We start from the raw sequence: 144,179 nt of genomic DNA, 5'->3' as shown, positions 1-144,179 counted from the left end.
TAGTTTTTCTTCTTTCGCGCTTTGTAAAATAATTACCGATTTGTCAACCGGATAAACGATGAAAAGTGTGCTAATTTGAGCCAGTCTACGCAGTGCAAGCAAAAACGGGAGCTTGACAAATTCCCTTCAGTGTCCCTTTAAGCCCTGCGGTGCGTGCATGCCCCCTCCCTCCACCCCCAACCCGTGCACGCCTAAGCCGGCAACACGGGATGGGCACCTAATTAGGCGTGAATTACACCGGCGAAAGGAGAGAGAGAAATACTTTATGTGCGGTCAGATTACAACATTTATTATTACTCTTCGGCCAAAAGAACTATGACCAGCTGGTCAACGAGGGCCGCCGACGCGACAATATCGTTTGTAATGGCTTTCAAGCTAAATAATAATGATTTGCTCACGGCGGCGTTTCAACAAGGCAAGTTCCGACGGGGAAAGAAAAAAGGCTTTCAACCGGTACGGACTCCTCCGTGGAGCGCGCAGTTGTGGTCGCCATGCTCACGAACCACCACGACAAATTAGAGGACGACGAATCCGATCGTCCTCTAATCTTGAAAATACTCGTGAAGGCGTGGTGCCAAAGGGCAGTAAAGGGCCGTCACCCACTGTCAGTGCGCGTGGCCGACCGGAAGAATGCTCCTCTTCATGCGAGGTCAAAAAAAAAAAAAAAAAACGATACGTTGGCTGCTCCATCAGCGTGTGACGAGAGAATGGGCATGAGCCATCCCTACTGGCATCTCTGGTGGCCAATAACAGCCACTCCATTGATCACCCAAACAAACCTCCAGAGCGGCACGACCACCGGGCAGCAACTAACAGAACGAAAGCACGCCCGCAGACAATCATCCCGAAAACATGAATGCGCACTGCACTCCTTGGAAATCTGGGAACATAATTATGCCCGAGGTTGCCTGAATGAAAGTTTTGTCTCGCCCTCCAGAGCTCGCAAATACGACAAAAGCAGCGGATAAAGTACAGCATTACACACACTTACTCACATATTGACTCGACATTTCGCTATCCTGTTCTACTTCTGCCTGTTAAGGGCTCGGCGATCCCTACCCCCACGGAAGCGATCACTACCCAGCCTCCTTCAAATGCGTAGGCACTGTCCCTAACAGTTTTATTTTATACGGAAGTGTAAAGCAGCTGGTAGAAACTGGCTGAAATAGGAACAAAAACGCGTGTTTTATAAGGATCTGTAAATTGATTAGGCATTTACGAAGCTTGTAATCTGGTTACGCCGATATCCTGAGGGCTAACAAAAAATCCCTTCTTCGTTCTTCCACCACCATACGTAACGCAAGCAGGACTTGGTTGTATGAAGTGTGTTGACGTAGACGAGAGACTCAGAAAGAAGGCGTCCTTCCACGCCCCACCGCGCTGCTATCACGAGACACGGCCGGAATAGAGGAGCGGCGAGCGCGCACTTTTATGAAAGTGCGCGCTCGCCGCTCCTTTAGTCCGGCCGTGGCCGAGACCGCGACGGAGCGAACGGGCTGACTACGACGCATGCGCGCGCCAGCTGCTGTTGCGAGAGAGGAGGGAAGGAGGAGCGGCGCACCTGCTGCGGACGCGGAGCTGTGGACGCCGTCCGACGCAGGAAGAGGCGACGCTAAGAAATGCTCTGCATTTAAAAATTCCCCGGGACACCACTGGCGCCTATGCGCCGTGGAACAAACGCCCAAGCCAGCAGATCGGCCAGCTACCAGAGGGCGCTGCGCACGCAAGATGGCGGCGCCCTCGTAGGTACGGTCGATATTGCGCGGGAATACATGCGAACAGGCGGCTTCACACCTTCAGCCGTGGCCGCTTCATGCTTTACTAGCTAGTTCTCACAGAGTATTCTTTCTTCTATGCTCCCTCGTGTTTTGTGAACTGGGTTGGAAGCGGGCTTGGCTGCTTGTGGCCTTCGTTAACACGACTGCGGGAATCTAAACAAAAATCCGAGGATCTTTTAAGGGAAATAAAAAAAGTAATAAATGACGTGAGGTCCAGTTTACTGACATTATTTTTCTTTTCTACTCCACGACTCCTAAAATTCCCAGAATCTGTTAGAGATTCCCTTTTTCCCTTTTGGCCTTAATTAAAACCATCACGGGTGACGTGAAGAGCATTTATTTCACGCTTGATTGGCGCCTCGCCAGAGAAGATAATATAAGGGTCTGTGATCGCCAGAGGACGGGTGAAATGAAGGCGCGCTCCTGAACAGCGCCAGCCGGGAGCCCGGGACGCCGCGGTTGATATTCGAAACGGCGCTTGTCGCTTCAAAAGAGGCTTCGCTGGCAGTCTGCTGGATGGGTTCTGGGGATCCGTAGTAGGCGGGCACACCGGCAGCTCGAGAATTTAAAAGCGCTTCTCGTTCCGTCGGTAAAAAATCAAAAACGCCAAAGGCAGCCTCATCGGCCAGAGAAACGTACCGGAGTCCGCCATGGCTCGGAGATGTAAAAGCTACCGCTGCCAGCGTTTGCGCTCTAGAACACACCGGTGCTGCCGGTGCATAGCACCTAGTTTGTGATGCAATAACCAGATCACAACCAAATTAAATTGAACCGGGTGAGAGAAATTCCAGCTTTGTTTGCTTATTTCTCAGCAAATAACGCATCGTTCCTCGTCGAGCAAAAGCCGAGAGAGCTAAGAAACGTATGATCTTTCGGTTAAAACAAAATTTAGGAATGGCTTAGTCTGTCGTAGTGGGTAATCTCCCCACAGGTGGCCAGCTTGTCTCTGCTCCCCGTGAACACGAGCCCGATGCCTTTATCGAGGTTAGACTGGTTCTAAAAATCTCGGCCTGCCTCGTGAGCCAGTTCAGTCCCCGGCAGATACGAGTGTGCTGGTGTCCATACAAGGCGAACATGCCTGAATTTGTCGGCGATAAACCTGAAAATAATTTAAGCCTCTCGCCAGGATATTCGTCGTCGAGCCAGATACAAGAATTCTGGCTTCTGTGTAAGCTATTGAGAGCGCAACAGCCGCTTTATCCGCCGCCTCGTGGTGCGTCGTAGGATTATGCCCGAGATCACCGCGTTTCCTTGCTATTCCATCAAGGCTACGGCTGCAGCCGTGGGTGGCAGTAACCCTCAGAATTCACATATAGGACATGTGAGTTCCACATAACTGCCGGAGAGGGACAGAAGCTGTCCCGGTTGTGTCTTGATGATGCCCCGGGTGCATATTTTGCGGTATGGAAGAACCATGGATGTATGAACGAGTGCTGTGGTCCAGGGAGCATTTGTGTTGATAAATGGAGGACATACGCAGGTACTACAGTGTACAGGGACCTTACAAGTGCGCGGCCAGTCTCCCTGCGCGAGCGCCTGGGCAGCTGCGTCGTCATTCGAGCTGCTACAAGCTCTTCCAGGGTATTATGTACCCCACTGCATGGAAGCGCTCCGTGAATGCCATGACGGGTATTCCTTGTTTGTAGACTTTCCCGACGGTGCTCTGAATTTTTGAAATTTCTGTCCTTGTGAAGCTCAGTAAAGGAGCCACGTATACGATGCGGCTTACAGTAAAAGCATGAACCAGGCGCTGTAAATTGCCTCTTTGCGGCCGAAGTGTTTATTTACCATGAGGGCAAGAAGGCGGTTGATTGGCTCCGCACTGGATCTCAATGCCGATATAGTAGCTGAGTTGGCTCCACTTGCCTGAACACGAAGGCAAAGGACACGATTGCACTCCACGCATCGTATTAGGCTGCCTTGTATATAGACTTGAATGTTCGGGGCATCTTTCTTTCTTTCTTCCCTGTTTAGGGGCTGGTAGAAAAGTATCTCAGATTTTTGCGCGAAGCAGGCAAGGCATTTCGGGGTGATGTAGTTATTGAGAGCTCGCTTCAGCCTGTCTTTCAGGTCCCCGTCACGGCATCTAGTCGCCCAGATTGTAATACCGCAATGTGTGAGCTCCGATTCCGATCCCCCCTGGGTTTGACTTGCCGTGCGATGAGTTAGAAATTCAAGACCAGATTTTAGGCAATTATTTCGTGCCTGACGTCAAACGCCCTGGTGAGGTCCATGGTGTAACTCTCGTGTCGAGTTCTGGACCTTGCATGTTGTGCAAATTCTGGTGTTTAAATTGCAGCATAACGTATTGCCGGAAAGCTTAGGCTAGAAATGTAGCACCTTGTGGCGATATAGTTGTTTGCCGCCATAGGCCTGTACAACCTATTCAATCAATCAACCAGTTTGCTTCCCGGAAATACATCTGGATGGGTCCATGGGCTAAAAGTAGACTTAACAGCTTGCCTGGGCCTATGAACCCTTACATGGCAGTAGCACTATGACAAGGAAAACTTCGAATAAACTCTAGCGTTTTAAATAAAACATAACGATAGCAAACTGCCTTTTACACAATTTAATACAACGGAGGTAACAGTGTGAGTACATCATTTCGCAAATATACAATTTTGTAACTACAAACAATTTGCAAATGTCCAACTTCATAATGGCTTGAAGTATAAAAACAATAGAATGGAACGCATTAAAATATACAACAATGCATAAGGAGAATCTATAACTTCAATGGGAAGGGAATGTATAAAAGAAGGAGAAAACACTAAAGAAATACGGTAACAGCAAAACCATTTCCGCTGAGAGGGGTAATTATATTTACGTTCGTCAATCAACAAATACTTGTTTCCAGTTTACTCTTTACTGGCAAAAAACACTTTCAGCTGTCCTCAAGGAAACTTTGCTACGAAATTGTATCTATTTAGTATTAATGGCAAGTTGTGCTCGGGTGATTGCAACTCGTAGTTACTGCAGAATATTCGCTGGTACCAGTTGTCTGTGTTACGGGTATTCATAGGGTGTGTTCTGGCCTGGAGTGATGCCGAATGTATGAGAAACGTTTTTATTGGTAACGATGAAAAGTGGAAGGAGCGGAAAAATCGGAAGTCGTACATGTAATTTCTCTTCATTATGTTGTAACGTGCGAAGAAAGTCCGAGTGGAAGAACAATAATCGACGTTTGCGATATGGCGAACGGCTTTCTTTTGAAAGATGAGTATTTTATTCGTGTTTTTTAGTGGTATTCGTCCATACTAAGCTGCAGTAATTTATATAGGAGGCAAATAAGGCATTGTAAATGTTCAGTAACTCTTTCTGGGAAGAGCCATTGTTTCCGCGCTATCGCGCCAGGTGCAGAAGAGAGTTTCTTACAGGTGGTATCAACTTGTTTATTCCAACGAAGTCGGGATGAGAACGTAACACCCAGGATCTTGTGATCATTTAGTAATTTTTCTTCATGATTGGCACATTTTATCGCATATTTCTGTTCAATTCTTCTATTTTTAGCTCGGAATAGATTTGTTTTTATTTTTGTGGGATTAACCTAAATTCGGTTTGAACTTAACCAATGAATACCTTTTCCGAAACCGCGTTACATTTCAGCGTTAGACTATTTACGACAGGACCAGAAAGAAGTATAGTACTGTCATCGGCCTATATTACAAATGTTGCATTTGGGCCAATGTGTGTAATGTCATTTATACATAAATTAAAAAGGAGGGGACCTAGCGCGCTGTCTTGAGGAACACCATTCAAAATCGGTAGAAAGGTAGACTGTTCACCAGAAATATGCAACTGTTTTCTAGATACTAGACTTCACTTTGTTTTCTAGATGCCATTTTATTAGTGTTATGGGCTTCCCACGAATTCCCGATGCGATAATTTTCCAGCAAAATATTATGATCTAGATTTTCGAAACCTTTACTAAAATGTATAAAAAATGCTGAAGTAAAGTTATTGTTTTCTATATGTGACAAAATGTGCTCTTTAATATTTACCGAGGCCGTTTCAGTGGACCTTCCTTAAGGAAAACCGAATCGTGCAGCCGTAATGATATTTTTTGCTTCAAGATAACCAGACACACGCGAAAAGATTCATTCGTCTAAACATTTGGAGAAGCCTGGAATGACAGATGCAAGTCTGTAATATTTACGATAATTTTGATCTCCGTGCTTAAATATTACCGTTACTCTTGCTCGCTTCATTTTATCCAGAAACGCCGCAGTCTGAAGAATTAAATTGTAATTGTGAGTAAGTACTTCGGTAATAAATTCTAGGACATACTTAGCATGTTTTACTTTAATGTTGTTTTTATGCAATGCTTTGCTATTTTTTATGCTCATAAAAGTTGTGTATACTTCGAAATAATCAGTACGCTCCAAAAAACGCTTCCAGTAGGACCACTAATACGTATTTGGAGTGCAGCCGTTTCCCCAGCTGGTACATCAATGTTGGTAAAGCACCTATTACAGCAATCCACAAGAATTTTTCCAGATAGTTTATGGTCATCCTGGACTATGTTTTCGATATGTGTTGCTATTGTACCGGGGCATAGGGAGTCATTTGTTAATTTCCAGACAACATCTGGTTGTTTTGAACAAATTTCTTCAAACAACTGCTGATGATATGTTCCCTCAGCTTGTCTTAGCTAATCATTTAGTTTGTTTCGAGCTTTTTATAAAGTTCCAGTGTATCTACCGATCGTGTTTTAAGAAATATGATATAGCTTAGTTTTTTCATTATTTTCTGATATGTTCGGGACCACGTATTCCAAACCCTTGCACAGGCACGACGTAAGGGAAATCGCACCAAAGTTTTCCAACATAAGTTCATTCCCCGGTTTCGGTATGGAAATCTTTGCTGTTTTCTAGGCTGGCGGAATTCACCTTCGCTCCCAGCACTGGTTCATGTACCATGTGTGGGCGGCTATGAAACAATCGTCGAGGTTACTCAGCAGCCTGTTCGTTACTCTATCCGGGCCAGAGGCCGATTTCGTCCGGAGGTTTGTCAGTGCAGATCGGATTTCAGCGTCCGTTAGGGGTGTTCCACCTCAGTACAATCATGTAACAGTTCTGGCTCTCCCTCTTAATTGCAGACGTCCTCGTTCGTTTGAAAACATTATGCTCATCACCGCCATATGTACGTAGGAGAGCGAGCAGGTTATTTCGTTATACCGTTTTACCCCCGTTAAGGTCTAGGAGGTTCTTACATATTCCACGTGCTGACCGTAACCGCGTGGTCTAAATACCTAATATATCACTCAAATAGTCGTTTCAAACGCATGACATGCGTTGTCACTAACAATACAACATTACAGGATGTAGAGCTAAGGGTGGCTGTGATTTTTTCTTGAAAGTGTGGCACCCTCTGTGAAATTTTATGTGAACGCGCTTATGCATGCTGATAGTAGTTGCAGTTTTCCCCAAATACGTCACAGCAAAATTTTACTGATTACCAGCGTGACACCATTTTTCCCTAAAACAAAGGTTTTTATCTCCGCGTTTTTTTTTTTCATGCGCCTCAACCCCGCATTAGGCACCGGCTCTCCCCGATAAATTGGATATTTTGCAAGCCCATTCACAAGTTCCTGCATCAGCTAGCGACGAACGACACAAGCCTCACAGCAGAAAGCGAGTGCGGCAACGAGACCGTACAGGAGGTAAGTACGTTTCCAGTTTCTAATTTTCCTTTTATAAGAAAGTCCCTGTATTTCTGTGTGCAATTTGGCAGTTTCTTTCCATGCAAAGTTTTCATAACGGCTGCGACAAGGAGAAAATTGTTCCAGTCACCAGAATGGGTCACGAAATTTGTTCCTATTTATTGCTAGAAACACAACCAAGCAACAACGCAGTTTAATGCACAACTAAAAATTTAACAGTAGATTAATTAAAATATATAGAAGTCTTTACATTTCTGGGCAGCAGTTTCAAATGTCACACATTACTGACCTGCTTGAACATTTATATGAGCAAAATACTTCGCTTTATGTTTACAAACTGAAGTTTTATGTGTGTTTCCCCTGTCGGATTTGCTTCTTCAGATCATAGACAGAATGCAGTGCAGCTATGAATCGGCAGATGAGGACGAGGATCTTGCCGAGGACGCCGGGAAGTATTTTGGGTCCGCTTCTGTTCAATGTTTACATAAATGATATAATTAACGTAAGTAAGCAGGCTAAATATATCATATATGCCGATGACAGCAGTATTTTTCTCTCTTCCCCTGACGTATACCAATTGGCTAGCGCTGCAAACCGGGTCCTGACATCCTTAACGTAATGGCCATCCAGTAATTCCTTGAGAATAAACAAACTCAAGACAAAAGCTGTGGTTTTTCATGAAAACGGAAGGCAAGTAAGAAACCCACCAGCCCTTTACCTAGCTGACACCCTTATTGAGTACGTAGAAAAGTTCTGCTCTCTCGGAGTCCTGTTCACACCCACTTTGTCGTGGGACGACCATGTAACCCAGACATGTGCGAAACTTTCTAGGGTAATTGGCATCACATTCCGGAACAAAGACCTACTGCCTGTGCAAACAAAACGTCTGCTGTATTATGCGTTTTTCTACTCTAGTCTCAATTACTGTTTTCTGGTGTGGGGCAGCACTACATTGTCAAATACATTAAAACTACAAACCTTGCAAAATCGCATGCTCCGCACAATTTGCAACGGATCATACGACGCCCCAACCCGGCCAATTTATCTAAAATATAATATTGTGCCTGTTCACCGGTTTCTAGATTAGATTGGCATGTTTCTGTAAAAGAGCTACGCAAAGAAATTTTTTTTCCAGCCTTGTTGCACTCCAGCCACATGACACACCTTATGCCACAAGAAATCCCCACACTTTCGTGGTGCCCCGATGCAGAACGAATTATGGGTTGTATATGCTAAGATATGTTTTGCCTAAATTTCTGATCACTGTGTTTTGTCATGATTTGCCCAATATGTCTTTTTCTATGCTCCGTAGTCATTTCATTCGTGATTCTTGATGCATTGTTACACCTCTAAAAAAAAAAGATACATGTGTATCTTTTTCTATTGATTATGCTAAAATATTTTTTGTTAATGTACCAAAGTTCGGTTGTTCATTGTGACCACTTCCGGCAAAAACGGGTGACGATGCCTGTCAAGCGGTGGCTTAACACTGCTTTTTTATCGCTGCCCTCAGTTTTTCCGACTTGTTTCTGTTTGTGGAAAAGCTGAAACAAAGTTTCAAAGTAGACGCCGGAACACATGACCTGTTGCCAGCGCATTGTTCTCCAGCTGCCTGCCCAGAAAGCTAAGCACCTGCATCCCCACAGCTTCTCCAAGCTGTACCAGATGCCAGTGAAGCAAGGCAGCCGCCAAGAAAAAAGGAGGCGACTCAGCGGACGCTGCTGTCACAGCTCGTAGATGAGCAGCGACAACTGCGCTTGGAACTCCGCGATCACAGAAGGCAGAAGATTGAGCTCCGAAAGGATGAACATCAAATGCTCAAGGAATCCATAAAGTCGGAAAAGGCATTTACAGCCACACTCGTGCAAGATCTGAACAAATAAAGATGCAAAGCTTGCCAAACATGCCCGATGGCACTTATCAAACGATTATCTTGTCACGTTCTTCCACTAACCCCCTAAATATGCGGCAAAACTTTTCTTGCATAAAGTGAACAGTGTGCATATTTTACACTACAGTCACAACATACGTCCTTTTTCACATTTTTTTCTGTCAGGAAAAACTAGATGCAAAAGAAGTTTAGCAGTGCAGAAATTCCACATCTGTGCAAGCACACTGCCTGTGACGGAGAAGCACATCATACAGCCAAGTGTTCCACAGCGCGAGTGGGAACCCATCTTTGTTTGTCAGGCACACATTTGAAGGGGCTACGGTCATGTTTATGCCAGCTTAAGAAAGTACTGTCCCAGTGCAGCTCTGACTTCTTGGCCTCCTGCAGTAGGTGCACGGGTCGTGCGCACTGGCTGCTCATACAGAGCATCGAATTCTCTGCGGTGTTGCTCCAACTAGGTGTCCACGGTGTCCCTTAAAGCTTCACAGATGTTGTGCAGTGTGCATGATTCCCTGATGGCACGTCTCTCATTGGGAAGCTTACACCGAAATCGGGCTTTCAACCGGCCAAAAGCGTTCTCTACTACACGCCGTGTCTTGGACAGGTTGTAGTTGAACGCTGGCTCACTTGTTCCGCTTCCTGCATTTGCATAAGTCTTCACCAAGTTTTCGGTCAGCGGGAACGCCTGGCCACACAGAATCAGTTGGCCCACAACTGCACCCTCAATAGTGGCTGTGGGCGACTTAAAGTGTGCACTTTGCAACGTCTGTAGACGTGGTCGTCGTGGCACCTCCCAGGGCGGCCAATGTTGATGTAGAGTAACCGGTATCGGTGGTCGACCAGTGCTAGCAGTATCATACTATACCCGTAGAAAAAGAAAACAAAAGGTAATAAGTACTCATGAGTGCCGAAACCTTGGGGTGTCATGTTGCCACTGTATATTGTCTTTGACAAGTACAAACGTACAAGGCGGGCAACATAAGTAGCGGTATCAACTGATTGGTCAAAGGATAAGAAACTACCCCAATATGCGTGAGAAAGGCCTACGGAAAACCTTAAAGCGCGCCTTCAGTCTTGTCGTACATATTTTTTGTCAGCTCTTGCAGTATTTACGCGTTGCCAAATGCAGTTCATTTAACAATCTGGGTGCAGCAGAGCACACACCTTGTGAAACACAATTTTGCACGCAGTTCGTGAAATGAACTATGCTGATGTTTTGTTTCTGTTAGGTGTCAAATAAGAGTTTTCATCATTGACATCGGTCATAGGCACACCACTTGGAGAACACTGGAAAAAACTTACCACGCTTTATTTATTTCATTTTTATTTATGAATACTGCAATCCCTATTAGGGATTTTCGCAGAGTGGGTTACTTGAATTACATGAATGCTCATATGCAAACAAATTTTCAAAGCGGGAAGATAAAAACACACAGAAACAAAAGTACGCACAAAGCAACTCAAAATATACAAAAATTTCTAACGTTTGTGGGGACAGAGCTTAATTGGCATGTTAGTTTAAACACTGTTGTTGAGGCTACAAGAAAACAATGTTAAGGATGGCTGTAAAACTTCAGTGTTGGTTAGTTTGTTGTTCCAGTCATTTATAGTTCGTGGAAAGAAGGAATATCTAAAGCAGTTGTTACGGGTTGCATAGGGTGTTATTGTGCGCTCGTGCCTTTGTCCAGTTGCATATCCGGACGAAAATGAAAGAACTTCAGAAATGTCTGTCTTGTAATATTCCTTTACTAGTTGATATAGAAATTTTAGTCAGATAAGTGGTTTCTTTCTGTTAGTGTTGGTAGATTAGCTCGAGTTGAAAGTTGCGTAATAGAAGTGCGTCCGAAGCTGTTATAAATAAAACGAATGGCCTTTTTTGCACTCTCTCTAGCTTGTTGATATTAGTTTTGGTGAAAGGGTCCCATATAATGGAAGCATAATCCAAAGTCGGTATAACTATTTTTTATAAGCAAGAAGGCGGACGGAGGGGGGTTGAAAGTTTCAATGCTCTTCTGAGGACGAACAGTTTACGCATTTCAGTGTTAGTTACCATATTAATGTGTTAAGTCCAATTCAGGTCATTTGTGATCCATAACCCCAAGATACTTGTAATGTAGGACTTCGGAAAGTTTAGTATAGGTAGTAGAGTACTTGTACACTAATGGATTTTTTACTAGTTATTTGCATAAACACTGTTTTTTCGAAGTTAATAGCCACTTGCCATTCATCACACCAGGAGGACACTTTTTGTAGACCATTATTTAACACATGTTGGTCCGCGGGACAGCATACTTCTTTATAAAGTACACAGTCATCAGCGTAGAATTTGATTTGAACCGGGATGCCATCAACAATATCATTAATAAAGAGGAGAAAAAGGAGTTGTCCTAGCACGGAGCCCTGGGGAACGCTAGAGTCAACAGGCTGTCTGTTTGAGAAGCAATCAGCAAAGACAACAAATTGTTCACGTTTTGTTAGATATGCAGAAATTCAGTTAACTACTTGAGAATTATTGATTATTCTACCTATCTTATATATCAATTTAGTGTGGGATACCTTATCAAAGGCTTTCGAAAAGTCCATAAAATAACGTCGGTCTGTGTTCTACTATTTATTGATTTGGCAAAGTCATGTATTGTTTCAACTGAGTGCTGGTCGAGTAACCTTTTCTAAAACCATGCTCTAATTTGTTGAAACGTTATAGTTGTCCAGAAATCCGCAGATGTGATTGTAAAAGATATATTCGAGAATCTTCCATACGGCACATGTTAATGAAATTGGGTGATAGTTTTTAACGAACTTCTTATTTCCGGTCTTATGAACTGGTTTAACTCTAGCGGTTCCCCAGTCTCTGGGTATTTCTCCTTCTTGCAAGGACTTGGAAAAAATAACATGAAGATATTTTGACACCCACTCAGCGTACCTTTTGAAGAAGCTATTCGAAATGTCATCGGCCCCTGATGATTTTTTGACATCAAGCCTTAGGAGAAGATTAAATATACCACCTTCAGTAACAATGACATTAGACATCGGTGGTAGGGATGTATGATTGATTGACTGTAGGTTTAACACGCCGCGGCAACGCAGGCGATGAGGCGCGCCGTAGTGGAGGGCTCCGGATTAATTTTGACCACCTGGGGATCTTTAACGTGCGCCGAAAACTCGTACACACGGGTGTTTTTGCTTTTCGCCTCCATCAGAAAAGCGGCCGCCGCGGCCGGGAATCGAACCCGCGACCTTGTTCTCAGCAGCGCAACGCCTTAGCCACTGAGCCACCACGGCGGGTGGTAGGGATGTATGAAATACAGGTGATATACCATTATCTTGGGTGAACACTGATTTAAAATGGCTGTTAAAGGAATGGGCAATTTTAGCACTTATGTGAGTAAGGCAGCCATCAACTTCAAATGTATCACATTCAGTGCAGTGTGGAGAAATTGAACGGCAAAACTGCTCGGGAGACGTAGTTATAAAGCTTGGTAGTGATTCACCGTAATAGCGCTTGTTATCACCAGCTACTTGGTCTTTAATTTGTAAAGAAAGATTTGATATTTCTTGCTTTATGAATAATGTTCTGTTGTTTGTTAACCTTTTCTTTAAGCGGTTTAGCCGCCTTTTCGATTGCAATGTCTCCCTCGAAATTGATGGGTTCTTACCTTTACATTTTTTTGTAATCTTGGGTACAAAACACTCGATACATTAATTCACAATGTGTTTAATTCTGTCCCTAAGGTGGTGTACATCACAAGTGCTATTGCCGAAATCATCAAAATTAAAGGAAAGCAGGTCAATAATAGACCCATCATCAGCAAGAGAGAAGTTCGGAAATGAAATAGTCCACTGCGTGTTCCTTGTGTGGTGAGGTGGCAATGTGGCAGCCGTCCAGCGCCCCGACACATTGAGGAAAGCCGGTCACGGCATAAAATTCCCGCATATGCGCGGCCATGTCGCCCGAACTTATCATGCACAGTCACTCGCCTTCCAGCCACGCGAGTACGGCCTTGCAAAAGTCCCTGAAGGCGACGTTCACAGTGGAACGCCCAATTCCGAAGAGATGTGCGATGGTGCGGTCTTCGGCGCTGGAACACAGGTGGTACAAGCCAACAGCGACCCGCTTCTCCACTGTAATAGCATTCCGCATGTTCGTGTCCTGCCGCTGGAGTTCGCACCGACACGACTCCACGAGGTACCGAAACATCGCAGGACACACTCGAAAGGCTTGCTTGAAGTGCGCTTCCCCGAGGTGAGGCAAGGTATCTTCAAACCAGCGCTCGTTGCGCTCGAAAGCCCATCGCTCTCGCTGAATTGCCGAGAGCCCCACCAAAACAGCTGACACTGCAACCGCGTTTGTTTGGAGGCGCAGTTCGACGCCCCTCGCCTGTCTTGCTCTTTCTCGGATTAGAGCTTTAAATCGTCGTGACTGAATCCGTCGCTTTGCTCGCAAGCACTTCAGCGCTGCTAGAACACGATTAAATTCTTCTTCATTGTGCACTTGAACAACGGGGCCGCAGTGAAGCTCCGCCATTTTCACTGCTACCCTGATACGGATTTCTCGCGGACTTGTCACGGCTTGTGATGTCCACTAATGTCCCATAAACCGGTGATTTTCTTTTGTGTAAGTCTCGTGCCCCGCGCGGGGTACGAGATCTAGCCCCCTCGCGGTGGCTCCTTCCCCGCAGAAGTGACGTCAAACTAAACTAGTCACGTGACTTCCTGTGACGTCACTATTTTTTTTGCGCAATCGAGGACGTTGTCTGACGGCGTGTGCATGTGTGCGCCATGTGAGATTCCGGCCGTGGCTCCAACCGCAAGCCTGCGCAACGTTACGTCCTTATCGCCTTGCACAGCGGCTGCCTCGCGGCGCTTTTTTGTTGGGAGGATTGTTTGCAATTATTTATTGACTATTTTTCGTGAACTTGCTGCTGCTAGTTTTGGTAAGACTAACGCATCCTATTTTGGCAAGCTGCTTCGCCCTGCTTTTTTCCGTGCAAATTGTTGCCGTTAAATATGTTGCTAGCTTCATATTGTCTTGCAGTTCGCGTGCCATCGGCTTTATGCTCCTATTGGAAAGCCTAAAAGGAGGATTCGTTGTCTACTTGTTCCGATCGCTACTTGCATTTCAAGCCTTGTATTTTGATTCTGGCGTAAAACGTGCGGATCAGTTTTCCAGCCCTTAGCGCCGTGGCTAACGAGGTAGCTGACTTTGATGACGCGATAACACGAGCGATGCAGTGTCAGCGGCGTCAGTGTGGGCACGAATCAAGTATCGTCAGGTAGCGCAGGGCACCGTCGAACGCAATCCGTCCTCGCATGTAGCCTGTTCTGCAATTTTTCTCTCGGGGCAGTGCAAGAAATCTGCAGGGAGCGCAGCTCCACTTTCGTGGGTGGCCTGGTGAATGGGAGAGCCCAGAAGCTGCGCGTCCATGGGCAGCATAGGTACTCAAGCTATCACTGAAACCAGCCGCTCACTGGCTGGCTTCCTGTGCAAGGAGGCTCAAGCTCCACATGTGCAAGTTCGGGAGAAGTCAAGCCCATAAGATCGCCGTTTGTGCCAAGCTTGACACTTGTGTTAAATAGTGCCTTCAAGTTTGGTGTGCTCAAGGTAAACAAGTGACACTTGTTGTTCATCTATGTTTTTCGAATTTGTTACTTCGAATAATACTATTGTGCTTTCATGATAGGCAAGACCTCAAATGAGCTGCGAATTCTAAGCAATCTGTAGGCAGCACAGAAAGCAACGTTTTGTCTACCTTGGAATTTTCTACATATGGTACGTGGAACTGCCAGCTAGCAAGTTTAATGAAAGTTGTTATCTGCTCAATTATAGTAAAGAGGTTGCAAGGGATAGATAGGATAGCCCTCCACTCCTCACCAGCTGATCTTCTGGCAGCGTCTCATAACTTCGTTCACAATTACCGCATGTATTTTATTTCCCTAACCTTTGCCCCACATCCCTCAGCCTTCTTCAACCCGGTTAGTCAACAAAACTTTATCCTGCATCTGTTCTGATTATGTATTTGGGTAGGCTAGGTTTATGTTTACTCTTGTGTTTGGCTTGGAAGTCAACATAACCAACCACAATACTTTCATGCCCACTCAGTTGGATGGCCAGTAATGGTGAGAGCTTCTATCGAAGGTTTACAGTGGATTCACTAATTCTGATTTACTGTGATATCAATGTACCCATCTGGAGCACCCTGTGGAATTCAACTTAACATTAATGCTTGTGTTCACAGCTGGTAATTATCTACTCTGCGCTTGGGGGAGTGGGGGTGAACAGTAAAAGTTTCTAAATTCAAGGAGATATTTCATGTTCTATTGCTTTTTAACTCTGTGCTGTGTAAAAAACTGTTTCGGCTAATTGCTTAAGTGAATATGCAGTGTCCCATATTTTGTTTGAAACGATGCAGACCGAGAATGCACATTCCCGGGTGGTGGTCATTAGCTTGAAAAAAAAAGGGGGGGGGGGCACTGAAACTATTTTTAAGCTAACAAGCCTAAAAAACAGTTTATGGAGCACATCTACGAGGGAATGGTTCTTGAACAGCTTGACATTGCCGTCTCCCGAGAGTACTTAATACCTTGTGCAGGAACTGGAGCCAAGGACACCTATGTGGACGTGAATGTCTTTGTTGGTGTTTGTAAATATTGCAGTACAGCTGAAAGCTGTATGTATCGTGGAAGGCTTCAACAATAAAATGACTCCAATGAACGTACTTCTGCTTTGGTGTCAATGGGCAGCATGTGAGCATTGATTAGAGCTTCGCTGTTGACATTTGTTACACAAAAACAGGCTTGATCAGGCACCTTAGCAAGTCTTTATGAAAAAACACGGGAAAGAAACTGGACAAAAAAGTGTGAACACATGGACCCTGTTAATCACAGAACATTTTCTTGTACTTCAGTACTGTTACTGTCGCTGTATTTTTTCCTAAAATATAAACCAACTCTCCCACCATCACACCTTCAGACAGAAAGCAAACATGGTGTTTGTCAATGACAAGTGATTATACCAAACTTACGTGGCTGTGAAAAAAGTCAGTGAGTAGCCCTACTTTCTCTGCACAGTATGTGGTGTGAAGTTCCTTTTCCAAACAAAACACCAGGGTTTCTGGCACAATATACAGAAAAAATGCCAAATAAGCAAGTGATGCCTTCTAGCACTACACTACAGTCCTGCAGGAAAGCCAAACCACCAAGTGATCTTTTTGCCTGAGTGCAAAGCTCTGCAGAGAAGCCAAGAAAGATTCCTTTTTTGTTGACACCAAAGCTCTGCTGGAAAGCCAAAACGTGTGGCTTCTGTCACTGCTGATTAGCTGTAAGACAGGCATGTGAATGTATTGCAGTAAGGCATTTGTTGTGTAGATGTACTTCATACCTAGATAAATATGAACCAGGCTGGCTGTGTAACAAAAACGTCAAGTGAGGTTACAACAAAATGTTTTATGTAAAATGTAAGAATACTGTTTGTTATAAATAGCAATTAATGTTTTAATATGGTTTTGACAGTATTTAAGTGGCCTGTTGGAAATCACTGGCTAAAACTAAACAAAAGCAATGTTTCATACAGCTGCAATCGTGTGAAATAGCAAAAGAATGGTTTGGGCCCTAAATTCAGCAGGCATGTTACAGCTGGGAATGTGTTTTTAGTGTACAACAATAGTAAAGGCATGGGAAAAAAGGGTGAGCCTAGTTGAGTTACTCCCAAAGTATTGGTAGAAAGTTAGAATGCTTACAAAAATTTATGTTCACTTACCCTGGTTTTAAGTTTATTAATACTGAGCTTATTGTACCCCACCTAACACCATTGAAGAATGTTACGTCTGCATGGACACAGCAGCGTTTAAGGTACAACACAGTTTTATTGGAACAGAGGTAAATAAGAGGATATTGCGTAATCAATCCATTTATACGTAAATTAGAAAAAGCAGGGTTTTTAAAGTGAAGCTCGGAAGCATGCTAAATGTAAGGAACAAATGGCGAGTTGATGTTGTTACTAATCACAAATTTAAACTCAACCACCTTGCCGGAAACAAACCCCTTCCATGGAGGGAGTGTGTGTAATCGCAAGATTTTTTAAAGAAAAGTTTGTGAATGCACTGTACACGTAGCCTAGAAGGTGTTTTGACACCCCAGCCGAGGACTCTGAGTCGCCAGCGCTCTTTTCTGCTGTTTGTTCAGGAACCAGCATCTCTTCTCCCTTTGGCCACCAACTTTTTTAGTCACTGCATTCATGTGCTTGCTGAGGGAGCTAGCAAACATGAGGACCACCTATAGGTAGGGTTACCTCAGGCTCGCACGATTGCTGGAGAAGCTAAACAATGCCTTCAAGATTCCCAGCTGTAAGCTTGCACTTTTTTTGCGAAAAAAACAAAGACATCTAGATAGGCCTTTGAGAGCTGTCTGAAATCACAAAAGTCAGTATTTTGTGCCCAAACTGGCCAACTAGACCTCACTAGTCAATCCACACGTTGAATGCCTCGCATTGCACTTTTTTTTTGCGAAAAAAAAAAACAGACATCTAGATAGGCCTTTGAGAGCTGTCTGAAATCACAAAAGTGAGTATTTTGTGCCCAAACTTGCCAGCTAGACCTCGCTAGTCAATCCACACGTTGGATGCCTCGCATAAAAATCAATGAAAAATTACGCTCTAATACTACAGACTCACTGTATTGGCTTATTGCATGGTATTGTGTTGGTGGGCTTCTGGTTTCCACCTATGAAGCCTGTTAGTTGTGTTAGTGTCCAGTCCTGCTGTCATACTTCTTGTGAGACTTGCACTGCCCCGGAGTGTACCACCATGGATTCCTTGGAATTTATGTTGGCCATGAGAAATCCTAGTAAATCGTTACAAGCCCCTCAAGCTGGCTGGCAAGTGGGCATTTGTTTAGCGACCACTGTTTAGGGGCACAGTAGGCATGCTGTTACAGAGGCTACGACGAAAAAATACAAGGTTTGTTTATTAAAGAGACTTCTTTGCCCGAAAAACAAATGACATCAATTTTATTGTAAACTTCAAACAAATAAGGTAGTACAGAAAATGTGTACGGCAGTGGAAGTTGCATACACACTTTCTAGACATCACAGGATCTTGTTTGTGCAATTGACAGCCACCGACCTAACCCACCGCAAAAAAAGCATAACTGGGCAATTGCAGTGGGGCCTCCATTCTGTTTGATCGTATCACTTGAGTGCTAACGTACAGTTAACAAAGGCATGTTTAGGGGCTAGTTGGTACCGTCTTGAATTCGATAATAACGTGCGCTGCATATTTGGACGGGGAACACGGACAGTGAAAAAGACAAAACCATCGCACCATCGTAACATTGCGCACCATCGTAAGGTTTTGTCTTTTTCACTGTCCGTGTCCCCCGTCCAAATATGCAGCGCACGTTATTATCGAATTCAGGTACAGTTAACACACAGATAACTGCATTTACAGTGCACGTCCATATTTCGTCACTCGTGCCCATATTACATCAGTGCAGTTTGAAATTGGGATGTTTTTCACCATTTCTTTTGGTTAAACTAGCACCATTACAGCCTTGACCTTTGCCTATCAATAACATTTGCAGTGTGCTCGCTGCTTATACTCATGGACACAAACAATCCGCTGAGGCTTTCACATTCCAGGCACATCTTAAGATTCTCTTTGACGTTGACTATTGAGCCTGCGTAGAACCCATGGGTTTGCCGGAGTGCATGTATGTGTATTAGACACGATGGTCGGCCAAGTGTATACCCTTCCTGTTACCGTCTGTACAGCTTCTTCTCTGACCCTGTCGGCTGGGTGTCCTGAATTGAGTCCCTTTGCATGAGGGGACTCGGTAAAATCTGGCCAACATAGCATATACCACCGGAATTACAGAGAGACGTGAAGCTTATGCCAATGCAGCAGCTATGGCATGAAGCGCCTAGCCAGTGCACCTTTTGGAGGACCCAGGTCCTAATTTGTCGTAGCATCATGCGTGTGTGCCAATGTGAGGAGCTGAATGCATGACGGAAACTACCCAGCCACAATCTGGGCCACGGGATACGAGACTGCCAATGTTCTCACTCTTTCACATCCTTTGTATCGCAGATGTATTTCTGCCACGTTTTACTGTAGTGAAATGGCTCACCACTACAGCTGCAATAATTTCTTCTGAAAAATATTTTCAAGCGCTGAATACCAAGCATTTATGATGCAAGAAGCGCATGTTCACCAGACTTTTCCGCGCACAAAACGTATTTCGGGTACACAATTCTAAGCCACAATTCAGTCCACTCGAAAATATATACAAAAAACGGGACAAACTGCCGATTCTCGGGTCTTCTTTGCTAATCTCCTTAAATGGGAAACTACTGTACTGGGTTGTACGCGGTACACGTGTGGGAACACCAATGATTACTTTTTCTAGCTATCCGCGGTTTGCACTTGTAATGCGCACATGCGACCAGTAAAATATCAGTGGCCGCGTCTAGCCTACGTCCTGAGCACTGTACGTTCTGCGCTGCTGTCATTTTGAAAACACACCGCGATTTCAGGCCACCCATTTAAGCATTCTGAACTTGCCGTGGTGCAAACTGTTGATAGCAGATGCCGCCGCGCGGACATGCCGCAGCAGGCTCACATAATCACGCTAGGGGGGTGTCTCTTCTTGCGTGGGGCGTGGGTTCGAACGGGGCCACTGGCTGCGCGATATCGTCTAACGTAGGTACCATTGGCATACAGCAGGCGGTCACAGGTCAGCATTACTTGAGAGCGGATTTCGCTACCGTGTGGAAAGGCTGGCTTGGTACCCGCGTACGGCAACGTTCTCGTCTCGTACTTTCTGATAGTGCAGTGCAACTCTGTCAACTCTGCTTTATCTACGTTGTCGGCCCAAGAAATTCAGGGCTTTCGGATACGCCACACCGCCAGCAGTGGCAGCACCAGCGGCTTCCGCAAGAACGAACAAAAAATTCTTTTATAAAACTTCTAGCAAATGAGTGGCTCTCTAATTTTTTATTAAAATGTAAAAAATGTGTTTTTTGTATTCTGCTGCGCAATATAATAACAATTGCTGTAATATGACGTCACTATGACGTATTTATGACGTCACGCGGGGCAGGAGCCGTTGCGAGGGGGCTCATTCTCGTGCCCCGCGCGGGGTTCCAGACGCTGCCTTATTAAATTTGTTATTCATTCTCAAAAACCTTTTGTGTAGCGCCCTCTGAAGAATTGCATACGGCATTTCTCTGTGATGCAGTCCTTGTAGTGTTCGGAAAGGCAAGAAACTCTATGGGAAAGGCGCGCATAAAGTTCGTCTGCCAGGAAACGCCCCTCACGTGTTTTGGTGTTGCGCGTTTGGATTTAGTTTTCCTTATTAATTTGATGTGAACTTAATTGTTGCTGAGCGTGGAGTTCCGAGGTGCGTTGTATTGCGGGTGAACACGTTTAGTACCGTGCCCGACCGGCACGCTGTCCCACGGGGCGATGTTGCCAACGGTTGGCGCGGAGCGCTTTACTCGGTACGGAAACGATGGGCTGTAGTACAAGGTTGCAACAGAAACTCCCGTACGCCAGGCACTTCACTGCACTGTTTTCCTTTCATTTCCATAAGGTAAGGAAAACTGCAGTACTTTTAATACGTGCACGGGGGCTGTGTAAGGGAACGTCGTTGTGCCTTGAAAAAAAAAAGCGGGGGGGGGGGGGGTCTAAAGCTTTATGTTATGTCACAGTTATCGCTTGATTTCACCTCAGGTTTGGCTGGGATAAAGTGACGTCAAATACTCTAGGACTTCTCAGCGTATTCCAATAGCACAAGTATGTGCGCCATTCGCGGATTCAAACAATTTGTTTTAAATGTCTATCTCAGTGCCTAACGCTTGTACTGATCGTTGCATGCTGCCCGCGCTTGCATGCCCAAGTAATCTTTCCATCGCAGTACTGTGTTGTGCTGCTCTGTGCTGTGCTATGTATTTTTACTTACTGGCGTCGCTTTGTTTTGCATTGATCCCATTTTTCTCTTTTTACTTATCTGCTGCGACACTTGCCTATATAATGCAACCATGAAATTTTTGGCGTGAATCCTGGATGAAGTTCTGTAGAAACCCATATCTACTTGATAAGACACCACGACAGCTGCGGTTCGAGTGGTGTGCTCGCTGCACTTATGTGAATCGCCATTCCTGCGGCCCTGTTTTCTGCGTCAAGATGCAGTAGTGGCGCGGGTAAAGTCAATTTTGGGGGACGTAAAGAAAATCATAATGCATGCAGTGCCCACGAACATTTTGTACTTATTTCCATATGCATGCTGATTTTGTACAGTGTATGTAATAAAGTTGTTTTACCTATATCCTGGAATAAAATTGAAATGTTATGATTATTGCATGTTTATGCAATATTTCTTCTCCTATAGCCGAAACACACAGACCGCTTAAGCATTATATATATGACCTTGATCTATACTTAAGGCACGCATGCAATCTGCATATGTGCCACGCAGTTAAACAACCAAGCAGTGGCGTAGGCAGAAATTTGTATCGGGGGGAGACGTGGGGGAGGGGGGGGCATGTTTTTTATATGAAGGGGGCGCCGGGCAGCAGACAAGTGTGATCGAGTGTCATTTTGTGCTCTGTATGCCATGACAAAAAATTTCGGGGTGGGGGGTACGGACCCAGTTCCCGGTTTGTCACCCACTGCAATCAAGGTAAACAACTACTTGCTTTAATACAGCAGTAGAAGACATGAATGCAGAATAAAGTTTCAGAGAAATTGCAAGATGTTTTCAGCAACACCGAGGCGAATCATACGACAGTATGCTTAAGTACGCTTCTCTAGTCACGTACGAGTCTAAACTAGTTAAGCTGGCGTTGACTTGAAGCACACTCGCCAAGGGCTCGCCAACTTGCGTCGGACTGCAATGACATGAGCCCTCAGCGATAAGAGGCCTGCAAAATATATTTTTTGAAGTCAAATTTTCGCGCTATTGCCACCAAGGTGACGTCACTTTTTGACCAAATCTTGCGTCACATCCGGTTTATTTTTTGTTCCGCCGGAAGTATTCCCTGCTCGCACGGCTAGGTGGCCCTAAGTCCCATGAGCAGCTTAAGAGCCGCCATTTTCTGAACGTATGGGCTTCTATGAAAGCTTCACTACCAGTTACATTCACCTTGCAGTCGCTATGCCACCAGGCTAAGCCCATCGTAGCCGATATATGAACCCGGCCCTCATCTTGCACTGCCCCAAATTTTCTCGCTTTCGCACATTCTCTCCTGTTCACCACGACACCACAACTTGCACTGAGCCCACATCAGTCTCGCGCCACACCGTCTTCGATATTACCGTTTATGCCAGGAAAGGCAGCCTATTACGGACATTTTTTTCGTGACTCCTCCTCCTCTCTGCTTCCCCCCGCTGGCCTTACTTTTTATTAAAGCTCGCAACAAGACGCTGCGCTATTATTTTTGCTATAAACAGGATCAAGGTTTATTTATTTTTTTATTAACACGAAAGTGCTTTATTCCTGGATTCACGAAGATTTCACTTACGTCATATCCATCACGGAAGTGACGCCAGTACAACGAAGCGAGCGGCCTTTAAAGGGTGCTCCCTGCGCACAGTCTTCTTGCGGGGGCAACCTTTAGTACTAAGGAGTACGTTATACTTTGGGTTGTTCGTTTTCGGGTTTTATATTTTAACACTAAAGTGGTACGGAAATGACGGAAATGTTACGGAAATAACACTATTCGTTACGGAAATGACGCCAGTACACCTTTCCCGAAGTGACCCGCCAGCAGGATGTCGCTCGCAAAGCACACCCACAAGACAGCCGCCGATCCGCAAATCATGCTCGGCTGCAGAATTCGCTGCACATTTCACTTTCGTATTTTACTGATTCCTATTCGTCAAAAAGTTCCTGATTTTGACGAACAGAACGACCGAGATCTGCGCGGGAGACCTACAGCTGCCCGAAAAGAAGCTTGGCAGCGTCGGCACGCCGCAGGGTTCAGTCATTTCCCCGCTGCTGTTCAACCTGGTGATGATCGGCGTGGCAAATCGGTTGGAAAGGGTGGCGGCCGTCCGCCACACCATCTACGCCGATGACGTCACGCTGTGGGTCCCGGGAGGCAGCGACGGACATATCGAGACTACTTTGCAAGAAGCTATAGACGCAATCGAAGAACAGCTCGACGGATCGGGCCTCATCTGCTCTCCGATCAAGTCGGAGTTGCTGATACTCCCACCGAAGGGCGTTAGGAAACGCAAAAGAGACGACCGGTCAAGCATCGTCTTACACACGGCAAACAGACAGGTCATCCCGGAGGTCGACCAAATCAGGGTGCTGGGCATGCTTCTCGAACGAACGAGGGTCAACGGCGCCACAGTAACCAAGCTGACCACGAAAGCCGACGCGGCCATGCGCCTTGTCCGCCGAGTCTCCAACAGAAGGGGAGGCATGAAGGAGGAGAACCTGATGAAGCTTGTCCAGTCCTTCGTCATAAGCCACGTCGCGTACGTCGCCGCGTTTCACAACTGGAGGGCGTGCGAGAAAGCCAAGATCGAGGTGACCATACGTAAGGCGTACAAGACGGCTCTCGGCCGCATCAGAAGTACGAACACTGACAAGCTCGCGGCGTTGGGGGTGCACAACACCCTCGACGAAATCGCGGAAGCACAGAAGACGGCGCAGTTTGAGCGCCTGTCAGGCACCAGAACGGGACGGTACATCCTCCGACGCCTGGGGTACGTGCCCAAGGAGGGAGAACAACCAGCAGGGGAACCGCTGCCCGAGGGAACGCGGGCACGACTCGTCGTCTGTCCGATCCCTCGCAATATGAACCCAGAACATAACAAGAAACGAAGGACCGCTCGGGCCAAGGCACTGGTAGACCTACACGTAAGCGACAACGGGGCAGTGTACGTGGATGCTGCGAGACACCAAGAAGAAGAAGACGTCTACGCGGCGGTGGTGGTGACAGCCATGACGGGAGACACGAAGACGGCGGCGAGCGTTCACGCCAAGAAAACACATCAGGCCGAGGAGGTAGCGGTGGCACTCGCCCTAGCAGACCCCGGGTGCACGACGGTCCTCTGCGACTCGAAAACGGCGATCCGCAACTATGCCAAGAACAGTGTGTGCGGCGAGGCCGCGCGCACTCTGCGCAAGGCCGAAGACAACGGCTGCTTCAGTAGAGGCAGTGTGGTGCTCAAGTGGTTCCCGGCCCACATGGGTAGAACCGTGGCGGGCCAGGCGGGCAACGCGAACCACAACGAGACGGCCAACGCCGTCGCGCGAGGATTTGCACGCCGCGCGACGAACAGCGACCAGGCCGCCTCGGACGACGTGGACGCAGGCGCCGAAGACTACGACGGAACCAAGGATACGATGACCAGCTACAACGACGTTGTGCGGTGGTACAGACTGCGTCGACGAGCAATGCCGCCTCCCCACCCGAGGTTGGCTCGGGAGGAGGCCGTATTATACAGACAATTACAGACGGACTCCGTGATCACCCCGGTGCTCGCGAAGTACATGTGCCCAATGGTGTACAACAGTGATGTGTGCAAACTCTGTGAGTGTGAGCGGGCCACGCTGACCCATATCATGTGGGACTGCAGAATCAGCGCGACGAAGGCAGCAGAAGAAACGACGCTTCCACCACCCTAGAGGCGGCGAAGTGGACTTATGACTACGACGTGCAACTCCAGGCAGTCCAGCAGGTCTCGGCGGCCCTACGTTTACAGCGACCGAGCGACCCCACAGAGGGGAGGGGGAGCGGTGACTCTCTCCGACCCGAGCGGGGAAGCAAGGGCGCAGGTCCTAGGGTCAAGCCGGGACGACGTCCAGGCCGCGTCACGGCTAGGATGAACCTCTCGTGAGAGGGTCGTCTGAAACCGCTCTGCAGGCGACTAAATAAAGTTGCTCTCTCTCTCTCTCTCACTGATTCCTATGCATAAGAATCAACCACAGTTTTTTGGTTTATATATATATATATATATATATATATATATATATATATATATATATATATATATATATATATATATATATATATATATATATATATATATATATATATATATATATATATATATATATATATATATATATATATATATATATATATATATATAATCTAGAGAAAGATAAACTCACAAAGCGCGCAGAAATAGTATAAGTAAAGAGTCGGATACACAGCAAGAACAATAACAAACACAAACAATGTTTACTTACGTAGCGGCAACGGGACTTGCCTTCATCAGAGTAAAGTTACATGATTTTGCTGTCGCAAACATTTTGAACACATTTCTTATATACACCATTTTCCATAAGCAGCCGGGAAAGGAGGAAAATACTCTCAAACCAGTTCTCTCGGCGGCCGACCAGTGTTGCCTGTGCGCGCTGGGCTGCTAACATCGCTCGGCGCGGTATGCTCCGCTCCGTATACAGGGGGTATTTGGCACCGCGTGCTTAGTTTTTGCGGAACTTTCAACTGTTTTAGCCAATGCTGCGATGCCGTTCAAGGCGCAAACGTCACTTGGTCAGCACTGCGCGGTGGTGGGTTATTGAACAACCAGAGAAAGCGAGAAACAGTCGCTGACAGCACGCATGTGCACGACACTGCCTGGAGAAAATGCAGTGCGTTTGCGGCCTGTTTTTGCTGCATCGCTTCCCAACACACACCGAGTTGAGATATTAGTGGATGCCGCTGATGAATCGCAACGACTTTGTACCAACGACCAACTCCAGGGTTTGTTGGGTGCACTTGGACGGCAAGCAGACGGAGCAAAATCCATTTATCACACGCAAAGCTGCGACAGGAAACGGAACCCCCTGAAATGTTAGAAGCAACTTTATCCTTTACCATACAGCATTGATTGATTGGTTGATTGATTAATTGATTCATTATGGTTTTTAACGCCCCGACGCTTCATGGGTGATGAGGCGCGCCATAGTGGAGGGCTCCGTGTTAATTTTGACCACCTGGGGATCTTTCACGAGCGCCGATACAATACAACATTACAATAACTTCTGGTTCCTTGTAGTCAATTTAAAATACCATACATTGTTTGGTCATTACAGCCGATTGGCATTAAACAATACCCTTTTCATCTAATCTAACCTTTAGAATCACGGCGTTTTGTTTACTTTTTTTCAGGCCAACGCATTACACTGCCAAACGAGATAACTTTCTCCATCGCACACTGCTGGTCGATAGCAGGATAAGCAGGCAGCCCAATGTGGAAACGAAGCTCGAGATACGCGTGAACGCAGCATTTGGAAAATAGCTCAACCTGTTTACAACGCGGTCAAAGGAAAAGCTTCTAATCCTTTTGCGTTGTCACGGAGCTAATTACAATTACAAAACAGTTACTGCTGGTCGCGTAAAGCATTTGTGGTGCAAGCAGCGGTTTCACAAAGGTGGGCTCCGAGCGACAGGCCACATGCATGCGCTGCGCAGAGTTAGGTCAATCATAATCACGATCATGATCAACCAGAATTAACTCGCCCGAACGTCGACCCTTCTGCTCAACCTTCGAAGAATAGTAATTTGACTGGTTGTGCGGTCGTGTTATTTTTCCGCCCAGGTAATTTCGTTTCTTCAGTAACCATCATAAGTCTAGTTAAGAAAGATTATATTACATTGCAATGTCAACCGCGTAGCAATCGCCTCGTTGAAAGTCCATCGCGAGCACGGATCACCGTGACCCACATATGCTGTGCGCGCTTCGCATTCGACGTCCGCGCTTCCGTAAAGATGACTAATCGGTGAACATAACGAGCACGGTGGCATTGAAAACGCGTATTTACTCCCCGATATCGATTTCTATGTCAGTCGGTGCCATACCAGTACGTTTGCATCGCGGAACTGCGGAGCACCACCGGCACCACCACCACACTGCTACTGCTGCTCGCAACAGCCGGGATCGGCATTTTCCGCTCTGGCAGCAAATTAGGACCTAAAATCCGTCCGCAGATGATGAAAACGAAACAGAACACACACATACAAACGCTGCAGCCGCTAACTTAACGCCAAACCACTACGGTTCACTTGGTAAGGCACGGGTACCGAGCAGACGCACGGAAAGAACGGAGCACTTAACAGCCCAGCGCGGAAGTTTCGGCGGTCGCTTCATAGACGGCGCTAGCGTCCGGTCAGAAAAAGCAAATGGCGGCGCCCACCTCTAGCAAGGAAAATGGTGTATAGGTTTGCATAAAACTGTGAGAAAGAGCGGAAAATGTTTCGGAAATGGGGAGTGTGCATACAGTCAGGCTACGCCTATGTTAAAACATCAACAAACAAACAAAAAAAATAAAAGGGGGGGGGGAGCGAGAGAGAGAAAAAGGGGTCGTGTTAACAATGCAGCGTTCAAGGTTGCACCATGACGGGTCAACGTATGCCGCGCAGGCTGCAAGTTCAGACAATGGGGGAAACTGGACAACCGCGGTTTGAAAAGAAAGGGAAGAGTATACACTGAGGTATTCAGTGACTGCTGAGACTGGTTCGGGGGGAAGCGAAGATGGGTGTGCCCCCCGCGGGTCAAGAGAATAGATAGGGGGCACAAAAGAGCCTTTCACAGAAGCTAGAAATTGAACAGGAAATAGGTAGGGTCACAAAAGGTTAAACATGAATAGATCACAAAGAGTTAAACATTCTTAAGTGATGGTGGGAACGAGGCCTCCCTCCCCAGGACAAATGGCATTGTTAATAAATAATAAAGGCTAATAAAGCTGCTGTATTATGAGTTTCTGCGAATTCTGATGGCAAACTCGAGGGTAGGAATAATGAACATAGTTATAAAAATTATGAAGCCGCTAATTTTAATCGAGGGATAAGCACGTTAGTTTTCCGTAACTTTCATTAATTCCAAGCGTGGCTGACCCAAACTTATAAATGAGATAAGATTCCCGAACCTCGCGGTCGTGGTGCGTTTTGAAGGCGGATTCTAAAATCGTTGCTTTAAGATGTTCAAATGCATGCCCGGGACTGTTCACATGTCTTGACATGGGCAAATAAGGGCAGCTTTTTGCATGAGAGCGGTGATTATTGAACCGTATTCGGAAGGGCATTTCAGTTTGGCCGATATATTGTTGCCTACAAACAGTGCACTCTAGAAGATATACGACATTAGCGGAGTCACAGTTAAAGTTACCTTTTATATTTACGTAGTAGTCTGAAGCCGTGCTGGTGGCGCGCTGTGTAGTGGTCATTTGTGGGCATACTTTACATCGGGGTTTATTGCAGGGCATGCAGCCAGTAGTTGCCGGTCGGTTGATACGAGAGTTAGTAAGAAAGTCACCTAAATTCTTATTACGCCGGTAGACAACGCGTGGTGGTTCGGGGAATATGCTTTTTAAGCGGTCACTTTGCATTAGGATATTGTGATGTTTTTTGAGCACCGTTGACACTCTTGGAGCGGAGGATGAGTGGGTTAAAACTAAGTTAGTTTGCGGGTTCCCGTTGGGGGCTTTTTTCTTACAGATTTCGTTACGGTCTAATTGGTTGGCTCGCACAATAGCGTCGTCGATAACTTTTTCCGGGTATTTTTTATTCAGGAGGGCAGTCTTGACTTCTCGACAGTTTGAGTCAAAGTCGGCTTGGTTTGAGCAAATTCTCCTAAATCGGTGGGCTTGGCTGTAAGGTATTGCTGTCTTGCAGTGTCTGACATGGCTGCTTCGGAAGTGCAAGTACTGCCGCGTGTTTTAGTTTGAAGCCGACCTTGGAAGGTAGTAACGGTGACGTCCAGAAAGTTTACACTGTGTTCCGAATAGGAATGAGCAAGGGAAATACTAGGATGGGCTAGGTTAAATGCCTCAATGAAGGTGAGGAGCTCCGCCTCACCGTGTTGCCAGATCATGAATATGTCATCAATATACCTTTTATAGTACATTGGCTTTAAATTTTGGGTGTCAAGAAAGTTTGATTCGAGGTGAGCCATAAAGATATTAGCGTAGTTAGGTCCGATTCGAGTTCCCATTGACGTTCCGCTGACTGGCACGTAATGAACTCCGTCGAACTCAAAATTGTTAAGTTCAAAAATAAGCCTAAGGAATGTTTGGAGAGCAGAAGAATCGATAGGTTTGTCGCACGATGACTGCTCATACGCAAGGGATACAGCGGCAATGCCATCTTCATGGGGGATGTTAGTATACAGTGACGCAACATCAAGGGTGACTAGAAGGCAGGTATCAGGAATTTCAATTTTTGAGATGTCTGAGAGAAAGTCATTGGTATCCTTAATGAAGGAGGGAAAGCTGGGCGGAATGTCGCAAATGAGATTATCCACATAGCGCGAGAGGTTTTCGGTAACAGTGCCAATGCCAGAAACAATGGGGCGCCCTGGGTTGTTCACCTTGTGAATCTTTGGGAGAAGATAGAATTTACCGGCTACTGGGCTTAAGGGGATCAGGGAACGAGCCGTGGTTTCATTTATTGTTTTATTTTTAACAAGCTCAGCAAGTTTATCTTTGACAATTTGCTTATAATCTTGAGTGGGATCATTGGGTAGTGCTTTATAGAACGTCGATACTGATAGTTGCTTATTGGCCTCGTTAACATAGTCGGTTTTGTCAAGGATTACGATTGCGCCTCCCTTGTCGGCAGGTTTAATAATTATGGCGGGACAGCTTGCGAGTTCCTCTAGGGCTTTCTTTTCGTTGGTAGTCATGTTGTGGTGGAACGAAATTTGTGTTTGGTAAGCTTTTCGCACATCGCGTTGGACAGCTTTGATGTACATGTCGAGGCAACTATCACGCTGTGTGGGAGGGGTCCAGTGCTTATAGCTAGGTAGGGTTCTGCGGGCTTCTTCCGTCGCGGGGTGATCGTAGAAGTATTCTCGTAGTCTCATGTTTCTGGCGAAGTTATCTAAGTCCTTAAAAAGTTGAAATTCATCAAAACCACCAGTAGCCGGGCAAAAGTTTAGGCCCTTTGACAAGACGTTCATCTGAGCTGGGGAGAGGGTTATACTTGAAAGGTTCATTACATTCCCGGTAAGGTTTTCTTTTGTGACGGCAGGCGAGGGAAAAATATTAGTACAGGGATTTAACTGAACTGTTTGGGGTGCAGTAGTCGAAGCACTTATTACAGTCGTAGTGACATTATCGGCCGTATTGTCAGAGTTGTGGCAGTTACTAGTGCCGGAGCTTGTTAGGTTCTTACGCATGTGGCCAGTCTTAGAAATCTTATCTCGGTTAAACTTTCGGTCTTTTGTTCGGGATATGGCGGAGGCCGTCTTAGATTCGTAGTTGCTTAAAAGGTTCAACTCTCATTTGCTTAGTTCCTGACTAAGTAGTTCCTCTTTCTTTCGGAGAGAATGGGCCGTAGTTTCGTAGTGATTGAGGATTATTTCAGTTAATTGTAAGGATGCTTTATCGAGTACCTGTTTCCACTTATTCATGTTGGACGGGGAGAGTTCGGTAGTAGCAGGTTTTATTCTAATCCTAAGACCCCTGGGAGCGACCGCGGCAGTCAAGTACTGTGCAAGAGCGGAAACGTGCAATTCGGAACGTATGCGCTTTTCGGTGATTTTTCTTAGCTTTAAAAACTGTCTTGAAACGGGGAAGGAGGCCGCGTTACCTGTTTTTTTGTGTTGTAGTCAGTTGCTGCTATGCCGATTCTTTCGAAGGTTGCAAGGGCATGTGGCACGGAGGGCTGGATTTTGGACCCCGGAAGGTCCGGCGGACGCGCTGCTGTTGGTTTTCGTGGGCTCGGTGGTCGCTGAAGATGCGGAGGTTGGGCGTGGCATGCTGTTGGTGCGGCGCCGGTCAGGGAGCTTCTTAGTGTAGCCGCGAGCGTTCCCTCGGGGTGTTGTGGCCGCTGCAGGTTTGCCAGTAGGGGTTGGCATGTCGCTGGCGCGACGCTCGTCCGTAGACTTCGGGGTTGGGGCGCTGGCGCTCGCCCGGGGCGCCGTGGTTGTGGTGGATCTCGGGGGCGGTGGCGGTGGGCTGCTGGCACGACACTGCTCCGGGGTCCTTACACTGGATAGAATTGGAGGCAGTGGTGGAAAGTCGCTGTCATTTGGAAATATAGCCGGGGCTGCAACTGGGTCGGCGGTGCATGCGAAGTCGCGCCAGCCCAGAGGATTGCAGCGCTGTTGCATGAAGCAGAGTGCATGAATGTGGCCGGCCAGCAAGGCCACACCCTCGAAGCTCGGGTGTAAGCCGTCCGCAGCGAGTACTCGGCAGGCTGGAAGGTGCTCAAAGCCATGATCGACGAAGCGGACAAAGCGTGAGTGGCGGCAAAATTCGCGGTTACCGCCGCCGCGACTACCGCATCTCTCGCTTCGCTCGCTGCTGCAACGAAAAGGCACGCCGTTTCAACTCACTTCTCCGCGAATTTTGCCGCCACTCACGCTTTGTCCGCTTCGTCGATCATGGCTTTGAGCACCTTCCAGCCTGCCGAGTACTCGCTGCGGACGGCTTACACCCGAGCTTCGAGGGTGTGGCCTTGCTGGCCGGCCACATTCATGCACTCTGCTTCATGCAACAGCGCTGCAATCCTCTGGGCTGGCGCGACTTCGCATGCACCGCCGACCCAGTTGCAGCCCCGGCTATATTTCCAAATGACAGCGACTTTCCACCACTGCCTCCAATTCTATCCAGTGTAAGGACCCCGGAGCAGTGTCGTGCCAGCAGCCCACCGCCACCGCCCCCGAGATCCACCACAACCACGGCGCCCCGGGCGAGCGCCAGCGCCCCAACCCCGAAGTCCACGGACGAGCGTCGCGCCAGCGACATGCCAACCCCTACTGGCAAACCTGCAGCGGCCACAACACCCCGAGGGAACGCTCGCGGCTACACTAAGAAGCTCCCTGACCGGCGCCGCACCAACAGCATGCCACGCCCAACCTCCGCATCTTCAGCGACCACCGAGCCCACGAAAACCAACAGCAGCGCGTCCGCCAGACCTTCCGGGGTCCAAAATCCAGCCCTCCGTGCCACATGCCCTTGCAACCTTCGAAAGAATCGGCATAGCAGCAACTGACTACAACACAAAAAAACAGGTAACGCGGCCTCCTTCCCCGTTTCAAGACAGTTTTTAAAGCTAAGAAAAATCACCGAAAAGCGCATACGTTCCGAATTGCACGTTTCCGCTCTTGCACAGTACTTGACTGCCGCGGTCGCTCCCAGGGGTCTTAGGATTAGAATAAAACCTGCTACTACCGAACTCTCCCCGTCCAACATGAATAAGTGGAAACAGGTACTCGATAAAGCATCCTTACAATTAACTGAAATAATCCTCAATCACTACGAAACTACGGCCCATTCTCTCCGAAAGAAAGAGGAACTACTTAGTCAGGAACTAAGCAAATGAGAGTTGAACCTTTTAAGCAACTACGAATCTAAGACGGCCTCCGCCATATCCCGAACAAAAGACCGAAAGTTTAACCGAGATAAGATTTCTAAGACTGGCCACATGCGTAAGAACCTAACAAGCTCCGGCACTAGTAACTGCCACAACTCTGACAATACGGCCGATAATGTCACTACGACTGTAATAAATGCTTCGACTACTGCACCCCAAACAGTTCAGTTAAATCCCTGTACTAATATTTTTCCCTCGCCTGCCGTCACAAAAGAAAACCTTACCGGGAATGTAATGAACCTTTCAAGTATAACCCTCTCCCCAGCTCAGATGAACGTCTTGTCAAAGGGCCTAAACTTTTGCCCGGCTACTGGTGGTTTTGATGAATTTCAACTTTTTAAGGACTTAGATAACTTCGCCAGAAACATGAGACTACGAGAATACTTCTACGATCACCCCGCGACGGAAGAAGCCCGCAGAACCCTACCTAGCTATAAGCACTGGACCCCTCCCACACAGCGTGATAGTTGCCTCGACATGTACATCAAAGCTGTCCAACGCGATGTGCGAAAAGCTTACCAAACACAAATTTCGTTCCACCACAACATGACTACCAACGAAAAGAAAGCCCTAGAGGAACTCGCAAGCTGTCCCGACATAATTATTAAACCTGCCGACAAGGGAGGCGCAATCGTAATCCTTGACAAAACCGACTATGTTAACGAGGCCAATAAGCAACTATCAGTATCGACGTTCTATAAAGCACTACCCAATGATCCCACTCAAGATTATAAGCAAATTGTCAAAGATAAACTTGCTGAGCTTGTTAAAAATAAAACAATAAATGAAACCACGGCTCGTTCCCTGATCCCCTTAAGCCCAGTAGCCGGTAAATTCTATCTTCTCCCAAAGATTCACAAGGTGAACAACCCAGGGCGCCCCATTATTTCTGGCATTGGCACTGTTACCGAAAACCTCTCGCGCTATGTGGATAATCTCATTTGCGACATTCCGCCCAGCTTTCCCTCCTTCATTAAGGATACCAATGACTTTCTCTCAGACATCTCAAAAATTGAAATTCCTGATAACTGCCTTCTAGTCACCCTTGATGTTGCGTCACTGTATACTAACATCCCCCATAAAGATGGCATTGCCGCTGTATCCCTTGCGTATGAGCAGTCATCGTGCGACAAACCTATCGATTCTTCTGCTCTCCAAACATTCCTTAGGCTTATTTTTGAACTTAAGAATTTTGAGTTCGACGGAGTTCATTACGTGCAAGTCAGCGGAACGTCAATGGGAACTCGAATCGGACCTAACTACGCTAATATCTTTATGGCTCACCTCGAATCAAACTTTCTTGACACCCAAAATTTAAAGCCAATGTACTATAAAAGGTATATTGATGACATATTCATGATCTGGCAACACGGTGAGGCGGAGCTCCTCACCTTCATTGAGGCATTTAACCTAGCCCATCCTAGTATTTCCCTTGCTATATATATATATATATATATATATATATATATATATATATAACTGGCATGCTGGCGATGGGGCCGAAGGCGTGGTGAACACAAAGTAAGAAACCTCGGTAACAGCAACAGCGGAGGGTTTATTTCGACGTTTCGACTTCGAGACAAGTCTTCTACAGGAATGATGGCTTCGGTTGTTTCGGAAGAGAGCATATATGTCGAAAGTGGAAAGCGGGTTTACGAATGGCCAACGATACCACACACAAACATACGTGAACAACACAAACACGAAGCGGGAATCTTCTTATTGGAAGAATGAACAAAAAATGAACAACGAAGAGAGAGACGCCAAGATAATTGGAAAAAAAAGAAAAAAAAAGGGGGAGAAAGGGAGATGAAAGAGCACTGAACAGGAATTCGAGTGGTGGCGGAAACGCGAAAAGCTCAACAGCGTCCGAAAGTGGGGTTGTAGAACAAAGGAGAGAAGGCAATATATCTTCCGCCGCTAGCCGTCACTATGCCAACGCCCAGACGCTCCGAGGGATCGCGTTTCCGTTGATTGAAAGCGAGTGTCCCGCCATATGTTCGGAAAGTGCGAACAAGGCATTTTACAGCCCGTTTATGGGCCCGTTCCCGGAGCTGAGACTATTAAAGGACGTTTTGTGGTCGTGCAGAAGGAAACGGTCCGCCACCATTCCACCGTTCCCTCGCCGGACGGACACCTTCCGAGAACGGGGCGCTAGGCCGAGTTTTCAGGTCTTTGTTAAGAGCTGCCACTTTGCAGTTCAGCGACAACCCGTGCGTCGTCGGTGTCTCCCCTCCGCTGAGTGGGGGATTGGGGGGGGGGGGGGACGGAGAAAATAAACCCCGATGGTTCAGTAGCCTGGCTTAGAAGACGACTGTAGGTGCAAGGGAGGGAAAAATAGATTTGCAAGCAGTCAAAAATGTAACCAGTCCGCGGGGGCGAATAGTGATAACAGCGGCAAAGATATGTGCGCTCGAGTAATAACGCAGACCCCAGAATTGTATTGCTTATCTTCCGGGTTATGCGCCATATCCAAACGTTTAAATCCCCCAACCAATTTTCGAACACGTGTTTTGGGGAGAAGGTAAACAGAAGTTATTGCTGAAACAGCACCGACACTAAGCAACATTACTTAATTGTAAGATTGTGACGGAGATTTAGAAAAGGTTTCCAAAGTTATAACAGAAGATTATAAAAGAGAGAATTAAGAAAAAAAAAGGGGGGGGGATAGGAGTGAACACGAAGAGCGGAAAAGGAGAGAAGGTATAAAAATGAAAACAAAAACGGAAAGACATCAGCAATGTGGTAAAAATCCACTGAACAAACGCTGACGTGCATGTGATTTCGAGAGTCCGGTTCCGGCTACACCCACAGCGCCACTGATACGGTTAGGTAGATGACAATGTTTTAATCGCTGCAAGTGTGCCTGGGTCCTCATTTATACCTTTTTTGATTGTATTGAATCGGTATATGAGGTATGATTCACGTTGTTCTCGTTCCCGGTTTGACCTGAACCCCGTCTCTAAGAGCGTGACGCTTAGTTTATCGAAAGAATGATCTGGAAGGCTGAGGTGTCTGGAGAGGGGCAGGGTCGGGCGCGTTTTGGCGTGCGCTTTGTGATTATTGAACCGGAGCCTGAAAGAGGTCCCTGTTTGCCCTATATATTGCATTCGACACACATTGCATTCAATCAAATAAATCACATTGGAAGTGTCGCACGTCATGTTCCCGCGAATTTTTAAAGAGTACTCTGAGTTGGAACTTTGAGCAGTGCTTGTCTGTTGCATTGCCTCGCAGACAAGGCACCGCGGTTTCAGGCATGGCCGGCATTCATTATGCGCGGACAATGAATTTGTCCTTGCGTTCACGAGTGTGTCTTTGAGGTTCCGGGATCGTCGGTAGACGACGCCTGGAACGGACGGAAACGCCCGTTTGAGGCGTTCACTTTGTCCGAGAATGTTGTAGTGCCGCTTCAAGATGTTTTTTACGTTAGGAAAGTTGGTGCTGTACGTTAAGCATAGGTCTGTTCGTTGTAAGTCGCGTTGTGGGGGACGGTTCGCAATTAGGTCCACGCGGTTGAGTGCTTCGGCCTTTTTTATGGCGTTATCAGTTACACGCGCTGGGTACCCCTGCCCCTCCAGCATGGTTTTTAAATTTTTGGCGTTCGTAGTGAAATCTTCCGATTGTGAGCAGATTCGTTTGAAACGGTGGGCCTGGCTATAAGGAATGCTATTCTTACAGTGACGTGGGTGATCGCTTTGGTAATGTAGATATTGCTGGCGATCTGTTGGCTTCCGATACAGCTTTGTCGTGAGTTCACCGTCTTCGATTGTCACGGTCACATCCAGGAAGTTTATGCTCTCTTGAGAGTAGGTGTGAGTAAAATTGATGTTCGGGTGTGCAGAATTGTAACAGTCGATGAAGTGGAGGAGCTCATCCTCGTTGTAGGTCCAAATAAAAAAGATATCGTCAATGTACCTTTTGTACAGGAGGGGTTTTAAGTGGGATTCAGACAGGAATGTGGCCTCTAACTTCTCCATAAACAGATTGGCGTAGCTTGGTGCCATCTTGGTTCCCATGGCGGTTCCACTAACTTGCCGAAAGTACTCAGTGCTGAATTCAAATGAATTTAGTTCTAAGACGAGGGCCGCTAACCTCGCAACTACATGGCAGTCTGGGGTATCTGGCTGTTTATGGAGCGCATACATGCTGGTTAGTGCGGCTATCCCTTCGTCATGGGGGATGTTAGTGTAAAGGGAAGATACGTCAAGGGTTACTAGGTACGAGTCCTTTGGTACACGAAGATCCGAAATAACTTTGAGGAAATCCGTGGTGTCTTTTATGTACGAGTCCAGGACGCTGGGAATGTGCCTTATTAGTTTGTCCACAAACCCCGATATGGGTTCGGTGATTGTGCCAATGCCGAATATAATTGGGCGCCCTGGGTTGCCAGTTTTATGGATCTTAGGGAGCATGTAAAATCGGCCCGGACGGGGTTGCACTGGTCGCATTAAACTGTGCTCACTGGAGGTTATTTTTCCCCCGTCCAAGAGATCTTTTAATACCGAAGTTACGATTTTGGTGTGCTCAATCGTGGGGTCCTCCGCAAGGCGCTCATAAAAGTTTGAATCATCAAGTTGCCGGTGCCCTTCTCGAATGTAATCCACAGTACTCATGATTACAATCGCTCCTCCTTTATCGGCAGGCTTAATTGTTATGTCAGTTCTATTTTCCAAACCCTTCAAGCACGCTTTTTCAGACTTTGTTAAATTTTGACGTTTACCTTTGTGAATTTCATATTCCCGCATGACATCTTTTTGCACAGCGGCGATGTACAGATTCAGGCACTCGCCACGTTGAGTGCTTGGCGTCCAATCCCTGTTTGGGCGTGTCTGCGCATCTTGAACGTTAGGAGGCTTTTCTAAAAAGTATTCTCTTAGTCTTAAATTTCTTGCAAAGTTATCTAGGTCTTGAAGTAACTGGAATTCATTAAAGCAGCCGGTTGTGGGGCAGAAGTTCAGCCCCTTCGAGAGTAGTTTTGTTTCATCAGGTGACAGGGCAGTACTAGATAAGTTTACGATAGCGGTGCCGCGTGGTTCTGTAGTAGGTTGGTTATTCACTATGCAAGAAAGTGGTTGAGGGTCGGGGCTATAGTTGAAAGGCGAAATTTCAGGCAAAGTAGGGTTGGGAACTCTATCTCGTCTTAGTTTGCGAATTTTTGTGTCTATGAGGTCACGGTGTTTAGCTTTTTCGAACTCCGCTAAGGAGTTTATTTCGTCTGGTGACAGGGGCCCGTTGGAGCGGATAAGAGCTATGGTTTGGGCAGTTAGCTGTTTCACCTGTTTTTCGCTATGATTGATGGCAATTTTTACAAGTTCGAGAGAAGCACTTGAGAGAACGTTCTGCCATGCTAGTCGGTCGTGATGATCAAGGTTCGTTATGGAAGGTGCGTGAGAGAGCGTGATACCTTTAGGGGTTACTCCAGCTTTTAGGTACACTTGAAGCGTTGATTTATGAAGATCATGTCTAATTCGTTTGTCAGAAAGTTTTCTTATTTTTCGGAATGTGGCGCTGTGGAATGTAGGCACAGAACCGGACTCACCATTTACACATCAGTCGGTCCTAATGCGGGGAGCAGGTGTGGGCGGCTGGCGTAGGTTATCGGTCGTCAATATGGAGCGGCGTTGTTGCACAGGTGTTCCGGGAGTCATGCTCTGGGCGATTGTCGGAAACTCCACGTCGATGTTTTCAGCCAGAACTCCGAGAAAGGGCACTTGAACCGTGTTCACAATGGGGGGTGGCGGCGGTATTCGGGGTTCTCCGCTGTGGCGGCCGGGCTTGCTGCATTGATGTTCTCCTGGTTGGCATGATGATCGGTGATGCGTGGCTCACTTGACGCGGCGTCGCGAACCGGAACTCTGTTGGTCTGGGTTGCCGGTTGGTAATGCGAGGGACTGCTGGCAGTGGCCGCTTTTGATGACCACCCGGGTGCCGTCGTTGTTGCATCCCGTATCAGAAGACCCCTCAAAGTTTGCGCCATCACAGCGACTCCTAGGAAGCTGGGGTGAAGCTCGTCCGCAGCCAGGAAACGACGGGGCGGGAGTGAGTCAAACTGATAGTCCACGTACGTCACTTTGGTTGGGCGACGACAGTAGCTCCGGATTGTTTCGTTGAATTTGCGGGCTTCCCAATTAAACCACTTCACGAAGTGGTCGTTTGGTCGGTCAAGCCGGCGGTTGGTGTGACGTGGCAACACACATGACACGACCAACTTCTGGAGCTCCGGTCTGGTTCGAAGGGTGTTGCTTACCAGTCGGCGAAGACGGCGAAGGGTCTCATCACAGCCGTAATGCTCCAGCTCGCTTGCACCGACGTGGAACACCAGTGTTCTCACAGTTCTTGGAATACTTGGAAGCTCACTTTCTATCTAGAACGTGGTCGCTCCTCGGATGGTGATGAAGGCAGGGGCCGCTGTGTCATACGGATTGAAGTGCTGGTGAAGGTAACGAGTCTGTGAATTTACGATCACTGCAGAGGTAGGCGGATGTTTGGGGAACCTCCGCGTGAGTTGCTGCTCCGAGGGTGCGCCGGGGGCCGGTCTTGAAACAACTGGCATGCTGGCGATGGGGCCGAAGGCGTGGTGAACACAAAGCAAGAAACCTCGGTAACAGCAACAGCGGAGGGTTTATTTCGACGTTTCGACTTCGAGACAAGTCTTCTACAGGAATGATGGCTTCGGTCGTTTCGGAAGAGAGCATATATGTTTCGGAAGAGACCATCCCCCACTCAGCGGAGGGGAGACACCGACGACGCACGGGTTGTCGCTGAACTGCAAAGTGGCAGCTCTTAACAAAGACCTGAAAACTCGGCCTAGCGCCCCGTTCTCGGAAGGCGTCCGTCCGGCGAGGGAACGGTGGAATGGTGGCGGACCGTTTCCTTCTGCACGACCACAAAACGTTCTTTAATAGTCTTAACTCCGGGAACGGGCCCATAAACGGGCTGTAAAATGCCTTGTTCGCACTTTCCGAACATATTGCGGGACACTCGCTTTCAATCAACGGAAACGCGATCCCTCGGAGCGTCTGGGCGTTGGCATAGTGACGGCTAGCGGCGGAAGATATATTGCCTTCTCTCCTTTGTTCTACAACCCCACTTTCGGACGCTGTTGAGCTTTTCGCGTTTCCGCCACCACTCGAATTCCTGTTCAGTGCTCTTTCATCTCCCTTTCTCCCCTTTTTTTTCTTTTTTTTTTTTCCAATTATCTTGGCGTCTCTCTCTTCGTTGTTCATTTTTTGTTCATTCTTCCAATAAGGAAGATTCCCGCTTCGTGTTTGTGTTGTTCACGTATGTTTGTGTGTGGTATCGTTGGCCATTCGTAAACCCGCTTTCCACTTTCGACAGATATGCTCTCTTCCGAAACGACTGAAGCCATCATTCCTGTAGAAGACTTGTCTCGAAGTCGAAACGTCGAAATAAACCCTCCGCTGTTGCTGTTACCGAGGTTTCTTACTTTGTATATATATACAAGAGAAGAAAAACTTCGAACAAGGTAAAAGCACGATTGTGGCCTACGTTTCAGCAAAGAGAACTTGCTTTCCTCAGGGCAATCTCTCGCCTGGCAGGCACGGTTTATATAGGGGTAGGACCCCAGGTGAAAGGAGAGGGAAAGATGGAAGGGAAATTGAGCAAGCTGATTGGTTTGGGAGTGTGTCGGGGGAGACATTGAGGGGCAAAGAAGGTTGTATAGTTTGAGCTGCGAGGTAGGTCACAGGAAAGTCAGGCGGAGGGGGGGGGGGGGGGTTAATTCCGGGATTTTTTGGAGAGAACAGATGAGAGGGTGTTTGTTGACGCGCTGCAGGTGCATGCGGAAAGGTTCCCAGAACCGCTGGAAACAGGCCAGTGGGTGAGGTTGGGTCCTTATCCGAAACTATCTGCAAGTCTCAGGACAAAAGAGAAAGTAGAGAAGGGGGGGGGGGGGGAATGACCAGGTATGGGAAAAAAGAAAAAAAAATCAGAAAAAAAGGAAAAGAAAGAAAAACAGGGAGGCAAAGTACACAAACCCACACCCAAAAGAAACAGCGATAACCCGACTGTTGAGAAGGCACGTGTCGCCTAGGGCGACTTCACTGGAAGAGGCTTGTCCTGAAACTCAAAAACGAAAAGATAAAGTTAGACTGACGTCAGGGCCACAAGACAAAGCGAAAAAAAATAAGAGAAATAAAATGAAATTCCAAAAGCAAATGTGTGGGATGCTGGCGCGTATTAGCTGGAAGCGAAAGAATCAAAACAAAAGGAATCAGGTGACCAGGTACAGAGCAGAGTGAACGGTCATAGTCTTTGGATGAGGTATATGCACGAAAATGCCTAATGCTGTGTTCCCGGTGAATATCGCAAGGATTCCAAGTTGCCCTTAGACGCATTAATTCGAGCAGGTTCCATGGAGTTGAATTTGTGAATTAAGTAGGATTCTCGGTATTTCCTGTCCCTAGGAGACTTAAAATTTGACTGAAGTATATATAACTTAAGGTCATCAAAATTGTGGCCTGGTTGGTTGAAATGCTGCGCTACAGCTATGGAGGATTTGCTAAGAGTATCTGCCCGGTGACCATTAAGACGTAGGCTCATAGGTTGACTCGTTTCGCCTATATACTGTTTGTGGCACATTGAGCATTCCAACATATACACAATGTTGGATGAAGTGCACGTAAAACTTGAATTAATCTTGTGGACATAATTACTGGCTGTGCTTTTTACAACGCAGTCTGTTTGCAGGTGCCTACAAGTCTTGCATCTGGGGCGGGAGCAGCTGGCTATGACTGGTTGCTTTGAAGGCCCTGTTTTAGTATGCACTAAAATATCTTTTAGATTCCTGTTTCTCCGGTAGGTAACCCTTGGTGCTTCCGGAATGTTTTTTTTAGTCGGTCGTTACTGGCTAAATTGGTGTAGTACTTCCGCAGTATATTGTTTACGTTTGGGAGGGCGTTTGAAAATTTAGTTATTAGGGCAGGTGGCCTGGCGCTTTCGTTTTGCCGCTGTTTGTTGAGAACGTCATCCCTTTTGAGATTAGACACACGTTGGTACGCCTGATTGAGCGAGCTTTTGGGGTGGTTCCTGTTCATAAGGGTGGCCTTGAGTTCGTCTAGGTGCTCTACGTAGTCACTGTCATCAGTGCATACTCTTCTAAGCCTGGTGGCTTGTCCTACAAAGATCCCTTGCTTGCAGTGTCTGGGGTGATGGCTTTTATAATCTAGGTACTGCTGCCTGTCTGTTGGCTTCCTAAAAAGCGTGGTTTTAATTTTACCGTTGTCTAGAATGACGTTAGTATCTAGGAAGTTCACTTCTTTTTCAGAATACTGGCAGGAGAATTTAATAGTCGGATGCGAAGAATTGAGATGGGATATAAACGTTTCTAGAGTCGCGCGACCGTGTTCCCAAATCATAAAGATGTCGTCTATGTAGCGGAGGTAAACCTGAGGTTTATGCGGAAAAGAGCTTAATAGGGTAGCTTCAAGTTTCCCCATGAAAATGTTGGCATAGGTCGGTGCGAATGGAGTACCCATGCTAGTTCCAAAAACTTGCAAAAAGTAAGAAGAGTCAAATTCAAAATAATTGAGAGTTAGAACTAGTTTTAACAAAGTTATGTACACTTCTGGTGCATGCTGGTGCGAGTTCACTGATAAAGCTTTTGAAATAGCTTCGATTCCTTCGACGAAAGGGATGTTTGTATACAATGCGGCAACGTCAAGACTAACAAGGAGGGTTCCCCTGGGTAGGTGCCCACCCTTATTTATCTCTTCTATTATGCGGAGGAAGTGGGGGGTGTCCTGAACGAATGAAGGAAGAAGAGCCGGAATGTCGGATAGGTGATGATTCAGAAACAGAGATAGTGCTTCGGTTGGGGTATTGTTATTCGAAACTATGGGTCTGCCCGGAATGTCGGCAGTGAACAATAATTCTACGGGGACTTTATGGACTTTTGGGAGGAGGTAAAAACGTCCTGCATGCTCATTATTCGGTTTCATGAAATTTAAGACAGTAGTCGTTATTAATTCTCTAGATCGTAGATCTGTGAGGCTCTGAAGGATTTTTAGGCTGTATTCCTGGCTCGGATCGTTATCTAAGGGCTTGTAGTGGGAAGGGTTATTGAGCCGCCTATAAGCTTCATCTGTGTATTTTCCCATAGGTAAAACAACTACACTGCCACCTTTGTCGGCTGGCTTTATGACTATGTCGGTTCTGGCTGATAGGCAATTCAGGGTAACTTCTTCCGACGGAGTTAGGTTCTTGCGCTTGTTTGATTGCTTAGTTGTTGCCAATATTTCCCTTGATACTGATTTTAAGTACAGATCCAATTCTGGAGATTGATCTACATCTGGAGTCCAAGTGCTAGGAGAGTGGAGGGTGCGTTCGTTAATGTCAGGTTGGTCCTGCTTCTCCGAAAAAAACTCGCTTAGTCTCATTCTCCGAGAAAATTCAGTGAGATCTTTGTGTAACTCGTATTCATTCACACTGTTATTTGTGGGACAGAAAGTTAGACCTCGTTCTAGGATACCTTTCTAGGATTCTAGGATACCTAGGAATTTCATTTTATTTCTCTTATTTTTTTTTCTTCGCTTTGTCTTGTGGCCCTGACGTCAGTCTAACTTTATCTTTTCGTTTTTGAGTTTCAGGACAAGCCTCTTCCAGTGAAGTCGCCCTAGGCGACACGTGCCTTCTCAACAGTCGGGTTATCGCTGTTTCTTTTGGGTGTGGGTTTGTGTACTTTGCCTCCCTGTTTTTCTTTCTTTTCCTTTTTTTCTGATTCTTTTTCTTTTTTCCCATACCTGGTCATCCCCCCCCCCCCCCTCCCCTGTCTCTACTTTCTGTTTTGTCCTGAGGCTTGCAGATGGTTTCTGATAAGGACCCAACTCTCACCCCCTGGCCTGCTTCCAGCGGTTCTGGGAACCTTTCCGCATGCACCTGCAGCGCGTCAACAAACACCCTCTCATCTGTTCTCTCCAAAAAATCCCGGAATTAACCCCCCCCCCCCCCCTCCGCCTGACTTTCCTGTGACCTACCTCGCAGCTCAAACTATACAACCTTCTTTGCCCCTCAATGTCTCCCCCGACACACTCCCAAACCAATCAGCTTGCTCAATTTCCCTTCCATCTTTCCCTCTCCTTTCACCTGGGGTCCTACCCCTATATAAACCGTGCCTGCCAGGCGAGAGATTGCCCTGAGGAAAGCAAGTTCTCTTTGCTGAAACGTAGGCCACAATCGTGCTTTTACCTTGTTCGAAGTTTTTCTTCTCTTGTATATATATATATAGTATGGGATTGTGGCACAGAGAGTAAGCAGGTCACTGCACAGCCGAACGCTGAAAGCCAGGAGGATTGGCAGGGTGGAAGAGACCAATTCACTCTCCATGAGCTTCGTGCTGACGATCTTCACCGGTACTGCTAGAGTGGGCAATCTCCTTGAAAATTGCGCATCAGCTCTGTCGGGAGCACCACCAGCATGCGTTGATGAGAGTGGCTGCCGCAGAACTTGTCGTTTTGTGCACCAGCGTGACGATGAAGATAATAGAGCTCGCATGGCAGCTTCGTTCCGGTTGCCCAACTTCTGTGCTACAGTTTATTTATTAACGCGATTAAAGGTTGCATAGTCGGAACGTTCTGCGCTTGCGTACTGGGCGATCTATTTTCGCTCGTTTCGCCGCTTTCTACCGTGATAAAGCGCTGACCCACTCGCCGGTCGACGCTGCCGCGATATTATAGAAACATTCGGCGGCTGTACGGAACGGGCGTACCGCAAATGGACATTCCTCTGGTCGAAAATCGTTTTGAGGCCGCTATATACTTCAGAGGGGAAAAAATAGCGCCAATCCACCCTGTGAATGTGGTTAGAAAGCAAAGCTGTAAACGGCAGCCACAACGATTACCCATGCGACGTCACTTAAATTCACTCACGTGGCTCTACAAATAGTGAAACCAGAGAGAAATGAAATGCACTTAACCACACTCTATAAATTCAAAAAAATTTATTCTTGGTAAGGTTAAATTAATGCATGATGCATGGACGGTGGTTGGTTGAGTTGTATTGGTGTAGCACATGAGTGGAAACTCTTTTATTATAAAATTAAAGCTCAAACCCGGTGTTAGACGATCTCACTTCCCCGTCTCTGCCGTCGCGGACGGAGGCGACGAGATCGGCGGCAGAGACGGAGGAGGAGAAGGAGGAAATACTTCCATTCAGATTTCTGAACTGCCCAGAGGGCGGCCCAGGAGAGTGGTTCCTTCATTGTAGCCCATATGCAGTAACAGAACGTGCTGTTGGGCTAGTTGGTACATACTGAATGGGAGGCTGTAGTACGTACTGGAGTACATACTGTACAGGCTGGAGTACATACTGTAGCCCATATGCAGTCCGCGCCGCCTGTGTTTTGTCCACCAGCTGAAGCTGGGTGGGCAGTGAGGGGCTGAACAGCAGCATCTCCCATTGCTCTTGCTCGGTAGTTGACGGAAAGAGAGGAGGGTGGCCAGGGCCATTTTATGGCCAATATATGCGAACTCCCTTCAACGCCCTACATACAACAGCAGCAACTGAGGTTATGGGGTCGCCTTACTCGCTCAGCCTGGCAAGCGGGCTTCGCCTAGCGGCTCCCGCGCGAAAAAGATAGCGATCCCAACCCGCGGCGCGCTGGACAGCGGCCACGGCGGGTTCGGGCGAAAACGGAGATCCGGACTTTACCATACACATTCATTGAATAACTAAAACGTACAAAAACACACTGGCTAGATCTGATTCCGCTTACATAAAAGATAGAAAAGGTCGGTCAGGCTTACCCGGGCTGGGGATACTCTAACAAAGAACAAAGGGACCTTGGTCGACGGAGCGGGGGTGGCCTACTTCTGCATCATTCGGTGGTCCGAACCCGAGAGAGCGTCCCCTCGGGTTTTTTGGCGGAAAGACAGAATCCGACTACCACCCCCACTTCATCCGCTCCCCTGACGGACAGCAGCGCGGATGAAAATTTTCACGGATTCCCAACAAGCACTTCGCAACTTTGCCAAAGGCACCATATCTAAAGTAGCACTGGCTGCGCGCCCCCGCGGGTTGCGCGGCGCACGGGAAAACGAAGTAGCCGTGTCTCGCCCCCCGCCGCTCATGCACGCCGCGACACCCGTCGCGAGAGTGGGACCGCTTTGGAGGAATGCGGGAATAATTGAGCATTCCCACAAGGTTAATGAATTATGTACCTTCACTGTTGATGCAAGAAAAAAATTGCCCACGTTAACACTTCTAAACGTAGTTGTCACGAGCGAAAGAACAGTGCTTCGCGAAAGCTGGCCTTCGCTTCACATGGTTTTATTCGTCCTTTGGCTTGCGCTGAAGGGCACGCAAGGACCACCCAGCCGGCGCGACATCGACAGCGAGGCTGAGGGACCAAGCGCCGGCAAGCAGCGCTTTCGTGTGCTATCGTGTGTTTTCGTTCCCGTAAATTCAGTCAGCGCACTGTTACAACATTCTAGTTCACTGTTTTCATATATCAGGCTTTAAGCCCTCGCCTAGTCACGTGGCCCGCCAGCGCTGAGCTGCACACACAGACGGCCCAGCCACCCCATGGGTGATAAGGCGACAGCAAAGCAGCGTTTCACCTTCGTCTTGTCACGTGGTAGCGCAGTGGAGAAGTTTCGAGCAAGCGAAGCGATAAGGCGCAGCTTGGCCGGCGGCGGCTCAAGGTCATTGCGGCGCGATGAATGATTTTGAAAAAGTAGTGCAGTAGAGCTTTCGTTCTAAAAAGCAAAAAACAACACAGCTCATAAAACACGAATGCCGTAGTTCTGGTTTCGGTGCGCAAGTAGCAGTAGAACAATCTCTCGCAAAGCTGCGGTGGGTTACATAAAAATATTGCATCATGACAGTGCATTCAACATGGACACTTGTCATTTGTGCTCGCGCTTGGGGCACCTGGAGTACCACAAATAAAGGGAAAAAGCGGTGCACCTTTTTGTTTGGGTGTGAGAGGCTCTTGATGACGAATCAGTGCACCAGAAGAAAATTTGTTGCTAGTGCTAGGTACCGCCAGGAGCTACCACTGGCTGCATCAAATAAATGCAAAAAAAAACTGTCAAGACTCCAGCCGAGACTTGGCATTGACAATCTGCAAATTGTCAAGACTTTGCATTTCTCGATAAAGTCCCTCAACTGTTGCATGTTGCAATGCAAAGAATTTTAAATGCAAAAACTTCAAAAGTTTTTGCATTTCAAATTCTGATTTCAAATTCAAATTTCAAATTCAAATTTTCAAATTTCAAATTTGAAAAAATGCATTTTTGAAAAAAAATGCAAAAACCCTGGCAACACTCGTCAAATACTTCTCTACTGCTGCATTGTGATTGCATCTTCCTACACTTTTCGTTCATCTGCATTGCTTTCGAGACTTTATGAATCTGTATCAAGGTAGCTTCGTGGAACCAGCATGGAACCAGTCACACACTTCGTGGTGGTTAGATATGTAATACAAAGCACTCGAGATATTGGGCTGATGCTTTCAATACCAGTCAAAACAAACCATTTTGTTTATGGGACTACATTTTTCTGCCACTACAGCAGTTAAATCCTAGCGACTATATACTCGACCTTCAGCTATTAAGCTAGATTCTGAGCCTATACAAATATTCTTACACCGTGGCCAATACCCAAAACTGGCAAGTCAGATAAAAAAAAGTGTAATCTCATTCAAGCTAACGAAAAATGCAAAGCACGAAACTTTTGAAATCCCAAACGGGACCTGTTTGCCAAAAGGTGGCAACAGAAACAGTACCACCGCAGTTCACTGCTTGCAAATGCCATCACTTGTCCCCATTTTTTCCCATTGTCTGTTATATTTCTATCGTCATGGGAAGAGCTGCTGTCCTCTGCATTCACATGCAGTCTGATAACCTTGTTTCAACGAGGTGATGACAGCATCTCAGTGGCCAAGTAAATGCCATCCTGGTGCCAATAGACTGACACAGCTTCTTTTGCTGCTTCCTCAGTGAAGCATGTTTGCTTCACCCACACCAAGGTTCTGCTAAGCTGGGAGATTTCAGCCCTAAGCTGAAAACGGCACGACACCGCTAGTTTGCTGAAACTACATAGTACTTCGATTGTGGCGCAGATTGCAGCACGAGTTAGACACCAGGGCATGCTGTCAAGTGGTGCCTTGTGCTTCGTTACAGGCTCACTTGCATAAGCAGCAGCTGTCATGTCTATGGCGAGCAACGGCAAAAACTGACAACACAGAGCGTGGTTATGGGAGAGGGGTCAGTAGCACACCACTTGCCACTTCTGATGCCACAATTTTTCTGGAAATTAGAAAGAGCAACGTCAGACAATGTGGGCCTGAACTCTGCATACGCCTCGAGCTTCATGATCGCTGCGCCGCCTGCCGCCGCTTCTCCGCGGCGTTGACGGGATTTGCGCTGCGTGGCTGATAGGGGCTCGTGCAGTATATTGGTTCTGTTTCGCTTCTTTTCGCCTTTCCGCGCCCCAAGAAAAACTTGTTATGGTGACGTCTATAGGCGAAGAGTACGTTTCGGTCACTTAAAAAGCAGCTGCGTCTTCGTAGAGTACGTGATCGCCTGCAAGAGCTACCCGGGGACGCGGTAGTGCGCGCTTCGTCGCCGCTCTTCCGGGCGTCGGCGACGGTTGCAGCATATCACCGCTGTCACCTCTAAATACGCCAAGCACAAATGAATTCAACTGTCGCCTCATAGGCCTCCTGCGCTGCCCAGGGGGCGCTGCGCAAGCGGCTTCCGGGCAGTACTTCCGGGTAGTACAAAGCTGCGCGGGTCCCATAGGATCCCGTGTTGACAGAAGCAAAATGAGCTCGACGCTCCCGATTATTTTGCGACGTGGTCACCAGTTCATCCCCGACGCGTCCGATCTATTTCAGCGATCAACTTGGCTTTAGGGGGAAAAGCTTTGCAGCGCTAAACACGTTTACAACGCCGACGAAAGTTCCGGGACCGTGACGGCGTCTGCTACTCGCAGGTTCTCCGATCGATGGTCGTACGAAGTGAAATTTCGAGTGAAATTTCTAGTTTAAACTAATACTCTAGGTGACAAAGACTTCTCAAAAACAGCCGATCAAAAAAGAAGAGTGACGCAATCGGCGATGATCGCGCTTTAAAAAGCCAGCGAGTCCGGCGGACCGCAGGCTCGCCTGCTGCGGTGCGCCGCTATTTTGCGTACCTGCACACTATGTGTGCACGTTCATTAAACAGTGCTCGTTTGCGTCGCCGGTACGAATACATGGTGCAGAGTTAGCTTGCCGTTTTGTTGCGTGTCTCAGTGACAAAATGCCGCGACCGTCAGAAGCGTGAAATCTGTTTTGCGATTCCGAAATGAGTGGCCGTAAAACAAAGTGGTCGGGCGAACTGAGAAGTCGCTCGCTTTCCTTGTTTGCTCTAAATTTACTTAATTACGCTCTTGCATTATATATTCTAAGTTCGCACTTAATAGGCTACAATGAGGGTCAGCAACGTTTAGAATTGTTGGGCCGAGTTGCATGCAGCCGACACGGCGGATGGCTGGACGGCAAATTGGGTGGGAGGGGGAGGGGGGGGGGGCTTTGAACGCAAAGAAAATAGCGAATTGCCAATAATATTTGACAACAATCTGGGGGACAATTCAACTAGAAGCGACCAATTCTCTGTTCTTGTCTCGCTGCCTAACTCCATTTGAGGACAAAACTGGCGTGTCGGCGTTCAAATTGTTAGCGACGACCCCTGCACTATAATAGACGATAACCAACAGAATATGATCGTATGCATGTAAATATTGGGGGCTGCGCGCCGTGTACGCGGCTGTTATGTTATGCAAATATAGAAGTACACACATCTCTGCAGGCAGCGGGCGTGCGATTTGGTGCTTGTTTTGTATCCTTTAATAGCGCTTAATTTGTTTATTTGGCGTTATTGCCACACCTACTCGCTAGTATACATGTACCCTGCTGTTCGTAAATCGAGCGGCGTAAAACGTTACGCAACAATCATTTAGTTTGCGAAAATACGAAACAAAATTTCCACTCGTTTCAAAGGCGGTGACAGGCCAGCAGTGTCAGCTGAGTCCGCTGCGCAAATCTTGCGTCCGCTTGCATGCTCCCGCTGAAGCAACCTTTTGCAGTTACCTCAGGATATACGATGAGCAGCGCTCCGTATTTATGCTACTCGTGAACTTTCCTTTCTCGACCACACGCAAGAAGAAAAAACCGTAACTGTCGTCAAACAGTTAAAGCCCCCGACCTGGCGACCTGGCGATACTGTCCCACGCCGCGACCATGGACCGCGACAGCTCGCTCAAAAGAAAGCCGACAAATCGGCTTCTTTTAGCGGATATTTTTTTTTTTAGCCTCTGCAACTACTTTAACTATTTCGTAGAGTATGCAGTCATTTAAACACGCCACAAAGCGCCACAACCAACTTTCACTCTGGCTTGTAATTGAAAACACATGGAGGGCTGCAAGGGTCGTCTGCTTTTGTACTACCCAGAGGCGTTGGCCGCTAGGCGCGCTGCATGTCGCCTAGCGGCCAACTCCAGCGCCTAACTCCAGCGCAGGAGGCCTATAGCAAAACTTACTAAAATAAAGCTTGCTTTTTAAATGAATAAATCAAGGCCAAGTATATCAAGGCCAAAAAAGGTGCGTTCCTCGTTTCTATTCCACTTTGTCGTCGAACGGTGCGCTCACTGAAAGTAAGGTAAGCGAATTTAGCGCATGTGCCTTACCAAGTTATCTGTGGGCTCTTGCAGCTAGGGTGGAACTCGTCTTCGTTGTGGTCTCACGAGCGCTTTCCAGCCGAGGCCGTTCTTGTCGTTCCGATCGCCTGTGTGCCATGTAGCTAGGCATGATGCATGAACAACGTGAGCAGCTTGGGAGACAGAAGCCGTATTTCATTTTCGACGATTGATCGACTGTCAGGTTGACCTATTTCTGCTTGCCGTTGCAGTGAGAGATTTAAAGAGCGTGCCACGCAGGTACAAAGAAAGGAAGGCAGTCGGACGCCGTGCAGAACAGAAAAAATAGCCGCCCTTCTTTGGCTTTGCTTGGGTAGATGGGAGCAGGGAATGTGTTGGTTTACCACCATTAGGGATGAATAGCTGCTGCTTGCGGATAGAGAGCTGCTGCTTGCGGATGCGACTTGTAGTGGAAGCAGTGCACATTTCGCACATTTTGGAAGATAACTGTTTCTGGAGCGGCAATGTTTTCCTTTGGCGTAACGAAGCACGCAGGGGGTGCAGTGCTGCGGCTGAACATTCAACACGGACGCAGAATCGCGTTCGGAATTCCGAAGTCCTCCGTGGTACTGAAGTGAAACTGGCTCTACTAGACTTTCGAAAATTCGGCAGACACTTCTCTGTTTACGTGTAGCAATTCGAACTAGCAACGCGCCATAGCTCAGTGGCGCTCCCCTCTGCACTCGGGGACAACTTTCTGTGGCAATGCAGCCAGGGCTACTCAGCCAAACCAAGGTAAATTTAACTTGTAGCGAAGCTTCCATAGAAGCCCACACGTTCAGAAAATGGCGGCTCTTAAGCTGCTCATGGGACTTAGTGCCATCTGTGTGAGGAGGGAACACTTCCGCCGGAACAAAAACTAAACCGGATGTGACGCAAGATCCGGTCAAAAAGTGACGCCATCTTGGTGGCATTAGCGCGAAAATTTGGCTTCTAAATTTGGCATTAGCAGGCCTCTGATCGCTGAGGGCTCAGGTCATTGCCATCCGATGCTTAGTTGGCGAGCCCTTGGCGAGTGTGCTTCAAGCAACGCCAGCGTAACTAGTAGTACAGACTCGGGATAGAAAATCGTACTTAAGCATACTGTAGTATGATACGCCTTGGTGTTTCTGAAAACATCTTGCATTTCTATGAAACTTTATTCCATATTCATGTCTTCCGCTGCTGTATAAAAGCAAGCAGTTGTTTACCTTGATTGCAGTGGGTGGCAAACCGGGCACGTACCCCCGCCCCCCCCCCCCCCCCCACCCGAATTTTTTTTCTGTCATGGGGTACAGGGCAAAAAATGACCCTCGCCCACACTTGTCTGCTGCCCCACCCCCCTTTCATATAAAAAACGTGGCCCCCTCCCCCGATAGAAATTTCTGCCTACGCCACTGCTTCGTTGTTTAATTGCGTCGCACATACGCAGGTTGCGTGCGTGCCTTAAGTATAGATCAGGGTTATATAATGATTGCGTGGTTTGTGTGCTTCAGTTCTAAGAAAATAAATAACGCATAGTCATGCAATAGTCATAAAATTTCAATTTTATTCGAGAGTAAACATAAAACAACTTTATTACACTTTACAAAATCAGCACGTATGGAAATAAGCACAAAATGTTCGTGGGGACTACATGCAATATGATTGCGGCCTGTAGGGGCGCCACTGAAATCCCCCTAGCGGCCCGTTTCGAAAGCAGCCGCGGGAGTTCGCGCCCCGCTCCCCAGTGCCGCCGCTGCTTTTGCGGCACGTTCACGACTGAGATTTACCGTTTGCTGGCGTTTGAAATCCATGTTTATGTGGAGCAGTCACTCTGTTCGCAAATGGGGTGTGTTTACGAGAGTGTAAATGTTTCTGACGCGATCTTAGTGTGGTATATTGGGTCTGTATAAGCGCCAGGTGTGTGTTACAGGCGAGCGTCGCGGAACCGGCGTGTGATGGAGCCGATTGTAGTTACACTGACCTGAATTTACTAGCCGTGTCTCCGTAACCACCGGTTCCTCAGATGTTCATGCTACGGCTATACACTACGATTTTAATCGGTTTTGTGCGCTTACATAATCAGCGCAGCACTCATACCTGACAGCGCGCCAGTTACGTTTGCCAAAATTATACCTCAGATATTGATCACCACCATTTACAAGCCAGTCTGTTAATTTCCGGAATATTCAACAAAAGTACGATGGACAATGCATAAGTATACTCGGGGATCAGCGCAGGACAGAATCGTCTTGTCGTGAGGTGAGCGCCCGCAAACATTCATCTGCTACATATACCCTCTGCGAGCAGCGCGGAGACGGGCTTACAATATAATCTGCGTCTGCGACTAAATGCTTCTTCGAAATATCGTCATATGGCACAGGGAGCCTGCAGAATAAAGCAGAAACTGAAATTAATGGGCCTCATCATCATACACCACACTCTTCCAACGACACCTTTCATTGCTTAATTGTTGAACAGCCTACCCTGTATGCTTCCAAAAATGCGTCCGCCGTACGATCAGCTCTTCGTTGAAGTAGAAAAACAGAAGGAATGTGAACGCGAGATTTGTGTGTGGGATTACTAAAACGTTCGTTGCTTGATTCCGCTCCGTATTTGTACGCAGCGTCCCCCTCCCCCCCCCCTCCACCGATGTCTCGCGAAATAGCAGTGCATTTCGCGTATAGTTGATCTAGTGAACCCTACCTGGCTTAAGTTTCGACGAGCGTCTTTAGCATGTCAGAAGCTGCACTGTTGTTGTTTGTTTTCATTTCCGTTAGAGCTATTATGTTTCTTCTTAATTCGATCCGCACTTTCACAGCATTTATTTTTCCGTGGTTTCATTAACTTGCCTTGGTTCTTGCTTATGGCGTGCGTGGGCACATATTTAACGACGCACAGGCTTGGTATATACTTAACATTTTTGCATGGTTTATATTTTTATAAAAGGCATAAGTTATTGCCCGGGTTTCGGTAATCACATCCCCGAAACATATTTTTCTGCGACGTATATATTCGAAACGAAGCCGCATTCGTTGTCCACGCTGCAAAATGAAGCCAACCTCTCATTGTGCCAGTATCACGTATAAACGAGGCTACAGTAGAATTCATTCGTGCCTGATGTTTTGGAGGTGACATGGGTGATATGTTGCTTCCGTCACCGACGCCCGGAAGAGCGGCGACGAAGCGCGCAGAACTGCGTCCCCGGGCAGCTCTTGCAGGCGATCGCGTACTCTACGAAGACACAGCTGCTTTTTAAGTGACCTAAACGTACTCTTTGCCTATAGACGTCACCATAACAAGTTGTTTTAGGGTGCAAAAGGCGAAAAGAAGCGAAACAGAACCAAAACACTGCACGAGCCCCTATCAGCCACGCAGCGCAAATCCCGTCCACGCCGCGGAGAAGCGGCGGCAGGCGGCGCAGCGGCCGCGAAGCTCGAGGCGTATACGCCTCGAGCGCGGCCTGTAGGGGCGCCACTGAAGTCCCCCTAGCGGCCCGTTTCGAAAGCAGCCGCGGGAGTCCGCGCCCCGCTTCCCAGTGCCGCCGCTGCTTTTGCGGCACGTTCACGACTGATATTTACTGTTTGCGGGCGTTTGAAATCCATGTTTATGTGGAGCAGTCACTCTGTTCGCAAATGGGGTGTGTTTACGATAGTGTAAATGTTTCTGACGCGATCTTAGTGTGGTATATTCGGTCTGTATAAGCGCCAGGTGTGTGTCACAGGCCAGCGTCGCGGAACCAGCGTATGATGGAGCAGATTGTAGTTATACTGACCTGAATTTACTAGCCGTGTCTCCGTAACCACCGGTTCCTCAGATGTTCATGCTGCAGCTACACACTACGATTTAAATCGGTTCTGTGCGCTTACTTAATCAGCGGAGCACTGATACCTGACACCACGCCAGTTACGTTTGCCTCAGATATTGATCAGATATTGATCAGATAGATATTGATCAGATATATACTCAGATATTGATCACCACCATTTACAAGCCAGTCTGTGTTAATTTCGGGAATATTCAAGAAAAGTACGACGGGCAATGCATAATTATACTCGGGAATCAGCACACGACAGAGTCGTCTTGTCGTAAGGTGAGCGCCCGCAAACATTCCTCCGCTACATATATACTCTGCGAGCAGCGCGCAGACGGGCTTAGAATATAATCGGCGTCCGCGACTAAATGCTTCTTCGAAATATCGTCATATGGCACAGGGATCCTGCAGAATAAAGCAGGAACTGAAATCAGGGGGCCTTATCACATACCAGACTCTTCCAACGACACCTTTCATCGCTTGTTGAACAGCCTTCCCTATATACTTCCAAAAACGCGTCCGCCGTGCGATCAGTTCTTCGTTGAAGTAGAAAAACAAAAGGAAAGTGAATGCAAGATTTATGTGTGAGATTACTAAAACGTTCATGGCTTGATTCCGCTCCGCATTTGTACACAGCGTCCTCCTCCCCCGCCCCCCATCATCGATGTCTCGCGAAATAGCAGTGCATTTCGCGTATAGTTGGTCCAGTGAACCCTACCTGGCTTAAGTTTCGACGAACGTTTTTAGCATGTCAGAAGCTGCACTATTCTTTTTTTCATTTCCGTTAGAGCTATTACGTTTTTTAATTCCGCACTTACAGAGCATTTATTTTTCCGTGGTTTCATTAACTTGCCTTGGTTCTTGCTATATGGCGTGTGTGGGCGCATATTTAACGACGCGCAGGCTTCTAATATACTTAACATTTTCCCATGGTTTATATTATTATAAAAGGCATAAGCTAGCGTCACTAAATAAAGCATAAGCTAGTGTCCGGGATTGGGTAATCACATCCTGGAAACATATTTTTCTGCGACATATATATTCGAAACGAAGCCGCCTTCGTTGTCCGCGCTGCAACATGAAGCCCACCTCTCATTGTGCCGGTATCAGGTCTAGAAGAGGCGACTACAGAAATCACTTGTGCCTGATGTTTTGGAGGTGACATGGGTCATATGTTGCTGCCGTCGCCGACGCTCGGAAGAGCGACGACGAAGCGCGCAGAACAGCGTCCCCGGGTAGCTGTTGCAGACGATCGCGTACTCTACGAAGACGCAGCTGCTTTTTAAGTGACCTAAACGTACTCTTTGCCTATAGACGTCACCATAACAAGTTCTTTTAGGGCGCGGACAGGCGAAAAGAAGCGAAACAGAACCAAAACACTGCACGAGCCCCTATCAGCCACGCAGCGCAAATCCCGTCAACACCGCGGAGCAGCGGCGGCAGGCGGCGCAGCGATCGCGAAGCTCGAGGCGTAGGCTGTCCCTATCCGCACGCCTCGCGCGGATTATTTTTAAAACTGTCCGCACGCCTCGCGCGGATAACTTTTAAAACTGTCCGCACGCCTCGCGCGGATAATTTTTAAAACTGTCCGCACGCCTAGCGCGGATAACTTTTAAATTGTCCGCACGCCTCGAGCCCGAATGCAGCCAATGCAGTGCCGTGTGCCGAGTTTATTTTTCCGGGTGTTATTATGGACGCCCCAGTTTCTTCCGCACTCAACTTGGATGCTATCCGCGTGTTACGTTGTCGTGGCTGGTTACTTTAGTGTTCGCTAGTACGATGATTTCCTTTCTTAAACCAAGTGCAGCGGCGGTCTGCTAAGGATCGGCTTCGCGTTGTGTGCTGTCCTGAGCCAGCCAGCTCACGGGTGAAGCTGGGCGTGCTAAGCCCTCGTCGGAGAAACGGCGACCACGACGACACCGACCCATCTCCTGAAGAATCGAGGACGAAGTTTGCCATCGCTAGTTCTGCACTTCCTATCCTACAAGCCACGTTGCAACAATGTGCCAGAGATCACCAGTGCCATGGGCGTCCGGAAAAGGGGGGGGGGGGGGGGGGGCATTGATCGATTCGAACATTTTTATGCACTACAAAAAAGCTGCACAGCTTGATTGGCCCATAATTAAAATAACTTTGCCCTGAAGGACGGAAGAGAGGAGAGAACGACACCGACGTTCTGTCCTTTGTCCCGTCCTTTAGCAAAAAGTTTTTTTAGTTATGTACGTGAACCAACTAGCCCAACAATCCACGCTACTCAAATGATTAGCACACTCAGGTCCTGCGTATCCGTATGGAACGCCCTCCAGGACTGCGGTCAACATTGCACTTTAGACACTGACTAACATTGCCGGTCATGTGACGGCAGTGAAACAGACTGCCTGTGATGGCTATTGAAGATAGCAAACAATTCTGAAGGGTTTGACGTTTTTTTTTTTTTTTTCTCAACACTAGATTTATGCAGTCTTACCGCAAGAACTTCAGTTTTCGGACAAATTTGCAGCTATATCTAGCAAAAAATCTTCACCGGTACACTTAGTAGGGAGAGTGTAACATCCTCCTGTGCCGTCCCATCACCTTGTACACCCTTTCCTTCGAAATTGCGAAATGTCGGCACCACCCAAGCGCCGAAACGAAACCTATTAATCAGCCCTTCAAAACGCTTGTACGCCTGTACTGCATTGAAAGTCAGGGAGGCCAGTAGTATCTATATTGTGTGGGCCATTTCAACAGACTTCATCACACACGTCATCTTGCAATTTGCCCAGAAAAACCCAAGGCGTCTGCAGCTGCTATTCAAGGAAGATTGACAGAGTGCAGTTGTATGTTTGGGAACGTATTGGGCTGTGTGCTGGTGATCAGTTGGCGTGAGTCGAGAACCCTCACGCAGCGAGACTTACCACTTTTCTTTACGAAGTAGCAGTAAGTTTTCGCATTTTCTTTATTAACTTTAGTTATTTGTTCGGTAATAAAATCTAATGTGTATTCTCCAAGTCTGGTTCTAATTAGCTGTTTGTAATTAATTTTTGTAACCCCAGATACGCCTTTTGGGTGCTAACCAACCGTACCCCCCCCCCCCCCCCCGCTAATGGATGCCCCCCCTTGCAAGAAGTTCTGCGGACGCCCTTGATCACCACACGAACAAATGCCGTGCTGTGATATGGCGAATACTGTGAGGTGAAGATGATTGTGTGCATCGGGGTGTAGTGCTCGATGTACTGCTACATTCGTCTTGTGATTGCGGTGATGGCGTAAACTTTGTAAATGAGAGCAAAAAAGAGCGAAGTTCCTCCAGTTGCTAGTGGCCTTGGTGCTCTATCCTCATTTTCACAGCGAGCCTTCTCTGACCGTAACACCTTCCCTCGTGGTGGTGTACAGCCATTGCTACTATTTCTCAGGCCCACTTTGTGTTGCACACAGAAGTAGCCATTCCACTGAGAGGGGGAATCACCCCCGCAACCTCACCCACCCAGACGTCGTCACCTGCACCTGTACTCTTAGACGTATGTTGTGCTGTCAATGCTGTAAGCATTGTACGACCCAAGATAACGTGTATGCTAGTTCAATGAACACAGTGAAGCACCTGAAATAGCTTGGTGATGCTTTGAGTTTGTCGGTGTATCCATGGTCGCTGTTCAAGATCTCTATACAGGTATTTGCAAGAGCACAGCCTGAATGTTTGTAACCACTTTGCCGACCACATTTTCCCTTCGCCTTATGTGAATCCTTGCCAAGTTACCGCCGTTAGGTTCTGTTGTTTTCTTTAGCTCAAAAATCTCTGCCCTCTAATGTCCTGCTCCCTGCCTTGCGCTGTTTCGAGGAGGAGGAAGCTCCCCCACACAAATGCAGTCTTGACCGGCCAACCTATTGCTGAGGAGGGTGCTGATAATCCACTGTGGGACCAAGGCCATTCTTGGCAGTGTGTGCAGTGAAGGTAGTCTATTGGTTGTTGACCTGTGTGAGAGACTGCTGATAGCACTGCACCGTTCCCGCTATGATTACTCTTCACTGCCCTTTCCTGTACTGCCTTTCCCCGCCTTTCGCTCACTTTCTTCTCAATCCCAGTTAGGTCTCCCTTTTTTACTCTAAAAGGCAACCTGTAAATGAAGAAAAAAATGCGTAGGGGGAGTAGAAAAAACTTGCAAGCCAAAAAGTGCTCAACAGAAGTCGTTATGCAACAACGGTAGGGGTTTTCAATTATCAGTCCTGGACTCTCTACGAACTCCCCGAGAGGGAATCTGGCATTTCTTGCTCATATGTATTCCTGTGGTGTGGAGAATCTTGTGACTACCCGTGGACAACGGGTGAAATGTCACTGTAAAGACCCTGTATATGGTTCAGGAATTAAGTCAACTTAATGCATATAGATGAGACTAAATCTTTGTCACTTGAAAAATCCTGCATATTTTTCACATTTGGCCTCATGTTAGCTCCTTCTGCACAGGCAGGCTTAGTGAAACTATGTATGAACTCGCTGCACATTGGCTCCAGGATACCATTTTCGGTCGAATAGCCAGCTGAAAAATACCGGACACTTTCAAATATCAACTTCAGGTTAGTTGTAGTGCAGTGGGAAAGTTTGTCGTGCACTCAGAAGCCATAATGTTTTTCATAGCTAAAACTATGGCTACGTGATAAATCGAACATGAGTTGTTAGACCAGCGACCGTCCTTATGTTTCTTCCCCTCTCTTCGTTTCTGTTGCACCGATTCAATCCAAAAAACACCCTCTAATGTCTGTACAGTTTCACCTAAAAACTAGACCATAAGCTACAGTTGAGGCTAACATCAACCACCCGGAGTTATCGTCTGTGGGTGAAAAGGTGAGGAGCATGATCCAGAAAAAAAATGAAAACAATATGATGCTGTTCGGGCAAAAGGTTTATTGTGCTCAATTTCTTTCGGAAAAAAGTTACTAGCGAGTGAAAGTGGATTTCAGATTAGTTTATCTTCAGCATTTCTTTCAGTAAAGTTTTACTAAGGCTGCTCTCATTTCACAAGCTGACATCACAAGCACAGTGAGCTAGGCAACAGCACTGCCTCGACATTAAAATTGTATCATGTAAGGTGTTTTAACTGTGGTATTTCCGGCACTCAATAAAATGCAACAATAATGTGTTTAACAATCACGCATATGACTCCACATTACTACCCCTCCCTTTGCATAATAACACCAGAACCTTTACATGAATGAAAACAATTTCCGCGCACCTTTCTCTGGCACTGATGTCACCTATTTCCCTTTTCATTACAAAATTATGAACAAGGTAATGGTCCTTTTATAGTAACCTGAAACAAAATTTTGTGTTTACTTTTTCCTTTGTGCTGAGTGAAGAGTGGTGTTACTAAGGCACCTATGTCGAAAGCAGCCCTTTTCTCATCTTCCTTGCCCCTGTGAAGAATAAAGGTGATTTAAAGGACTACTGACATGAAATTTCCAATTTGAGCAACTATGCAAATAGCTTCTTGTGTATATAATCTTTTAGAAGTTGGAACTTTACTGTTTCATAAAACAATTCCAAGCTTCGCACGAATTCAAAAGGCAAAACGATGCAAAAAAAAGGCAGAACACCAACCCAAGAAAAGGAAATTGATAAACACCACAACACGAGCGAGTACATATCTTGAAACACTTGCACTGCCATGGTCTAACAAGATTGGCCCAGTTCAGTCTCGTAGGAAGAACTGAACATTATGAGTAACTACTCTTTTAATATGTGTGCCGTCTCATGCACTCATAATACAAAAGATTAACGGATACATCCTCTCTGGAAAGAACTTTCAAAGGCACACACTGTGATTAATGTGACATAATTCCCCTTCTCAAGAGTGAATGTATGCACTGGTGGCACAGGTTGGAATTACCAGCTTTTGAAGTGTTTGCTTTTGGCTCTAGCTCCTCTATTACCATATACAGTCGAACACGGGTATATCGAATTATTGTCTATATCGAACTCCTAAACTATCCCCTTGAAAATTCTGTGTAAAAGTATAGGAATTCGTACGTTTATATCGAACCGTATTTTTCCCGACATTGGGTATATCGAACGCCGCGCGAGCAGGAAGGTGCTCTTCGGCGGTCGCTGCACCCCCGATTGAGGTTGAGGAGGATGTGGAGGAATGCGCGGGCATGGTGAAGACTGGCTCGCGGAACTAATCCCCCCTACCTGAACGAATTTGCGCTTGCCCAGTCGGGCCCCGCTACCGGCCGCCGTAGCATTAGCGGACGGAGCCCGGTATGCTAAATATCTCTACGCACACAAGCCCGAATGCTCGGAAAATGTCCTTTTTTTGCGGCTGCGTACGTCCCACGGCTTCCCGAAAAAATAGTTTTTTTTTTCTCTTTCTGGGTCTGGCTTCCCCTGATGTTGTCTCGGGAAAGGGAAGAGGGAACGAAGGCGCTGGCGGTGTCCTCCTTCTTTTGCATTTTGCTGCTGTTGCTGCTGTTTGGCGAGTTGTCCCGCACCTTTTGGATATCACTGTTTCTCTCGGAGATGACCATCGCGAGCGCTTTGTTGGAGTCCGTTGAGAGAGCCTTGGAATTGTTACCTTCAAAGTTCTTGTAGTACGTGCGCGCTGTTCTTCTTTTGCGTGCGTGTTGTGCATGGTGTGCGAAGGCGCAGCGTACTGCTGGAATTTTCTAGTTGTGCAGCCTCGAGAAGATCGAGACCAGTGTCTTTAATTTAATTTCCAGGACGGAGAAGCAGGCCAGGATCAGCGATTTTTTTTTTCACGGAAATAAAGCGTCCTGTTGCGTCGTGAGCGCGGAATTAGTTGTCATTCTTGAATGCGACGATCGGTAAGTGATCGTCCGCCATAAGTGAGGTTTCAGAGCCCATATTTTTTATATCGAATTTTTCATATATCGAACTATTTCGCGATCCCCTTGGAGTTCGATATATCCGTGTTCGACTGTAGAGTATATTGAACAGAAAAATTTGGACCAACACATGATGCACGCACACAGAATTTTTGGCTAGGGGTCAACACATGTCGCATCATGTGATAAAATATACAACAGTGGCAGTGTGTTGGTTCTGCACAACAGGAAAAAACAGCATGGCTGGAACAATGACAAAGGAAAGACATAACACACCAAGAACTCGTGTGATGAAATGCTTGCCAGTGCCCTCTTTGGCATCATAGCAGATCCTGAGTTGTGTACAGTTTTGCTGAGAAGCTTTGTATATCCAAGCCCACATATTGCACATGTGCTAGAATAGGCAGTCTTTCCGGGTCCCCCACCTCACCCTGTCTCGTGAAGCTGCATCTATGGTCCGAAATGCACAAACCCCTTCCCTTCTTGCCCAGCCTCGTGTGCACTATATAAATGTAATCCTCCTGCCCCACTTGACCGACAACCAACTGCCCTTCACACCCCACCAGTACTACCCCTCTTCTGGGGGTGCCATCCACTATACCTGCCGCCACAGGCTTCCTGGGGAGACTGGCTGAGCGCGGATCATGGTGTGGACGTGAAGTCGATGCAAGAACTTCTGGTGGTCATGGCATTCGGGTTAGTGAGGAACTCTGTGAGATTTGCAGACTGGCCGTCTTCTAATGAAGATTAGGAGACGGCCAGGCAACCTGGACTATGGCTGCCTATATAGTACAGATTTCTCTCTCTCTCTCTACCACATTTATAATGCTTTAACGCGCTCATAATAGCCGTGCATACAATGTGCCGCTACCTAGCAAGAATGTGGCAATGATGTGTGTTATTTAAATGCATCAGACTCGCTTCTCACAACAGCAGTTTCCACAAAAGCGAGTGCTTTAAAATGGAGCGCTTGTAATTTCGAACTAAATTTTTATAGGCAAGAAGTCGACTGATTTTTCATACGCAGTGTTTTCGAAGGGTCTTTGACGCCTCATCACATCTAGCACAGCTAGGACATGAGGGGGCCAGCTAGTGGGTAAACCATAATGCTCACAATAATAAAAAAAAAACGGGCACATTAAAGGACAGCAAACAGCGGTAGTTTTTTTTTTCCATTAGTTGTTTTTATTTCGTGCTGTGAGCGTTATCCTCGTGTTGTTTTCAAAACCAATGCATGAACACTTGATTCAGTATCGCTTTGGCACTGTGTCTGTTCCTCTAGCCTGAAAACTAATACGCGCAGTAGCAAGCAAGCACCAGCAGAACAATACTAAGCACTCAAGGTCTGCACAGAATATACCACACACGCATGCTCAGGTTATCAGTTCCGTGCGATTATCACGTTTTTTTTTTTTCTTAAATGTTACGCAGGTAGCAGCTACGTTGAAAGAAAGAACCTCGGGCGATAAACAAACGCCAAGGCGACCGTAGCTGACTAGTGCAACCGCGCATTGCTTGCAACGGCTGCCTGCAGCAATCGCTGCCCATGAAAGCATCGAACTCAGACGCCGAATGCGCCGACATGAAGGGCGATAGCGCAGAGAACGCACCCTGCACTCGGCCCCACCTCATTCGCGCATTTACCATGTGCTACGCCGTCTCCCGCAATCACAAGCCGAATGTGGTAGTACGTCGAGCTCTACGCCCCTATGCACACAATCATCTTCACCTCACAGTATTCGCCATATCGCAGCACGGCATTCGCTCGTGTGGTGATCTCTGGCACATTGATGCAACGTGGCTTGTAGTGCAGAACTAGCGATGGCAAACTTCGTCCTCGATTCTTCAGGAGATGGGTCGGTGTCGTCGTGGTCGCTGTTTCTCCGACGAGGGCTTAGCACGCCGGCTTCACCCGTGAGCTGGCTGGCTCAGGACAGCACAACGCGAAGCCGAGCGTTAGCAGACCGACGCTGCACTTGGTAAGGAAATCATCGTACTAGCGAACACTAAAGTAACCAGCCACGACAACGTAACACGCGGGGATAGCATCACATAGCATCCAAGTTGAGTGCGGAAGAAACTGGGGCGCCCATAACAACACCCGGAAACAGAAACTCGGCACACGGCGCTGCATTGGCTGCATTCGGGCTCGAGGCGTGCGGACAATTTTAAAAGTTATCCGCGCGAGGCGTGCGGACAGTTTTAAAAATTATCCGCGCGAGGCGTGCGGACAGTTTTAAAAGTTATCCGCGCGAGGCGTGCGGACAGTTTTAAAAATTATCCGCGCGAGGCGTGCGGACAGTTTTAAAAGTTATCCGCGCGAGGCGTGCGGACAGTTTTAAAAATAATCCGCGCGAGGCGTGCGGATAGGGACAGCCCGAGGCGTATTCGCCCCGAGCGCGAACACAGTCGGCCCCTGGCGGCGGCGGGACGAACCGCTCCTAGTGTGGATGGCGCTCTCGCGTCGTCTGCTTTTTCACATTGCGTGCGGCGCAAGACGCGTGCTGCACCCGACAAAACAACCAATATGTGTGCTCGTTTGGCAGTAAGCAATGACATAGTTACCTCTGCTTGCGCATTTCCTCTAGAAACGCAATAATCGGCGGCCGTTGCGGCTAATGCACTGGTTTAATTCCACGAAACATCTTCGTCGTGGTCACCGCTTGAGTGTGAAACGTGTTATAAACATTGCTTCCACACATTGCACTTTTCTTATTGTTGAGTGCAGTCGTCTGCCATTGCGGGAACTTCGAAGGGTACTTTTTGAAGGTGGCGTGGTGATTATTTAAAGGATATAAGTTTAGTACGCGAAACGGGTAAGAAGCGACAAGACCTGTGCATACGCGTGCAAATTCCACTCCCTTGTAAAACTGCGCTGTGTCCTTACAGAAAGAAGAAACAAACAAAAACATTTACACTGCACACGACCCATGCGCTATCGCCCATACATTACCGGACACGTATTTTACACCCGCAAGCGCCTGTGTGATCGTGTCCTTCCCGTACCTTTTCTAAAATAAATATCATTTTTGGACAGTCGTTGTTTATACTGAGGACGAGGAAATAAAACTTTATTCAACTGTATCGAGTTGCTAATTACGTATTATTTAAAATACGTTTTTATGAATGCGCAAGACTATTTACAGGGGATTTTTCTGTAAAATTAAGCAGTTGTGAGTTTGCGTTTGTCATGTGGCATTTCGTGTGTCATTTTCATATATATCATTTTTAAATCCGACGTGAATCACCTTGTCTAGAAACGTGTATCACTCAGCATAACCAAATGCCTAATATAGTCACGTCTTAACCTCTTAAGGTGGACCTAAGTTTAAAGAAAGAGGAGAAAACGCGTAATATAATGCACGTTGTTGCCCACATGTGTGAGGGGTGTGTACTATGACTCACTGTTTTTTTTTTAATTTTTCCCCACAATGCTTGCTTTCAATACAATTTTGAAAAAGGCGAGCCACAAATTCTGGACAATCTCGGACCGAAGGGGGGTTAATCAGTTTTGAAAATACGTGTTAAAGTACTGCTTTTTCACCGCTACAGTACACGACGGCTAGTGTGGTTTCGATTGTAAGTAATACTGATAACCATAGTTTGGCTTTTCGCGTTACATGCGTTCTCTTCGCTGCTCTTGCAACGTTGGCAGGACCCCCCCCCCCAAAAAAAAAAAAACCGAAATGCACAGAATTTCATTTTTTAACCAATCCTCAAGAATTAAATGCCAAGACGAAGGCGATATTCAGTTTACAATACAGAGTAGTTACCGGGAACCCGTTACGCTGATTTGCAACGAGACATAAAAAGGAAATCTTTTACTACATCTGCAAAGCGCAACTTCATTTATTGCCATCTTTAGGGTTCGTAAGCGACCTGCGACCTTATACGCACGAATGCAAACACATCTCGCTGTTGCAGGCACCTGTTAGATTTGAAAAGGAACGCAAATGGTCAACAGAGCAGCCGTAACAGAAAATTTGTGCTCACTGTGAGGTTCCAGAAGCTTGGTTTGCACACTGTAAACCTGCTTGTCACTTTGCGAAAACCTAGCTAAACATGAGATGATTGTACTGCGTGCGTTGACAATTCAATTCGACAGTTCACTCGCGACGAAAGCCGTAAATAAGTGATCCGAAACCGTTATTCATCAAACCTTCCTTTAGAGTCACTAAAATTTAATTTAAAAGACCCGTTAGAGCGGTTACATTTATATCTCTGCACTGATCGAAATTCAATAATTGTATGTTGCCTTTCGAACACACAAAAAATATCGTAAGCTGTTAGAAAGAATGTCGGGGCAGGTAGGTGGTGTTACCATTTCAGGGCATCCCACAAATGCAAGAATGCGTCATGCTACCAGTGAAAGCGATTGAGATTGCCGTTGTAAACTGAATTTCAGAGACCGAGGCTTCATGATTTGTTTCTGCTTATGATTTTATTGAAGGCTCAAACTTCAAAGCCATAGTGTGGAAAGATCGAGCTTGCTACGAGCCACGGCGTACAAGTTCATTGTCACTATTACGGCCATTCTGAGATTCCCGATGAGTCGTCGCTTTTTTTTGGCGTAGTAATGAAAACTTACTGCCGCTTCCATGCTATACATTGAACGTTGAGGAACCGAACTACAGCATACCACTCTTGTTTGCACCTTTCGGGCGCACATACGGCGGGAAAAAGGCACGAAGCGCGCCCACAGTGTGCATTCTTATAGGCCGCTCAGCGGAGCATCCACACTAGCAGCGCGACGCTGTCGCTACCTACATGTCGAGCTCGCGGCGAATAGAACCGCGTTTCCCTACTCCACGTGCATTGCAAGCAGAACGTGGAAACTATCTAGTGGAACCTTGCGTAACTGTTGCCGGTTGATTTCTTAAAATGGCGCCAGAAGCTATAGTGGCGCTGGCGACAGCAGGCGACGGCGGAGTGAATTCTTTTTCTGCAGTTGATGAAGTATTTAATTTCGCAAAAGTCAAGCATGTTTGAATTTTTATAAAGGAACACTGCAAATATCACTTCTGTATTGATTTGTTGTCTCATATTTGCGTAATGTCTTGTTCTTCTTCAACAATGTTGACAAGTATGAACATTACACCGGACCAAGACGGGTAGATTTAGCTGTGACTATATAAGACTATTGCGCAGGCATTGTATTGCTTTGGCCGGGTGGCTGAGGGTGCGTTCCAATATACCGTTTAGACAGCTTCGTTGCCGTCTTCGCGGACAGTACGCCATGTCAAGCCTCGTTCCAATTCAAACGAAGCAGTCAAGACTGCTTCAAGGAGACAGCATCGAAGTCAGCAACGATGCAGGCTACCTTCCTGTCTAAACTAATAAGTGACGCCAGCGCCACCTTTTTGCGTATTAATGTTGAAACAAGAGCACTTGTTCCTTTATTTAAATATTTAGTACAAGTTACTAGTGCTGAAGATGACTTTGTTTAATTTTTTTAATTACGTAACGTTAGTAATAACAACGGTAATAATAGTTACGAAACTTGCGGCTTCCGCAACTCAACTTGTCTGCTACGACGCTGTCGTCTGCGCTGGTGTTGTGCTTGCGACCGCGGCGCCGTTCCAATTTTATTCCTTTAGACGTCTAGTTAGACTGCTTCGTAGGCATAGAGTTAATACTACTGTTCGTAGGCTGTCTACGAAGCTGTCCGCGAATTGGAACGCAGCCTGAATCAAGTCACAGACAGACATACAGACAGATAAAATTTTGGGTTTAAGTAGCCCAAGAAAGACTATCGTCTTTAAAAACAGGCACCGTTTAGTCCGTGCATACGTACGTGATAACCACAACTGTCCTTGTGTCGACGATTCTGCGCTTGCGGCAGCTTCTTCGCATAGCAGTGGGAGAAGCCTGATGACTTGCACCAATAGGGAGGCGCATACCTAATGGCGGGAGATTCGAAGCGCTCTGAGCAGACGGCTGGCCGCACCAGAGATGTTTGATGGGTGCTTTCGCAAGCAACGTGGATGGCACTTCATATTCCACTTTTCGCCCAGATTATCAGCTCTTTTCTTGCATGAGCATCTTTGCTTGCGCCTTGTGCGGATTCTCAGCGAGCAGTTGAAGCAGCTGCTAGAGCTGCCTGCACCACTTCACGGCCACTGTCGACGCCATGTTGCCACCTCTTACCGTGCGGCACATACCACTCCACTTGTACCCGTGTGTACCCGCAGCTGTGTCGCCGCACCTGTGGCATGTACTGCAAATTCTCCCAAGAAGAAATCCCTCCATGCGGTTCACGCTTTGCAATGTTGTGCAGATAAGCCACCGCCTTTTCCCTTTCCAAACAGCTGCAGATAGCGAGCTGCGCAAAGCCGAAGATTACAGTACGTTGCACTGATAAGCAGCCGCCTTCAGCATCGTGAACACAAGGTAGGGTAAAAAAAATCCCGCTCGCGTTCTGATCACATTGTCCCGCAGCATCTGTTCATAGATGCTAAAAACATAGCCATGGTCCTTCAAAACACAAACACAACGAAAGTTAGTCGTGCTCGCCGTTTGTAAGATTGCACTTACAATGTGTAAGACCCAACAGCAGCGTCTGATCTGAAAAAAATATAAAATAAAGACCGTACGTATGTTTTTAAGTGCTGTGCGTTTGAGTGATGATAAATATAGGATGACTTGAGAGGTAGGTTGTGAGGTAGTTGGATTTGCGCCCGTTTTGTTTATAGTGCAGTACCGCTTATAATAGTGCGGATTTTTGCGGCTCCCGCAACATACGTTATAAGCGGTCTACACTACATTATGAGTGGTCTACACTGTATATGACTTTTAAACAATTAACTGACCAAAACAAGGTTTCAGTCCCCTGCAACTAACCACACTACAAAACAGCACAGTTGAACAAAATGTGCAATTCCTCACTGCCAAACGCAGGCAGCCTTGACTTTGTGTGCTCCAATGTTTGCTCCTTCCCTTTACAAACCACAAGAGACAAAGGCGGACAGTTTGCATGCAAACTTAGATTGCAAAACACCCTCGGGGAAGTTTAACGCCACGGGGAGGGCGGTTGCGTCAAACATGTCCTCGCAAACCATTACGTGCACGTCACTACCGCCCGGTAGTGACACACTGCACACTGCACAGTGTGTGACCTTACAGGTTGGCGGGCGATCCCAGCATCACCCTCCAGATGAGCACACCGCTGTGGACGTGGGGAAGCATGGCATCCCGCTGCTGAAGCTCCAGGATGAGGCTGGGCGTCAGGGTCAGCATCGTGATGCCAAGGTACCACCGGTCGGTCGACGCCTCCTCCTCTGCATACGCACACCCACCACGGATAGACGTTACCCAAGAGGGGGCACGCCCAAAAAGCACGAACCACAAATTAAACAGGCATAGGGTGACCAGCACATTTTGTTTCGTGCCTCCTCTCCCTGCGTCATTAATGTGCATGAATGTCTCTTTTAGACCCACAGAAAGTGGCCAATTTTCTGGTGGGAATGAAAGAGGCTCCACCCATTCGGGCCTTTCCAGCCTATATCAGCATGATCCAGTATATGCTACCTGCCTCCATAAAAAAAAATTGTTGCAAGGCTGGAGAAACAGCGGAGCTGGGGGTTGACCTAGCTTCTTCCGGTTTTGCCAAGTTTTGCTAGGCTTTGCTATGTTCTTGCTAGGCTAGGCTAAGTCTTGAGGGGTGATGTTCTAGAGCAGCGACACGATGGCGTTCGCACTGCCCTTCTTCTTCCTCAAGAGCTGCATACTCCTTTGGCCGACCCATGTTTTGCGGAAGTCTAAACGATGGGTTTGGTACGGAGTCACGAAGCACTGTGTGTTGTCGACACACCTTCTTTTATGCCGCGCGTTTTCGGAGTAGAGTTGAGCCTGGCTGCAAAGCTAGCTCACTCTTTGCTGCTGGAAGCTGGGCCTGACTAGAACTGAGCCCTGCTGGGAGGCTAGGCCGGGAGGCTAGCACGTGCCCTCCGCTGCTATCTGATGCGCACTGCTTTCGCGCTCTCCCTCCTCGCCAGGAGGCACTGCGTGCACCTTTTTTCTTGTTTTTTTAACTTTGCCACCGGACCAAGCTCAGGCTTAAGCAGTTCTGCTGTTAAAAGTCACTGCAGCCTGGAATCAAGACTGTGGACTTGTAGCCGGAGGGCCACAGCAACAAGTATTACACAGCCCTTTGTTGCTAAACAGCTCAACAAAATTCTGCTGTTGGCCACAAATATGCTTCCAGCCACATAAACGGTATTCAAACTGGTCCCTCCACCTTTTGGAGGCCTTTACCGGGTCTAATCTTCCAAAAGAATTGCTTAGGTTACCCGGAATTGACCAGAAGTGTTTGTCAAAAGTATTCATCCTCCAATGGTCTCCTCTGTGCTTGTGTTGATAGCCAACAACAGTGCCAGATGCCACAAAAACATTCCCTGTACCATTTCCCTTACGAGGGCCAATTTCATGCACTATAAATAATCTGCTGAATCAAATTACCAAGTAGCAGCATTAAGTCAGTGGGTTTTGAGCTTTTTCACAAAGGCCAAGCAAGAAATGTAACGGGACTCTGCTGCTTCTGCTGTAAGGACCACCATGTAACGTGCGGCTGCATTACATTAAAAAGCCTCTTCTTTGACTAGTGTCTAACCAAGTCAAGTTATACCGAAAGAATTCCTCACGCTGGTTGCAAGGCACTCGTTTATGCTGTGCAATCGGAGGCAGACATTACTGCAAGGCTAGCATGCTTTTCCAAAATCTTGAAACTTGTGACATCAAACTCAACCGGCCCTCATCAACACATTCTAGACAAGGAAGCATAGCTGTGCAGTGCCATAGTCCCCAGTTCTCCAGTCAAATGATGCAATACTGTGAACTTTCTCTTATACCTATCATGTTCTTTTTTTCCGATGTAGGACATTCTGAACAACAACAAACTTGTCTCGCTCTGTACTCTGACACCCAGATAAAGCTTTCTTGCCACAAGGCAAGGAAACTGCGGCACTGAAAGAGCTAGTTTAACTATCGCTCACTTGCACCAATTATGGGCGCAATGGTTTTACGAGATTTATATTAGGTGGGACCCTCAGGAGAACCCATATTTAAGATTTCTGTGCTTGTGGGGACATTCACAGTACAGGTGTTAAAAGTACTGTCACGACAGACGGTTCCCAGCAGTTCCCTCCCTGAAACGGGTGGTTCCCTGCAGATTACAGATAAAAACGGGCAGTTTTTATCTACAATCCCTCCACTGCCCGTTTCATCTGTAACAAAGCCCACCTCATCCCCTGCAACTGTGTCAATACAATTAATGTGTTGCTAGTACTCAGACAGGGACCCATACAAGGATGATAATCACCAAGCCGTGATGGAATGCCTGCGAGGTTTTACAAGTCTGGCTAATTTTTTATGCCTTGCATTGCCCCACATGCTAAGCTTGCCTTTTTAGAACTGGAATGTACTACAAACATGACACTGCCACTTTTCTTTCTGCTCAAGAAAGCTGCGATAATAACTTGTTTAAACAGTTATACTCTCGGTACACTAATAATGAAACACTTGTGGCTATGTGCCCACATGGGATCAAAGTTGCCTCCCCATATAATACATCCCCAATAGAGCTAAAAGCAGTAGGATAGCTTTTTTTACGGTTGTTTCATGCCACATAAAAATTTTACAAAAGCTTTCAAATGACCCAGTTACTGAAGAATATTCAAGAAAATGTAACGCTAAGTTTTTGAACTGGAAATTGTAAAATTTTGGCTCCCTATCTCTTCAAAGGCAAAAATTACTCCTAGCACAGCCCTAGCAACTACTACTATAATAAACTGGATTCTCTATCTAACACTGCCACTGCATTTGTATGTGCACACTGACCTGCCTGCTTGTGCACGTTCCCAGCAGAGAACAATGCTTTCTAGCTGGCTTTTCGACAACAAATTTTTCAAATGAAATGCACAGAAGCACAGCCACTGCCAGCCGACTTGCTACTGTGTGAGAAAACATGCTTGCTCTGCACCAGCTAGGTGCACATGAACACAACAAAATGCGCTCAGAATGGCAGCATTTGACATTCTTGATCGTTTTGTACCGCACCCAAGCGATGATCAATGCGTGCAACCATCGGCAGCAAGGTCTGCAGTGAACCCACATACTCGCCAACAGCTAACGACACTGCTGACCAATGGCAGAACAGCGATGCTTCCCCACGAGTATTGAACCCTGCAGGCACGCACGTCAACAGCTTCCCAATTTATACCCCTTCCCCCTTCGCGATCGTTCAAACGAGAAAAATCTCTCATAACTAGGTCCGTGTGCATTCACGTTTCTGAACCATTTCGAAATAATGCAGGTGCTCTTTCTGCAATACGACTGCTCCCTTTTTTTGCCTACACCCTGCCAACCGACGCCTGCGCTGCTTTATAAATCTGTGTAACACTGGACTTTGACAGTGGTCTGCACATGCACTTGTTATGCGGGTGACATCCCATTAACACGCTACCACCTGAACCAGCCTAGCCGAGATGATGCAGCAATGCATTGGTGCCACCCAGACCACTTAGTAAGGGAGTCTCCAGAGAGATCTCCCTTGATTTGGTTACAATCACACATGCCCGGAAATCAACACGCTCTCATTTTCTTTACTGCCCCTCACTGCATATCAGTGTTCTTCGAATAGTGCTAGGGCATGGTTTCTCAAAGTGGGTTCCGCGGAACCTAGGGGTTCCGTAGGGCCCTCCTCGGGGTTCCGCGAGCCACTGATAAATTTTCCCTCGTTCCGAACCCGAGGTGCTTAAGTCTAAGGAACCTCCATTACTCATGCCCAAGTGTCAGTCAGCACATCTCAGTGCATAACACAAAGGCGCGAGCTGCGCAATAAATCCCGCCAGCAGCTTGTATCCAGCCAGACTCCGAAAACAGGCCACGTGGTTAAACTATTGCACTTGAATCTCGGTCTTATATTACCCCCATGCACATTTCTCCTGTTTGGAGATAGGTGCCGTTAGCGTACGCGCTAGCGTAAAGTCAACATTCACGTGCAATAAATTCCGAATTTATTGCACGTGAATGTAGCATGAACGGAATGAAAAATGGCGAGAGGGGGGGGGTTCCTTGGCACTTAACGGAGCTTAGCAGGGTTCCCTGGGACCAACATGCCTGAGAACCTTTGTGCTAGGGACATCAGCAAACCCAATGACACATGCATGCATGCCAATGCAACTGCGTAAGCGTGTACAACAATGGGTGCAGAGTGTTGACAACAAATACGAAAGCAACAAGCCCCCACTCACGGCATTTTTTGGAGGCGTCCTCCAGGAAGGTGAGCGCATAGTCGGCAGGGATGGCAAAGGAGATTCCAGCTGTGACCTTCATTGTGTTGATGCCTATGACGTTTCCATCCTGAAAGGAGAAGCAGAACACGAGGGCCTCGTCAAGTGACGCCATTAATAAGAAGCACAGCACCAAGAAGCACAGCACACTACATTTAAAACAACTTGGATATTAGAAATACTGCCCCAGAGGAGGTACCAACCACATGCAAGATATTTTCTTGTTGGCATTATCGTTTCTTTTTGAATGGAACCTTGCAAAGGCTGGGACTACTCTTTTAGTATGCACACCAAAATAGATTAGAACAGTCCACAAAACAGGCCCCCTGATTTAGGTAATTAGCACTAGCTTGGTACAAACAGGAAGCATCACTACGTGACTTGCCACCACAGAGTAGCAATAAAGAAACGCCGAATTTGCCACTTAGCAATGCTTTAGAATACTGACTCCGAAAACATTAGGAGCCTAGCTACAAGTTCACAAGGCGCAAAGACAAGTGACGCACCATTTGAGAAAGTTATGCAGACAATGACAGCAAGACTTGCTCAAAGTGAAATGTTCACAAGCCCTTGCAGCACACTTGGTGCATTCTATAGGGCGTGCGTTACAATATCCAACAGCTACACCCATTGACAGTGCCATCATTGCACAAAAACATTACTCAGAGAGGAGCAGCTGAAGAGTACTGCAGGCTCGAGTGCAAACAGTGGACTTCCCAGTGGGAGAATGAATGTTTGCTGGGCGACGTTGGGCAAGACACCTACAGAACTAATTACGTGCAGATATAGTTGCTAGCTAAACACAATCTCCCCTCTTGCTCATGCCAGGGCATCGCCTGTTATCTCATCCTGGTGGACAGGTCACGGTGGCAAGCACCCATCTACCCTTTGGAATGGCAACCGCACTTTTAATAAAATAAAATGGCGCGGGTACGGCTGAACAATAAAAACTACTTTAATTCTTGCTTCTTACACTACGCGGAAAAATTGCTGGTGCCGATGCATGCATAACGGAGCAGCACGCTGTGCAGTGAAGCCTGCATCTGGGGCCAAAGTTCACGCATCACCTGCACCCCAAGGTCACTCCCAAGCCTTGTGAAACCTCACCGACACTTGCGGACCGGGAAATTGAGAAGAGTAACTCCAAGCTCCGAGCATCCTTTACAGAGTTCGTTGGATTCGTGAGTGGTGAGTGAGACTCGCCATCGTTTTGGACTGGCGGGTGGGAGTGCGAGTGAGTGCGAGCCCCACACGCAGCGAGCACCGCTCACCACTCGTGAGTGCGAGCGCCACTCGCGGCGAGCCCCGCTCACCACTTGCGAGTGCACTTGTGCTACTCACGCCATTTGCGGGGCTTACCGCAGTGATCGCCACCATTGCGCTTGTACTCGCTGTTGGCTAGTCGTCGCAGGAGCTGCTAGCCGTGATGGTTGTTAATGGCAGGATTGCTTTTAGCTCCGAAAATATGTCGTCACTGAACTCCTGCTGAGGGGCACCCTAGAATCAGTTTTCTGCTGGAGTGTTGATTTAGGAATATGATTCGGATGGCCTTCTGACGCTGTAATGCACGATTATTGTTGGGTTTCATCACTCATGGAGGGTCTACTACACACACTCACGTACGAGGGGAGATGATGAGTGGGGAGCGCGAGCGCGAGTGATGGCAGCGAATGGTGAGCGGGGGTGAGTGCGAGTGATGAGCGTGAGCACAAGTGAGTGTGAGTAGAGACAGCTAGCAGTGAGCGTGAGCGCAAGTGAGTGTGAGTGGTTACAGGGAGTGGTGAGCATGAGCACGAGTGGAGAAGAGTGCATGGTGAGCGTGAGTGTGAGTGAGTGAGTGAGTGCGAGTGACGAGGGTGACTGGCGAGCGTGAGTACGAGAGAGTGCGTGAGGAAAAATATATTTTTCTGTGTGAGTGTGAGTGAGTGGCGCTTAGTTTGGCTGAGGTATGCCTACTGCTCTGTGCACAATGCGACTGGCGTTGAACATCACCTCACAGTTGCCTCACATCTTGCACGCCGCAAGATAGGAGGCAACTATGAGGTGATGTTCAATGCCAGTCAATGCTTTCGAGCAGTTTCGGAGCAATTCTGCCTCTTGGTGCAGGATGGAGCAAGAAAAGCGGATTGGAGCAGCGTGGAGCAAATGGAGCTGCACTTCCACCCCTGCAACCTATCGAAACGTTTCCTTTTTTTTTTCTGATGCCACCTTGGTGGTACAGCAGCGTCCAGGCAAAGTCGATCATCAAGTCCTGCCCCTCTATGGTGCCCCAGGCAAAGCTTTCTCATTGGGTACTGCTACTTTGAAGAAAGTGTACAAAATACACGCACAATTGATTATCTACAAAGTTGACGACCATCTTGCTCCAATCCAACTGCCTCGGCTGAGGCATCCTATTTGATAATGTCTGCTGCTGAAGTTTGTGGCTTTTAAAAAGCACATGACGAAAAAAAGTTGCTTATTATACATTTATTTTACATTTACAAGTTCCCGCTGTCTCAGTGTTGGTATCCAAAACTGTTGATACCAGTTTCTGCGCTTTAGGCATTTTCGGCATTGATAAGCAACTACTGCTGCTCCTATGAGTAGTGTATTCCTATTTTCAACATTCTAACCTACCAATACAGGCCAACTTGCTTTACACTTGTGTCCCTTTAAATAAGCTGCAGTTTCATAGCAGCCCTCGGATGCACTTCACTTTTTTTTTCCATTACAAGTTTTCGTCTCATGTTTAGAAGGGAGGGGGGGGATGACCTCTGCATGCATACAGTAAATACAAAGCAGAGGGGCAATGCACGTACGGTGGAAGGCACCGTGACAAAGCAACAGAGGGGCGTGAACGTGTGATGTTGCACACGGATGAAACAGCTTGCAGGTAGAAAGACACAAATACAGCAGGCTGGCAAACGCTGCACTCAGCCTGCATTGCCGGTGGCCTCTGATGCCTGCGTGCTTCGTGGCAAGCCTAGCAACGTTACACCAGGCCTGTGTTACTTGCACTACCAGTAGTTTTGCCACATTGTCAACGCAAAGACCAGTTTCAATTAGTACTTCTACTGCAGTGGGCTTCATATTGGAACGAAAGAAAAACTGGTTTAATCTGGCTAAATACCGTATCTACTTGTGTATTGAACTCCCCCCCCCCTCCCCCCCTTTTCTTCTTGAGAATGTTACCATGCATAAAAAATGCAGCGGAAATAGAAAAGGCACTGTTCAATATGTTTTTATCTCGGCATGGTTGCTGATGCCATCGATGATTGCAGTAACTTGATATGACGCCACAGTACGAGCAGAAACGCTTTACACCCTTTCCAACCACACCAGTTTTTATGTTTTCATACATCATAGTTGCGAAAAAAAATATCAAAATCAGTTTTTTGTCAAGTTGTCATACAAAATAAAAAGGAGTTGTATATAACAAACCACCAATTGTAGAAAAAATTTTCAATATACATTTTGTAGGGTCGCAAAAAACGACTCACGTGAGGAGGACAGCTCCGATGGCAAGCAGGGGGACAACGGTGAGTAGGGGGCCACTAGCTTGTTGTGAATAAAAAATAAATTTGGTCATATAATTACCTACGTGTTTTTACTGGAAAGGCAAAGATTTGACAGCACTCCTTTTAGCATCTTTATCACATGAAATTTTAACTTTTAAAAATCTGTTGCAACTTTTACCCACATAAAAAAAACCCTCCCCCCAAATTCACGCCGAATTTTTTGGGGAAAAAAAACTGGGTTCATTATATGAGTAAATACGGTATACATAGGGTTCAATGAGCATGAAGTTAAACAACACTTGTCCCAAAGATTTGTTTAAGACTGAAGTTCACTACGCTAATGTTTCGCTACCACAGGAAACTGACCGATTTTTATGGGTCTAAGAAAAATTTTTTTTTTCTGCGACACATACTGATTAGGCACTAATGACAGCAACATAAAATGCCGATGATTTAACACTCTTTCCAACTACACCAGTTTTTATAATGTTTTCATACATCATAGTTGCGAAAAAAAATATCAAAATCAGTTTTTTGTCAAGTTGTCATACAAAATAAAAAGGAGTTGTACATAACAAACCACCAATTGTAGAACAAATTTTCAATATACATTTTGTAGGGAAACATTTCAAAAACACATCCTAGAAAACATTTTAACTTTCGCGGACCAGTTTGTCACGTTAAAACAAAAAATGTTAGCACTCATGGTGGCCGCACCATGCGGTGAAGCCCAACCTCCATTTCAAAATGGGCAATTTTGGGTGGTTTCCTGGAAGAAATCTGGTGGTTTGACATAATCAAAGACACAAATTTGTACCCACGTGATGTAAAAACATCTTGTCAATGATGGACTTTGCATTTATGGCCAGCACAGCATTCGGGACAAGCACGCGATGTGGAAAAATTTGCATGGAGTTGAAAACAAAACTCTGGTTGATGTTCGCTGACGTTCACTGTCAGTTATCTCTCAAAACATAAACTTGCGGTTTATTACCAATTACAGCCCTGGTTGCAGGAATGAGGTACGATGCGCTAGAATTGTGCCCTGCAAACTTTGGCCGAGTAGCTGTTGCGCGATGACAGTTTTCAGCACTACGAGCCTCCTGCTTTGAGCACCACCTAACACTTTCAAAAAGAAACAATACCAAACCTCCGTCCAAATAGACAGTTCTACCAGAGTCCTTCAATGCCTTTCTGGTCATGAAACCTTGCAGTCACGCTATGGGAGAGCTTCGTACGCTGCCGCGCCGCAGCGCTGGTGTTGATTGGAGGGCTGCCAAGGGCGTGGTCAGAGCGCGTTTGGCAGGGAATGGACCACGGAGTAAGATAAAAAAGACGCTTGCCGCCTTATCAGCAGTGCGCTTACGCTTTACGTGTCGTGGGCCGCTCTAATGGACTTGTCATTTTGTGAGTGGCGAAAAAATTTGGTGCAAACGGGCATGCTGCTACTGCGTTCCTGCCTGCCGGTCTGGCTACCCAGCAGCGGCGGCAGCCCGATGCCCTCTGATCTGCGGTGGCGCCCCTCGCGGTAGCGTTTGTCCCCGTACGAAACTTGGCCGGGAGTTTCATGATCAGAGAAGCATTGAAGGACTCTGGTTAGAGTGAACTAGAATACTTGGGTAGTGGGAAAAGCGGCCGCCGCCGAGTGAGGCCCTTTGTGTCAACCCCGCGCGGTGGCGCTCGCGTGCCCCGCCCGAGCGCTTTTTTGCCTCGGGTAGCGGCGGGTAGGCGTGCGTTGGGGCATTCTCCGAGGGGCTACAGTTCTTTTTTCCTGTAAAAACCGTTGATAATGCTTTTAATGTACCAGGATTTTTATGGGAAAGGTAGCTACGTCATGTATTTACCGTTTGCTCATTTCTTCATCCCATTTGGCCAACCGAGCAGACCGCGCCGTGCTTTAGCGATCGAGCTCGCTATCATGCCGATATTTTGTTCTTCGTTGTTTGATGATTTTGCTATCGTATTGTGTCAACTGAAAAAAGAGTGGCTTTCTTTAGGCTGGCCAGCATACATCACTTCTGCTTTTTTTTCTTTATTTTCTTGCTGATTTTTCTATCAATATCTGCATACCGAGGAAACTGCGTCGTGCGTGCGCAAACGTTTCCCGTTTTCTTTTTTCAAATTTGACCCATGCAGCACACCTGACAGATGTCTTAAAACTTCAGTCAAGTCAACGAAAAGCGCGCAAATACAGGATTCGCAACCGCAATTTTTAGAAAAGCACCAAGTCACACGACATAATTTTATTGCGCGATCATTTTAAAACTGCGCACTTTTCGGCGCAGTGAACATCTACAAACATAACATAATACATTATTTACATTTAATTATTTATAGCTACATTATAAGCAAAAAGAACCGAGAGTATTTAAAGAAATGTGGTGCCTGCTAGGCTCCTCCTGCAGTTTTACAAAGCAAGATCATGTGCAGCGGCTTAACTCCAAGTAGCGTGCACCCGCCCTCTTTTTAGCTCTTGAGCGGTTGATCGACTTTACAAAAAAGTGCAAACGGGTGGTTACATAAAAGGCTGTCACCTGGGCTGTAAGTGACTTGGAGTGCTGATCCCACCCAACAGCACTCTGCTGTTTTTGTTTGATGATAGCCAGCACATCTATGACACTATCGTGGTGCAGCTCGTGAGTGCTGAAGCAGCTCGTAAAAATATTCTCCAACTGCTCGATGAATCTGTAAAGGCGACCATGGGGGTAAAGCAAACCTCCATTATCCCGAAGCCTTGTGCAATCAGCTGCACCTAGCCTCAAAACGGTGTCTTTTCCTGTGAGTAACAGTGCACAGCATTCCTCACGCTCTGTCTTGAGGACAGTTTTCGTGGCAACGTACCTGTAGACATAGAAGATTAACCTCTTGTCGCTTTTAGCAATGATGCATGCAGCGTGGTCTGAACTTATATCGGGCTGCTGCTGAATGTGTGAGAGAGAGAGAGAGAACATTTTAATGAGCTCAAATGTGAGAGTGGAACCCTAGTCCGGGAATCCATGCGTTGCCCTCGCCGTCTTGGCCCGTGTCACCAGGAGAGTCTGGTCCTCCGATTGACAGCTGGTCAACAGTGTCTCCCAAAGCTCAGGAAAGGAACAGGTGGAGAGGGGTGGTAGGGCTGGGTTGTGAGCGCATTCCACAATTATATGCTGGAGGGTACCTAGCTGTGGATAAAACTTGCATAGCGCGGTGTACTGTGTGGGAAACAATAAATTAATTCGAACCGGGTGAACGTACGTGCCTGCTGAAGTTCCGCCCCAGACAAGTGCGCGTGCGTGCGTGCGGGCGTGTGCGCGCGCGTTGTGTGCATCTGTACGTGCATGCGTGCGCGTATGTGTGTTCGCGCGCGTGTGTGTGCGTGCGTGCGCGTGTGTATGTGCGTGTGTGTGTGTGTGTGTGTCTGTGTGTGTGTGTCTGCGTGCAGGGGCGGATCCAGGTTTTTTCTGAGGTGGGGGTCAGCTCCTATCAGTGATGATGATGATAAGGAGGACGAGGATAGCAACCTTTTTTATTCACCGCAATTTCATGAAGCCAAAACAAGAAATAGGAAAAAAAATCACTTCTAGACTTTTCCTAGACATCTTCATAATTAGACACCTTCTTGGAAGTATAAATTCAAAAATTAAGGGGGTGGTCAGGGCATCCGGACCCCCCCTCTGGATCTGCCAATGTCTGCGTGTGCGTGTGTGTGTGCGTGTGTGTGTGTGTGTGCGTGTGCGTGTGCGTGTACGTGTGTGCGTGGGTGTTCGCACGTGCGAGCGTGCGCGTACGTGCGTGCCTGCGTGTGTGTGTGTGCATGTGTGCAAGTGTGCCTTTCCCACGCCAATTCGGCCGAATTGGTAAGGCATTCAAGATCTAATCGAAAGGCGTGGGTTCGGTCCCCACTCTGGGCGCATGTTTTTCTTTCTTTCTTTCTCACGTAATTAATAAAAAAAATAATGTAACGTCACTAAGGGTAAAAAATAGTCAACCATTCCCCTATGCCTTCTTTGGCATAGGGGAATGGTTAGCCGGCATTTCTTTCTGTATTTCCTAACGAGCCCCTCATTTCCAAAACTATATATATATATATATATATATATATATATATATATATATATATATATATATATATCCTAACATAGAAAATATTTTTTGAGTATAGTATCAGGGAAAGATATTTTTAACTGCGCCGCAGTGACCTCGCACTTTGATTTTTTTTTTTTTTAATTTCAGCTAAATGATCAATGCGGAAACATTTTAGCATCAACCATCACGAAGACACTGCATGCATGCGCTCGGGCAAGCACGTCCCAAAACATTTTTTGTTGAAGCCCGAGCCTGGCCCGGGCCCGAGAAAATGCGTGCTACCTGGCCCGGGCCCTTGCAGTGCACTAATCCACGCAACACAAACGATACGTTTTAAAAACTTCACGCAAGTCAGCGAAAAGCATCAACATTCGCAACCGTACGTAGTTCTAAGAAAAGCACCACACGGCACACCTTATCGCGCGATCATTTTAAAAGTGCACAGTTCATTGGAACGCTGGTTGTCCATTAACATAAAATAATTACCGCTTTAGAAATGCACAAGTTCATGAAATGTGCTGCCCACGTCTTGCAGACGTAAGATAATTATGAACAGTTAGGAACTCAACAAATAAAAGCAGGGTAAAATGAAACGCAAATATAAAATATTTCTAGCAATCACATAAATTTATTAGGGGTGCAGTCTTACCCCACAATACTGCACAATCCTTTCAAACTGCATGAGCCATGACATTTCTGCAATTACAGACCGCCGCACGCATAACACCCTGTCCGTAATACCAATAAAAGACAGAATCAAGAACACTTAAGGATCAGTGCAGTGCCTGCAAGGCTCCTCTTGTAATTACACACAAAAAAGACCATGTGCAGCGGTCAAAAAATGTCAAAACACAGCGTGAATCACCGAACAGCAGCATAGCGGCACGTCGATCAACGCGCGCCGCTTTGGGATCTCCTCGGGCGGGGCACACCAGCGCCATGCGCGGCGGTTAACACGTTTGGCTTCAAGGGCACTGTGGGGAGCAGCCGCCGCTTTTTCCACTACCCAAGTATTCTAGTTCACTCTAGTTCAAGTAGAGTGAACTAGAATACTTGGGTAGTGGAAAAAGCGGCCGCCGCCAAGTGAGGCACTTCGTGTCAACCCCGCGCGGTGGCGCTCGCGTGCGCCGCCCGAGCGCTTTTTTGCCTCGGGTAGCGGCGGGTAGGCGTGCGTTGGGGCAGTCTCCGAGGGGCTACAGTTCTTTTTACGTGTAAAAACCGTTGATAATGCTATTAATGTACCAGGGTTTTTATGGGAAAGGTAGCTACGTCGTGTATTTACCGTTTGCTCATTTCTTCATCCCATTTGGCCAACCGAGCAGACCGCGCCGTGCTTTAGAGATCGAGCTCGCTATCATGCCGATATTTTGTTCTTCGTTGTTTGATGATTTTGGTATCGTATTGTGTCAACTGAAAAAAGAGTGGCGTGCTTTAGGCTGGCCAGCATACGTCACTTCTGCTTTTTTTTCCTTTATTTTCTTGCGGATTTTTCGATCAAGATCTGCATACCGAGCAAACTGCGTCGTGGGTGCGCAAACGTTTCCCGTTTTCTTTTTTCAAATTTGACCCATGCAGCACACCTGACAGATGTCTTAAAACTTTAGTCAAGTCAACGAAAAGCGCGCAAATACAGGATTCGCAACCGCAATTTTCAGAAAAGCACCAAGTCACACGGCATAATTTTATTGCGCGATCATTTTAAAACTGGGCACTTTTCGACGCGAACACCTACAAACATAACATAATACATTATTTACATCTACATTACAAGCAAAAAGAACCGAGAGTATTTAAAGAAATGTGGCGCTTTCTAGGCTCCTCCTGCAGTTTTACAAAGCAAGATCATGTGCAACGGCTTAACTCCAAGTAGCGTGCACCCGCCCTCTTTTTAGCTTTTGAGTGGTTGATCGACTTTACAAAAAAGTGCAAACGGGTGGTTACATAAAAGACTGTCACCTGGGCTGTATAGTGACTAGAAGTGCTGATCACACCCAACAGCACTCTGCTGTTTTTGTTTGATGATAGCCAGCACATCTATGACACTATCGTGGTGCAGCTCGTGAGTGCTGAAGCAGCTCATGAAAATATGCTCCCACTGCTCGATGAATCTGTAAAGTCGACCATGGGGGTAAAGCAAACCTCCATTATCCCGAAGCCTTGTGCAATCAGCTGCACCTAGCCTCAAAACGGTGTCTTTTCCTGTGAGTAACAGTGCACAGCATTCCTCACGCTCTGTCTTGAGGGCAGTTTTCTTGGCAACGTACCCGCAGACATAGAATATTAACCTCTTGTCGCTTTTTGCAATGATGCATGCAGCGTGGTCTGAACTTATATCGGGCTGCTGCTGAATGTGAAGGTCCGCCCCAGACAAGTGCGCGCGCGTTGTGTGCGTCTGTGCGTGCATACGTGCGTGTATGTGTGTTCGCGCGTGTGTGTGCGTGTGCGTGCGTGCGTGTGCGCGTGTGTGTTCGCACGTGCGTGCGTGCGCGTACGTGCGTGTGTGTGTGTGTGCAAGTGTGCCTTCACACACACACACACACACACACACACACACGCACACACACACACACACACACATTTAAATAAGCCTGAGCCCACCAGACTGTTTCTAAATTACAGCCCGCGTCCGACAGAGTATGAGCCCGAAAAAAATCGGCCTTTTCAACCTAGAGCGACTATATATACAGATATATCGCATTTAATTTTCTTAAACTTGGACCGAGCTTTGTACAACACACACACACACATTTAAATATATATCCTAACATAGAAAATATTTTTTGAGTATAGTATCAGCGAATGATATTTTTAACGGCGCCGCAGTGACCTCGCACTTTGATTTTTTTGTTTTTAATTTAAGCTAAATGATCAATGCGGAAACATTTTCATCAACCATCACGAAGACACTGCATGCATGCGCTCGGGCAAGCACGTCAAAATATTTTTTGTTGAAGCCCGAGCTTGGCCCGGGCCCGAGAAAATGCGTGCTACCTGGCCCGGGCCCTTGTAGTGCACTAATCCACGCAACACACACGATACGTTATAAAAACTTCACTCAAGTCAGCGAAAAGCATCAACATTCGCAACCGTACGTAGTTCTAAGAAAAGCACCACACGGCACACCTTATCGCGCGATCATTTTAAAAGTGCACAGTTCATTGGAACGCTGGTTGTCCATTAACATAAAATAATTACCGCTTTATAAATGCACAAGTTCATGAAATGTGCTGCCCACGTCTTGCAGACGTAAGATAATTATGAACGGTTAGGAACTTAACAAATAAAAGCAGGGTAAAACAAATCGCAAATATAAAATATTTCTAGCAATCACATAAATCTATTAGGGGTGCAGTCCCACCCCACAATACTGCACAATCCTTTCAAAGTGCATGAGCCATGGCCCTTCTGCAATTAGAAACCGTCGCACGCATAACACCCTGTCCGTATTACCAATAAAAGACAGAATCAAGAACACTTAAGGATCAGTGCAGTGCCTGCAAAGCTCCTCTTGTAATTACACACAAAAAAGACCATGTTCAGGGGTTAAAAAACGTCAAAACACAGCGTGAATCACCAAACAGCAGCATAGCGGCACTTCGATCAACGCGCGCCGCTTTGGGATCTCCTCGGGCGGGGCACACGAGCGCCACGCGCGGCGGTTAACACGTTTGGCTTCAAGGGCGCCGTGGGGAGCAGCCGCCGCTTTTTCCACTACCCAAGTATTCTAGTTCACTCTACTCTGGTTCTACTAAGGAGCAACACTAGACCTCCGGAGATACCCTCGTACGGAAACGAAACTGGCCGGCGAACAGCTGGCGGTGTGCAAGGCCGGTTTGAAGCGCTCTCCAAGTTGGAACTGATATCTGGCGACGGGGTGTTATCGTTTGACTTGCATCAGAAGTTCTTATTGCAGAAATCGGGTTGGGGCCAGATGAAATCACAAGTGGCTTGCTTTTTTTCGAGGATCAGTAGTGGACGCTGAAGGTGCCACGGCAGATAGGCTTGAAGTTGGGTAACTGTGTAGTAGCGCCAAATGTGAATTTCACGATGCAGAAACGAAACCAAAACTGTTGTAAACTGTTTGTGAATGGTCCTGTGGAAAGTACACAGCTTACAACAACAAGCGCAAAGGCAATAAAACGGCCTAAAATCTAAAAATAACCTTGCAAACAGGCACTGCTTGACATTTTCAGCGGATTTCAGGGATTACTACTGTCAGAGTGCAAACCTGTTGATTGAAAATCATCTTCTGATTCACCATTCGTGTCCTGATAACAAAAACCAAACGCTGATGCAGAGTAATTACTACAAGTGGCACGCCTTCTTCTTTGGTAGCAGTGACGCGCGATGACCACGCTCCTTTTCCACACCCAGGTGATGCAAATGTGTGTCTAAAATTATGTTTTTGTAGCAAAAATGAAAACAAAACTGATTTCGAAAGGGAATTTTCTGAGCTAACCTCAAATAGTTTTACTTGTTCCAGAAATGCCTGGAACGCTATGAAAAGGCGCTCCCAAGGTATCGTTCAAAGTGAATGATTTTGAATAGGCGCAGTAACAAGAGAGTTAAGGTTCAAATGCTCTTCTTTTCTTTTTCCTGAGGCCTGAGTTTGCAGGTGCACGACACGCGTGGAAACGTTAGCAGTAACAGGGACAGCCACCGACCAGGTTGATGAGGGGTCCACCCGAGTTCCCGAAGTTGATGGCGGTGTCCGTCTGGATGTAGTCCATCTCGTTGTGGATGCCCAGCTCCTTGCTGGAGCGGTGCACCGAGCTCACCACGCCAGCCGTGATGGTGTTGTTCAGAGCCAGAGGGCTGCCCATGGCCACCACCCACTCGCCGGGACGCAGCTGCTCCGTGCGCGTCAGCCGCAGCACCGGCAGTTTTTTTAGGTTTTTCTGAAACAGCCAGGGCGGAAATGCACGGGGGGTTCTCAACCATGAGTGTTGCCTCTTTTGGGCTATCCCGCAGTGACCTATACTGAACTGTGCCACAATGTCGCACAACCTGCACACGGAGCTGAAGTCGCCCTGTTTGCCTTTTCAGGCTGACCTCTATGCTGATGCATGCCATGCTGTCAGACAATCTGCTCTGGCAGCTCGAACTTTTGCCTGCTGCTTTTGTGTGTCTGGCTTTGTTGCGTATCTGATGTGCTGTGCAAAAAGCCAACTTTAAAAGATGTGCTACGCGGAGAAAAAGCAACCGTACATGTCATGCAGTGAAGCCACATTTTTGAATTGGCAGCAAAATCTGGGAAAAAGAAGAAAAGAAGAAATGACCCCTGAAATGCTCTCACAGACCCCCTGGAGTCTGCAGACCCCCAACTGATGACCACAACTGCTGCTACACTGGCATTTAAGTATTTCGCTTTTGGAGTAGCCAGAAATTGCACTTTGAGGCAGCAAAGCACCTTTTTGGAGCGGTGAAATGGACAGACACTGCCACTATCAGGACTGTGACTACCATTGGCAGCCAACCCGAAACCCAAATCCCATGACGGAATGACATATATCTGTGTTTAGGGTGAAACAGACTGCCCGTGCTCAAAAATGACCAACACGTGACCAAGGCCACCGAATAAAGAGGTAGATTTTCCTTTCTTAGAGCAAAGCTCTCATGGCCATTCCATCATGATTTCATTTATGTCTGTGGAAGAGTCTTTTCACAACAAAAGAAAAATTAAAAAAGGGAGCACACACACCCATAAGAAACTTAACCCACATAGCTCCAATGGCACCTCACCTTCCCGGCAGTTGGCCAAAGGATAAGAAAAGGCTAAAAGCAATCCAACCTTGTATTTTTTACAGTGAACTAACCTTAAGCTCAAAAAAATCAATTAGAGCTTTGTGCGTTGAAGCTACACGTAAATTACGACATGCATCAGAGGCTCAGTCTAATTCAGAGTATATAAAGATTTTGACGTGGGCTGAAATCTTAACAGAAGAATATTTTCTGTTTTTGGCCTTCCCCAAAAAAACATCTACTACAGGAGCCAAGGGTCAAACCCGTAACGACGTAATGAGTAGTGCAACGTCGTAACCAAGCTAATGTGGAGGACGATTGAACCAACAGGTTTTCGTCCAGTTATCTGTAAGTGACACAGTATTGACTGTCCCATGACCACGTAGCATTGTGAAGGCCACCGCAAGCTCAGTAGTTCGAAAAGTGTCTGTCTATAAGAGTGGGATAATGAAATTATTTAATGGCAGATGTAACGTCCCAACCAAAAGCAACATCCTAATCAAGATCTTGACCAAACCTAATCTCACTTTCATTTTTTACAGTAAAACTGGCACATGGATAGGACGAGTAAACAGACAAAGCACTTAAACAGCATTAGCACCTCTGGCAGCAGGAACTTCGAAGAGATCGTATAGAGACAAGCTTGACCCAGAGCTGTTCCCAATATGTTGACACAAACCACCACAAGCATGGACGGTGAGACATGAACTGTAGGCCTCCAGAGGTGCCAAGGCTGTTCCAGCGCTTCCATCCGTTCACTCATCTTGTCTTGTCCTTTACCCATTTTAGAATCATGCACCATCTGGCCTTATTCTGTGTGCTGTAACTAAAGTCACGTCCAGTTGTGACAACATGTTCTTGACTGCTGACATCAGTAACCATGATATCAATGCAGCACAGCGAAGCAGCCACTCAAGGCTTAATCAAATAGTCGATCATGCGGCCGATGAAAAATTTAAATCAAGCAAGAGGAAAGTCATAAGCTCTGCACCACAGAAACATTCCTGGCTTTATTGGCCTGGCAACCTTTCTTCCCCTCCCCACCCTGTTTTGATCTTGCACCTCTCAAGGTGTGAACCAGCTAGAGCACAGATGGGCTACCAGAGAGCTACAAAGCTGCAGTGTCCTTACACGGCTAAACTCACAAGTGGGGACAGTGGAGACCAATGGTAATGCAAATCTCACAGAGAGCGGTGCGAAACGCAGAGAACTGCCAGACGCCCTTTTGAGCAATGTGGTGACATAATGCTGGAAGCATTACGTGAAGTTTCAGCTGAGAATAACTGACGTCAGGTGAGGTCACAACGGCACTTCTTGCGCGAAACACTGGCAATTCCTTCCACCCGGAATCAGCATCAAGAGGGGCTTAGGGATTGTGCTCCTCACGACGGGGGAATACAGATAACAACAAAAATCTCAGGCAAGCAGCCAACGCATTCTTTCAGAATGTAAAGCTAAGCTTTCAAGGTAGAAATAAAAGCGGTGAAGGCTCACGTGCAGTTTCCAGGCACAGCCAAATTCCCTAGTGCAGCGAAAACTGTTTTCATTCAAGGTGGCGAGCCGCACAAATTACTAATAACCTGTTCAGCAAAAGCAAACAAATGTCAAGATAAATCTCCTCTCTCCATTGTTCTCACTCGGTTCACTGCAGCAAAGTCTGTGGGTGCTAATGGGTGGATACAGTTCCCACTTTTTCCGTTTACAAATTAGTGTTTCAATTCTGCGGTGCAATAACAAAACGCTCCTCTTTTTGTTTGGAAAGAGCATATAGACTTACCACGTGCCCATAGTGGGCCGGCCAAGGTTTTTCTTGAGGTAAGAGTGATCAAAGTTTTCCCTCAAAGTTGCTAAAGGCTCTAAGGACAGGTAAATCTTACAACACCGGCTTTTGTATGGGCCAAGCACAGTGCTGCAAAAGTCGCACCGGCACAAAGAGATAGTTAGGCCAACAGACCAAAGGTACCTGAAAAGAATTATCAAAAGTGGAGAACTACCAAAACGAAGACAATTCAACAAACTCCACTGCAGCACAGACATGGTTTGATCTTAAGCAGCAGCAGCAGCTCTTATTGGTGCTGGCCTGTTAAGGTGCCACAAAAATAAAATTCACCCGCGTTTAATTTAAAAAAACTAGACTTTTCAAGCTAACTCAGCTCTGTTCCACCCCCAAAAGATGTTTCTTTAGAAAAAACCTAAAAAATATTGGGAAATGTTGAAATTTTGCGCTGCGCGATGCCACCAGTGATGCAACAGGTGCAATACTAAAAAACAGAGTTGCCAGTGTGTTAACTGCACGTTAGCATTCAATTGATACGACCAAACGGAGGTGGAGGCCCCACTGCAATTGTACAAACAACATCTTATGATGCCATAAGGTCCCGGTGAGAAAGTGGCTGGGGAGTCGCCATCGCTTGATCTCCTCTCCTTATTAATACCTAGCTTTCCTGACGGAAGCTGCCGCCAAAACTAGATTCTATGGCAGCGGGACAAGGCAGTCTTTCGAGTTTTTTGTTAATTATAAGTCTTTTGGGACAAAAGCATGAATTCTTAAGACTATGCTGACTCTTGAGACATTCCCGTGCCCGTTTCTAAGCACGAGTTATGGAGTAAGAACAAGACAGGAGGGGCAACATTGGTTCCTCGGACTGCCAGATAACGTCACAAACGTTTGGACTAGGTTAACCTAGCGACATCTGTCGCAGGACGCCCCAGGGTTCAGTACGGAAAGGGGGCCCCAGCCGCCCCACTCACCGCTGGGATGCGAACGGTGGCGTGATCTGAGCGGCGGTCAATGGCCTCCACCTTGCCCGTGAACTGCTGACCGTCGTGCAGCTTGACAGTGACTAGCCGGCCGTCGCACAATGACCGTCCGACCGTCCGACCGCACAATGAAGCCCGAGCCGTTGGACACGGCAATCTCCTGCTGCGTGAACGGGTGCCTGGGGGACGACAACAGGGACGTGCTGCACACCCCTCCACTGATGTGCTCCTAGATGGCGGCCAACTTGCAAATACTGACTAAAAGCAAGAGCCCAATTCTTGTGCTGGGCTGCTTCCATTAACAGGCCTTTCTAGAGAGAGTCCAGCTGGATAACAGATAACGTAGCGCACAAAATTACATAGCCTTGGCATCAATCAAGCTAATGTACTACACCTGCATATGGTTCACAAGCGTGCTCTAGCCTGCCACATAGAGTTTGATGTCTAGCCCACATAACGTTTAATTAGTGTTTCCCCTGCATAGCCCCGTTGTGTAAATATGCTGCTGTGCAGCGCAAGCAAAAAAAAATCTGAGTTTTTTATTTTCTAGGTACACATGAATACACAAGCACAAAAACAATTAACTTTTTTTTTTTTTCATATGCCTGAATGATTTCTTTCAGCCCGCAGGTTTGAGATCCTTCGCCAGTGTTTGAGGTAATGTGGCATGTCTGTGTGCCCATCACGTCATTCCGTAAGTACCTGTGCTTTATCAATAAACTTTGAAAACTGTGCTAAAACTGTGCCAAAAATTTTGTAGCCCAGGGCTTTCCACCAAGAAGTGGCACGATGGTTGTGTTACTGTTCGATGGGGAAACCTCAACATATACTACATACCTTTTTATATTTCTGCAGTTGCGTTATCTGCTGCTTTTCTGCAGCCTCCTACCCAGTGCAGTGGCCCAGGGGCTAATTACCGTCGCGCTGCCAGGTATAGGAATGCGGGCACGATCCAGGCTGCAGCGGCCGGTTTTGTAACGGAGGCAAAAAACAAACGCCAATGTGTCGAGATTTTGGTGCCACTTAAAGGTCTACAAATCAATCCAGAGCCCTCTATTTATGGTGTGCCTCACACTCCAGGAGTAGCTTCGACACTCCAAACCCCCAAAATTTATCTGTAGGCTTCTGATGCATGCTACTGGAATGGATAACAAGTATGGCAGTACTCGTGCCAGCCAGAATATGCCCATCCCATCGCTAACATCAGCTCCAGCAGCACACACTGAAAACTGAGCAGGCAACAGCAAAGAATCAATAACTGCGATGCCCAAGAGGCGGCCACCCTCGGCACAGCTCGCATGACGCCGTCCCCTGTGCAAAAGTGATGCGTGCAGCCCCACTTTCCCTCCCAAAGCTCCGCTTCACCAAGGGCTTTGCTGAACTGTGCCAGTGGGTACATCACCCAAAACTTCCTCACAACAGGAGGAGATTGTCTGTAACCCAGGACATTCAAAGGCCCCCCCTCCCACAGACTTTGCCTGGAATCGTTGTATTCAAGGATTTCGAGGGACTACGCCAACACACAGTGACCGTGCTCAGCAATTCATGCCTACAGTTTCAATTCGCATACTAGTATAACACAACCTTCTCATCTCCTACCAACTTTTGAAAAAAAAAAAAAAGAAAAGAAAACGACAGCAAAGAGTGAAGCTGGCAAACAACTTGGGCTAATTTTTATTCGGCCACACAACAAGTTGCAGCAACTCGACTCCGGAGAAATTTCGCATTAAAAAAAAACGGCTTCCTTTCACGGGGCTATTTTCGTACGGCGTGAGAACAGGTTCCATGCAGCACAAAAAAAGCCCCACATTGTACTCCGCATCCCAGCCAGATAAGCACTCCACACAAATGCACCGCTCAATGATCTCCAATGCTTTGTACAGGACTCAGGCTCGTGCATGAAAGCACCACATTGTTTTGTCCCTGCGAGCGGACACTTCTGCTAGCCGACGCCTCCTTTGTACCCTGTGCGACGCGCAAACCATTGTCTCCTGAACCAATTGTGCTCACACTTCACGGCCGTGTTGTGCTGTCACAATACCGCTGTTCGCAATCGGCTGTATTACAGAGGGCCTCCTATTCCTCCCAGTTTCTTTCAGCCTTTGCATCCATTGCTCTGGCAGCCTAAGTTAGGTGAAACATACAGCGGTGAGCTAGTGGGGTTAAAAAAGCCGACATGAGTACAAACTATACAAACTTGCCAGTTGCAAAATACATTCCTGTGCATTGCGGCACTTCTGTTTAGGCTCAGATTTTTTTTTCCCAAACATAACAAATAATCAGGAAATATATAATAAAGGAACATAAGTTGGTTTTCCCACAAAATGCTGCCACTGTGGATAAATGCTTATGATACTTCTATACTTCTATAAAACAAGCGTGTGCTGCTGAATCTAGCATACACTAGGTAATGTGAATGCTATTTTTTAAAATGAACGCTACTAGCAAGAATGCCCAGTTTTTCATTCCACTGCTAATTGCTACCCCGTCTGGATCTTTTACATGACATTTTTTAGTATTACTTTTCGGGATGAAGCTCTGCACTGGGTAAACACACAGATGTCAAAAGCCCTCACCAGCCCAAATTGTGTATTTTTTTTAATACCTGCATCCAGAACTTTCATGTACGTCAAAGCACAGTCACAGTCAAAAGTGATCAATTCCACTTACGGTACAGTTCTATTATTCGCATTCGATTCACAGCCAATGATGTGACATTTACACCCCTCCTCTAATTTTTTTAACCCTAAGCTCAAAGTGAAGAGTCGAAGAAGCTGAGAGATGGGTCCTAAGCTGATCAGATAACATGCCTTCATGACACCCACAGAAAGGATAGTGAGTTACCCAATTTTAGGCCAGCCCAGAAGCTGCTTTTATTTCTCACTGCTATGCAACGATTTGGATGAAACGCACAAGGAGGGACATGAAAAGCTCAGGAAATACTGAGGTCATTTTTTTTAACACCCTGCAACATTCAGCGGACATTTGTAAATTTGAAATTTAGAGCAAAGGGTTCAACTTCGGCATGAGCTGACCTGTTTTAACATTAGAAACCTCAAATACTTGCAAGTTTCTGAAGACAATGCACCAGCGAGTTAGGCAAGAGGGAAACATTTTGGGCCCACATTTAGAGCTTGACCGTGACACAGTGGCTTCACAATGGCTTGCACGCCAGAATTAAAAAACCTAACTGGCATGTTTGCTGACTGCCTTTTTGATGCTGCTACTATAACCTTCGCACAGAGTGTGGCATTCTGGGGGGGATTTGGAAGACGCGTGCAGGCGATCACAGCGGCAGGCCTGCCCATAGTATTTGTCCTCATGTCAACATTTTCTGCCCTACCGTTCCAACATATTGTTACAAGAAGGAAAAGACGACGACGTTGCAAACAACAACCAAGAAGTGGGTGGCATGCAGCCTGGCTGGGCGCTGTCATGGCTGCCACGTACATACTGTAAATAGATCACTCATCTTCCTTAGCCATCGTTTGTCTCATTTGTTCTGCCACCATGTAACAATATGAAGCAATGGCAAAATCCACACGTCAATTTGGAGTACTGACCAAATCTACCCATCTAAAATTTGATAAGAACTCAAAGTGAGCAGCAAAACACACATGGTTTCTGCAGAACGCAAGGTTTCCCATCACAACTAGGTGGACTGCTTTACAGTGGAGACAGTGAAATACGGGTAATGCACCGTGCATTAAAAAAAAAAATTTCCTTCACACTGACAAGTGGAATTCGCTGTAAGATGTGTGTTTTTTATTACAACAAGCACTTTTTAGAGGCACTGTGTTGTCCTGCCATTTTCTATTGCCACCTGCAGAACTGCCATAGCATGCTGTAAATATTCAAATTTCAGCAAGCTGATTCTCTTTTTCTGTCGAACACAAAAGCCGTGGGCAGATTCGGATTCATGGATTCGGCCAACGTGGAAGCATTTATTTCACGACTCCCTTTTCACAACTGCCGCAGCCAATGCCACGCAGTCTAATAATCAATTGTGCAGAATTAAGGCCCAACATTGTCACATGCCATCTTTTTTGCAAAACTAATGGCATCAGAGGTACAGTTATCAACGTAATGGCACCAAACGAGCGGTGCCACCTCTACACCACTAGTTTTAAGCCCACACCCTACAACAGACAGCGCTGCCAAAGGCTGCGCTCACGGACATCCAAGGGGGCAGCAGTGCCTATTTAATTCAGCCCTCGGTATTTTGTGTCCCTGTGACTTGACGCAAGTCCCGTGAAACTGCGCATGCTCCCGCTGGCCGAAGGCTGCCCTAAAAATGCACCCTTGAAGCGACGTTTCCTGCCAGTGTTTGTTTGAATTTTCAATTCACACAAACACCTCCGCTTCACTGCACTGTTTCTCTTGCCGCCAAGCTTAGCTCGGAACCAACAAGTGACCAGGTTAGAGAACATTGCAGGCACACTCCTTGCAATTAATATCAGCCAAGAGCCGGTTGCTTCCCCCAGGACTGGCGCAAGTTTCCTTCCAAGGGGGAAAAAAAAAGGTGCAGTTTTTAATGCTTAGGCTTGCACTAGCAATCACTGGTTACAGCACTGCGGGGCCACATGGTTGGCCTGACTGCAGGACATTTATGCAATAGTTTATCGTTTCCATACTGCTTACAGACGACCCTGAAAGTGGACAAACTCGCGCTGCCTGTCCACCTTCTGTGCACTCAAGTAAAAACATGCACACACGGGGAAACGCGAGACCCTCACCGGCCCAGTATCTCGATGTAGACCACGGCGGGCGCACACTTCTCCACAGCATCGGCGATGAAGTTAAACCGGGATGAAGGGGGTGGTGGGACAGTGGCGGCAAACGCCTGCGGCAGCCAGCTGGAATGCTGCTTCCACAGCAGGTACGCCGACAGCACAGCCCACACTCCCACCACACACTGGCTCAAGCCGCTGGTGCGCGCTCCCTTCGGACCCCCATGGCCTGGCAGAGAGAGAGAGAGACGGTGCTCCAAGACAAACGCACCTGGGCATGGGAAAGCTTCATACCTTAACATTGCAAACAAATCAGTTTCTTAAGTGCAGAGCACTTTAGGGGCTCGCCTTGTTGTCTTAGCTCGCTCGCTGGACCCAAGTAGAGCCACACGGCATCCTGTTGTCGCGGCGTCCCACAGAGGCTTCGAAAGCCAAGCGGTTCCCAGCAAACCACGAAAGTTGATAGGATATCCACAAATGGTCACAATATCCGATGTCATTTTAGGACATTCATGTGATGTCCATACAATGTTTCACCCAAGATCATCTGCTTGTGGACATCCATGCGATATCACTGCAGGTGTGTTATTACAACATCATTACGCGATATTGCTAGGATGTCCACAAATTTACATTTTTCCTTGCACTGATAATTCGCATTCATAGCACGGTGTACATATAGGGGCCCCAGCCACACAAAGTGTGTCTTAGTTCAAATCTCCCCTCATCCCCGTCTTTCCAGCTACAAAATATTTTCTGGCCTGTTTCTAACTCATATTTTAAATGAAGAGTGGGTAATTATTTGATTTGGAATTTGAGCGAAATCTGGGCCCGTTTGCCCGTACGGATTTTCTCATACAGTTGTAGGCGAGCACTGGTACGAAGCGGCAAAGCCTGCAGTGCGGAGCCAGTACGGAGCCTGCTGAGTAGGCAGGACTCTTGTCACCCAAATTTGATGCCTGGGATGCGAGCGGGTGCATTGCATGATGCAGCCCACGCGTCTTGGTGTTGCTTGTTTAGTTCTTGCGCGATGGAGTCTCGTCCAGTCTTGTAATGTCGGGGGAGATGAGAGTGACGGCCGAGTAATTTTGCAGCGTTTTACTGCATCGGGAATAGGAGCGTGGGGTAAGCAGTCGAAGGCTTTGCGAATGTTGGAGGCCAAATTGAGCAGGGAGGGTGCCGGAAGACCAGTGGAAGTTGCAAAGTCAAAAAGGCGGGAACGCTGCCTCGCGGCTACGTTTCTGACAGCCTGGTATGTGATGCCGCCAGCCCTGGGCGCACTTTTACTTTTTGCATTTTGAATGGCCCGCACGAGCTCGGCCGCCATGAAAGGAGCTTCAAAAGTCCTGCTCAGGAGGAAGGAGGGAGCCGGTGCACGCGTGGTGTCAGATTCTTCGTTTTGGGCCGCGGCAGGGTTTGCACGAGAAAGCTGGGCCACGTTTTTTTTCCACTTGCGATGGAGTGAGTGAAAAGGGGGGGGGGGGGGGGGGTTGTATGTCGGGGCCTCGGAGAGGGCGCAAAGCAAGTGCCGTGCTTTTGCCCCCCCCCCCCCTCCCAACCGAGCGCGCCGCATACTCCCTCCCAACTTCCCCGTACTTGACAAAAGCGGCGGCGCGTTGGAGGTGGAGGAAACCACCCTCGCCCTCTCCGAGGGTGAGCTGGGCAAACTGGGTTCCCGTGGGTCCTTCAACTTCCCGCGCTTTTCAGTCGCTCACTCGCTCTTTGCTCGCCTGTTGTGACCACAACTGTATCGTACTGAACTGCTCGAAGGACTTCGCGTCTCAAGAGACGAGAAATCAACGGTTGTTGTTCGGTTCCTGTCTTCGGCTGCACCACACAGTTCTCAGATCACCGATCGGCTTCACTTCAAGGACCCGGCCGTACTTCTACTTTAATAATTACCATCAATCTTTGTTCAAGGTATTTCTTCTTTGCGATTGTGATGCTACTCGCGACTCTAAATTACTGTTTGGTATTTTCTTCCAGCTTTCCTTCTGAGACTGCCAGTGAATACATCACAAAAACTTTATCCCACCCCCTTGATCAACGTCTCAAGTAGCAGGTAAGAAACTCATAATGTCAGCAATAAGCTGAAGCTAACCAAGATATACGACATTTTCTTGCAGGACAACTAGCGTTTTCTCCAGATTCTGCCATTGCAAGAAGGGTACCATTTCGTTCCTTTTCCCTTTATTCAAATGCATATTCTGCTGCCACTGCTGCGAAGTTTGCTGCCGCTCTTTCTGCTGAAGAAATAAGCTTTCTGGATCAAACACAAGATTTCAACTGGTGGCCCAACTTCTCAGAAGCAAATTTACAGAACACTTGAACATGAATCTAAGCACGTGCCTTCTTTTGCGTAATATTTTAGCATGCACATAGTTTTTAGAGACTAAATTTGCCTTTGCTTTTCCGGCCTGTTTCTTAGGTATTCTGGCACCTCCTATTTTCTCTGGTGTTCTGGTTAACTTCATGATAACTTTAATTTAAAATATTTTGTGGGTTTATTACATTTAAAATTTATTTTTTGCTTAAGTTTTCACGGCTTCAAGTTGAATCACATTGTTTATTTGGCACTGTTTTTATTCAAAAGCTGAAATCTTTGCTGTGTTTTTTCTCTTGTCTCATTTTAGTTGTACAGTTAAGAAACGATTCATACATGCACGCCTGTTGATGGTGTGTTTGTATGTAAAGTATTTGACCCGCCCGGTTGATTGCAATTTTCTTTTAAACTGTCACCCTTTCAATAGGCAGAATGGTGTTAGCAGCTGTTTCAATAATAGCTATTTAACAAGCGTTTAACTGGTGCTGTTTTTTTTTAATGTTTTCTAGGTCTTGGACTTCCAGGAAGGTTCATCTGGTGGATATTGAAATGATTGTGAAATAAATACCATTTTTCTTTGCAATAAAAATTGGAGATGGTTTCATGTCACTAATAATAATATATAAATAGTAGTTATATAAAAATAGTATAAGGTCCTGAGAATGCCTCAACATGGCATCAAATGATGTCGTCCGGATATCTGTGAAATGTCCACAGAAAGTTTCCATGAATTTTAAGGACAGCCTGTGGATATCCAGACGAAAGTATTTGTGGATGTCTATTCCGAGGCAATAGGGACATCACCCGGATATCCCGTGGACATAAAGTGTGCGTTCACGAATATCCTCTGCACATTGAATATCAGGGAAAATACATTGAATGGACATCCACAAGATGGTTTATGGTTTACTGGGATGTATAGTCATAAGCGTTCGAAACTCCTGAACCGCTGGCGCTGGTCCTGCATCTCCCCGTTGTTTAGCGCAAAGAAAACTGCAGGTACGTTTGAGGCAAGATATACGTAATTAACTGGCAGCGCCCGCATTCATTTATTTAGGAACACTCATTGGGATGGTTTTTACGATAGCAAGCACACAAAAGTGGCAGTGCAACGCCGGCACGTGCGGGAGGAAAAGCAACCCTAAAAAGAACAGAACTCCCGCTTCCGCAGTTTCAGGCTGGGGTGGGGGCGCACGAGCACTGTGAAGGTGGGAATTTGAAATGCGTTGGACAAACCTCCATTGAATTCCTCTCCATTCCTCCATTCCTCTCCATTCATCAGGAGAGGAATGAGACAGGGCGGCAAAGAGCGTGATGGGTGCTAAGAGTGAGCGGATAACGGCACCACAGTCCATAATGGCGAATCACTGCTCTGCACTTCCGACAGCTTTCACATAGAGTGGAACGGCTTTAATTTTTTTTCAAGCGACATGTTTTGTGGGCCCACCAAAGCTAAAACTTCTTATCATCCTCCAGCTAGTGTTCCATTTCAGAATGTATCAAACCAAAAAGATTGAATCTCTGCACCAAAAGTCACCAAGAGCGCACCCTCTGGAGATGTTCCCAGCAGGAAAACATGGCCACCTCTCTGCCACCCCTGCGATTAGACTGCTTCAAGGAGCCATGAAGAGAAAATACAACTTCGTTTAATCTGAAAGAACTAGGATTCAGTATCTCACTCACCTCCATTACAGCCACAAAAGATGTTTTTTAACCAAAAAAAAAGCAAGAAGTATTTAAAAACCTTGAAATTTTGTGCCACAGTGACGTGTTATGGGCAAGAATGACGTTATATGGGCTAACAATAAAACATAATTATCAGTGCGTTAACTGTACGTTAGCATTCAAGTGATGAGGTCAAATGCAACTAGAGGCCCCATTACAGACATCCAGTCATGTGTCGTCGCGACAGGTCAGTTAGACGGCCGCCAATCGCACAAACAAGGTTCCGTGACGTCATAGAAAAGTTGCGGGAAATTGGCTAGGGGGTCGTGACTGCTTCACACGTTTTCTTTAATATCTCCGTTATTTGTTCGAAGACTGCGATGATATTGGTATCGTTGTTATCGGGACTAAGCAGTCTTTCTAATAAACCCAACTTGTATTTTGTCTTCACGGCTCCTTTCACCAAGTACTGAGGCAAACTGGCAACATAGCCTTCCAAGACGGCCGCATGCACTGCGGACTGCTAAGAAACAAATCTGATGATGGTTTGTGTTTAATGGCACAAGGCCGACGAGGGCAAAGAGCGCCAGAGAAGTTATTTAATGAAAAGAAGTGATTACAGCTGAACCTCGTTATAAGAGACACTGATGTAAGAGACAAATGGGTATAAGAGACACTATTCACCCACATGGTTGGCTGCCCTATCTTTCCCATTAAATCGACCTCTTTTATAACAGACATTGGATGTAGAAGATTGGTTATAAGGGACAAGTCATCCTTGAAGTTTAATCAATAATCTCGCTTGTAACAGACATTTTAACTTCAGATGCAGTGCCACCAGTCACTAATTGCAGTTGCTTCCATTGTGGAAACACAGGTGGACGACAGACAGGTGCAGTCGCTATTTATTATAACTTCAGCAAACACAAAGTGGTTCAGTCAGCTATGAAATAACAATGAGAAGCCCTGCCAATGAAAATGCAACTGACAGAAGTAGTTGAAGCTTACTGCCTATCATTGGATGGAGCGCGATCACACATGAGGGCTCTCCTACTCGCGTAGCTCCCAATCAAGAAGCACTGCAGACGTTGAGTCCTGCAAACTCAACATCTACGATTCATCTTCCACAAACAGAGAAAGGAAAAAAAGCTTGTAGAATCGGTTGTAAAAAACAGTGCAAATAGTCATGAAGCACACAAAGATTCAGAACTGTTTCACAAATTCTGGGGGCCAAACATAAATTAGAATGAATGTTCTGAAACATGCTGTAGCGCTCTTTTGAGCTTATTTTAGTTATACGGTGCCCACATTGAACTAGGGTCTGATTAGTAAGTGAAAACATGGTACCCTGCTTATAAGAGACATCTTGTATAAGAGACAGAAACTGCTCCCCGGTACGTGCCTCTTATAAAGGGGTTCAACTGTACCACAAAAAGTAGGTATAAAACGTGTAAACTGGACATAGATCAATAAAGATAATGGTGATGGCTGGTGTATAGGGCCAGATTTGATTATGCATGATAGGAGATGAGGTATAAAAACTTTACATCTGACAAATACTTAAACACGCGTTTCACAGAAACCATGGCATCGTCACCCAGAAACAACGATGGGTGTAGGGGAATATGTTGTCTGTAGAGTTCTCTGAAGTGTTTGTGTCGTGTTGTGTCAAGTGCCTTGCATTGTATGAGTATGTGGATTATGGATAGGCCGTCCCCGCACCTGCTACACAGGGGTCTTGGAGATCCCGTGAGCAGGTGGGAATGTGTTGCATGCGTGTGGCCTATCCGTAATCGAGCCAGGGTAACTTCATTGTGTCTGTTGTGTGTGTCAGTGGTGTATGCTCTCAAGAGTGGCTTTATAATGTGTAGTTTGTTATTAGTCTGTTCATTCAAGTGTGCTTGCCATGTTGTGCGAAGGTGTTGTCTCATGTGTGATTTGAGGTCGGTGTAGGGTATTGTTGTTATGTCAACTGTAGTTGTAAGGGCAGCAGCGGCCGCCATTCGGTCTCCGGTCTCATTACCTGGAATTCCAGAGTGCCCTGGCACCCAGCACACGGTCAATTCAAGGTTTAACGCATGCACAGACTGAATAGTGTGAATGAGAGCATTGACCACATGGTTTTTAGACTTCTGTGAGGATAATGTACGCACAACACTTAAAGAATCAGTATAAATTACAGATTTCGGAATTCGATTTAGAACAATATGTTTAACTACAAGAAGAATGCCATAGGCCTCTGCCGTAAAGATATTTGTATTTCTATTCATAGTTCTACAGACATTAAAGGTGCCACCATGCGCAGCACAGGAACCAGTTGTGGCAGTTTTTGAAGCATCCGTGTAAAATTCAGCACACTTGTATTTGTGCTGCAGGGTCAAGAAATGTTGCATGATCGCACTTCTAGGCACTCTGTTTTTCTTGGCACTTGTAAAAGATACATCCCATGATATCGGGCGAAGCTGCCACGGTACTAGAAGTTCAGTAGCGGAGGTTTTGATGGTGTCTGAGAACATGACATCAAGTTGTGACGCTTCTTCTCTTACTCTGAAAGCGATGGGAGCAGAGACTGATGGACGATTAGTAAGAAGTTGAGATATGGATGTATCATAAAAAACTGGTGTAAAAGGATGGTGAGGCATTGATGAGATTTTAAAAGCATAAAGCAGGTCTGTGTAAGCTCGCCGACGTTCTAGGCTCCATTTGTTGCACTCTACATACAGACTTTCGACTGGACTAGTCCGAAAGGCACCACACGACAAGCGGAGCCCTAGATGAAGCACAGGGTCCAGCATTCTGAGGAATGTTTTAGTGGCTGACCCATAGACAACGCTACCATAGTCCAATCGTGAACCTATCAAGCTGGTAAAAGCACGTAAAAGAAGTTGTTTGTCAGCACCAAAAGAAATGTGCGACAGAACCTTCAAGATATTCATTGTTTTTAAGCATTTATGTTTTCGCTGTTTTATGTGTGAGATGAATGTGAGCTTTTCGTCAAAGATTATACCTAAAAACTTGTGCTCCTTTTTGACAGGAATCGAGACACCATTGAGTTGAATATCCGAATCCGGCCGGATGCCACGCCTCTTGGAAAACAAAACACAAGTGCACTTCCCTGGATTAAATTTAAAACCGTTGATATCTGCCCAACCAGCTAGCTTGTTAACACCAAGCTGGACTTAGCGCTCGCAGATAGACAGGTTACGAGACTTAAAGGATAATTGTACGTCGTCTACATAAATTGAACAAGAAATCGACGGTGGCAATGCCTTCCTAAGGGAATTCATTTTCACAATAAAAAGGGTGCAACTTTAAACTCCACCTTGTGGCACTCCATTTTCCTGCACATGCACCCTAGAGAGTGCAGTTCCAAGTTGCACGCGAAACGTCCTTTCGGACATGTAACTGGCAAGCGTGTTCATCATGTTACCCGTTATGCCAAAGGACTTCAGATCGATGAGGATACCATACCTCCAAGCAGTATCATACGCCTTTTCTAGATCAAATAATACTGTCACACAGTACTGCTTATGGAGGAAAGCATCTTTTATATACGCCTCTAATGCAACGAGTTGATCGTTGGTAGATCGCCCCACCCTGAAGCCTGCCTGGCAGCTCTCGAGAAGACCATTGTACTCTAAGAAGTACACGAGTCTCCTGTTTATCATCTTCTCAAAGAGCTTACACAGGCAGCTTGTCAGGGCAATGGGACGATAACTGGCGGGAGAGGAAGGCTCCTTTCCTTCCTTTAGGACAGCCACTACTATGGCCTCCCTCCAAGAGCGTGGAATGTGCCTCGAAAGCCATATTTTGTTGTATAGGTGTAGGAGTGTTTCAAGGGTGTCTGAGTGTAAGAATTGTATCATTGTGTAAGTAATCTTATCTGCACCTGGAGCTGAAGGTTTACATGTGGTCAAAGCAGCCTTCAGCTCATGAATTGAAAAAGGAGAATTGTAAGAAGTGTGCGACTTGTTATCACGCAGGGACTTCTTTTCTACAGATGTTTTGTATTTCATGAAAGTGTTTGTGTAGTGTGCTGAACTGGACACGTGCTCGAAGTGTTGTGCAAGCGCGTTAGCCTGGTCTTCCAGTGTGTCCCCTGTTGTACTAACCAGGGGCAGGCTGTGTGTCTGTTGTCCTTTTAGTTTGATGATGATGATTTTGGGTTTAATGGCGCAAGGCCGACAAAGGCAAAGAGGGCCATGACAATGATGAAAGAGATGAGAAAGATTTGTAAAGGAAGAACTAGTTTAAAAAACTTTACTCAGGGGGTTGGTGTATAGGGCCATAATTAAAGAATAGTGAGTAGACTAAGATAAATGGTGTATAGGGTCATATTAAAACAGTGAGTGCAAGCACCTAAGGTGTAAAGTCTCAGGTTCCACCACCGTTTTAAAACACATAATGAACACAGGTGAGGTTATGGTCTATATGATACGTATTTTAAAAAGTCTACATCTGCTAGGTAACTAAAAACTTTTTTGTATGGGAACATTGGATGGTCTGATAAAAATAATGAAGGGTGCAAGGGAATGTTATATGTGTAAGCTTCATTAAAATGACGTTTCCTTTCAATGATGCACATGTCACACTCAATAAGCATATGAAGGACAGAAAGCTGACCCCCACATCGATGGCACTGTGGCTTGTTTGCGTCTGTTAAAAGGTATGAGTGTGTGATGTGTGTGTGGCCAATTCTTAATCTGCATAATGCTACCTCTACAAATCTGTCATGTTTTTCAGCAGGAGGCTTTTCTATTATGGGTTTAATGATATGTAGTTTATTATCTACTTCTCTGTCCCATTGCTGCTGCCAGTGGTCCCGCAGCTTCCTTCTTACAAAAGATTTCAGATTTTGATATGGGACCTCGTTTACGTCTATGCTGCTTCGAAGGGCGGCAGCTGCAGCACTACGGTCAGCAGCTTCATTTCCAGCAATGCCGCAGTGGCCAGGAACCCAGCAGACTGTGACAACGAGTTTCAGGTCATAAGCCGAGTAGAGAGCTCTTAAAACACAATTAAAAGTGGGGTTTCTACTGACCTTCCGAGATGAAAGACTTGAGACGACACTCAGAGAGTCCGTGTATATAACTGAGTTCTTAATTTTGTTTTGAAGAATGTGGTTTAAAGCCAGTAGTATACCGTACGCCTCTGCAGTGAATATACTTGTGTTCGTGTTCATTGTTTTGGACACATTAAGTAGGGGGCCATTTGCAGCACAGGATACGGCTGTGGTAGTTTTTGAGGCATCTGTGTAAAATTCAGCTGCCTTGTATTTGTCTTGGAGGAACAGAAAATGCTGAGTGATGACAAAGTTTGGTACATTTTTCTTATGTATTTCTCTAAAGGACATGTCACAGTGAATTGGGAAAGTGTCCCACGGAGCGACCAAATCATAAACTGAGGTACAGTAGACATCAGTGAGAGGAACTTGGAACTCACTGACGAGGTGTGAAACTGCCAGCGGGAAAGGTGGAGCTATGGATGGTCGGTTTTCAAAGAGATGATCAGTTGTGTTATTTTTCATTATGGTATTCAGAGGGTGTTTCTTCAGGGAAGTGATCTTTGCGGCATACATCAGAGCAGTGTAGGCGCGCTGGTACCCTAGAGACCACTGATTTGATTCGACATGAAGGGATGGAATAGGACTTGTTCGATATGCACCTGTGGCCAAGCGAAACCCCAGATTGTATACTGGGTCCAACATTTTGAGAGCTGTTTTGGTTGCAGACTGGTATAAAATGCTGGCATAGTCTATTCTTGACCTAACAACACTATTAAGAAGTGCCAGCAGACATTTTGTATCCGTTCCCCAGGACTGATGAGATAGTACCTTTAAAATGTTCATTGTTTTCAGGCATTTTACTTTTAGTAATTTAATATGTGGTATGAATGTGAGCTTGTGGTCGAGCAAAACACCTAGAAACCTGTGTTCCTTTCTCACTGGTATGGGCTGACCTTCTAACGTGATACAAGGAAGAGGTTGTACACCGCGTATCCTAGAGAAGACCACAACTGCACTTTTGTCAGCGTTAAACTGAAACCCATTTTTTTCAGCCCATGTAACCAGCCTGTTGACACTTAATTGGATTTGACGTTCACATATCGATAGATTACATGATTTAAAGCTGACTTGGATATCGTCAACGTATGCAGAGTATGAAACAGTTCGAGGGAGCACAGTTTTAAGAGAACTCATTTTAACAATGAACAGTGCACAGCTCAGCACTCCTCCCTGGGGTACGCCATTTTCTTGAACAAATGTTCTAGACAGGGCAGTCCCCACACGGACACGAAATGTGCGATCAGACAAATATTCTTTAATAACATTGAGTATATTGCCGCTAAGGCCAAATGACTGCAAGTCCAATAGAATACCATATCGCCACGTTCTATCGTAGGCTTTCTCCATGTCAAAAAACACAGAGAAGCAGTGCTGTTTATGGACAAAAGCGTCTTTACATATGATTCAAACGCAACCAGATTATCTGTAGTTGATCTCCCAGATTTAAACCCTGCCTGATTTTTGTCTAGAACACCGTGGAACTCCAGAAAGTAAAAAAGTCTCCGGTTTATCATTTTTTCAAAGAGCTTACATAAACAGCTAGTCAGGGCTATAGGCCTGTAACTAGCAGCAAAACAGGGTTCTTTCCCTTCTTTTAGAAGAGGTACAATGATTGCCTCTTTCCATGCTCTTGGAAAGTGGCCTTTCTGCCATATTTTGTTAGAGAGAGAGAGTATTGTGTAGAGTGTGTCATTGTGTAAGTGCCTGATCATCTCATGTCTAATTCTGTCAGCTCCAGGGGCTGACTTACCACATGTGGACAACGCAGTAATTAGTTCGGGCATCGTAAATGGTGCATTGTATCCTTCATTTGAGCGTTTGTTCACACAAAGGGGCTGGCGCACAGCTGCTTTCTTGTGCTGTAAAAATGTTTGTGTGTAATGGGTGGAACTGAATACGTGTTCAAAATGTTTGCCGAGAGCGTCTGCTTGGTCTTTTATTGTATTACCCACACTACTTACAAGGGGAGTAGGGTTGGTCTTGTAGCCTTTTAGTTTCTTTATTCTAGTCCATACTTTGCGAGAGTCTGTGTAAGAGTTGATAGACGATGTAAACCTTGTCCAACTCTCGTTTTTTGCTAAGCGCCGCGTCCGCTTTCCTTTGGCTTTTGCCCGTTTAAACTTGAGCAGGTTGTCTGCCGTAGGATAGCGGCGTAAGAGTGCCCATGCTTTATTCTGTTCGGAACGTGCATGCTTGCACTCCTCATTCCACCATGGTCTAGGTTTGGGGAGGGTTTTAGGAGTGGTCTCTGGAATACTTTTTTGAGCACAGTCAAGAATATGGGCCGTAATAAGTGAACTTGCTGCTTCAACATCTAAATGACTTATTAGCGAAGGGGTTAGTCTGGAAAGTTCTTTGAATGTTTTCCAGTCGGCTGCATGTTGTTTAAAAGTTCGAAGTGAGTCGGTGTCTTTGGAGTTACTGCTTATAGCTAGTAGTCTCACGGGGAAATGGTCGCTGCCATAGGGGTTGTTAATTACTTTCCACTCACAGGTGGGCAGTAAAATTGCGGAGCCAATTGCCAGGTCTATTGCAAAATATGTGTTGTGAGCCGTGTTGTAATATGTTGGACGTTTCTTGTTAAAGATGCAACTTCCGGATGATGTGATGAACTTTTCAATAAGCCACCCTCGTGCGTCAGCTCGCGCAGATCCCCAAATAGGGTTGTGGGCATTAAAATCCCCAGTTATTAGGTAGGGTTCAGGTAGCTCATTGTTAAGTCTTCGAATTCGACGCTGGATAGGCGATAGTCCAGTGGGATATAAAGAGAACACACTGTTATTAGTCTATCAAAAATTATGGCTCTAACGGCAACTGCTTCAAGTGAGGTTTGTAGCTGCAGGTGTTCACAAGCAACTGATTTTTGTACTATAATTGCCACCCCACCAGACGGCTGGTGGTAGTTCAGTCTGTCTTTACGGAATATAGTGTATTGTGTTAAGAAGTTTGTCTGAGATGGGCGTAGGTATGTTTCTTGGAGGCACAGTATTTTTGGTTTGTGATTTGAGAGTATATCATATATATCATCAAGGTTGTTTAACAGCCCCCTACAATTCCAGTGGATAATACTTTCAGCAGCCATAAATACTAAGAGAAGGGAAATACAGATCATGAGATGTTCTTTTTCCATTAAAAAAGTCATTAGAGAAGGAGATGTGTTTCTGGGGCCCTTTGAATAGTGTACCTAGGTCGCCGAGTTAGTTCCCGGTGTAGTGACCTTGGGCGACTTCGATTTGTTTGATTTACCACGACCAGCGGAACTGCGGCGCTCCTGTTGAGTTTCAGGAGCAGGTGTACTTGGAGAGACATCCATGGCCTCATCCAAAGTTTCCGAAGGAGAAGTGTCAGTGGCGACACTGTTTGTGCTAGAGGCCGCAGCCGCAGCACTGGACATTGCTACAACAGCAGTGACCACAGGAGCAGCCTTCTGCTGTTTTGCAGGTGCCCGGGATGGAGCCAGATCATCACTCATCTGGACTGAGCTCGTGCTTGAGTTCGTGCTGGAGGCCTTGGGCGCAGCACTGGAGCTCGCACTGGGGGCCTTTGGCGCAGCCCAGGTAGTTGCGCTGGGGGCCTTAGGCACAGCACTGGAGGAGGGTGTAGCAGCAGAAGCCACAGGAGCAACTTTCTGCTGCTGAACGGGGGGCTGTGGCGGGACCAGGTTGCACTGGGTGCCCGCATCCACCAGACGACGCTCCACCCCCCGGCGAGCAGCGTCTGCGTAACTTCTGCCTGAAAGCAGGGCATGCTTCAGGCGTGCTTGTGCAAAGGTTAGGTTTTCGGTGACTTTGAGTTGGATTATTTCTTCTTCCTTTTTGAATGCGGGACATGCACGCAAGTACGCAGCGTGTGGTTCACCACAGTTTGGGCATTTCACTTGTTCTTTTTTGCACTCATCACTGGTGTGGTCAGCACGTGCACAGTGAGCACAGGTGGGTCGGCCACGACAAGACTTAGTTTTGTGGCCATACTTCTGGCACTTGAAACACCTTCGAGGACTAGGTATGTAAGGGCGTACTGGACAGGATATGAAGGCAGCATGGACGGATTCAGGAAGCGTTGGACGGTTGAAAGTCAGAACAACATGCTTAGTTCGAATTTCCTCACCTGCGCGACGCATGGTGATCCGCCGCACAGCCGTGACGCCCTGGTCCCTCAGTCCCTCAAGCAAATCCTCATCTGTCTCGTGAAGCAGTTCCCTCTCTGAGATCACGCCCTGCGTTGTATTCAGGCTACGATGTGGAGTGACCGATACTGCGAGTTCAGCCAGGGTGTTCTGTTTTAGTAGGTTCTGACTTTGGTTCTTTCGTTGCACTTCTACCAGCAGATCACCAGAGGCTAGTTTCTTTGCTTGGTAATCCCGGCCGACAACGCTTTCAAGGCACTTTGCAATGAGGAAGACAGATTTTTTAGCAAGAGGTGCATTTTCGTCTTCGGAGTGGATAACAAGGTATTTTGTGAAAGTTTCACTTTGGGAGACTGGTTTCAATTGTGTTACCTCGGTGCGGCCCCTTTTAGAAGGCCGATCAGTTTTTTTGGGGGGGATAGAAAAAGCCATATGAGCATGGAATCAATTCGGCGGCAGAGCCGGTCGCCCACCACCGAGCCCAACAAGAGAACGTGACATTAAAGTACACGCTAACCGTTACCCTGCCACTATAACCCTATACATGGTACCAAGGTTGATATCCTTGCACAGGGTTAACCCTTGCCGCCAGGAAAAATGTAGAAATCAGGAAGGAAGGAGATGACAGGACAGGGGTAGGAGAGGAGATTGGAAAGTGAAAGAGTGGAGAGAAAGAGAGGAAAAGGCGACTGGCTGATTCCCCCCGGGCGGGTCAGACCAGGGGTACCGTCTGCGAGAAGCGGGGGCCAAAGTGGAGTGTTGCCGCTGCTGGGGGGCCGTAAAGGTCCAAAACAACCCCAACTTTGGCTCAGCCACCAGGTTCCCCTTTTCCCCGGACACGGCAAAGCCACGCACAGCCGGGACGTGGGTGGGTCCAACCCACATGTGCTCGGGTCCGTGGTGTTGCAAGACCCCAAGTGCCTACAGCAGTAGGCACCCCTGCGGAGCTCGGGACCGTGGTGGCGCTACTCACCAAATTACCTTGAGTACACAAGGTGCGCCCTGCGGGGTGTCCTTTTAGTTTTCGTATTCGTGTCCAGACTTTGTGAGTGTCGGTGTATGAGTTGATGGAAGTGAGGAAGGTGCGCCAACTCTCCCTTTTCGCCTCACGACGCACTCGCTTCCCAAAAGCCTTTGCCCGTTTAAAGGAAATAAGGTTATCTGACGTGGGGTACCGGCGAAGGACACCCAAAGCCTTGTTCTGGGCCTCTCGCGCCCGCCTGCAGTCCTCGTTCCATCAGGGCCTCCTTGGGGTGCAGGACTCACTGGTGGCCTGGGGAATGGACTTTTCGGCGGCGTTGAGGATGTGCGCCGTGATGAGTTGGGCGGCTTCCTCCACGTGTAGGTGTTTTATGGATGTGTGGTGTAGTTGAGGTGTTTGTGTGAATGTGCTCCAGTTTGCTTTTGATTCATTAAACCTTTTATGGGAAGATGGACTGCTCGGGCCTATACCTATATACGTTAATGAAGCGGGGAAATGGTCACTACCATATGGGTCTGTGCCCACACCCCACTCAAGACATGGAAAGAGAACTGCAGAACCAATAGCCAAGTCAAGATGAGAGTATGTATGGTGTCCTAAGTTATGGTATGTAGGCTGTTTTTTGTTGAAAAGGCATGCTCCGGAGGATGTAAGAATCTTCTCTATCAGGAGATCTCGGGCATCCGTTCTGGAGGAGCCCCGAAGAGAGTTGTGTGCATTAAGGTCGCCTGTTAGGATGTATGTTTCGGGCAGCTGGTCGACCAGCGCCTTGAAATCAGAGCTCGAAAGTGCAAGATCAGGAGGAATGTAAATGGAGCATACCGTTATCAACCTATTAAATATTATCGTACGGATTGCTACAGCCTCAAGGACAGTGTTCAGAGTGACAGGGTGGCAGGCTAAGGATTTCCGGGCGACAACTGCCACACCTCCTGATGAGTGTGTGCAGCCAACCCTGTCCTTTCTGAATACCATGTACCTATTTAAGAAATTTGTTTGTTTAGAATTGAGGTGGGTTTCCTGGAGACACATAATACTTGGCTGACTGGCATGCAGAATCTCATACACATCATCAAGATTTTTAAGGAGGCCTCTGCAGTCCCATTGGATGATGTTTTCTGTTCCCATTATTTAAATTTAAGAATAACTGGAGTGTGTGTGTGTTTGTTCATGTGTCGTCTTTCGGGGCTGTTATTCTAGGATTTTTAGGCTTTTCTGTCGGCTTGGACATCGGAGGCCGCTCCTTGCGCTGCGTCGCAGGCAGGAACGGCATGACATCAATCTCCTCGTCGGATGCCAGAAGGGTGCCCGGCGGACCAGGCCCCCCGGATTTGGCCCCCTTTCGGGAGCCCTTCGTTTGAGCCGCCACCGCCGAGGGCGTCCGGGGCACCAGAGGTGGCATGGGAGGTGCGGTGGCGGTGGGAGCCGATGCGGGGCCCCCGGTGTCCATCCGGTCGGCACCCTCCAACGCACTGGAGGACAGGGAGGCAGAGGCGGGAGCGGCACTGGTCCCTACAGAAGAGGTTGTCACCACAACCACTGCTACCTCAGCAAGCGGCGTGGCAACCGATTGGGATGCCTGAGGCACCCCAGGGGGGGGCGGGGGAGGGACCAGGTCAGACTCGCTGAACTGGGTCCCTGTGGACACCAGACGCCGCTCCGCCCCCCGGCGAGCCGCGTCGGCGTACCTCCCCAGGGGGAAAGAGGCGAACCTCTTCCGCGCCTCTGGGAAGGTGATGTTCTCAGTTACCTTAATGTTGATTATCTTTTTTTCCAGTTGGAATTTTTCACACTTGCGGGAGTACGCTGCATGCGGTCCGCCGCAGTTCACACAACAGAGGGTGTCGGATGGACAGTTGTCAGTCGGATGATCGTGCGCCGCGCATTTTGCACACGTCGTTCGGCCATGGCAAGAGTTTGTACCATGCCCGAACCGCTGGCACTTAAAACAGCGCCGCGGATTCGGGATGTACGGACGGATGGAGCAACGGATAAAACCTGCATGTATGTGTTGTGGAAGAACTGCGCGGTCAAAAGTCAAGATAATGTGCTTGGTGGGAATCTCCTTGTCGTCTCTGCGGATAGTGATGCGTCTCACGGCAGTGACGCCCTGATCCTTCAAGCCGGCAAGGAGATCCGCATCCGTTTCGTTCAGGAGATCTGTTTCGGATATCACACCCTGCAAGCTCTGTTGAGGCTCCGAAGGGGTGTGACCCTGATGTCGAGATCAGCCAGTCTAGTCTGAGCTAGAAGCTTTGCAGACTGCTGCTTGTCATTTATTTCGATTAGGAGTTCACCAGACCTTTGTTTTTTGCACTTATACGATTTTCCTATTATCGCTTCAAGATACTTGGCGATCAAGAAGACTGACTGAGATGCTAGAGGGTGGGTTGGATTGAGGGACTCCATGACAAGAAATCGAGAGTAATGATCTGGTTCAGGAAATGTCAAAGATGGCAATGGAGGAAACGATGCTTTGGTGCGGCCCCTTTTAGGGGGCCGATCACGGTTGGGGGGGGTTTTAGAAAAAAAGCCGCCCGCATCTTCCCACGGGGGGAACTCGAGTAAATGCGTCGCATCTACTCGAGTCAAGCAAAGCGTCACGTCAAGCGAAAGCCAAGCAAAGACGCCCTTGACTGAATTCCGAACGCGCGCTCCGCCGCTTATATACGTTGAGGGACTGCGTAAGCCGGTCCCAGTCGACGACGTTGGCGTACTTGTAAAGCGGCGTGGACTCTAGGTGTTTGAGACAACCGCGGATGTTGCTTAGCCGGAGAACGGCACACCGGTTATATGCGCAGCGCGCCCGAAGGAGAGGAAACCGCGGAAGAGAGAGTACTGCACATGCGCCGGCCCAAGCGCGTCTGCCGCGGTTATGACGCAGCGTGCCGCGGCTATGACGCAACACAATCCAACACAATCCACTTTAATCCAATCCAATCCAATCCAAATCCAAGACAATCCAATCCAAGCCAATCCAATCCAATCCAATGCCCCTCGCGAGAGAGTGTTCGAATCCAATCCAATGCCCCTCGCGAGAGAGTGTTCGCTTTCGCCTCGACTCGACGCGCATGCGCAGTGAGCGTGCGGACTACGGACGCCAACGCGGGTGACATCGTGAGTTACTGAAATGCTCTGCATTTAATACCATACAACATAGTATAAAAGCAGGGAGACGGGGGTACTTTCTTCTTTGACCTTACCCTGGTAGTCAAAGAGGTCCCGGAGCTCCCTGCCTGGTAGACAGGCAGGGAGCCCATCGGCCTGGAGCTTGACCAAGGCTCCGACGGCCACCGTTAGAGGTTTCTACCCTTCACCTTAAAAACACATCACCACGGTAGGTCACAGCTTATGTTGGGGGGCTCGGGGTCCGCGGTATCGCCAGTACCGTCACCAAGGTAAGATACAAATCTCAATAACTACAAAAGCTCCAATGTAAAGTGACACATTTTGCACAGCATTACCCCAGCCTTACTATCAAAAGGCACGTTAACAAACAAACAAAAGCCTTCCTAAGAATCACAAATATTTGCAGGCTTTAGAGCACTCAGGCTGCTAGAAGTGTATGTATATGATTTTTTTTTACCCACACTGTCCATGGAACCAATGTTTTATGGGAACATCAAACTTGCGCATTTAAATTTCTTAGACACATCAGACTCGTTTAAAAATTGATTTCCTATTTGTTGCATTTTGATAACTCTTTTCTTTTTTATTTTTCCAGCTTTGCTAGGTGTGTATGGAATGCTCAGCTAGGAAGACTGAACATCCATGACCGCACCTCCCCATTAGCAGGTGTTTTTAATTGGGCTGCATTCACTGGAGTGGCGCAGGCAGTGCAACGTGCAGCAGTCCGAAAACCATTCAGAACTCCGTACTAAGACGCTACAAATCTGTATTGTAGTAGCTTCTCGGATCCAGCATGAAACATGTGGGATGTAGCAGTATTGCCAGGACAAACACACTGTCCTCACATTCAAAGAACATAAACAGACGTAAACATACCTCGAACGCTCTGTTTCGTGCAGTACAGGTGTAGAGAAGTGGCAAAGCCACTTGCCTGTCACCGTGAATCTCTCAGTTAGATTGCCATCCCTGCCACGCTTTCTTTTAAGTTGAAGCCGCGTGGAAGTTTGGGGTCACCCGCTGCTCCCAAATCCGGGTATTTTGCCTCATGGGGCACAAAATGCTCTCGCATTAAAAGTGCGGGGCCAGTTGTGCACGATGGCGGCATGTGCACTTACCGTCTACGAACTGGCTCAGAGTGTGCAGGCCAAAGCGAAGAGACCTAACATGGCATGGCTTCCATCCCTGTTTCAAAGTTTCTTACCTTTTCTAGTGCCGCAACCTCATTCAATGCCTCATTTACCTAAGATGCTAGAAAAGTGGGCCAAAAAAGTTCTGCCAAATTTGGTTTCCTCAATATTGTCAGTGACCAGTTCTCCTTGAAGTGGGTAAGAGCAAATGATGAGAATTCAAAGCACGTCTCACACAGTCTGCACACCAGATGACAGCGATTAATAAAGCTACTAGACAAGTGCACAGGTACCTGCTCCTTAAAAGCATGAATACTCGCCGGCCGAAGAAGACGAGAAAGTTGACAACTAAACCACAAATTTTCGAACCAATAGACTTTAACAAGTGAAGGACGCAGAGGCAGTCAGGAGAGCAGAGAGGATGGAAAAAAAAAGTTGTGGGGAGTCTAAAAGACGCCAAACAAGAGATTAAGAAAACTAATTCTTTGCAATAACACTAAGAAGTGCATTGCTTTTTGAGACCCAAGCTGGCTGTTCGTCGACAAGCACTGGTGCTCGCCACGGTGTAAGGCAAGTGTATGCTGTTGAAAAGATACATAAACAATAAAGCCCGTATTTATGCAATGCCAAGGTGCCAATCTAGCCCGAAATGGGAGGGGAAATTCCATTTTCCTCAAGCACTGGGTTTAGCGTTAACTGCTCTGTGGTGGAGATTGGCCAAATGTGATCACAGTTTAGGTGGGGAAAAAGCAAGGAAGGGGCCAATCGAGGTCTATCAAAACCACGATCCCCTTCAGCGCATAATTAAAGTGAAAATAGAAGCCCTGGTTCCGCAAAGATTAACTGCACTGGCTAGGTTACTTAGGCAGGTGAGATGGCATTTGCCATTACCCCGGACTCAAAGCAAAAGAAGCCCTTAGCTATCATCATAATTGAAATAAAATTGTGCTGTAAGAAAAGTAAAACAACTATCACCTTCTTTTCATTTTCTGTTGCTTGTCTTCTCTGACAGAACAATCCTAACGTGGCGTCAAAGCAGCTGAAACCGGCTTCCAGCATCAAGCAACGCAGACTATGTGCTGTGTGCGTGTATTGCCTACTGCGGGAACACACATAATGGCAAGCTACATTTTCTCTATGTTTAACGGTATTTTTCCAGTTATTTTGGCCTTCGTGTTTTTTGTTTTTTTTTACTTCCTTGGTTGTTCAGTCACACCCCGTGAGCGAGACTGTCAATCGAAAGTCCAGATGTTTCCAGCCACTTCAACATCCCGGGATCGAACTCTGGCAGTGCCTGACAAACATTCAGTTCGATCTGCAACAGCAAAAAGGTCTCCCAGTGCGGAGAAGTGGGAGACCTTTTTGCTTAGCTCCGACCCCGAAACACAGCTCAAGGCCGAAGATGCCGCTCGTGCCCTAGGGCTGCAGGCCACCACTTGGGGGGGATCCCGGAAGGCTCCCTTACCCCCACTTGGTCATCATCATCAACGGTTTCAATTATCATTCAAGGCATCTTTGGCCTGGCATCCCAATGACCGAGGGCCCTATTCTCGACTGCACAAATTGCCGGCAATTCTGGCAATTTGCCGGAAGTCTTTTCTGATTGGCTTTCAATTTTGGTCACGTGCTTCCGGTTGACAAAGCGGTTGTGTGTGCTGTCGTCATTTTGACGTTTCATGTCGTTTATGGACGCAAATTCTAAAGTTTGCCTTATTTCTCTTTACTAAAGGCGCACAATTCTTGGCCGGCAATGAAAAACCAGACTAAATGCAGCGGACATGACAACGTAAGCCTGTCTTTGCTATTCAACAATAATGCTTGTAACACACACCCCCTCTGTGATTGGCTGAGAAGGCGTGACGTAATTTAAACAGTTGGCGGGAACGATTACGTCATGCATTGGCAACTTCAGCCCGCATAAAAGTGACGTAATGCTACGTAACAGCTTGAAAGTGGCGGCTGTTTTTGTCGCAAAATACAAGCAAAATAGGGCAAAAAATTGCCCCGGCTTACGGCGCCACAAAATGTGCGGCAATTTGCAGCAGGCGCAATTTCGCATGCGCGCTGTTTAAAGAATGTTGCCTACCGAAACAAATTATTGTTTCAACTGCTTCCAAGTCAGCGATCATGGAGCATACAAATAACATGCAATATTTTGCTTTTATGTTTTGCTTTTACAAGCCTCTCCATGACAAAGAGAACCCAATGCATGGCATTTGTCTATACTCAACCTAGGGCCCTATTCTCGACTGCACAAATTGCCGGCATTTCGCCCATGTTTTTTTGCGTAAGCACGACGTAAGCAATCAGTGACGTGCTGCACCTATAGCTATGACGACATGCAGTGTAATTTGACGAGTCACTCATAACGATCGCTACCAAGGTATCAAATATTGTGCAAGAAAGATATAAAAACACTTGGCATGTACTATAAAAATTAAGACGGTAGCTGAGGCTGACAAGAAAAACACATTTCTGGAGGTCAGACTTGGCGCCAACACCACAAGGCGATCGAGTAACGTTGATCCAAAAGCGAGCGAAAGGCGGATGTCGAGCTAAAGAACATCACACAATTTTTTTATCGTATCTATTTATTTCTTTCAATCGCTTTTATTAACAGAGCTGGGCTCTCTGCTTCAATGCAAGCTTTGTTGCGTTATCACCTTCCCTGCCGCCACCGCCGCCACGCCATCGTCTGCTGCTATGTTACAAGTTTATGGCGTGATCACAGAAAAAGACGGCCGCGACTATCGCTTCTATGACACATAAGAGCAGCGAAGCTCTACGCCTGATAACCGCGGAGCACACCGATGTCACCGATTCACTCATTCGTCAAGCTCGACTGCAATCAGCGCTGTAATGAACTAAATAGTCACTTTTCATTGTTATTTTTCTCTTGAGTTCGATCATGTGACCCAACAGCTTACTAGGACAAGTATGGACAAATGCCATGCATTGGGTTCTCTTTGTCATGGAGAGGCTTGTACTGCCCTCTTATGTTGCGGTTACGCCAAACAAATATTTTTTATTTCATTGCCAAACATAAAAGCAAAATACTGCATGTTATTTGTATGTCGCATGATCGCTGACTTGGAAGCAGTTGAAACTATAATTTGTTTCGGTAGGAAACATGCTTTAAACAGCGCGCATGCGAAACTGCGCCTGCTGCAAATTGCCGCACATTTCGCGGCGCCGTAAGCCGGGGCAATATTGTGCCCTATTTTGCTTGTATTTTGCGACAAAAACAACCGCCATTTTCATGCTGTTACGTAGCATTACGTCACTTTTACGCAGGCTGAAGTTGCCAATGCAGGACGTAATCGTTCCCGCCAACTGTTTAAATTACGTCACGCCTTCTCAGCCAATCACAGAGGGGGTGTGTATTACAAGCAGTATTGTTGTTGAATAGCAAAGACAGGCTTACGTTGTCATGTCCGCCGCATTTTGTCTGGTTTTTCATTGCCGGCCAAGAATTATGCGCCTTTAGTAACGAGAAATAAGGCAAACTTTAGAACTGGTGTCCGTTGACGACATGAAACGTCAAAATGACGACACCACACACAACCGCTTTGTCAGCCGGAAGCACGTGGCCAAAATTGAAAGCCAATCAGAAAAGACTTCCGGAAAATTGCCTAAATTGCCGGCAATTTGTGCAGTCGAGAATAGGGCCCCTAGTAAGCTGTTGGGTCACATGATCGAACTCAAAAGAAAAATAACAAAGAAAAGTTACTATTTGGTTCATTACAGCGCTAATTGAAGTCACGCTTCACGAATGAGTGAATCGGCGACATCGGTGCGCTCCGCGGTTATCAGGCGTAGCACTTCGCTGCTCTTCTGTGTCATAGAAGCGATGGTCGCGGTCGTCTTTTTCTGTGATCACGCCATAAACTTGTAACATAGCAGCAGACGATGGCGTGGCGGCGGTGGCGGCAGGGAAGGTGATAACGCAACAAAGCTTGCATTGAAGCAGAGAGCCCAGCTATGTTACTAAAAGCGATTGAAAGAAATAAATAGATACAGCAAAAAAATTGTGCGATGTTCTTTAGCTCGACATCCGCCTTTCGCTCGCTTTGGGATCAAAGTTACTCGATCGCCTAGTGGTGTTGACGCCAAATTTGACCTCCAGAAATGTGTTTTTCTAGTCAGCCTCAGCTACCGTCTTAATTCTTGTAGTACAGGTGCCCCAAAAATAATACGGAGCACGGGAGCGGTGGCCGGAGCGGGCAAAACTGTATGCCAGCGCAATCTATCCGTAGATGCGCCGCAGATAGCGAGAGTGCGCGGGCACATCCGGCTGTCCCCTCTCGGTGTTCTGATGCTCGCCTTATCGCCAGCTCAAGCGAAGACGCTCTGCTGCAATCCCTGCTCGCCAGGGGCGCTTTCGGAGCTTCATGAAGGCCTGTTTACGCAGAGCCAGCGAAGAAAGCTTCGTCTTGAGCAGGGTCCGCTTTCTGCTTCGTCATGAATGACACCGATTACACTATGGGTGCCTGCCATGCCTCGCGAACCGCTTGATTTTGAATCACGTGACAAGAACAATGCTTGGCTCAAGCTAACGCAAAAAAACGAGCAAAAAAAATCATGCGCGTATTGGCTGCATTGCTTTTATGGTTCCAATCAGTGCTCAAGAGAATTGAGAAAGTGAGCGGAGTGGATGCCAGTTGCTTCAAAACAAATTGGCTTTATTACAGTTAAATAAACTACAAGAAATGGGAATATAGTCAACTTAGCGCGGGCTCTGCGGCAATATCTTGCACTCATGAAAAAATGATTCAAAGGTACTGACAATGAAACAAATAGTTAAAACAGACTACTTCTACCTACAAAAGAGTTCAATAACGGATGAAGTTGTCATCCACATTGATTACTTCTGCAATGCGCCGAGGCAACTACTCATACTGAGTATCAACGTATCCGGGCAACTCTCGAATAGTTTTCCATTCCTCTCTTACTACCTCCCAAATGTCGTCTGCAGTTGTTGCATGATTGCATCGAGAAATTCGGCTCTTGAGGTATCCCCAGACATTCTCAATTATATTCAAATCAGTGCCTTTAGGTGTCCAGTCCAGCAACCGAACAGCTCGTTCTTCTAGCAAGGTTTTTACCTTACGCGCAGTGTGGACGGGGCTGTAATCTTGCTGAACCAAAAAAATGCCATCTTTAAAAGGCCCGTCCAGCACATAGTGGCGCAGATGTTGTTCAAGCAGGTCGCAGTAGCTGCCAGCGTTGAAGTTCGGTGGCAGACGGACCAGTGGACCGAGGCCTTCTGTGCTGTCAGCTCCCTAGACATTCATGCAACAACGACCGCTGCTGAAGACTTGCGTCATAAAGGCCGGCAGGTATCTGATGAGGAAACATAATATTTAGTGGTACTGAGACCCGTTGAAGTTGAAGTTCCCACCCGTTCCCACAAAGTATATAATTCAAAAGGACGATCAACTCAAAAGTTTCACTGATGTCGTTTCAAGAAATAATAGAGAAAAATAATCACTTTGTGGCTTAACAACTACATAAAAACACGCAAGAAATTCGACGTTTCTACTATATTACTGGCGTGCAAATGAAAGAGCTTTTTAAAATCATCCCTCTCGCTTTATACAAATAAATATGTTTGCGGGGTACCTACAACTTGCTGGACGCCATACACGCTGTTGTTGGTCCCATCTCGTGGAGAAGGTTGATTCGTCAGTGAAGACAACCTCTCGCCAGTCGTCAACAGCCCATTGCTCGTGAGCACGAGCAATGGCAAGGCGTTGTTCCTTCTGTTTTGCCGTTAAGTACGGCTTTTGCGCCGCCACACATCCGTTTAGACCTGTTTCTTTCAGACGGTTTCTAATTGCGCCCAGACTGACGTTGAGATTCAGGGCATCGCGGATTTCCCTCGCACTTTGAAAAGGATCTTCGAAGGTTGCAGCAACGATGAGACGGTCCAGCTCATCGGAAGTGCAGCGCTGGCGGCCTGAACGTGGAGCGTCGGCAAGGCGACCGTCTTCGTCCCGGTAGGCTTGAATAATTCTATTTACAGCAGTCATAGACCTCCCAGTACGACGACAGATCTCACGTTGCGGAACTCCTTGAACGGAAAGAAGGACGATTTCCCGCCTGGCGCTTAGTGGTACTCGAGGCGGCATCTTCCTTTCTTGCACTGGAAAGTGCTACAATACCCGCTGATATATATGTGCATGTGGGCGTGTTGTGCTCTTGATCAACATGGGTGGCAATCGTTCTCATCTTGGATTATATAGATGATACCATGAACGTTGATGCGGTAACCGAACGAACGCGGCCAAGGAACACGCCTAGGGCACGCACACTGCCGGACAGTGAAAGTGAGATTGCATTGTCGGCGAAGCAGACTGCGTGCATAAAATATACTAGTTTAGTGCACACAAAACTTCCTGTAAATGCAGGACAGACCGCACAGTCGCAGACAAACGATCAAGGTGCCCAGGTTCTGAACCGCACGCCAAAGCCGCATACACAAATGTATTTAAAACGCTTTTACAACCTTGAAGTGAAAGCTTGCACCTGTTATTCACATCAGAAATTCAGATGTCTTCAGAACATAGTCACCTTTGGGAGGCAGTAAGAGAGGAATGGGAAACTTCGGGAGTTGCCCGGATACGTTATTACTCTGTATGATTCGTTGCCTCGGCGCATTGCAGAAGTAATCAATGTGGGTGGCAGCTTCACCCGTTATTAAACTCTTGTGTAGGTCGAAGAAGTCTGTTTTAACTATTTGTTTCATTGTCAGTACCTTTGAATCATTTTTTCATGAGTGCAACATATTGCCACAGAGACCGCGATAAGTTGACTATATTCCCATTTCTTGTAGTTTATTTCAATTTATGTAATAAAGCCGTTCTGTTTTGAAGAAACTGGCCTCTACTCCGCTCACTTACTCAATTCTCTTGAGCACTGATTGGAACCAGCAAAGCCATGCAGCTAATACGCGCATAAATTTTTCTTGCTCGTTTTTTTGCGTTAGCTTGAGCCAAGCATTGTTCTTATCACGTGATCCAAAATCAAGCGGATCGCGAGGCACGGCAGGCACCCATAGTGTAATCGGTGTCATTCATGACGAAGCAGAAAGTGGACCCCGCTCAAGAGGAAGCTTTCTTCGCTGGCTCTGCGTAAACAGGCCTTCATGAAGCTCCGAAAGCGCCCCTGGCGAGCAGGGATTGCAGCAGAGCATTTTCGCTTGAGCCGGCGATAAGGCGAGCATCAGAACATCGAGAAGGAACAGCTGGATGTGCCCGTGCACTCTCGCTATCTGCGGCGCATCTACAGACAGATCGCGCTGGCATACAGTTTTGCCCGCTCCGGCCACCGCTCCCGTGCTCCGTATTATTTTTGGGGCACCTGTACATGCCAAGTGTTTTTATATCTTTCTTGCACAATATTTGATACCTTGGTAGCGATCTTTATGAGTGACTCGTCAAATTACACTGCATGTCGTCATAGCTATAGGTGCAGCACGTCACTGATTGCTTACGTCGTGCTTACGCAAAAAAACATGGGCGCATTGCCGGCAATTTGTGCAGTCGAGAATAGGGCCCCGAAGCTTGACCACAGATGTCTCAACTGTACAGTGACAGAAATATTAGACCGCAAAAGCCACACACACAAATGAAAAAAAAAGGTGAAACGGTACCAGTGATTCCACAGCGAGTGGTGAAACTATTTTCCGCTTTGAGTAACGGTTCGGGTACGATGTTTACTTAAGGTATCGCTTACGAAGAAGTTACGCGAGAACAAAATGAACGAGAAAACGGCCGTTTCTGAGAGGTCAATTTCCAGGTGAAGCATATGTTACCGGCGCACATTCAGCTGCCGACAACATGTGCATCAGCCAGATTTCTTTCAATAAACAAACTAACCCTTTCATTGGTGCTGTGACAATGACCTTTACTTGGTAAAGTGGTGCAGCGATTTCTACTGCCAATCGCTTATTATTCGCAAATGACGGCCACCCGGTCTCCCCGAGAGTATGAGCCCTGCACTTTCTCCAGCCGCTCGAAAAAAGCGTGGGAGCAAGTGCTCACGGCGGAAGTCATTCGAGTCCATGTGTCCACACGGCTTTCAGTTCGTTCGAACGCCATGCGCTATTCGGATTCCTTACCGGAGTGGACCAGCTTGCAACACAGCACCGAGGAGACCGGCGCGGCGGTTCGCAGCGGGCCAGCTGCTAGCTTACGGCAAAGAGAAGCTGACAGTCGAAACGCGGTGGCACGGCTGTGCATCATGACTACGGCTACAGAGTACACAACGCCAAGAGTCCGGCTAGTTCTTCTTGGGCACGGTTAAGGCACAAAAGCAGAGCTGCACGCTGTCTGCAGTCAAGTGCCCATCGGCTCCCTCAGTTCACCACCGCCTGCATGGAGGCTGCCATGTTGGACCAGCCGGCTTTGCTGTTTGGCGTTTTGCCATCGCCTCCGTTTTGCATTGTCGTTAATTAAGTACTTTTTAGATGATATGTGGTATAATTATTTTTTTGTGCTGAAGGGCCAAATGGCGGGATTAGGCTCATTTTCGATTCGATTAGAAATTTACCAGCATAGAAAAACGATCGGCGCGCGCGTTTCGCATGTGGCGTAGAGCAGTGGTTCTCAAATGGGGGTCCGGAAGAACATTTGAGGGTCCGCAAGCCTCCCTCAAAACTTTTCCACCCGCCATTCTTTTCTCGATTTTGCCAGCACTTTCGTGCACTGCAAGAACGTGGCTTCGCCGCATTACATGTATGGTTATAGTTTCTACGTGTAGCACATATTTTAACATCTTCTTTTCTTGCACAACACTCCAGCTCCTAGAGAAAAAGCCGCCCGCATCTTCCCACGGGGGGAACTCGAGTAAATGCGTCGCATCTACTCGAGTCAAGCAAAGCGTCACGTCAAGCGAAAGCCAAGCAAAGACGCCCTTGACTGAATTCCGAACGCGCGCTCCGCCGCTTATATACGTTGAGGGACTGCGTAAGCCGGTCCCAGTCGACGACGTTGGCGTACTTGTAAAGCGGCGTGGACTCTAGGTGTTTGAGCCAACCGCGGATGTTGCTTAGCCGGAGAACGGCACACCGGTTATATGCGCAGCGCGCCCGAAGGAGAGGAAACCGCGGAAGAGAGAGTACTGCACATGCGCCGGCCCAAGCGCGTCTGCCGCGGTTATGACGCAGCGTGCCGCGGCTATGACGCAACACAATCCAACACAATCCACTTTAATCCAATCCAATCCAATCCAAATCCAAGACAATCCAATCCAATCCAATGCCCCTCGCGAGAGAGTGTTCGAATCCAATCCAATGCCCCTCGCGAGAGAGTGTTCGCTTTCGCCTCGACTCGACGCGCATGCGCAGTGAGCGTGCGGACTACGGACGCCAACGCGGGTGACATCGTGAGTTACTGAAATGCTCTGCATTTAAAAAAATTCACAGCATATCCACGGGGTGAATGAGTGGGCGAAGCTCCTAAGGGGAAATCATCGGTAAAACCGTACGTGACTCTTCAGTGAAAGTTCGCCCACTACATCTGTGTCCGAACGTAACGTCTAGAAAGTCTCGCTTAAACCGCGCGTCGGCACCTTGGGGCTGAGCTCGCCTGATGCGTTTTGCAGACGCCTCACGAGCTCTCACTGCATCGGGGTCTGCCTGCCGATACGCGCGCTTTCTCGCCGCTTCCCGTTCTCTGACGTTTTGGAGATCCTCTTCGCGCCGCAGCCGTGCACTCGCGTACGGCATGGTCCTCGCGCCGTTGCCGTGACGCTTGGGCCTCTCGTTCTCGAACACTGGGATCTTGGCGGCGTCGTCGCGCAGCCAGGCGACACGGTTCGGCCTCCCGCTCTCGTACGGCAGGATCTTGGCGGCGGCGTCGCGCAGCTTCACGGAGCGCTTCTGCCTCGCGGGCTCGCACATCTGCAGCCTTATCCATCGGGCGACTCCGAGCGCGCGCCAACAGCGAACGGATTTTATTACAACGCTCCCCGCCATCTAGTAAACAATCCAAGAACTAAACTAGAGGTAGCCACGCCATCTAGTAAACAATCCAAGCACATCTTTTCATCATATACAAGTACCGCCATCTAGTAAACAATCCAAGAACTGAACTAGAGGTAGCCACGCCATCTAGTAAACAATCCAAGAACTAAACTAGAGGTGGCTACATACATACGTCGAGGATGGACAGACCCACGCCCTAAGGAGCTTCGCCCCTAAAAAAACAGACATAGAAAAAGCAGCATAGCGCTGTTTATTTAGATTCATGAGCAAATTGTTTTCCATTAGCGTTCCCCGCGCGGAAGTGTCCGCTCTCCTGCGGCGGCGGCGGCGGTACGGCTTTGTCGCCTGCTTTAGCGACGGTTGTTTTGAGCCTGTTTCGGTGTAGCTTCGCGTCCATTGCGTGGTGCCTTCGCAGGGCTTGATTACTTGTTCGATAGCACCTCCAGGGTAACCCGCACCCGACGCAATTAAGTGGTCGTACGGCAAACATACGTTAAAGGTTGGTTTGCAGGGCGGGAAAACAAAATGTAGAGACCACATACATACATCTGGCCGCTAGAGAAACGCTACCTTTTGCGCATTGCTTGCCACGAATGGGGCTCCACCGATTCGATTGTGTTTTAAGACGTATTAAAAAAGGCAAAAGTAGTAATTGGTTCTGATAAATAGCGATTATAACAGTTCCCTCAGCTTTCTCGAAATTCTCAAACTTACTAAACTAACTAGTTTAAATCGGTATAAATGGGAATCACTATAGCTCACATGCCGAATTGTTTCGGTGTCTAGCGCTTGTGTCGCGCGGTGGTGTAGCCCCAAGCTAGCACATAAGCATGGCTAAATTCTGCTGTCTCACCCTACGAAAGACGCTCCTCCGTTTTCTTTCTCCTGACACACGACCGGGCTACAGCGGCGACGTCCGCCGTTCTAGCCCGGCCGTCACCGCTGCTGCGTTCGGGATTCCGCCCCCGCGAATTCCAGGTAACAGCTGACAGAATCTCTCGTTTCTCTCTTTGTAGAGTCATGTGTGTGAATTCGAGTAACGTCGCACGGGCAATTGTGGGTGTCGTTGAAACCTTTGCTTTCCAACCACTTTCACAGCGTGGATTGAAGCGAATTTATTTTTTCACGATAAGGTGGTAGGTATTCCGGAAGTACGAGCAATGGGCACTAACACCATAAAACAGTGAATCTTACTTTGTGATTTCAATAGGAAATATCAACCCATAATATATAAAGAGAATTTATTAAACACAGGTTACAGCTAGGACCCGCTGTAGTTAGCTACTACACGGGTCGACAGAGCACAGGATTTACGTAATGTGCCACAGAGGAAAAGGAAGTGGAGATCACGGAAGTTCACAAAACAACTAGTACACCGCACCGAAGGTCCTTTACAATAATGTCCGAGGCACGAGACTCAGACACCATAGTTCACGCGTGGGATGAACATAAAAACCACAACAGTTCACACACATCCGTTCTATGTCCGTACAGAGATGCATGCGCAGCCAGGCTGCCTAAACTGCGCCTTGGCCTCGAACATACAACTCCTTTCAGCACGCAAGTTTCACCTTATTAATAAGGCACGACACACCATTGCACGGTGTTATTGGCAACCTTGATGAAGCGAGTAGACCAACGCATGAGAAAAGATTCTTCACCCAGCGCCACCAGCTCATGCTGCAGATGCTCTATGGCCATTTTTCGAACACGCCACAACAGGGGATACATGGCACGCTGTGGTCGTGCCTGCAAGGCGGCTACACCTCGCTGGCGCCACACAACAAAGGCACCCACACACAGCAGAAAGCTGACAAATGGGTCTTTCGATTTCGTGTGGGCTCCCAGCCTAAGCTCAAACATTCTGCTGAGTAAGACCCAGAATGTGGCGGCCACACGACACTCAAAAAGAGCATGCTCTAGCGTCTCAGTGCGTCCGCATTGCGGGCACCGGGAAGAGCGAACCACACCAAATGCTGCAAGGCGGTCACACGTCGGCAGGGCCCTCCAGCCCCGCAGCCACCCGAAATCACGAACGTCTGCAGGAAGCACCGCTGACGTTAACTGTTGCCAGCGAGCCCCGCGAGACTTCTCTTTTTGCCGATCATTCAGTTGCCCAATAGCCAATTTCTCGCATATATCAGTCGCAGATGAAGCTCTAATATCCAAATCTGGGTTGGCCGACTGAAAGCCTCTAAGTGTTTTAGCAACGTACCTGTAGAAAGCTGGCGGCTGCACGGCTGTAGGTCCGGGAATGGGCTCATCATAAAACAACAAGCGAGCAGTACCCAAGAAGTAGCGAAGCAGAGCCTGCCCCGGGTACTCATCATCATCTACTAGTTCCCACACACCGCGTAACGCTAGAACACTTGACATCGTGTTCAGGCATGGCAAGCTAAAACCCCCCATGCTACGGGGCAGACGCAGCAAAGCGCGCGCAACTGACTCGGTCTTGCTAGCCCAGAAAAATGACCCGAATTTTGTGGCCAGCCGACGAGTTATATCACGAGGTGGTCGAGCTACCCTCGCCACGTAAAAGAACGCCGCTGACACGCACGACTTAATGATATAGCTCCTCTCAGAGAGAGACAGCTTGAAAGTCGACGCTATGTTTATACGTTTGTCAGCCGTGTCTAACAAACCCTTCCACGTCTCACGAGCAACTTCTCCAGAGCCATGGAAGACTACACCTAGCACCCGGACTTTCCTCACCCACTGTACGTCTCCAGCAAGGTCACTGGCAAGCGACCCAAATCGTAGCGCTCTGCTTTTGCCCTTATTCAGCCGGGATCCAGACAGCTCACCATACTCCAAAAAAAGCCGTGTAAACGCTCGGTAGCTGTCCTCATCCCGGAGAAAAAGGGACACATCGTCCGCATATGCAGAGACCTTAATCTGACCTTGACCGGGCAGCGGGAAGCCGCGGATGGAAGGACACGCTGCCACGCGACGCAGAAGGGGGTCCAGGCATAGGGCAAAGAGCGAGGGGGACCAGGGACAACCCTGCCTGATCCCGCGCGTAACTGTGAAGCGCTCACTGAGGCGGCCATTGACAAGCAGCCGGGCGGTCACGTTCGAGTAAGCTAGCCGAAGGCAAGATATATACTCCGACGGGAAACCGTAGAGACCTAAGACACCGAGCATGTACCGGTGCTCCACTCTGTCGAAAGCTTTCGCCTGATCGACCGATATGAAACAACCGCAAATGCCGGTTCTCGATGCGAAGTCAAATAGGTCGCGGGTCAGGGCTAAAGATGAAAAAATTGACCGGCCCGGCACTCTGCACGTTAATACACATAAAGAGAATTTATTAAACACAGGTTACAGCTAGGACCCGCTGTAGTTAGCTACTACACGGGTCGACAGAGCACAGGATTTACGTAATGTGCCACAGAGGAAAAGGAAGTGAAGATCATGGAAGTTCACTAAACAACTAGTACACCGCACCGAAGGTCCTACCGTTGTCAGATGGTGGAGGGTTTGGCACATGAGTGCCGCACCCAAGGGCTACAGAACCCAGCCAACCATCATCATCCAACTACGCCACTCATGGTAAGCCCCCCCCCCCCCCCCCCCGAAGGGGAGTATTTTTTTGTTCTGAGTGGCGGCCCTTACCCCTGGGCATAGGGGGGCGATGGTCTGCCATCTCTTCATTTCTGTTCAAAAAGGGAAAAACCATTACTATCGCGATACTTACGGGAAGTCAATCTGCAAAAAAAGGAGAAGCATTAGAATGTGACAGAAAATTACTGCCGGTGAACACCAAGTGGAGATAAAGCCCTGGGCCCCAACCCGCCGCTGCTCTCCTTGCAGGTGAAACCAGACCTCTTTCCGTACTTTTGCAAGTACTTCATGGAGGCCTGGTCGCTGCTCAAAGTGAGTGACAGCGCAGCGGGCCAGCCATACTTACCGTTGTCAGATGGTGGAGGGTTTGGCACATGAGTGCCGCACCCCAGGGCTACAAAACCCAGCCAACTATCATCATCCAACTACGCCACTCATGGTAAGTCCCCCCCCGAAGGGGAGTATTTTTTTGTTCTGAGTGGCGGCCCTTACCCCTGGGCATAGGGGGGCGATGGTCTGCCGTCTCTTCATTTCTGTACGAAAAGGAAAAAACCGTTACTACCGTGATACTTATATGGGGTCAATCGATATGAACATTCTACTAGGAGCAAGACAATAATGTCCGTTGATAATATACATGATGCTGTTCGAATGTAAATGTGTAAGACAACCGTACTACGAATTTTGGAGGTTCCTCTTGCCAGGCGACCATTAAGTGACAGTGCTAGACTTAAATAAAACAACCTTTACATGCTTGCCTTAATTTGTTTGTTTTAGTTTGACAAATATCAATACACTTTTTTAATGGCGCACTGCACTGTTATTTTATTTGTACTCAAAAGTGTAGGAGTATAGACAGACGCATCTATAATGCCCTTCCATGGATATTTATACGCGATTCCAAACGCTATGACTCCGGTTGGTACACGTGTACGTGCGTGAAGCAACGCAGGCCATAGGCCTCCTGCGCTGGAGTTTTGGCGACAGGCAGCGCCCCTAGCGGCCAACGCCTCTGGGTAGTACAAAAGCAGACGACCCTCGCCGCCCTCCATGTGTTTTCAATTACAAGCCAGAGTGAAAGTTGGTTGTGGCGCTTTGTGGCGAGTTTAAATGACTGCATATTGCATGAAATAGCCCTTAAAGTAGTTCCAGAGGCTAAACAAAATAATATCCGCTAAAAGAAGCCGATTTGTCGGCTTCCTTTTAGCGAGCTTTCGCGATGGTCGCGGCGTGGGACAGTATCGCCAGGTCGGGTGGTTTAACTGTTTCACGACAGTTACAGTTTTTTCTTCTTGCGTGCGGTCGACAAAGGAAAGTTCACGAGTAGCATAAACACGGAACGCTGCTCATCCTATATCCTGAGATAACTGCAAAAGGTTGCTTCAGCGGGAGCATGCAAGCGAACGCAAGAATTGCGCAGCCGACTCAGCTGACACTGCTGGCCTGGCACCGCCTTTGAAACGAGTGGAAATTTTGTTTCGTATTTTCGCAAACTAAATGATTCTTGCGTAAAGTTTTACGCCGCACGATTTACGAACGGGAGGGTACATGTATACTAGCGAGTAGGTGGGGCAATAGCGCCAAATATAAACAAATTAAGCGCTATTAAAGGACGCAAAACATGCACCAAATCACACGCCCGCTGCCTGCAGAGATGTGTACTTCTATAACACCACATAACACAGCCGCATACACGGCGCGGGGCCCCGAATATTTACATACGATCATCACTGACTGTGTTGGTTTAGTGCAGGGGTCGTCGAATCTGAACGCCGACACGCCAGTTTTGACTTCAAATGGAGTTAGACAGCGAGGCAAGAACAGAGAATTGGCGTCCTCCAGTTGAATTGCACCCCCATCTTCACACTTCGCCAGATTATTGTCAAATATTGGAAATTCGCTGAATTTTTTCTCTTTGCATTCAAAGCCCCCCTCCTCCCCTCCCCCCCCCCCCCCCCTTCCGATTTGCTGGCAGCCCTCCGCCGTGTCGGCTGCATGGAACTTGGCCGTTGCTGACCCTCATTTTATTAAGTGCGAACTGGGAATGTATACTGCAAGAGAGTAATTAAGTAAAGCGAGAGCAAACAAGGAAAGAGAGCGGCCTCTTAGTTCGCCCGACCACTTTGTTTTACGGCCACTAATTTCGGAATCGCAAAACAGATTTCACGCTTCTGACGGTCGCGGCAATTTGTCACTGAGACACGCAACAAAACGGCAAGCTAACGCTGCACCGTGTATTCGTAACGGCGACGCAAACGAGCACTGTTTAATGAAAGTGCACGCATAGTGTGCAGGTACGCAAAAGAGCGGCGCACCGCAGCAGGCAAGCCTGCGGTCCGCCGGACTCGCTGGCTTTTTAAAGCGCGATCATCACCGATTGCGTCACTCTTCTTGGCTGTTTTTGAGAAGTCTCTGTCACCTAGAGTATAAGTTTAAACTAGAAATTTCACTTAAAATTTCACTTCGTACGAACATCGATCGGTGAACCTGCGAGTAGCAGACGCCGTCACGGTCCCGGCACTTTCGTCGGCGCTGTTAACGTGTTAAGCGCTGCAAAGCTTTTTCCCCTAATGCCAAGTTGATCGCTGAAATAGATCGGACGCGTCGGGGATGAACTGATGACCACGTCGCAAAATAATCGGGAGCGTCGAGCTCATTTTGCTTCTGTCAACACGGGATCCTATGGGACCCGCGCATCTTTGTACTACCCGGAAGTACTGCCCGGAAGCCGCTTGCGCAGCGCCCCCTGGGCAGCGCAGGAGGCCTATAGGGACCGGGCAGCTGGACGGGTGGCGCCACCACTCGGCGCTCCCCTCGTCAGTGGAATGAGCCGGTGCATTGGACTACACAGCCTCCCGTTGTTTTTGTCGTGTTTGCTTCGGTGCTTTGTATGTTTTGGTGGCGTTGTGAGCAGACATGTGAGATGAAACGAAGTCTACACAGATGTGTTGGGTTCTTAGATGCAGTAATGACTGCGTAAACTTGTCGGACGCGTCTAAAGTTGGGTATCGGCTGCAATGGCATGAGCGCTTTTTGCAGCGATCTGCGCTTGGCTCCACCCGTTCTGAGTACGAATAAAACTACTATTATTAGTATAATTTTCTTCTTAAATGCGCTCACGGCTACGCAAACTTATTGGATGCTTGTAAGGTTGGGGAAGGGCTACATTGACACGAGCGCTTTTTGCAGCGCTCTGCGCCTGGCTGCGCGCGATCTGAGTAGGAATAAAACTATTAGCAATATTAGAATTCTTTTCTACCACTTTAAATTATCTTCACTGGTTTCAATGACTATGGTTTCCACACCAGCCTTAGCGCTGGGATACCTCGATACGTGTGCTTTAAATAGAAAGGCACCTGCATACGAGATGGATTACCGTGTAGCCGTAGAAATGTTGGGGTAGTTTACACTTTCTGTAACCGTGATCTTTGTACCTTCGGTTTTGGTGAGCGACACTGTCACAGCATGGGAGCCTGAAAGCCGAAGTGGTAATCCCACGTTTGTGGTGGTCATTTTATCAAGAGCCAAAGTTATTCACCAACTCAACAGCCCAAGCTACAAACCATCCCTCCTCACCTTCCCGTTTTACCCCCTGCGTAGAATAAAGGCTGGCACCGATAGTTAAAAAATGTGGCAGTGTTAACGTCAGCCGGTGTTTTTTAATGCTTAAGTATTCTTTACAGAGTACCTATAAAATCGTGTAATGCCTGGTGAAGACACCAAAAAACGCGCCATTAGTTGCCTCAAATATAGGTGCATGAGCCCGAGTCCTCCACCACAGATACATTTCCGACACGCTGAAAAAAGTTTACATTTAAAGAGGGGGCATGGAAGTTCAACATTAAACAGCAAAATCATCTAGCCCTCGGTCTAATGATTATGGTGGTTGAACACAAAGCTTTCTTCGTGCGAAATCGAATGGGAAATGGTCAAAGTCAAAGACGCTGCGATCAAAAGACCAAACTGCGTGCTGGTCAAATTCGACGCTTAACTAGCCAAAGCTTAAATCCAGAAGGCAACCAAGTAAACCCATACGATAGAGCTTTGCGATAAACCATCATCGTCGTTAGACGGAGGTGTGCATGATTTTTCAAGCGTAGGTAGCAGCTTGTAAACCGACCGCAGCATTCAGTTGTGAAGCTGAGTACAGGTTTCGGGCACCCTCCTGTCTTGCGTCCTTCAGCCACGCAGGAATTGGTTTTGAAAAAGCATTTACCAACTAGCCAGCAAACATTGCAATTCTTGTAAAGCAATGCTTCTCCACGACAAGCAACAACATTCTACTACCATGCGGTATTTAATCTATCAATGATTCCCGATGGCTGTAGTAAGAGCATTTCTGTGAAATTAAACACTGTAGTAAGAGCATTTCTGTGAAATTAAACACGTTTTAGCCGTATATAATGAAGATACGGAAGCGTCGTCCGTCACAATTTCTGTTTTGAGGTCAATCTTCGAAGACACCCTGCAACTTTGTCTTTCGCTCGTGCACGACGTCGGCGCCGTTTCGTCATCAACTGCCACAGGCCACGCCGCAGCATTCCTAGATCGGTTGCACACACCGGCTTTGTGGGAGCATTTAGCGGCAATATACTCCTCGATTCGCGAAACTGCATGCAGGCATGAAAAAATTGCATGAAGCAGCGAACTTTCACTTCCAGCTTGACTTCCAGCTTGGCGCATTGAGCGTCGTCTGCTATTTGTAAATATTGAGTATGGGCGTAAATAGCACACATGGCATGCCTCATAAACATCACATCCACACTCAAGATTTACCGATCTGAAAAATGCACGTGGGGTTACGTTCGCTTTGCACGCCGAACCGCAAAAAAACGAGAGAAAGCCATGCACAACTACGCTGCGCTGACCGCCACCGGCATTCCACTGACGAGCGGTTCGCCACGGGCGGCGCTGTTCACTGGAACGACGGTGGTGCCATACAACGGCCGCCCGGTCCCTATAGAGTTTCATACAATATTTATTGTAAGAAACTCTATGACGCAGGCAGAACAGATACTTTTCTATCTAGTCACGGCCTCCGCGATCGGCTGCCGGCGGCGCGCAACGGCGCGCCACCGGCAGCAAATCACGGAGGCCACGATCTAATATACTTCTATACTCGGGAACAAGTTAAGAACGGCAATAGCTATAATGCCAATTATAGGTCGACGCCGAGAAATGCGGCATGGTCAATGGCATGAAGCAAATTCGGACCAACAATTATGGATGGCCTCCCCGGAACAGTTTTCAGCGGGGATGAAAAAAAATCAGTGTGATTTAGTACCATTAATATTGAGCATATTATCACTGCACCAATTAACGATTTTAGTGACATCAGCATTTAGGGGAGATAATAGCGAATCCAAACACGTGTTAGAAGAATAAATTGTCGCGTCATCAACGTATTGGTCTGGAAGGTCATTAAAGGAAACCGTGGCAGGAACACAAAACGAGCACGTGCCCCCATGGCTCTCCCTAGCATGTGGCTTTATTATTAGACTCCACTGGCCACGGCGGCTAAATTCAGCCCTGGACATGTGCAGCTTAACGCCACCACGTGTAAACAGCTGTTACGGGTTACCAAACGCTACCAACGAGTGCTAAATTGCCACAAAACTACTCGCGTGTTCACAGTTTCCCAGCATAACCGAAGTGCATTCAAAGGCATGCATGCAGCAGCATGTTTGTACCACCCCACTGTGATGACTGGCATCCCCCGGCCGCGACAACGCGCAAGCAGACGACGGAAACAAGCCGGCGGTGGAAGAGAAGACGACGACGAGCGGGTTCACGCGGAGCGCGGAGCACGAGAGGGGAGTGTGCCGACAGCGAGGAGCGACGAGACAGCGCTAAAGGAACGGGGGCAAGGATTCCTCTCGGGAGGCGGTTGCAGGGCAAGCCAAGAGCGTGCATGCGCCGTGCTCCGAGAATCGTCCCGGGAGCTGCTCCGGGGTCTCTCTGCTGCAACACGGAGTGCCTGCTTCCTCTGGCGAGATCCGGAGGCACGTTCCGGGCCAATATTCGGGGCGAGGCCTCGAGTGGCCAAGAACTAGCGCGGGCATCGACATTCTGTATCTGCGACCACCACGTCTCAACAGGCGACGTTCGACCGACGTTCCACGCGTTCCATCGAAGTCATCCCGCCCAGCGTCGAATAAACGGGAACGTGAGCGTGTCCCCTCGTTTTTCCCTTCCGCGCGAACTTTGGTTCGGACTTCAGTGTTATAGCCATTCCTCCGCGTGGCGCGTGTGCTGTTTCTTGTTGCCGATCAGGTCGCCAGTTCTTTTCCGCAGTGTTTGTGTGTCCTCAGAAGAATATAGGTTTTTTAGTTGTTCTCGACCCATGGCGTCACTTGTCGTTGATCCTCCTCCGTGGGCCACACGCCCGCCTGCCTAACACGCGGCCCCACACCCACGTTTGCACCAGCTGCAGCAGACAATGCAGGCAGAGTGGAGCAAAGTGTAACTGCAGTGCCCCTAGCATGAGTGACATGCTGTGCGACTGTGCTGGATGGTGGTGGGCTACGGGAGCTGTGAAACTGAAGTATTCTAACGTTGGTCATAACGCATGGATAAATGATTTTCTGAATCCAGATGCACACCACATTCTCCCATCACCCCCAGAGAGTTTAATCAGAAAATTGCATGCAACGATTCAACAGTCCTCAATGCTTTTTGGCCTTAGCCTGCAGGCCTTATCGTGGGGTGTATCGAACACGGTGAAGTTATAATGGAGGGTGCTTAATTGTGACGTGTATCTATGCATGGAAAATCTTTCTACTGGAGCCATGTGGTACACTGCAGCCATTTCCACTGGAATGTGGAGTCACATTCTTTGGAAATAAGTTTCACATGAGAGACATCGAATCTCACTGACAGTAATGTGGTATGTTTTGGTCGGGAAGTTGAGTTTAGGTTGCAGACATAATTAACCATTAATATGGGAACACTGATGCTCGGGCAAGTTGGTTTTCCCTGCTCTTGAATTCACAGTGCAACAAACAAGGACAAAGAAAAGATGAGACACACGGCATCTGTGCATGTGTCTCGTCTTCCCTTCATTTTTGTTTGTTGGGCTGTGAATTCAAAAACCGTTAATATATTTCCAGCACTGTACATGACAAATACCGTATTAGCAATGAATCTGCCATGATAGTGTTGGAAAGAATCATTAATTTCTTCACTATTCTTGCCCTGATGACAGAACCCAGAGTTGACACTGGCATATAAGTTTAACAGCCTCGAGATGAAGGTAGCGGACATATGCAGGAAGAAGGACACAGTAAAATAACCGGTAAAAACCAAGGAGAGTGATTTGGAGCTGGCCGTTGTAGAGGAAGCCAGTAACAAGATGGTAGGGTCTGCGACAACCAAAGCAGGAAATGACCACCCGCTCGATCCCTTGGTTGCGGAAGCCAGTAAGGGTTTCCAGCTGGCTGTCGCAGTGAAAGCCACAAAAGATGAACTGATGAAAACCACCGCAGCAGCAGTCGAAAAGTGTAAGTTGGGCGAGGAAACTGCCACGCAACCACATGGGCCCCTGGAGCCACCAGCACCTGCTGCCCGTCCGAGCAAAGAACCAGACGTGTCTCGTGGCATCGCCCGAGGACTGTACAAGCACCACGAACGGCTAGCATTGCAGCATGCGCTTGACGGAGGTGACCTCCTTCCCAACCCTTGAGGACTTCTGGGCCCTGTACAGCGACCACATCAAGCCAGTGAGCAAGCCGTAATGGTGCTGTGACTCTTCAAGTACGGCATCAACCCCATGCGAGCTGACAGCCAGAAGAAAGACGGCACTTGCTGAACTGCAGCTGGAAGGACCTCGCCACCTACTGGATCGAGATCCCCTTTGCTGAAGAGTTCGGCGAGCAGAACAAGGTCATGCGCCACGGCTTAGCCCAGGTGCACTTCAGAGAGGACAGGACCGCTGCCTGGATGACTGATGGCCGCTGCTCCACAGCCGACACCTTGGCCTAAATTTTTAACCACGCACCGTTACCTTGTACGTGTGGGTGTAGCCCAAAAGAACCCATTCCCGTTTGACCCCTTCCCATTTGAACCCATTCCCGAAACGCCCTTCCCGTTTGGGCGCTTCCTGTTTCAGCCCGTTCTCAAAACGCCCTTCTCATTTGAACCCGCATCATTGCAACCCATGTGTGCTTACAAGCAACGGGTCATGCACTAAAAACTTGTATGCACCAAATTTTCTGAAATCGACCGATATTTACGGCCGATAAAAGTTTCCGAATGCCTTAGGCCGATACTGCCCTCTTGACACAAAATTTGTAGCGGCGAAAGTGTGCTGTAGAGATACCCAATATCTTGAGGAATGCACGCATTGGATTTTTCTGCAGTTGGTGTTGGTACGTGCGGCTGAAATTTATTTATCAGCCGCTCTTATGCTCATTGTTTGGAGCAGGGCTTTGTCTTCTGGTTGGAGAAATCTATAGATCAAAGATGTCCGTAGGAGAGACTTTAAAAAAAGCAAAAACGTGCAGAAATCTGATAATTGGCTACAAATGCCTTTCCTACGTGAGTAATGAGCAGATATTTTTATTTATTCACTGATACTTTACGGCCTGGTCGGGCTCATGCAGGAGGGAACATAAAAACACATCAGTATTGATTGGCGTAATTTAAAAACGCCCCACACAAATAGGTAAAAGGCATAAATATGTAATAGACGCAAAGGGTTCCGAACATGGATATGCATTCGTAATGTATTCCAATTTTAAAATACGACGATTCATCCAGAACCCATATTTAAGATACGTGGGAAAATTCTTCTAACGATACCGAGTTAACTTAATTGTTTGTTCAGTTAACTTATTCCAGTAAGAAATTGCACGAGGAAACAAAGAGAACTTTCGAATAGTAATTCAGCTGATTGGCTGCCTAATAGTCTTACTATGATGTCTTCTCGCTGAACGTCTGAAAGGCCCTTGGAGGTAGTATTTCCACGACAGTTTTAAGTTTCTCTAGTAAAGAAAATTTAGGCCAGAGACGACCCTGCGCTGCTTAAGTTTTTGAAGGTTTGCCCTACTATGCAAATTGAGTATGCCAGAGTGACGGGAATAAACAGAATCAATAAAACGCAAAGCTAAGTTTATATTTTTCGCCGCTTCTCATGACTGCGATTTTTTTATAGCCAGATGTGGCATATGTATCCAGATACATAGGGTTACTTTATTTTTATACATCTTTTTATCTTTTATAGTTTTCATCTGTTTCTTTTCGACATTGATGTACACTTGCGCTATTATAACGATTAAATATGTTAGTCCGCCAAATACGATTTCTTTCAAAGTGAGGGTGTTTTTGCGATTTTTTATTTGTGCTTCCGCGGCGCTTTTCTGGGCTTTTTTATTTTATCATTTTTTGGTTTGTTAGTTTAAAAGACTTGTTTGTTAATTTAAGATATTTGTTTATTAATTTGTTATTTGTTACTTTGTTTGTTAGGCTTTGTTAATTTAAAAGATTTGTTAATTGGTATGACGAATTGTAACCAAATGTCGTCGTCTCTAGACTCAAAAAGTGAAGCCCAGGTTTGAAAAGCAGTCATGGACTCTGGATGTACTGAGCATGCTATCGCAGCGGCTGTGAACAAACGGAAATAAATGAAAAACAATATGAAAATGTTTTTATAACGTTTCATAAACTGGGTACGTTATTCCTAGAATGGGCTAAATAGGAAAATACGAAACGGGAACATTCTTTCGCCCCGGGTTGAAATGGGAAGGAACAAATGGGATGGTTGAAATGGGAACGGGTTTAAGCGGGAACGGGCCAAGTGGGAAAAGGCGAAACGGGAAGGTCGTTTTGCACCGGGTTGAAACGGGACGGAACAAGCGGGAAGGGTGAAATGGGAATGGGTTCAAACGGGAACCTCCCGTACGTGTATATATAGGCCGTGTATAGGCCCGTGTATGTATAGCTGTGAGGCCGCGTGTTAAGCAGGCGGGCGTGTGGCCCGCAGATGAGGATCGACGACAGTTGATGCCATGGGTTCAGCACAACTGAAAAAAGCATACATTCTTTTGAGGCCACATGAACACTCGGGAAAAGAACTGGTGACTTGATCGGCAACAAAAAGCAGCACACGCGCAACACGGAGGAATGACGAACACTCAAGTCCGAACCAAAGTTCGCGCGGAAGGGAAAACGAGTGGACATGCTCACGTTCCAGTCTATTCGACGCTGGGCGGGATGACGTCGATGGAACATGCGGAACGTCGGTGGAACGTCGCCTGTTGAGATGCAGTGGTCGCGAGTACAGAATGTCGATGCCCGCGCTCGTGCTTGGCCACTATAGGCCTCGCCCCGAATCTTGGCTTGGAACATGCCTCCGGATCTCGCCAGCGGGAACAGGCACCCCGCTTTGCAGCAGAGGAGCCCCGGAACAGCTCCCGGGACGATTCTCGGAGCACGGCGCAAGCACGCTCCTGGCTTGCCCTCGAACCGCCTCCCGAGAGAGAGAGAGAGAGATGAAACTTTGAGGAATCCTTGCGCCCGTTCCTTCAGCGCTGTCTGGTAGCTAGCCTCCGCCGGCACACTCCCCTCTCATGCCCGCCGCTCTGCGTGCTGCCGGTAGTCTTCCTCTTTCTCATCTTTGGCCGCCGGTTCGTTTCCGTCGTCTGCTTGCGCGTTGTCGCGGCCGGGGGATGTCAGTCATCACAATAGCCTATGTTTCGTATTAAATATCCTACTGCGAATCAGCGCTTGTGGTCTGTCCTGCTGGTGGCCGTCCGCCTTGCACGTTCTGTTTCGAACCGTGAACCAACATGCCCAAATAGCAGTGGTTTTGTCACTACTTTCTTGTGCTTTTGTTTCAGGCAATTGGATTACCTGATCTTATTATGCACTTCTTTGAGCCCGTGCTTTCTTTCTAGAGATAACGGGCTGCGTCCTCATGCATGTGGCTTTAGAGAAGCTGTACCTGTTTTTAAAGGTTTACGGCTATTCCAAAGAGGGTCGAGTACGAGTAACTTTTTGTTAATTCCGTAGTGGCCATATTTGCTTGCAGGCACACGTATTAGTATTCAACTCAACAGATTTGCGTATAACAGATGAACAACTATAGGCGATTCGCAGTGGCAAAATTTGGTGGGCCTTAATGTTGATATGGAAGCGATACGGTGTTTCAAACTGCCAAGCCATCAGACAGGCACTCAATATAAGTAGTGCCCAAATTATTTCATACCACATTAATTTATCATGAGCAGTGCAGTGAAGACCATGGTCAAAAAATGAATGTCATGCAACAGAGCAACGGTTACTCTGCTTGTCACCAGTGAGACTAGTGGACTAAGGAGGGGGAGCATAAGACGGCTCCTCACTTGGGGCGTAGAGGTGCACCCACAGTGTACACTCAACATTTTTCCCGCGTGAAATTCTAGGTCCGTAATGCTTCCAGCATTGGAAGCATCAGCATGATTCACCAATTATTGCGTGGACATCTTGAAACCGAGCATAGCATTGACAGCGTTTGTTTGTTTCAGTATGTTTGTAGCCGCGGTTTGTACGTTTATAGCCACAAACTAGCAGGGAAAAAAACCTGAATGGATGATCTATTGGTGAATGCCTGAGCACCTAATCCCACTCTCATGAAGTTGAGGATCAGCCAGGCCTTGCTCCATGGCTTCAGAAGTCCGCAACGCATTGTTTCTCGCACATCCCTCACGCACAATGCCAACCGTGCTTTGCACTCAGAGTGCCTCAGCCGTAACGTTCGCTCGTGTTAACAGCAACATTGGCAGCCTGTTGCGCCTTTTGTTGTCCACCAGCGTCAAAATTTTGTCGCTGTCATTCCCACTGAATCATCTTTTGCTGTCTACTGAGCCCTGTGGGAGAGTTTTTGCTTTCGGGTAACTCTCTGCTAAAAGTGCCTTGCGACCAGGAGGGTGGCACGCCAATAGGCCAAGGAGAAGGTGCTGACAGGACTTGACAGCGAGTACTAATACAAAAAATGCAACTCCATTTCTGCAACATTATTCGAATTTTTTAAATTCTAGGCCATCAAGTTGGCAGCCGTGCTCTTAAGTAGAGTACATGCAGTATGGGATTCAGTGTTGATGGTCAGTAGGTCTGAGCAGTGATGTTCCGTGCGGGGAATTTTCGGATGTAATTTTAGCCAAAAGGGAAAAAAGAAATCTTTAATACATGCAGACAATTTTTGGAGTCGTGAAGTAAAAAGGAAAAATAATGTCAGTAGACCGGACCCCGCATCATTTATTACTTTGTTGTTGCTTTTTTAAAATTTCCATAACACATCCTCGCATTTGCGTTCAAATTTCCGCAGTCGTGTTACCGCAAGCCACAAGCATCCAAGACCGCTTCCAAACCAGTTCATAAAACACGACGGAGCATAGAGGAAAGAATACTCTGTGAGAACGAGCTAGTAAAGCGTGAAGCGGCAGCGGCTGAAGGGCTGAAGCCTGTTCGCATGCATTCCTGCGCATTGTAAAAAAAGGTATTTCGGGTGTACCTTAGTCCGCATGCTAGAAGTCAACAACCGATGGCGCCAGTAGTGCCGGCTCTGAGCAAAAATCACCTTGATTACCCAACAATGTGTAGTTCTTTTTCAAACGGGCAGTTTAAACTTGCATCTCTAGCATGCAAAGTAAGCATGCTGTTTGGTACAAAGCATGAATACATAATAAAAGGCTGCTGAGCAGCACGTGTACTGAAACTGCCGACACTGATTCTCTGAACGGCGCCTGCGTCTGGATGGCTACGTAAACTAGACACAGGTGGCGTTGGCTATAACACCAAAAACCGAACAGGAATTCACGTAAAGATCCATCTGGTGGAGAAAGAGAACGCAGGGAATTTTGCAGGGAATCCTTGAGAAACTTGCGGGAAAAATGTGTTAAATTTTTGAACCGAGAAATGAGAATTTTCCTCCCCAGTACGGAACATCACTGGGTCTGAGGGCCATTTCTGGGATTTCGGGCAACCCCTTGCAACATGTGCCATGTTATAACCAGCTTGCATGACAATCATCGGCAAAAATTCTTTTGCCAATCTCACTAAGGCAAAGATTTCTTATATGACCGGAACGGGCGTGGCCGCAATCCCCTTATATGATAAGGGGATTGCGGCCACGCTGTGCATGCGCTAAGACGTATTCTTGCTCGGTTATAGGTATGCATTTTTTACTAGTCTAGTCGAATATTTATGAATGTTTGGTGGCCGTTGATCCCCTGCCTTTTTTACGTTGAAAAAGTGAGAATTCCAATCTTCGTGTCTGTTGTGCTACATCGGCAAGATGGGTATTGATGTAAGCTTGTACCGCGTTAGAATTGGCACCTTTCTTGCCTGCCACAAGTTAGATGGAAAATGTATCGCTCACCCTGTCGGTGCATCCAGACTGATTCTAGCGCTTAGCCCTAAACCGTGTACACTCCTTGCTTTCATGTGCATCGCCTCGCTCTTTATTTGCGCTGGAGACGTTGAAACAAACCCAGGGCCACAGATTGAGGACGTTTTGGCACTGCTTCGGGACTTTATGTCAGAAGCTAACAAACAGCATGCAAACACGGCTGCTGTTTTAGAAGAAATGAAACAAGGCATTAATGACATTAGGACCCGAGTTGCTGTCATTGAAAGCAATCTAGCAAGCGTACTCCAGATTGAGAAAGATGTTACTACTGTAGGTGGTTCCGTGGAGGAGGTGAAGGTGTCTATTTCACGAGCAAATGAGGAGCTAGTTAATTTAGTGGACGACCTAAACAATCGGATGAGAAGGAACAACCTTATTATCAAGGGCTTGTCTGAAGAAGAAAAGGAGGATTATACGTCGACTGAACGTATTGTACGGGAGTTCTTCGCGACTAAGTTGAAGACGACGCTGGAGCCTAATGATATCGAGCGTGCCCATCGTGTCGGTTAGCCCCGTCCAGACTTCACACGGCCAATAATTGTCATTTTTTTTAATTTTAAGACTAAATCTGATGCACTCCGGAATGGTCCTACGTTAAAAGACTTGGAGCCTAAAGTATGGCTCGAAGAGGATTTCTCGCAAAAAGTTCAGTTGGAAAGGAAAAAGCTGCGGGACTTGGCCAAGAGTAACCATGCAAATAATGAGCGTCATTATATCCGCTTTAACAAGCTTCAGTTGCATGGTATAACTTATCGTTACGACGCTACTTCCGGGCGGGTTGTTCAGTTGGCATCGCAGATTGCTGGTCCCTCTGTTTGACGGGCACTTGATCCTCCAGCCATAGATAGCCCAAAGCGCGAAGTTTCTGTTCTTCTGGCAAATTTCCGCAGCTTACTTCCCAAACTTGATATTGTAGAAGCAATGGCATGTGTGTGTTCAGCTGAAATCATACTTGGCACCGAAACCTGGCTCTCAGACAGCATCTAGAACAAAGAATTATCCCTATCAAATAGTTTCACTATGTTTAGAAAAGACAAGGTTGCTTCTCGAGGAGGAGGCGTAATCATATCAGTAAAAAGTAACTATCTGCCCACTATTTTCACTCTTGACACTCCTCTTGAACTGCTTTGGGTGACACCGAGATTTTCTGGGTTAACATATGCGACTGGTGTGTGCTATCGTCCACCGGGCAGCCACTCCGATTTCGTAGGCCATTTGCACGATTGAGTTGAAAAAATTTGCGATAGATTTCCACCAATTTCCTTAACTTCCATTAGGCGGCGATTTTAATTACCCCAATATAGACTGGCATACCTCTTCCCCAAGCCCACAATCTAGTCGACAGGAATGTGCACAATTTCTTCGTACATTAAAGCAGATCCATTTAATGCAACTTGAGCATGCCCCGACACGCGGTAACCATATTTTGGATTTAGTTTTCACAAATCAGCCTATCAATGCGAATACCTGCATTCTGGAAGAAGTGAGTGACCATTGTTTTGTGCACTGCTTGCTCTCCCTGCCGCTCCCGATAAAAGCCAAAACCGAAAAGTACATTCGTAACTATCAAAATGCCGATACCGAGAAAATGACTCGATTATTGTCCAGCTTTTAATCGCATTTCCAAACAAATTTTACAAACCACACTGCCAACCAAAACTGGGTAATTTTTCGTGATAAACTGAGAGAGATAGAAGAGGCTTGCATTCCAAAAACCACAATTAGAACAAGAACTAATGCTCCTTGGTTCACTGTAAGCACAAAGAGGTGCTTAAGCAGAAAGAAAAGAGCGTATAGGAAGACAAAAAGATCTAACAGACCTCAGGATTGGCAGACCTATAAGCACGTAGCGACTTTATTCGATGCCACCTTAAAAGCAGATAAAAATCAATATTTTAATCACACTCTCCCTAATTTACTAAAGTCCGACCCTAAAAAATTCTGGCGTACTGTAAACCCGAAAGACTCGCAAACGACTCATGAGCTCAAGCAAAGTAACGGAACTGCTCTCCCGTTGGAGGAATGCGGTAATCTATTTAATGAACAATTTGGCAATGTTTTTACTCTAGAATCCCCGATTGATTAATCCTGCAACGTAGCCCACCCACTGATCATCCACCTAGCACAGCCTATCACAATTACTGTAAATGGTATCGTTCGCGCAATCGACTGATTGCCACTGAGCTCAAGTCCAGGTCCCGACGGTATCGGGACAAAGCTTCTAAAAATAACATCTCCATGCTCAGCCTTTTTACTTTCGCTAGTATTTCAGCAATCTCTAGACACTGGATGCATTCCAGACGATTGGTAACTTGCTTATGTAAAGCCTCTGTTTAAATCTGGCGATAAAAATTCTCCCTCCAACTACAGACCAGTTTCCTTAACTTCCATATGCTGCAAATTGCTCGAACACATCATTTACACCCATATAATGTAACATTTAAATGTGAATAACTTGCTTTTCGAAAATCAGCATGGCTTTAGGCATAAACGGTCATGTCAAACTCAGTTTTTCGAATTAGTAACAGACATTCATGAAGCCTTACATACCAAGAATTATATCGATGCAGTTTTCATTGACCTGTCCAAAGCCTTTGATCGTGTGCCTCACAACCGTCTACTCCGGAAATTGGCCGCATTGGAACTTGATGAAAGTGTAACTAGCTGGGTAAAAGAATCCTTATCGGAACGCTCTCAATCACTAATAATAGATAACTGTGTTCCAAAGACCGCATGCATTAAATCTGATGTTCCCCAAGGCTCTGTCTTGGGCCCTTTGCTTTTTTTTGGTCTACATAAATGACTTCGCCACTAACATGACTTCAACTATACGTCTTTTTACTGATGACTGTGTTTTGTATAGGCAGATATCTACCCCAGATGATGTTACTGATCTTCAGGATGACCTAACTAAGCTAACTGAGTGGTGCGAGAGATGGCAAATGCAAGTAAATACCGAAAAAACAAAACACATTTTCTGTGCTTTCTAGAACCCCTACGAACTCTTATGTAGTACACGGCACTGTTATTGAAAACGTAACAAAACTCAAATATTTGGGCATCTTCTTAACGTCTGATCTGTCATGGCAAGCTCATATAGAATCAATTACCAATAAGGCTTTGAAAAAATTAGGTTTTCTTAAACGAAGTTTATTTTTAGCCAATGCTGATACTAGGCTTCATGCGTACACTATTCTGATCCGGTCTTCACTAGAATACGCATCGATCATCTGGAATCCTCATCAAGACAATTTCACTAACCTACTCGAGGCAGTCCAGAACAAGGCTGCAAGGTTTATTTTGCATTCTTACACTCGAGACCAAAGTGTATCGGCCCTTAAAATTCTCCAGGTCTTCTAAACCTTAACGTGCGTCGTAAATTATCTCGTCTTGTTTATTTCCACTCGCTGTATTACAACGGCTCGCTATTTTCTTCAAAACATTATTTTCCAGCGCATCACATCTCGTTACATGTTGATCATGCGCACAAGGTGTCCCCAGCTTTTGCCCGGACAGAAAAATTCAAATCATCTCCCCTTCTCCTATCAATAAATGAGTGGAACCATCTACCCGCCAGTATAGCATCCCTAGCGGATGCATCTTCATTTGAGGCCGCTTTACTCGGTCACCTTCAAGCGGAAAGTGCTGTATAATTCTTCCTGCCTGTGTACCTTTATCTTGCGATGTTTTTTGTGTGTGTGTGTTCACACTTTTAACATTTGTTTATCTGTACTTTTTTTGCATTCTGTGTTGTATAATCAAATCCCCCCTGTGTAATGCCCTGACGGGCCCTTAGGGTACTGAAATAAATAAATAAATAAATAAATAAATAAATAAATAAATAAATAGATAAATAAATAAATAGATAAATAAATAAATAAATAAATAAATAAATAAATAAATAAATAAATAAATAAATAAATAAATAAATAAATGAACGGTGCTTGTCAGTCTAACATGCGGCACTTCTGTTCCAGCTCAGCATGTCATTTTTCCTAATGCTCTGTGCTGACCGCTGGTATCAAATGTGGCTGACAAAACACATTTGGTGCGAAATATACACACGCTGATGGAACCCCTTCCCTGTGCAGTGATGCCTCTGCAAGAAGCTGCTGAGACCGTAAATAGACGAAGGGTCATACTTTGCTATGAACATGAACATGGACAACTCGCGCTTTAGCAGATGGCTCCATTTATTCACATGAAAACATAGTCTGTACAGATAAATATCGCTAGGCAAGGAAATATCCTGTTTGATTGATCATGGCCTCCTCAGCCTGGCTGGCATACAATGTCACGTCCAAGCCCTCGCCTCCGACCACCATAATCACGTCATGGTTGTTTCTCCTGCAAACCACCAGCACAAAGTTACAAAGCTGCACTGTCAACACTGCCTTCACCCGGCAGCCTGAATCACCACTTAAAGGGGCCACACAGACAAAATACAAGTTTGTTTTATTCGAAAGACTTCTGTGTTCCATAGTGCCCCCAGCGCTTGTCTGGCAACAAATGATGCTTTACTCACTAAGAAATGAATCAATTTAGGTTAAAATTTTGATTCTCCCGCCAAATTGTGTGCTTTCCTAACGTCTGCAATGACACGACAGGAACCACTCTGCAGCCGGTTGCGAAGCCTTGTTTACCGCTAGTCAACCTAGATGGCACCACCATAGCGCGAAGGGCCATTTTCTGCCTTTGCTTTTTTTTTTACCGTATTCATATCCGGCTTGTTTTTGTTGAGGTAGAAAATAATTGTTTCGTGAAACATGGTGCTCGCTCAGCAAACAGGGTCCCGTAAGACACCGTCGCATACGCCAATCGGCCAGTGTCGTCTGAGACAACCCCAAAGAGCCGCAGTGCTGTGCAGCCAAAACAAGCATAGTGCGCGCAGTACAAACACCAGTACACATCGGTACTTCTGTTTACGTGTACTTTCGTAACTTTCAGTGTGTACCTCACCATTCTTACTGTCATAAAAAAAATGTGCCCTTAATGTATGTGCAAATAGCTCGTTCGGCAAGCTTACAGGCCCTGCCTAATTTGTGTTCGCTTTTGGCGGCCTCAGCAAGGTGGAGAGCTGCCACATATGACATCATAGGTTCTGTTGCGGGAGATGAGCTAGTGGGTCGCATGGCCATTCCCTTTTTTCCTAATTATATAGCTTGTTTGAGGGAAGTGTGCGTTAACAGTGGTGTCAGTATGATTCTAACGAGGCAATCTTTCGAATGAACCAAGTTTGTGTTTTGTCTGCATGGTCAGGAGCCATGAAGAGAAAATACAACTTCGTTTAATTTGAAAGAACTAGGATTCAGTATCTCACTCAGCTCCATTACAGCCACAAAAGATGTTTTTTAACGAAAAGAAAAGCAAGAAGTATTTAAAAACTTTCACATTTTGCGCCACAGTGACGTGTTATGAGCAAGAATGACGTTAACTGCACGTTAGCATTCAAGTGATGCGGTCAAATGAAACTAGAGGCCCCATTACAGACGTCCAGTCATGTGTCGTCGCGACAGGTCAGTTAGGCGGCCGCCAATCGCACAAACAAGGTTCTGTGACGTCATAGAAAAGTTGCGGGAAATTGGCTCGGGGGTTCGCGACTGCTTCACACTTTTTTTTTCATATCTCGGTTATTTGTTCGAAGATTGCGATGATATTGGTATCATTGTTATCGGGACTAAGCAGTCTTTCGAATGAACTAAACTTGTGTTTTGTCTGCATGGCCCCTTAAAGCCCACAAACTGCTTCTCACATTGCACAACAGATCTCCGCTTCATGCAGA

The 144,179-nt window shown here is 47.0% G+C and overlaps 1 pseudogene across 1 annotated transcript; it reads right to left on the bottom strand.

The window, feature by feature from the left end:
- Positions 1-68,075: 68,075 nt before the first annotated feature.
- Positions 68,076-119,856, bottom strand: LOC144172364 (serine protease HTRA2, mitochondrial-like; annotated as a pseudogene). Its single transcript, XR_013323005.1, has 6 exons — positions 119,584-119,856; positions 93,051-93,273; positions 88,306-88,493; positions 84,477-84,710; positions 72,209-72,317; positions 68,076-68,236 (listed from the first exon to the last, which is right to left on the bottom strand). The product of XR_013323005.1 is annotated as a serine protease HTRA2, mitochondrial-like (transcript).
- Positions 119,857-144,179: the final 24,323 nt, after the last annotated feature.

This window comes from Haemaphysalis longicornis, unplaced genomic scaffold (genome assembly GCF_048455015.1).
Source record: "Haemaphysalis longicornis isolate Haplotype H1 unplaced genomic scaffold, Haemaphysalis longicornis Haplotype H1 scaffold_1, whole genome shotgun sequence".
In the NCBI taxonomy this organism is placed as follows: domain Eukaryota; kingdom Metazoa; phylum Arthropoda; class Arachnida; order Ixodida; family Ixodidae; genus Haemaphysalis; species Haemaphysalis longicornis.
This window is presented reverse-complemented; position numbering and strand designations above follow the sequence as displayed.